At 46.6% G+C, this 122,745-nt stretch overlaps 1 protein-coding gene across 4 annotated transcripts; it reads right to left on the bottom strand.

The window, feature by feature from the left end:
- Nucleotides 1–29,758: 29,758 nt before the first annotated feature.
- TNC (tenascin C) lies at nucleotides 29,759–101,853 on the bottom strand. Of its 4 annotated transcripts, XM_032130602.1 has the most exons (27): nucleotides 101,602–101,853; nucleotides 76,915–77,507; nucleotides 74,739–75,959; nucleotides 73,206–73,469; nucleotides 72,115–72,230; nucleotides 71,878–72,034; nucleotides 71,019–71,288; nucleotides 69,811–69,996; nucleotides 69,008–69,097; nucleotides 68,108–68,371; nucleotides 58,251–58,523; nucleotides 56,015–56,287; nucleotides 54,685–54,957; nucleotides 52,122–52,397; nucleotides 50,241–50,513; nucleotides 48,596–48,868; nucleotides 44,235–44,357; nucleotides 42,895–43,038; nucleotides 41,590–41,709; nucleotides 40,908–41,051; nucleotides 39,985–40,115; nucleotides 38,924–39,056; nucleotides 36,814–36,965; nucleotides 35,887–35,983; nucleotides 33,705–33,866; nucleotides 32,306–32,469; nucleotides 29,759–31,085 (listed from the first exon to the last, which is right to left on the bottom strand). In XM_032130602.1, the coding sequence occupies exons 2-27, from the start codon at nucleotides 77,375–77,377 to the stop codon at nucleotides 30,975–30,977; spliced, it is 6,153 nt and encodes a 2,050-aa protein (XP_031986493.1). In that variant the 5' UTR covers nucleotides 77,378–77,507; nucleotides 101,602–101,853; the 3' UTR covers nucleotides 29,759–30,974. The 4 variants fall into 4 exon arrangements, with proteins under 4 accessions (XP_031986493.1, XP_031986495.1, XP_031986496.1 ...); XM_032130604.1 differs by lacking the exons at nucleotides 50,241–50,513; nucleotides 52,122–52,397; nucleotides 54,685–54,957 and having other exon boundaries at nucleotides 101,602–101,838; XM_032130605.1 differs by lacking the exons at nucleotides 50,241–50,513; nucleotides 52,122–52,397; nucleotides 54,685–54,957; nucleotides 56,015–56,287; nucleotides 58,251–58,523 and having other exon boundaries at nucleotides 101,602–101,832.
- Between the last annotated feature and the right edge of the window lie 20,892 nt (nucleotides 101,854–122,745).

The following is a 122,745-nucleotide window of genomic DNA, read 5'->3' as shown; positions in this document are numbered from 1 at the left end:
GTTTTGGGCACCTCAGCAGGAGAAGGACATCAGACTCTGAGGGTGCGTCCAGGGGAGGTGAAAAAGGCACCAAGGCAGGACTTGTGAGGAGCACCTGAGGTCACTTGGTTTGTTCAGGCTGGAGAAGAGAAGGTTGAGGAGGGGACCTCATGGCCATCCACACCTTCCTCACTACAGGCAGCAGGGCAGGAGCTGCTGATCCCCTCTCTGGTGACCAGGACAGGAGGAAAGGGAATGGAGCTGCACCAGCGGAAGTTCAGACTGGACATTAGGGAAAGGCTTCCCTGAGAGGGTGGTTGACCACTGGAATAGGCTCCCCACAGCACTAACCCTCTCCAAGGGTCAAGGAGCATCTGGAGGATCCTCGTGGTTGTATGTTTTCACGCTGGGCACTCCTGGGAGGAGCAGGGAGTTGAACTCGATCCTTATGGATCCCTTCCAACTCCAGACAGTCTATGATTACTCTTCTCTGGGGAGTTCTGGAGATATTTGGGTGAGATTTTCATTGAAGAATTTCATAGAAATGTGTCAGAAATACATTTCCGATGCAGGGTGCAAAGTTCCAGGCACAAAGAAAGCGGTGACACTGAAGTAGCTGAAAGCAGAGGTTGGGATGTGCCCACAGAAGGTGTCTGTAATCCCAGGTTTATCTGCAGTCAGGGAATTCCTGCTCACTTCGATCCTGGCCTGGCCTGGGACTGTCACCCTGGCTTTGCACAGAGCTCAGGTGAGATTTGTTTATCTGGAAACATTCCTACTCTATTCCAGTGTTAAAGGACCACTCATTCCTAACCCTGCATATTTTCTGTGGGATGACTCCTAGCTTTCTGGCCAGTCCAAGTCAAAAGACACCTCAGTGTCTCTGAAAATGTTCCCAGCTGGATGTGTGTCCCCTTTTGAATCACATCCAGGCAAGGCAGTTAATTTATTTACCAGGAACAAGCTCCTGGGTTATTTGTGTCAGTTATTCCCAGTCTGATAAGATAAGGAGGACATCAGGGAGGGCAAAGGGGATCCTACCAATGATCCAGTCAGCTCAGCACCTTGCCTTCAGTAGAGTGCAGCAAGAAATTCCTTGGGAAGAACATCAGAACAGAAAAACCAGGCACTTATTGAGTGCAATTCTCCAGTTCCCTCTGGTTTGGGCTCGTGGCCTCCCCGTTAAAAAGTGGAACTTTTCAATTTTAGTCCAATTGTTCTTTACACCCCTGACATTGCAGAGCTGTGGCATTTTCCTATCATTACCACTATCTTTAATAAAATCACTGGAGCACAGCACTACAAAGGCTTCTAGAGATTTGCAAAGCAGTGTTTTTCAGAGCATCCCTTATCACCATGGGAACAGGCACAACCTGTTTGAACCAGAGACAAAGGGATGAGAAAATGCTCTCCCTTGGTTAGGCCTGGCAGGTTGGATGAGGTGGATCCTCACCTGCTGGGTCCTTCTTGGTGGATGCAGAGCTTCTGGACAGCCACGAGCAGCAGAGGTTCTCATTCTGCAAATTAATCTTGATTATAAAGGACAGATTTACAAAGTCTTGCCTGTGAAAGGCCATTTGTCCCCTTAAGGCAGCAAGTTCAGAGCAGCAAATCCACCCTTTGGGAAGCAGCACATGGAGATCCCCTACCAAAGTAATTTCTCCCCAGCCCTCCTCAGCAATGTGACATCTCTGAAATGCAGGAAAATCCAAATTCCCAAGGTCTTGCAGTGACTCTAGAACAGGCAGTTCAGCAGCTCCTGCTCATGACTGAGCAGGTACGTCCCTCACTGGGGTGGAGGTTATTCCAGAGAGTGATGGTGGTGTAGTTTGTAGGATGTCACCTGCTGTGGTGTCATGAGGAGGGCCCAGCTCTCAGCGAGCTCTCAGGCTTTGGCACTCACACCTGGCGTGCAGGTCAGCTCTTCAAACAGAAAAACACCTGTGCTAAACTTACCAAGAACAACCAGGTGGTGCTGATGGCTGCAAAAGGAAAAGAGATCACTGAATGTCAGTGAGGAAAAATGGGAGAAATGTGTGCAAAGAAGGGCAATCCGGATCAGCCCACACACTGCAAACCCACAGGGTGAGCTGGAAATGCTGGAATCTGCTGGGAAGGTCCCATAATCACAGAATCCCAGAATGGTTTGTGTTGGAAGGGTCCTTAAAGATCATCCCATCCCACCCCCTGCCATGGGCAGGGACACCTCCCACTATCTCAGGGTGCTCCAAGCCTGGCCTTGGACATTCCAGGGATGGGGCACCCCCCATGAAATAGGTGTTTTGGGGTGCTCTGGCTGTATATTCTGGCTTGGTGCTGCTGATGTGCTTTCAAAACATAACTTTAGTGCAATGCTCTGTTACTAATCCCTGAAAACACCACCCTGCAAACCCTCTCACACTCTCACCTGCCTGATGGAGCTGATTCCCAGAGCACAGTTCACTGTTTCATGTCTTCTGCCAAAGGTTGCATCAATGCTCCCCAGCTCTGGTTCAAGAGGTTAAATAGGTGCTTGCCCCAAATTTGCATCAGCGCGAGCTGTGTCCTCTGCAGCAAGGAGCTTTGCATAAAAGGGCAGGGAGGCAGAAAACAAGTGAACCACAAAACCAGCAGCTCTAATTATTTCTTGGTAGATATTGCAAGCGGCTGCCTTTGTCAGAAAAAAATACAAAATATCCCAGCCCATTGTTAGTACTTACTCTTCTACTCCTGGGCCGAGAGGAAATGAACTCATGAGAGATGAGCATCATCCATGTGCTCGCTGGAAATTCACTCTTGGCCGAAGCTGTCATAACTGAAACCTTTACCAAAGACATTAATGCCCAGTTTTTGAGAGATGTGTAGGAACCCAGCTGCCACTGAAATCCAGGGGGGTGAAGGGTGTAGGTGCCTTTAGAAGTTTCTGGGTTTATATGAACTGTGCCCGTTTCTTGTCAAAGCCATCACTCGTGTTTATGTCCATGTGGTTCACTCCCAGAACCTCATCCAAGATCTATGAGAGAAAATGAACCATAATGTCTGTTTCATGGCCCTGGGCTGCCTGGTCCTGGCAGCTGTCGTCTGGATGGGGAGAGAAAGCACAAGGCGTGGCACAGAGAAGGAAAAGGAAATAAACAATTGGGAGCTCACGAGGTCATTTTGGCCCCTACACAGCTCTAAACACCACGGGGTGAGCAACATCATCCCAGCTGTGGCTGCCACCTCCCTGATGGCTGGCAGAGCTGGAAAACACCATGGAGCTTCTCCATAAATATCACTGTCAACCTGGGCAAAGGCATGAGCAGGTTGATCTGTTCCTTCACATCTGGCCTGGCTTGGGGAGTCTCATTTGGTCCCAGCCCTGAAGCTCAATCAAATGATTCCTGCCATCATCCTGAGGGCCATTGATAGCAAGGATGCTTTTGGGCTTCTTGTGGAATCGGGGAATCACAGAGGGGTTTGGGGTGGAAGGGACCTTAGAGATCATCCCACCCCATGGGCAGGGACACCTTCCACCATCCCAGGTTGCTCCGAGCTCCACCCAGCCTGGAATGAGATGATTTCCAAGATCCTTTATCTTCAGTGAGAGACCCCAGTGGATGCAGGGTTCTCCAGCCTGCTGTGAGCTGCAGCTGACTGCACACACATGAACATGGGAGCACATGTGGAGATCATTTGATATGGAAATGCAAAATCAGTAAACTGAGGTTGCTGCAAAACACCCTGAGCGCCCAGAGGATGAATCACCTCATCGTCGGAGGCTCTGCGTTTCCTCCCATGAATCACTCCCGCGCCGCACTGCGGGGTTGTGCTCACATCCACACCTCAGCCCTTGCCGAGGCTGAAAAAGTTGTTTGGGTCTAGTTTTTAACTTCTTTGATTAGAATCTCTGCCCGTTCACGTGGTCCTGAGCAAAGCTGATCACTGATTGAAGGAAATGACACTCCGATATCTCATTCCCAGCCGTGCTGCAAGGACACCTTTGGCGGCCACCACAAAACACTCTTTGCAGGGACATGCTGCCTATCTCCCATCTCTCATCCCAGCCTCTTGGAGGATTCCCAAGAATAGCAATGTTCTTTCCTCATTTTGTTTCTCAAATAAGATCACTGGATAAAAATAGACATCAGACAGGAGGAAAATGAGGGGGGAAAAGGAAAGGTTAAAGCTGCCACTGTGCAGTATCATCTCCTTGGGAAGCTGCAGAGGGTTTATTCGTGCTGTGCTGCTGCCTCCCTTGCTCAAAAGAATTACATCACTCGGTCTTGTGAGAAGATGGAAAATCAGGTGTATTAAATTAGCTGAAAATTGGGTATGGGGGAAAAAACCACCTCTTGACACTGTAGTGGATGTGCATCATCCATCTCCTTTGGAGTGCAGGTAGAAAGCAGAGGCGTTAGGAGAGATAATAAAATGCAACAATAAAACAATACAATGGAACAGTTATAAAAGTGCAATAACTTCCACAAATTTGTCAGAGACAGCATTTACTCAGTGGAATTATTGTCAGCCCAAACACACCCAGAGTTGTTCCCATGTGACATTCCTCAAACTGGGGAGCTAGAAAACCTGTGGTGCCTTTCAGCAGCATTTGGGAGAGTCAATCCAAGTGGAAAATCCATTTCTGGGTATTAAACCCCTCTGTGTTCTGGTTAATGACCAGAAGAAAATAATGCATGAATTGCAAAGCTGGAAGAAATGGAAAAATTAATATTGTTTAAATTAAAAATATATATATGTACTCAGAGTTATTCAGAATGAGATTTTCAGGCACCCCTAGAGATTTCAAATCATTGAAACTCCAGTTATTCTGTTATGGAACACCAGAAAGACATTCATTTCCCACAAGGATCTCATAATTTCTTGAAAAGCAGGCTATTTCTGTGTGATTCCAGCAGCATAATAAAAAATTGAGCCACTCCGAAATATATTCTCATGCATACTGTGGGATCTAATTAATAATAAAAAAAAAAAAAGAAGAAGAAGAAGATTGTGTCAATTTCAAGTTCATTAAGAGAGAAAAAAAGAACATTTACACTTGCTGGTGTGAGTGTGGCTCCTAAAATCTCTGGATACACCTGAAAATGTTGGCCTGAGAAAAACCATGAGGTGGATTTGGGTCAGAAGGAGGAATGGATGGATTCCTAATATAATAATAATAATAATAATAATAATAATAATAATAATATAATCCTAAAATAACCCTAATGTATGGATTTGGGTAGCAGGAAGAAATAACCACTCAAACCCACGGAAATGAAGAGAAAGGCTCCATTTCATCGTGCAGGACATTGGGTGAGGTTGGCAGAGACCACGCCAGGACCTTGTGGTGTGAGGGGCACTGACACTGGCACAGTGTCACACACACCAGGGCTGGCACAGAGAGGCAGCAGCACCACAACAGCATCACAGAAAAGGATCTTCCCCTCAACATCTGCAGGAAAATAACAGAATTTAACTCAGAAAGGGCCCTATAGGTCAGATAGTTTGATGTTCTGTTTGGGAAAGGGCACAGAGCTTTATCCCAAACCCCTGGAAAATGAGAATGCTGCTGGGATGGGAAAAAAGCATCAGGTGGGGGCTGAGCTGTGGGGCAGGATTGGACTGGAGCAGCATCTGGCCCTGTCACCCCCCTAAGTGTGAGGCTTGTGGGCACCCAGGGGTGGGGATGAGCAGTGGTTTCGGAAATGATGACACTGGGAAGGGCAGCTTGGGTGTCTTTGAGACACAGATCTGAGGGTCTGGGCTGGGACAGGCATGGCTCTGGAATGGCTCAGCTGTAATAATCAGGATTTTCCCCTGTGTGAGTGTGAAATGTCAATAATGGCCATGGAAAGAAGTGGAATTGTGAACCAAAGATTGGTCAGTCTGATTTAGGGGAGAAGCTGTTATTTGTGCTCCCTGTGCGTAAGTGTTGACAGCTTTTGATAAAAGAGAGATGAGAGATCTGAGGTCAGATTGAAAATAACCAAACCTTCCTCGGGACATCACCTCTGGTTAGACTTCACTGAGAGAGCAGTTACAACTGAATTCACCGGGCACCATAAGGTACCTAGATTAGAAATGAAAACCCCACAAAAGTTGGCATTCAGCACTTGACAGCTCCTAAATCTCCCTGTGGCTCATAAACAGGCTCTGCTCAGCGTGGCATCCATGCACTGAACCCTACTGGGCAATCATACGAGAACCACTGAAAAATCAAAGTTTCACTAGCTTGAGATGCAGTCTGTACATCCAGGGAAGTGCAGGAATGTGGGGTGAAAGTCTATTTATAATTCTGGCAGCTCGAAAGGCTTTGTTAGTTCACCTTTCTCAAAATAAGAAAGCTCCATCACTCTTCTTCTCAGGCAAGAAACTGTGAAGTCGTTTATTTTTTCCATCCCTATAGGGCAAATAAGGAAAGATCTTGCAAAATTCCCAGTGTAGAGTGCCTTAGGGGCCAGGGCTACCTTCTGTCACTCAGTCTGGGATGGATTTATCCTCACAGCAGCTGCTGAGGCGGGTCAATGTTGGTGTTCTTCTTCTACCTCCCTGTTAATGAAAGAAACGAGGCATCAGAAGGTGAAAGTGCCTCTGTTTAACCTCAGGGGTTAAACAGAGTTGTGCCCTCCAGCCTGGGGACCCTCTTTAGGTTTGTTCCCCTAAAGACTCCCTGAAGCAGTCCCCAGGACTCTGCAAAGTTGATGCAAATGACTCAGGAGCATGAGCACACACAGAAAAGCTGCAGCAAAGGACAGAGCGCTGTCAAAATCCCCCCCAAAAATCAGTGTTCAAAGAAGGCAATATAACCTGTCTCCTCAGGGTGACAGGAGCTTTCTCTCCAGGTGTGAAACTGGTAAAAGCCTTAAGAATGATGTTCCAAAATGCCTTAAAGCATGGAAGTCAGCTGGAGCTTTTTATTCACGGTGACTGGAACAAGTTCAGCTTGAAGCTGCTGGGGGCTTTTGGTTACGAGCTGAGGCCTGGGACACCTCCAAGCTGTAGCTGCTTTCTTGCTCTCCTGTCCCCACAGTTAACGACAAAAATCTCCAGAAAAAAACCAAAAGAAAAGCTGGAAGTTCCCTCCTGGGAGTAGTGCAGCACTTGGCTGACCAACATCTCCAAAGAGAGCTGTGGAGATCCCAGCCCTCCCCAGCTGATGATCCTGCTAATTGGGGTGTGCCAATGCACAGCTCTGCGTGAGCATTTGTGTGCAGTGCTTTTTTGCACTTGCTGGGCTTCTCCCAGGCTCTGCTCATTGACAAGGGGCAAGATTCTCACAAATATGTAGGATTAAGTAATTCTGGGCTCCCCAGGCCAATTCTGAAGGTGGCTCTGAGGTGCTTTCTCGGTAAGTGGTTCATCCTGGTGTATCTGAGGGATCAGTCTGGGAATGTTTGTGTCCTCAGCCCATACCAGGGCTGATTATAGAAACAGCCCAGACAAGTTTCTTGTCCAGGTAGCTGTGAGATAGCTACAGGCAGGGAAAATGATTGAGGGCGTTTGGGAGCAGGAGCTCATTTGAGAGCAGGAGCCTCATTAGTAGGTGGAGGGTGGGAGGTTAATTATTATGGTTCTTGTGAAAAATCACCCCCAGATTTTGACATCGCCCTTCTGAGGGTGGCAGTCATCAAATAAGCATAATGGACCCTGCCTGGGAGTGAAATTATGGAAGGCCATCATGGAACAGGGATGATCCAGGGATTGGGAGCCATCACTGTCAGGTACAGCCAGGGAGGAGCAGTGACAGTGGGATAAGGGAATCGAGGCATCCCTGTGTCACACAGCAGCCAGGGCATCACCACTGCCTGTTTATTTCTGTAAGCCACAAAATGTATAAATTACAGGAGAATGGGAAAGGAAAATCAAAATATTCAGCCTTGAGTGACAGTCTTTCTTTGTTCCTACAGAGATAATTGCCAGGTAAAATCCTGCATCTGCCAGCATTGTCTCTGGAACAGTTACTCTGAAATTATCCAAAGCCTTTTCAGAGCTGCATTTCTTACCCACAAGAAGGACACCTCCACTCTGGATCCTGGGTGGTTTGCCCTCCGTGGAATTAAGTTTGGCATTTCTTTCTTTGATTCCAATCAGGGCGCACAAAAGCTCTGTGCATTCCCATTGATATTCATGTCATTCCTACTCCAGCTTCTCTTGAATTAATGCAACCCCAGAATCTTTGCAATGTCACTCTCAATTCATGCAGGATTAAAAATTTAATCTTGCCCATTCTTGAGTTCTGCTCCTCTCTTATTCCTTGCTTTGATGCCTTTGTGCAAATGTCTCGGGGCTTTTTGGGCACACCACACACAGCAGGTTTTGCTGGTGGAAAAGTAGGATTTTCCCCTGTGCAGAAGAGTTGGGCACTGAGATGCCCGAAGGACACTCAAGAGAACCCATCAACACGAGCCACTGTAACAAACAGCAAGTGTTTCTCTGGCAATTCTACTTTTCCAAACTTTTTCCCTAGATTTTCCGGAGGCCTGCCAGCCTACATAGATCACAGAATGGTTTGGGTTGGAAGGGATCTTAAAGATCACCCAGTCCCATGGGCATGGCCCTGCCATGGGCAGGGACACCTCCCACTGTCCCAGGTGGCTCCAAGCCCCATCCAGCCTGGCCTTGGACACTTCCAGGGGTCCAGGGGCAGCCACAGCTTTTCTGGGTTCCCCACCCTCCCAGGGAAGGATTTATTCCTAATGTCCCATCTACCCCTGCCCTCCTTTAGCTTAAGGCCATTCCCTCTTGTCTCATCACGACCTATCCTCATGAAAGTCCTGCTCCCATGTTCTCATGAGTGTCCTCAGGCACTGGAAGGTGCTCTAAGATCTCCCCAGAGCCTTCTCTTCTCCCAGAGGAAGGAATGCTGCAGGGGGAAACTCAGCCACGCCTTCAGAGGTGCCACCCTGAGATCAGCAGCACTTGGGGACCTGTGTGTTCCCAGAGCTGGCTGACAATTCCTGAGGAGCTCAAGCCCTGTGGGGTCCAGGAGCTGTGGTTTGGTGAATCAGCAACAAACACCTCCCAGAGCAACTCAAGGTGATGCTGAACTCAGTGAACAAACCTGACCTGCGGTTTCATGCAAACCCTTTTTCCTTCTTTTAGTCTGCGTGGGTTCATGCCCCCTAAATTTCGCTCTCAGTTTCAGCTGTGAATGAATTCAATCTCTTTAGGTCATATTCAGCGAAGAGAAACTCCCCAGTTTGGACTAGATGCAGTACAATCCTAAGCAAAACCACAGAATTGCTCATGGTTTCCAGACCAAACCATGCACTTCACCTTGTTTTTTGGGGTTTCATTACGAAAATTTCATGGAGTCCGAAAAAGAAGAGGCACAAAGCTTTGAATTGTGACTTGTCCACTCCTGCCTACTGGGAATATAATGGTTGGTGATGGAAATCTTTGCTGCAGAGAGACATTTCTGTGCTGCCCAGTTGGTTTTAAGTGAAAATTGATTGATTTATGTGCCCTCCTCTGCTCCTGAGATTTGGGCTTGGTTTTGACCCTTGCTTTGGTCTTCTCAGAGTGGTTTCAGTCCATGTCTGGAAGACAAAAAAATCATGGATTCTTTGTCATGGTGGGAAATCAGTGCAGGCATGGCACAGCCAAGCCTACATCTTGTATGTTTCAGGGTTTAAAGAGATTTAGGAAACGCTGAGACTCTGGTGTTGTTCTCTCCTATCAATTAACAGCGGCTTCTTCCAGGAGAGATTAAAACTTGGATTATTTCTAGGTCAGGGAAATCATCAAGTAACGCTGTCCCTGGCTCGTTTCCATGAGCTCTGAAATGTCCTCAGTCAGAAGAAAATGAAGCATTACTTATGTGATGTCTTTCTGGACCGGCTTTGGCAGCAGAAAGGCGCTGGCTGGGCACGCGTGCTGGATCCTTCACAGAGGAAGCACCTCAGGGCTGATGGTCTGGGCTCGCATTAATCTGGAGGCAAAGGAAAAGAGAGGGGCCTCTGCTCTGGCTTCCAACAGGTTTATTGTCAGAAGTTCAGCAACCAGAACATGGCACTGATCTTAATCTCGGATCCTGCCAAGAGGCTTTTCCCTCAGTTTTATGGGGTTTGAAAACCGTGGGGAAAGGGGAAAACAACCAATGAGTTACAAGCCAGGGGAGGATACAATTCAACAAGAACCAATGGGGGAAACGAGAGGCGGGAGATACAACAAAGAACCAGTGAACAACCGAGGAACAGAGAATGTTCCCGACCAGGGGGAGGTGGTTTGAACCCGGATACTGCCCAGGGGGACATGGCTTAGGCTTCTGTGCCGCCCATCGACCCACCCTCATTGTCACTGTCCTGGGTGGGGAATTCCACCCAAGGGAGAGCCCTGATTGATTGGCATTCAACTGCCCCAGTGGGCTGGGTCACAGGAACAATCAAGCACTTGGTAACTCAGGGTATCACACTCATGTGAGTGTGGTGCACGTGAAATACAACTTCAGCGTTGAATTTGTGACAATCTAATCGTAGAAAAATTAAAACATGAATGAGAAGAAGGGTGGGAAGTACTAGAGAAAATCTGTAGAAAATTTGTCTTGAAGTAGAACTCATCTTTAGTGATAGACAAGCACATGTGGGTATTTTTCCTGGATACGCTTCCAAAGGCTGTGTCTCATCTGCTGAGCCAATTCTGTCATCCAGGATACATCAGCACTAATCCATTACACTGAATTCCTCAGAAATTGCCTTATTGAGCACAACTGACCCAGGAAACTCAACTAGACTGGAAGATTTCATTTTAGAAGCCAGCCAGCTTTCAGCTCGAAGACTTCCAGTCAGAATGGACCTGCCATTTCTTCCAAGGAGTCACGACAACGTTTAACTAATTCCAGTCTCATGGATGTGCTTCTCTTTTCTGTTGGATTGACAGAGCCAGAGAGAAAATAGGAAAATCTTGTGGATTCTTTTCCCTCAGCTGTCATTAACTCTCGTTTTCACTGGTCAAAACTTTCTTTGTCTTAATCTAAATTCACATGGACCCAGTTTTAGATTTCCTTCTTTCCCCAGCTGGAATAAATAAACAATTAAACCAAATTGCTCAAATTTCTCTGAGTAAAGATATTTTCTAGACCCCAAATCACTTGTTCACTCCTGCTCCTGTTGAGCAGGGAAAATCTCTACCTAATTTCCCCTGCTCAACTTCTCAAAACACGCAGGATGGGAAAACGCAGCTTCAAAGAGTGTTTTGAATGAATGAAATAAAAACACAGCAAATAATTGAAAGTTTGAGGCACCCACTCAAATGCAAAAAATATCCCCTTTCTCCGTGGCCACTGCTAAATGTAACGAGGCGGTTTCAGAATGTGTCTTGATACGGCTGCTTTTGGTTGGTTTGGTTGGGTTTTAGCTGTTTGCTAGAGGAGGTTGGCCTGTGGGTAAAAGCCAGACTGGAAGGAAGTCTGGTTTCACATCTGGTCTCTGCCCAGGGCTGTGTCACCACCATGTCCCGCCCCGGTGGCTCTGGGAGAAAGGGCCATGGCATGACCCCCAGGCAGGGCGTCAGCATCCCTTGGAAGTGGAGCATTATTTTAGAGGAGATGTTCAGGACTTTGCCTCAAGTTTCTTAGGCCAGAAGCCCGAGGGAAAAGAGTGGCAGGGACCAAGGAAAGCCACCAAGATGTGCTCTGCACTTCTGAGCTGCTCCGTGAACACCTTGGGCAGGGTTTAACCCAGCTCTGAGCAGAAGCACCTGCTAATGATAAAATCTCTGGGCCTAAGTCCAGGTGTTTTCACCCCACAGCTCAAATCCTGTTGGAAGAAAAAAATCTTCTTCTTAATTTTTACTATTTTACAGACAGAAAATCTCAGGCAGGGGGGTGGAGAAGTGACTGATGGAGCAGAGACTCCCCAAAAGCTTTGCCAGATGAGTTGGGCAAATGAGATCCATGGAGCTGCAGTGGGATTCTTCCCTGAATTCCAACAGGATCACTGGCCAGAGAAAAGCTCCACGAGCACCTGTGACAGGGGGTTGTCCCTGTTGTCCCAGCTGAGCCTGAGCTGGGCAAGGCAAGGAATGAGGGAGGGATGTGGTGAAGATCATGAGGAGGTGGTGGTGTAGGTTGTGAGAGAACACAACACAGCTTCAACTCGAGCAGAGGAAACTTCACATTTGGAATTTCAAAAAGTCGACTCGACATTTCTGCCATAGCAGATAAACATCTCAGTCTCTTTTACGGCTGGGAATCATCTTTTTCTGTTTATAAATAGAAAAAACACAACAACTTACCTCATGTTCTTTCCTCCGGGGCTTTTTGGGGGTGGATATCTGTGGGTGGTAACCCACGGAGAAGTTGTTGTTATTATTAATCGATATGAAGCAGGGGAGGGCAGGGGCTGAGGCTGAGAAGAACCAAGTTTGGGCTCATCAAAACCCAAATATAGGTGAGGGAGAGACAGCACAGCCACTCTGCTGCTCTGGGGCTGTGATTATTGCTGCTTTGTGATATTGTTTATATCCCTACCAGCATTTTTTTTTTGCCAAAAGACAACTTAGGCAGACACACAAAGACCTGAAAGCCTAAAAACTAGAAGTGAGACATAAAGGCATTGACAAGCAGCTGGACAGGGTGAGCAGAGCACTTGAGGAAGTGTTTTAGCCTTGGCAAAGCCTTGCTGGTGTCGTGGTGACACCAGCAATGGAAACCTGTGGTCTGAGGTGCTGCACAAACACATTCCGAGGCAGCCTGGTGAGAGCAGCCTGATCAGGTGCTGCAGAGGCTGATGAGGAGCAAAAGCACAGCACATTGATCTGGGGTTTGAGGCTCTGTCTCCCAGGCTGGGGACAGGGACTGCCCTTGTTCTCCTGGAGCATCCCTAGGAGTGGGCAGCAAAGCCTTCAGTGCTGGTCCTGCAGGGGATGGATCTGGCTTTGGGGAGAGAAAAGGGAAAGGCATTTCTGCATGCCCAGGTGGGCTGTGGCCATGGGGTCAGACCCAGTAAGTTCCAGCTGGTAAATCCATGCCAGCTGGATCAGCAAACCCAAGATAACCTAAACCCTGTGGGTGCCATGCCATATTTGGGGTGTACTGGGGATATACCTGGCTTAGAGTGGCCCTCAGGGCAACCTCAACCATCAGGCCTGAAACCAGCTGGAGCTTCTCAGACTGCCCCGAGAAGCTGTGGCTGCCCCTGGATCCCTGGAAGTGTCCAAGGCCAGGTTGGACAGGGCTTGGAGCAGCCTGGGACAGTGGAAGGTGCCCCTGCCCATGGCAGGGGTGGGATGGGATGGGCTCTGAGGTCCTTCCAACCCAAACCCTCCTGGGATTCTATGAAATGCTGCAGTGGATTCCCCTCCTCTCAGAAATGCCGTTTCACTAAAAGCAAAACCGGATTTTGGAAAGATGATCATTCTGATAAAGCTTTTCAGAAATTAAAAAAACCCCTTATATTTTAATAAGCTCGAAAGACACAAGTTCAGCATTTGGGGAATAGAATGATTTCTTTTTTCTATAAAAATGATGTTTTGTTTTGGAACTCTCCACTGGTTATTATTTTATTTATTCAATGTATTTATTCAGCTTGAAACTGTGGGAAAAAATTAAGCCTTTTGATCTCTGTTTGCTATATTTTAGTGGTGGAGAAAGGGACTTTTTCTTTGTGATAAATTTCTGAGATGTTTTTTTCTAAATAGAATTTATTCTTGAGCTGCCTCATAACAAACCAAACACAACAGCTATTTAATTCCTCATGAAATATTTGCATCACTGGTGGTTTTCCAGTGATAGCAAACTCTGTCAGCACTTCTATTCAGCAATTCAGGAAGCCTTCCCTGACTGCCAATCTAATGGATTTCATAACACTTTGGAAAAGGATCAGTTTTGTTTTGTTTCCTGAAGAAACAAAGAATTCCTCAGTGCAGCAAGGACTGGATGATGATGCACAAGAGGGGGCAGGGACTGTCAGGCAAGAAAAATAGGTGATTACAGGAAGAGGAGGAGAAGGAAGGAGCTGTAGGGATAGATGAGGGATTAGGTGGCTGAAAGGTTAGATTTGTAGGGATAGATGAGGGATTAGGTGGCTGAAAGGTTAGATTTGTAGGGATAGATGAGGGATTAGGTGGCTGAAAGGTTAGATTTGTGGGTCCAAGGGAATGGGAAGGATGTTGTCATGAAGGTTTCATGGGATCTGGGCACGAGAAGAGGTGCCCATCCTTGCAGGGCACTGTCACGGGATGGAGCCAGGCAGAGGTCAGGCAGCTCCAGCAAACTAACACTGGTGACTGCACTGGATTTCTTCAGGAAATTATCTTGGGCACCATTTTTCTGATTAAAGCCAGCAGCTGGATCAGGCCTGGATTCTCCACAGAAAGAGGAATTTTCTATAGGCAGCCTTTGAGACTTTTATGTCTCTGTTCTTATAATCTAAATCTAAATATTTAAATCAAAATCTAAATATTTAGTCTGGCCTCCAGCTGAGGGTGCAGCACAAAGGAAAGGAAAGCAGCAAGGTGGAAACCAGAATGACAGAGCACATTAGGGACCTGCAAGTCAGGGCAAATCCCAGTCAGAAGCAGTCTGGTAACCTCAACCCCAGCGAGCAGTTCACTGGGTGCAGCCACTGAATGGCAATTAATCTATTGGATTAATTGAGAGATAGAGGAGGAGGTGTCCTGAGAGCTCAGGGTAGCACAGGATACAGTCCTAGACAGCTGCACAGCCCACAGCCCGAGCTTTCAACACTCCTACGGTGGAATGGGTTGTGATAGCCATCTCTGTGAGCACAGAACTGCCTGCCATGAGATGCTGGGGCTCCAAAACTGGGAGAAAATGGTTCAGTGACTCATCATTCATTGGAAAAAGCACTTTCAGGTTGACCAAGCCTGTTCATGAATTTGAGTTGGGTTTTGCTGAATGGGTGAGGTGAAACCACAAGTTTTGGAAGTGCTGAGGCACCAGAATTAGATAAGATAAAGCAGTGGTTTAGATCCAAGATTACTTGCTTGGTTTGGTTCTTGCCGAAACCTGAGACAGATGATGGAGGTATTTTTCCTCATCCTTTACCAGGCTGATTAATTTACCAGTGGATGCCATAATAACAGATGTAATCTCCCTCTCTGAGTAATTCAGAGCACTGATTTGAGCAATCTTCCCCCATCTTCAAGAAATCGTGACTGAGTCAGCATGCACAAATTAGAATACCATAAACTGAATGAAAGCACAGGAAAATACCTGATAATAATTCCATGAAAACTGCAGGCTAAAATTCCCTCCCTGAATGAGTACCTGTTAGAGGAGTCTGTGAATTCAGCCACTGGACTCTACAGGAGATCAACAACCCTTCCAATATTAGCTGAGTAAAGCTGAAACTGTCTCGGCTTAAAGTTCTATCTTTATTTTTATGCCAGGAGCAGCAATAGGCACAGAAAGGTGTGTTCCACACACACAGTAAAACCATTCTTGAGCCCAGCAGGGGCAGATTGTCCAGAGCCCCTTAATCACTGGAATCATGGAATGGTTTGGAAGGGACCTTAAAGATCAAATGATTCCACCTCCTGCCATGGGCAGGGACACCTTCCACTAGAGCAGGGTTCTCAGAGCTCCATCCAGCCTGGCCTTGGACACTTCCAGGGTCACCAGCCACTGTCTTTAATCCCTGCAATGAGCCAGAGCACTGTGCTGGGCCAGCCCAAATGCCCGCCCAGCCCAGTGTACCACCAGCAATAATTAAGTGCAAGATGCTCTGGGAGAGAGGCAAAGCAACAGCTAAAATACAGCAGCCATTCACTGGAGTGAACTCCTGTTTGACTAGAGTTACACCCTGGGACAGTGACACCCATGATTTAATTGTGCAATGTGGAAAACAAAGATTCTTTTAATTTATTTTAAATGCTGAAGGGTTTGTTTTCCCGGCGTACTCCTTAGGTTTGTTGCATTAGAGCCTGGATTCATTTCTGGCTTGCTGTCTCCACTCAGTCAAAATTTAATAGGGATCTTTCATACCTCTTTATTTTGAAATCAAGAGAGAGGAATAGAACTTTTCCAAAGGGGATTGTCCAGTTTATTTTATGCATCTGGTTCAGGAGGGCACTGCTCATGTCCTGTCCCTCTCCAGAGACTCTGCTGCCATCGGCTTTAGCTGAGAGAGCTCCATCCTGGGACACTTCAGTGCCTGGGCAAACACAGCCTGGCTGCACAGGGCAGCACTGCCTGAAGTCTCAGACAATGGGAAAGAAGAAGGAAAATCAGAAGCGAGGTGTGCTCTGCATGCAAACCCTGCAGGGCAGCCAGACCTGGCGGGCTGTGACCCCTTGTGGGACAAGGAGAGGAAGGGATCAAAGAGAAAACCTGAGTTTTATCTTGGAGCAAAAGCCACTAAAAGTGAGCATGGTGAAAGGTGCAGATGTCTCTGCTGGTTTCTAGGATGAAGCAGCACAGGCAGGTGCAGGACCCTGTCCCATGGGAGATCAGAGCTGCACCCATCCCCTGCATGAAGAGCCAGCAGGGATGCAGCCCTTCCCGAGGCCAGCCCGGCAGGGAGGCACTGAGCAGCTCTGCTTGGCCTTGAAAGGTTTATTGAGAGCAGAAAACTCCAAAATCATGAAGAAAAACTGAAATGAAACACTATTTGTTCGTTAAAAGAGCTGAGGCAGCTTTTTAGGTTTGTTTTCATTTCAGCGGATGCCAGGTCATTTTTAATTTTGATACATGTTAGTTCTCCCATCCCTACAGATGCAGGCACAGTGAGAACACACCTCAGGCTGCCTGACAGAGTTCTGGTGTGGTTTTGTAAGGTTTCCTGAGAATCAGGGGACATTTCTTGTTTTGCAGCTTTACAAAAAGCCACAAGTGCCTGAGTGCTTTGGTGCTCTAACAAACAGGTCAGTGCGGGGAGAGGTTACCTGGGGGCACAAATCGTGGCTCTGCCCTGGTCAGCTCATCTGCTCACCCCTGGCACAAACCCACGCCAAGGTCCCTGGTGGCCCCTGAGGACCTGTCCCTGGTGGCCCCTGAGGGCCTGGGATGTGCCAATGAGGTTCTGGAGCTGCAAGGACAATGTGGTTCATCTTTACCAGCACCTGTGGCAAATTCATCTCAGAGCCTCCCACAGGGCACCCTGTGTGCACACAGCGATGCAGAAAGAACAGGAGGAGGGAGCTGGTTGTGTCAGATGTTCCCCTGGGGCTGGCGAGTTTAGTTTTGAAAGAAAGAAAAAAAAAAAGCTTTAAGGTACTTTCTGTTGTTTTTTGATTTTTTTTGTTTTCTTTCACAGAGGACATTGGGTGGAAATTATTACAGCAGGAGCCAGGCAGGCTCTGCCTGTGAGCTGAGCTCTCCCCAGCCCTGTGCCTCGAGGAGTGAGGGTGCGAAGGAAAGGGGATGGCAGTGCAGGGAGGAAGGGGATGATGTTTTGGGTTCTGGCAGTGATTTTCTCTGTGCATTGAACTGGCTGGTTTGTGTCTCTGTGCTCAGGTTTTGACACATGTAAAACAGAAATCCCAGGATTTGGTGAGTTTGAGGGGATCCAACAGGAAGTGCTATTGAGCCGATCTCTCTGTGAGAAGAAAAAATTAATGGAAGAAGAGGAAAGATTAGGAACATTCATTTTGCCTGGCTCCCCATGCCCACATGGACACCTGCATCTGTGCTGTTTTGAAGTCAAACAAGCAAGGATTTAAGGAAAGACTTTTTCCATAAGGAAAACACTCTTCCCTGTGTGGAGGAGGGCAAGAAGAAAGCCAAATGCCAGAAAGGTGTTGAGCCAACAACACTGGGTGATTAATGAACCAACCCATCTGTCTGGCCCCAACCACAGCACCACACAATGGGCTTTCACTTTCCCCCAGGGGCCTCCCAAACATCCTGAGGGCCAGGATGCTTCGAGCTGATGTTTCTGTGCTCAGAAGGGGACTGTGCTCTCATCAGGGAAGGCACTTCTGGAAAATTTCCAGTATTTTTATTTCCTGAATGACGGCAAGGAGCTTTGAAACACTGTGACGTCCTACACCAGAACATACGAAACAGCTCTTGGAAGGATGAAGAGGTGAAAATAATCTTGTGGCTCTTACAAGGACTAAGGGTGTAGCCTTCAACTTATCAAAATATAAACAACCCCAGTGCCATTTATTGCTGTCCCCTCACTAGAAGCAGCATGAGCAGTGAAATGAGAGCTGCCAGGTGTGAAATGTGCCAGATGTCTGATTTTGACAACAGCTCTACATATCCTGCTGGTTGAAGTCCAATAAACCTCATATCAATGTGCTGAGTACCTTCAGCCCCACTGGAAGTCAAAGGGGAGGTCCTGTCGTTAAGACTGAAGAAAGAACCCTTGAAACATCTCACCTTGGCCAAGTGGAAATGAAAGCTCCCAAAATGCCAGGATGGTCACAAGGGCTGAGTGAGAGCCCTTTGTGCCCAGCGTGGGCCTCCCCCACAGGTCTGTAGGCTTAAAGGTGTTTACAGTTTGAAATCATAAAAAAAGGAAAGAAAGAAAAAAATCACAGCCTGGTTTGGGCTGCAAGGGACTTTAAAGCTCATCTAATCTTGAGGCGGCTGGCGTGGGGTCAGTAGGTCAGACCCAGGAAGCTGTGACCGGTCCGGAGAGATGGTCCTGTGAGGAACCGTCTTCCCAGGGCCCGGTGTCTTCCCTCAGCCGTCCTGGAGGGCCCGTGCAGAGGCTGTCAGCTCTTTAGTGATTGTCAGCTCGTGATTTCACCTCTTGCTCTGCAGGGCAATCTCCAGGCCAGACCAGGAGGAGACGAACAGACCCGTGTAGCAGTTCCGTACGGGGCAGCTTTATTAGTCCGCACCCCGCAAAGGGGAGGCCAGGGACGAGCTCTCTCCGCTCTCACAGGGGCAGAGGGCTAGATCTTATAGGGATACAGGGGGTGGGTGTCAGAGGGTAGAGGCCAATGGGCTACAAAGGATCTGCATAGGGTCTCCTAGAGGATTCTGGGTTTGTCTTCTTCTCACGGTAACTGAAAAGTGGCTGCCTTTCCAGGGGAGTTCTGCTGGGAGATTAAGCACTCTCCTTATCTCAGCAGGCTTTCCCTCCAGGGCAGAGGCTGGGCATACCCCACATATTCTCATCTCATTCCACCCCTGCCATGGGCAGGGACACCTCCCACTGTCCCAGGCTGCTCCAAGCCCCATCCAGCCTGGCCTTGGGCACTGCCAGGGATCCAGGGGAAGCCACAGCTGCTCTGGGCACCCTGTGCCAGGGCCTGCCCACCCTCCCAGGGAACAATTCCTTCCCAATATCCAACCTAAGTTTCCCCTCTTTCAGTTTGAACCCATCCTCCCTTGTCCCATCACTGATGAAGGGTCTCTCTCTGTCCCCGGTGCTGTGAGGTGTCCACACAACCTTCTCCTCTCCAGGATGAACACTCCCAGCTCTCTCACCCTGTCTCCATAAGGGTGGTGCTCCAGTCCCCTCACCAGCTCCATGCCCTCCTCTGGACCTGCTCCAAGTCCATGAGACAACTTGAGTTCGGTGCCAAGACTGCATTGTGGCTGCCTGTGGCTCAACGGATGTTTGCAACAACTCCAGTAAAATAAGCCGTGGCAATTTGAGGGCAGGAATTTTTCTTTCTGGTGAGGGCCCATTGGGCAGCTCACCCACAAACACATTTTGGGGCCATGGTGCCAACTCCCAGCCCTGCTGAGGTACAAAGCTTTCGTTAGAAATAGACCTGCGGGTGGATTTTTTTTTTTTTTTTTTTTAATTTGAAGAGTGTTTGTTTTCTCTGCTTTAATTTTTTCCAGGAAGAGATAACTGAATCTCAGAACTGATGCGCTCCCAACTCTTAAATGCTGGCACTGCTTATTAGTTGCTTGCTCAGTGGAGAGTATTCTTCCTTATATAGGCCTTTCAGAAAGTAGGTCAGGGGATTAACATGAGTACCGGGTGCTAAAAATCCTCTTTGACAGCCTGCCTTCCTTTATTATTTTCTCACTTTGCCCACTGCAGATGCCAACACCTGCCAGCTCCTCTGCTGTTTTCTCCTGGGGTCAGCAAGGATGACCACAAAAGGTTTCTCCACTCAGATCCCACAAACACTCTTGGCCCGTTGGTTTTTCAGGAGTGTTTGACTCCTGACATCACTGGACTTTCAAGAAGGAGGGGTTGTTTTTCAAAGAAACATGGCTGTGAGGTGTCCACACAACCTTCTCTTCTCCACGCTGAACATTCCCAGCTCGTGGCACATGCCAGCCCAGGCACTGGGGTGATCTGTCAGTGGAAAAACACCTGGGCAGAGATGGCCTGGACAGAGCACTCGGGATGCTCAGCGTTCCTTCTCCAGAGGTGCTGTTCTGAGAAAAGGGCAGCTGGGCCCAGTGCCAGGCAGGGTGTGAGGAGCTCCCACAGCAGCCCTGCTGAACAGCTTCATCTTCTCCATGGCAAGGGCTTCTAGGAAGTTCTGCAGGGCAAATAATAACAATCATCACCAAAGCCTTCTGTGAAATGTTTGCTCTGCACACTTTGTCCTTGCTCAGCGGCTGCTGTTGGTGCTGCTCATGGTTGTGCTGATGGGGCATTTCTTGGGCTATTTACAGGAGAGACAGAACAGCCCTCTGTGACATGCTCAGAGTCACATGGTGGTCTGGGTGAGCAAGGACATTAAAGCCCATCCAGTGCCACCTCCTGCCAATGGGCAGGGACACCTCCCACTATCCCAGGTTGCTCCAAGCCCCGTCCAGCCTGGCCTTGGACACTGCCAGGGATCCAGGGGCAGCCACAGCTGCTCTGGGCACCCTGTGCCAGGGCCTGCCCACCCTCACAGGGAAGGATTTTTTCCTAATATCCAACCTAAATTTCCCCTCTGCCAACTTAAAGCCATTCCCCTTTGTCCTGTCTCAACACACTCTTGAAAATAATCTCTCTCCTATACATATATATATATAAATATATATAGCCACACATACCCACATAGTCAGGTCACCAATAAAAGATTTAAACCCCACTTTTAGAAACCAATTTGTTTGAAATTGAAATGATTTATGAGAAGAAACAACACATTATTATCATAGAAATAAATCATAGAAAGTGGATACTTTCTCTACACTCTCCATGTGATTCCGCGTCTGTGTGCACATCCACACCTATCTCAGGAGGTGTCTGAGGGGTCCTCAGCCCTGGGTGTCCCTGGCTGCAGGGAGGGGACAGAGCGTGTATCAGGCTCTGCTCCGGGGCCCGGCAGTGGCACCAGAGCCACGGGCAGGGACTGATCCCAGCAATTCCCCTGCACAGGAGGCAGAACTGCTGCCCTGGGCAGTGCCCAGCCCTGAACAGAGCCCAGAGAGGGGTGGAGTCTCCACCCTGGGGATATTCCAGAACCATCTGAACACAATGCTGTGCCCTGTGCTCTGGGATGGCCCTGCTGGAGCAGGGAGGAGGGAGGAGGAGCCCCTGTGGTCCCTTCCAGCCTGACCCATCTGGTGACTGTGGTTCTGTGAACTAACACAAAGCAAGATTCTCAGTGAGGGTTTGCAGATCTCCACATGGCCCCTTGACAGGGTGATCTTTGCTGCAGAAATGCTGAGTGCAGAACAGTGCCCAGAAACCTGCTATACCTGCAGTACCTGGACAGTCTGACCACCTGGGAGGGAGCAAAGCCCTGGCAAAGGTCCTGGCTTTGCAGCTGGTCCTGCAGCCTGGAAATGAAAAACAAAGCTGAAGTTTGTTTGGCCAGCGACAAATGCAAAACTCAGAGCTTTTTTGGCTGCAGAAACATTGAATTCTCCCCATGTACTGTCACCTTGCAGTTGGAATGAAAGTCCCTTGCCAGCCACTGCGTCCTTGCTGCTATTTCTTCTCCAGATCCATGGTCTAGCAAGGTGAACACACAGCTACTCCCTCTCATCTGAACCCTTGCTGCTCAGACAGCTGAGTGTGCCCACGATTTGATTTCCTGCTCTGTTCCAACTCCAGACAGCCCAGCCCTGGCAGCTGCTTCTGCTTTTGTTGCCTTTGGGATGGAGCTAAGGGAAAATCCTCATTTTTATTGCAGATGAAAAGTTGCTCTCCTGTTCCAGAGGTGCTGTGTGTCCCCAGTTTTGCTGCACTGCAGCATTCCCTGGGTGCCCACAGAGGTACCTGATCAGATGGTGTTTGTTCAGCATTCAGTTCAGAGGAAGAAAACAGATTTTTCCAGCAGCCTGGGTGTCACAAAGCCTCCCAAATCAACGCTCTGCTGAGGTGGTGTACTAGTTTGAAAACAAACTAGTGGGAGACACCAAGTCAGAATAACAATTTAATAGGGAAATAAAAGGAGGGGGGAAGAAAAAATAAAGGCAGATAACACTGGGTTAAACTGACAGAGTTAGGATACAATGTGGCACCCTGTTAGTCAGGGTGGTGGTAGCAGTCCGATAAAAGGGTGGCTGCAGTTCTCTGAAGCAGTGATCCTGTAGAAAAAAAGGGTCTGCTTTTCCTCAGAAGGTCCAGTGGTGGCTGTGTAGCTCCTGTCCTCTGGAGATCCAGTGGAAAGGGTTGTCTCTGGTGTTCAGAGTCTCAGATTATATACACGATGGGATTCTTGGTCCCTCCCTCTGGGTGGAGCATCTCACAATGGGGTAATGAGTCATGAGGCCAAGTGTTGATTAGGCTCATTAACAGAAGATAGTCTGGAGGGAGTTATCTCTGAGTCAGGCGGCAGGACAATGATGGGCCATGAACAGCAAGATAGTCTGGGGGGAGGAGGCAAGGAAACACTGCCCCACCTGATTTCAACAGCTCATGAGGATGGTAATAGAATACACTGCAACCCAGGACAGGTGGGAAATTTGTTGAGAAGTGCCAAACTGTAGCAAGGAAGGAAGCTCTGAGGGCACAGATTGTTGAAAATTTTCTGTAGGAGATGCACAACTTTTCTAGGAGCACTAAAGCTGGGAGCACACAATTATTGTTCCTTTATTTTAATTTTATTCACCACCTGCTTGGGCCTGAGGCACACAACACAAGCTCTGATCTGGGCTGAATCCCTCCCAGGACACAGACACTCTCTGGTTCTCCCTGTCTTTTCCTCTCATGTCCTTTGAAGCACAGACATCAGTGACTCCTCAGGAATCAGAGAATTCCTACTCATAATCACACCTGAACAAGACAGGCCATCGTGCTTTTATCACACACTAAAATAGAGTGGAAGGGGGGGATCCACCACAATATTTGAGAGTGCTGGTGATCCCTGTTTGCCTCGGTGTGGGGCTGAGGGCCAGAGCAGCCCCAGGCAGCGCTGTCAGCTCTGAGATCAGCACCTGCTGCCACCTGAAAGCTCCGTGGTTTCCTCTCGCTTTCTAAGCTGCAGGAAACACTGGCATTTCTGCTGAGCTGGCAGCGCCGTTGGGCCTGAGTATGAGCCTGGAAATGATTATAGTTTTATCATTCTTGTATATATTCACATTTATTTTTATATTTGTATTTATATGTGGCTGTTTGTGGGCAAACACAGAGATGGATCGTTTTTGCATGTACATGCACGCTTCTGCATCCATATAGCTGTATATCCATACAACCATATATCCATGAATCCATATATCCATACATCCATATATCCATACATCAATATATCCATGTATCCATACATCCATATATCCATGTATTCATGTATTCATGTATCCATACATCCATACATCAATATATCCATACATCCATATATCCATGTATCCATACATCCATATATCCATGTATTCATGTATCCATACATCAATATATCCATGTATCCATACATCCATATATCCATGTATCCATACATCCATATATCCATGTGTTCATGTATCCATACATCCATACATCCATACATCCATACATCCATATATCCATGTATTCATGTATCCGTACATCCATACATCCATACATCCATACATCCATACATCCATATATCCATGTGTTCATGTATCCGTACATCCATACATCCATACATCCATACATCCATACATCCATATATCCATGTGTTCATGTATCCATACATCCATACATCCATACATCCATACATCCATATATCCATGTATTCATGTATCCATACATCCATACATCCATGTATTCATGTATCCATACATCCATACATCCATACATCAATACATCCATACATCCATATATCCATGTATCCATACATCCATATATGCATGTGTTCATGTATCCATACATCCATACATCCATACATCCATGTATCCATACATCCATATATCCATATATCCATGTATTCATGTATCCATATATCCATACATCCATATATCCATACATCCATACATCCATATATCCATGTATTCATGTATTCATACATCCATATATCCATACATCCATACATCCATATATCCATACATCCATACATCCATATATCCATATATCCATACATATATCCATCCATCCATCCATCCATTCACACATCTCCCTGGGGAAGCCCAGCTGCCCCACTGGAGGCTGTCCCCATCTGGCAGCTCACAGCAGTGCCTCCCCTGCTCTTGGGGCATCATTTAAATCCCAGGAGGCAAAGGCTGGCACAGGGCAGGTGTGACCCAGCGCCAGGAGATGCCTTTGCCCTGGCACAGCCTCAGCCCCAAGGCCTCTCCCAACCCACAGCAGCTCTTCTGAGGCAAGCAGGAAGAAAACAACCCAAAGGGAATGTTCTGCAGCACGGGATGGTGCAGGAGTGACCGGGGCTGTGTCACCTGAGGTGACTTCTTACATCCTCCAGCACATGGGGTTTCACCAGGGCAGTTTCCTGTCCGAGTCCTGCCCCCGGTCTGGTGGCAGGAGGGCAGAGCTGAGGGGCCCTGGCACACACAGACTCCCTCGTGGCAGCTCTGCTGCGGGGGTGATGTACTCACAGCAATCCTGTTCCCTGAAAACAACAGGAACAGGACCTCCCTGCTCAGCATCACAACCCAGAGCTGCTTTTCCCTGCAAGGCCAAGTGAGATGAGAAGGGTTTGGCATGGGGGAGATGGTTTGGGCTTAGAATTGCTCAGGGACACTGAAATTTTGGTGGCTGAGAGGCTTTTCCCCATTTCAGTGAGAAGATTTGAAGTAGTGGCTGGAGCTGTGAGTGCTTGAAAAGCCCTGTGGAAAGCCAAGAGCAGAATCCATGAATCCAGGTATAGCCAAGGCTGGGATATATTCAGGCGAAGGGCTTCAGAGGAGACTCCTCAGGGCTGATGTGAGACTGCCAAAACACAGAGCTGCCACCTGAAGGTAATTTTTATCACGAAAAAATTGCAATTAATTTGACTGTATGCCAGTGCTGCGGTGGGGGTGTAATTTCCAGGTAGTCTGGTTACTATAAAGCACATAAATTACACTGAAAGCAAATAAAAATTATCATGTCAGGGCTCCAACCTAATTTTTACTATTTATTTTCTGGGGAGAAGTCAAATGATTCAGGATATAAGGCAACTCAGAATACAATTTTTTTTATTTTTGTTTCAATTTCTCTCAGCCATTTACACTTCTTTGGTTGGTCATAATGGAGTTGAAACATTCAAAATTGTCCTTTAAAACCTTTTTCTAGGGAAGACCTGGTGGTTTATTTTGCTGAGTGCCTTCTTTGCAAGCAGCATCCTATTTGCATGAAAGCCTAGAATATCTTGTTAATAAAAAAGTCCCAGCTCTTCCTAAAGCTGTGACTTTCGCAATTGGTGTGATGACAAAGTGGAAATTATCTCTCAGACTGAATCTGAATGCTTGTGCTCTCTAGTGACACAGCCAGGCATTTTTTCTTTCACTTGGACAAAACCCAGCCTTTTTCACATTATTTCTCCTCTCACTTTCACAGAATCACAGAGGCAGAAGGACAAGGCACAAAGTAAAGTAAAAGTAAAGAGGCAGAGGAAGGGTGGGGAGGAAATGAGCACTTTGAGTCCTGAAAGTAGTTTCAGTTTAAGCAGGGGACCAATTTGCAGGTTAGATGTTGTTTTTAAGCCTCTCTATGACTCTAAAACAGGGGGATGCCTCTGGCAGAGGGAGCCACAAAAGTGGGAGTGAAAGGGATTATCAGCACTGAAACCACCCTGTGTTGGTTTCCTCCCCCCAGTCTCTCTATCTGTGTTGGTCTCTTTCTCTTTTTCCTCTTTGCAGCACAGAATTTACAGTAAAAACACAGGAAGCTGAATGATTTCCTCTGAGGAAAGTACATGACGAAGAGGTGAAGGAGCAGAATCATCAGGCCCTTTGAGCCCATCCCTGCCCATGCACTGATGGTTTCAGGCAGGTGCTGCCTTGGAAGAGATGCCTTTGAAGTGGTTCTTTTGCCACATCAGGCAGGCTGGTACAGGGGGATTGGATTTTTCCCTGTAGGAAAAGGGAGTCCTGTGAGTAACTTTGTGTAACTAATTTGTGAGTAACAGCAGCTGTTAGTGACTTGTGAATTACAGCAGATATTTATCAGTGATGCTGCACCTCGTACACCAAAAACCTCTTAACCACAGTCACTCTGCCCACAGTGGCTGTGGAGGCCCCTCTGTGCATCCAGGGAATGTGAGGCTGCCAGGATGGCCCTGGGGAGGGACAAAGAGGGTACTTAAGGAGGGACAGGCACATTTTAGCTGCCACTCCAAACCTGTCCCTTCCCCACAGGCTGCCAAGAAGCCAAGCTGGGAAAGCCAAACAGCAGCACTCAGGAGTGAGACCTGGGCCCCCACCATTGCAAGACCCCTTGGAAAAGCTCAGGCCAGACTTTTGCAATTTCAGAGGTCTTGAAAGGGGACTTTTGCCCTAAAAAACCCCAAACCCTTACCCTCAATGTCAGCTGAAAGGGCACAAGTGAGTAACCCTGCAGATACCATCTCGGAGAGACCATGAGCTCCCCACACTGCACGAGTGACTAAAGCTGAAGTGGATTGTTCAGCTGAGTGGGCCTAAATGTAGGAGTGGAAGGGACACAGAGATGGCACAGCTGGGTACAGCACCAGCCTCTTTATTTTGCAATAACTTCCCCTGTCCAGTAACTCCTACCCCTTCCAGGAAACCTTCCTTGAAATGCCTGTGTGTGGTTACATTTCCCTGCTCCGGCCTCCACTTGGGATCTCAGTTCCACTGCAAAATGTAACAGGCCTGATTCATTTTGCAGCAGGAGCGTGCTTGATGCAAGCCTGGATGGAGACTCATTCTCAGCCCTGTGGAAATTCCTGGCCAAGGCTGCAAGTCAAGTGAAAACCTCACTGTACAATCATCAGGTTGTGTTTCTACTCCTAAACCTTTTGGGATGGAGCCAGGAACCAGCTTGTGAGCAGGCGAGGGTGACCCAGAAAGCCAGAGCGGTTCTTACATCATCTTTTATTCTGGTTTTGGCTTTTGTTTTTTGCTTTTTTTTTTGCTGAGAGTTGTCTTTCTCTCTCACCTACACCAACTCCTTCACCTTTAGATTGTAGGCCTGATTAAGATGTGTGTTTTTACAGGGCCCTCCAAGAATAAAGATCATCGGTGCAGCTCTGGCTGAGCTTTGCTCGCAGTCTCCTGCTGACAAACCACACCTTGTTTATCAGCACCAACATATGTTGTACACACACAGAGCTGCTGGAGCTCTGCGGGCTGAGATTTCTGTACCTGCCGGGGAAATCACCGAGGAAAAGGCAGAGGAACAAAGGCTGGAGCAGAGGTTTTTCAAAGAAAATGCTAAGGCAGTGCTGAACAGAGGCTCCAAAGCTGCTGGGAGGTTAATGTCTTCTTTATTTTCATTTTACATTATTTTTTCCCACTTGCCACTAAATAAATTTTATCATGTTGTCAATCCCCTGTATTTGTAACACTCTGTGGAGAATTCCACTCTGCCTTGAGGTTCTGATGGGGTGCAGAGAACCAGCAGCAACCAGCTAAGCACCATCTCAGCAATCCCAGCTGTATTTTTTTCCAGTGCCCTGGGTCATCTTGTCCTCATCCCTGGAAGGCAGAAATAAGAAGTGCCAAGGTATCTGTGGGGCTGATGCCACTGCCTCACCATTTTCTGGGATCAAGCTGCTGCTTATTGATGACACCTAAACATTTCTATCCTGCTTTCCTTTCTAATCAAGGTCTGGTAGAGAATGTTCAGTGGGTTAAGCACAAAGAGGGTTGAGGAGAAGAAGAAGGAAAAAAAGAAAAGAACAAAGAAATAAAGTCCTGCTCCTTCAGAGTTTAACACCCCCCAGGATTAACATGGCAGCTGCAAGAAGGTTTTTCAAGGCTGCAGTTTTGGGTTTAGGCAGTGAAGACTGAAACCAAATGAGCAGCAGGGGCAGCCACTGGATCACTGTGTGCTCAATTTCTTGTTTTTGCGCTCTCTAACCCTCAGTTATGCTCAGCTGCTCTTAAAGCAAACCGAGCCAAACTTGTAATTTTGAATGACAGGACATCCTTGTGCAGGAAAGATGGGAAATTTGTGCTTTCTGTCACAAGTCACTGGGCTACTTCTTCACTACTGCAGGCTCAGGTAGGATTCCCTGGCTTTGTGGTGGCATTTAGCCCAGCAATGGGTGACATCAGTTCCCTTGGCTGGAATTGCATCAGGAGAGGAGGTGAGGGAGCTGCACCCAGAGGTGATGCAGCAGATGTGGGTGCTCCAGCTGAGCTGACACCAAGGTGTTACTCTGTCGGAGGAATTTAAGGTATCTGTCATCTCCCACATCACTCTGGAGTGCTCTAATCACTCGCTCAGGGTGGCTGCACACTCATGCCTGGAGTCAGAGAAAACCACATCACTCAGGAGTCCAAGTCTCACAGAAAGCCAGGGGATGTAATAACTTAAAAGCTGCCATCAGCTCCATCCTCACTCCCCCAAATTATCCATCCAGCTGACTTTTGCCCACCTGGCTTGGAGCTTTCACCTCACTCAAACCTAACTAAGAAATCCAAGCCTGAGGTCTTGCTCAGACTTTAGTTAAGGTTGGGACAGTGACACTAGAAAAGGAGTTTTCCATCCACTTTTCTCAAAAATACCTTATGGATACAGCCCTAACCCCACAAACCCCTCTCATGCGCCCAGATATCCCCTTCAGTGCCTTTAGGACCTTAAACCCGGCGGAGGAAATATTTTTTGAAGCCCTTCCTCTCCTGCCCCCTTGAGGCTCCCAAACTGCTTCATCACGTTCAGATGAACACCAGTGCTGAGGTTTGGCAGGTTCATGGACAGATTTCAAATCTGAGCATGTTTTTAAACTCTTCTCACAAGTCACAGACAGGAAAGGGGGAAAAGCCAGTAACTTTCCCTTCAGCCCGTGGTGGAGCTGCTGGTACCAAATCAAGCTTGTGTCAGCTCTGACGGGTGTTTTGGCAGGTCTGACTCCAAGGATTTGCCAGCTTCCCTCTCACAGGGGCAATCATGGAGAATACCAAGCAGGGCATCTGTCAGTGAGTAATTACAGGAAATATCATCTTCCTTTTATGCAGGGTGTTTGAGTCGTGTCTGGGGCGAGGCACAAACCTGAGCCTGTCTCCAGTAGCTCTTCGGAGCTGCCAAGGTAAATGACACCAGAGCCAGAGCCAGGCAGCTCTGGGATGTTGCTAGAAATGAGGAAATCATTCCATAAATGTCACTTCTTCCCCTGAATGTCTGCAAACAGACTGCAAGAGCTTTCCAGCGCCCAGAAACACAGAGCCAGTGCCATTTCCTAATAGCTTGGAAAGCATCTGGAGAGCAGAGCGTGTTCCTGCATTACTGGGTTTGTCCTCTTTTACACTGCCTATCATTTACTGTGATAAACACCAAGGAAGGGCAATTAATTACAGAGAATTAATTTAATATAGTGCTGCCAGTGCTCTGGAGGGTCAGAGGAGATTCGTGTTCCCCGTGCAACACAAACGATGTTCAGGAGTGTAACTTCAGCCGGGAGGGAGGTGAGAAACATTAGCAAAACGTTTGCAAAATGTTTGCAAAATGCAACCTTGAAGCAGGGCAGAGAGACGGGATTAAAACGAGATCTTTTATTGTCTTGAACTGCAGAGTGTGATACAGAGGAACTACACGGATTTTCATTCATATAAAAAAAAAAAAGAGAGAGCCCTTTATTTACACAAGTGTTCAAAGCTGCCCACGGTACCTAGCAACAACTCTGGGTCCTCTTTGTTTTGCTTTGTTAGTTATTCCCACCTAGATGGAGCAAGCATTGAGTCAGTAACACCTAGAAAAACATGGGAGAAGCTTTTGGGCAGGAAAAAAAAAATAAAGAGAATTATGTTCTAAAAGAATCCAAATCTTCACGGGCATTTCACTGTAACAAACCCACCAGAATAATTACAAGCAGTCACTGACAAAAGGAACAGTTTTCAGTAGGGGCTCAACAGCCTAATTATTCTCAGCCTGTCTTTATTTCCCCACCTAAGTAAATATATCCTGGACATGCACGAACTCCACATGGATAAAAAAAAAAAAGGTAGAAATTTATTTAAAAGTAATTGTGCTTTTATTTATATTAAAAAAAAAAAATTTACAATCAGACACTGTCCTGCTGTGTTTCCAAAAGCATGGTTCTCTTAAAAATGACAAAATGTAGCTTATTATTATCATCATCATTATTATTATTATTACTTTGTCTTTATATTAATAATATTAATCTTATGGTTAAGTTTTAAAACATACTGCTTTCCCTTCCCATTCCCTCCTTCTCTGTGGTACTTGATATATATATAAAAAAAAGGCATTCAAACCACCAATTATTTCCACTTATAACTAATAATAATAATAATGATAATTCATCTTACACCATTTCTGTGTGTATGGCTGGTTCTAAAACAAACTACCAATGTACAAAGCTGTTCTCCCTCCCCTCCCCTGGGCCACCCAAGAGATCGTCAGACGTCGGAAGAACTTTATCTCAGACGCTTTCTGGCAAAAACAATAAAAAAAAAAAAAATTGATAAAACAACACAGAACCCTTGAGATCGTTGTCTTTGGTGTGGAGGAGGACGTTCCTGGTGGGCAGCTGGAGCTGCTCTGCTGGAAACTCTGGGATGCTTTAAGGCTTTTTGTTGTTTGGAATGCTGCAAAGCCTCTGTCGGGCCACGGGTCACCGATGCTTTGGTCCCAGTCACAGCTCCTCACACCCCCAGGCCAGCGATGCCAGAGGGTCTCCCCACACCCCGCTCTCCATCCCCCCAATCCCCTGCCCGCAGCCCCCCCGGGGCTCTACGCTCGCTTCCGGCGCCCTTCCAGGTTCCGGAAGCTGGAGGGTCTCAGCTTCATCTCTGCAAACTGGATGGAATACTCGTGGCCCTTCCAGTGGAACCAGTTGACGCCCTGTGAAGGCAAAGGCGAGGGGTGGGAGGTCACACTTGCATTTGCTGCCCCTGGTTCAGACCAGGGATGTTTCTGATTTGGGCACAGAGGCACTGCAAAGGGGAGGGGCTTTGGGAAGCACAGGGGGTGTGGAATGTCCAACCTGTACAAACCCACCCACGTGAGGTCACAGAATCATGGAATCACACAATGGATGGGGTTGGAAGGGACTTTAAAGATTGTCTAGTTTCCCCCCTGCCATAGGCAGGGACACTTTCCACTAGCCCAGGTGGCTCCAAGCCCCGTCCAGCCTGGCCTTGGGGATCCAGGGGCAGCCACAGCTGCTCTGGGCACCCTGTGCCAGGGCTTCACCAGTCTCACAGCCAAGAATTCCTTCCCAATATCCCATCTAAACCTATTCTCTGTCAGTAGAAAGCCATTCCCCCTTGTCCTGTCACTCCAAACCCTTGGACAGAGTCTCTCTCCATCTTTCCTGTCAGCTCCCTTCAGGCCCTGCAAGGGCACAGTGAGGTCACCCCAAAGCTTCTCCTCTCCAGGCTGAACAATCCCAGCTCTCCCAGCCTTTCCTCCCAGCAGAGCTGCTCCATCCCTCTGATCCCCCTGGAGCCTCCTCTGGCCTCTCTCCAGCAGCTCCAGGTCCTTCCTGTGCTGGGCCCCGGGGCTGGGGCAGCTCTGCAGGTGGGGTCTCACCTGATGGAGCACAGGGGCACAGGGGCACAATCCCCCTCCCCTGCTGCCCACACTGGGGCTCAGCCCAGGGCAGGGGGTTCTGGGCCGGGGCAGGTCCAGCTCTCCCCCACAGCACCCCCAGGTCCTTCTCCCAGGGTTGCTCCAGCTGCTCATCCCAGCCTGGATTGATCCCAGGGGTTGCCCCGACCCAGGAGCAGCACCTTGAGCTTGGCCTTGTTAAACCTCTTTCCCCCAGAGCTGTCTGTCCCTCCTTGCCTGGCTTTCATGGCAGGAAGAACATTTTTATTTCACATGTTGAAAACTACAATTATTCCCTGCACACTTGGGATATTCCTTTGGAAAATCAGACAAAGCCAACAAGATTTCACCAGCTGCTGTTAAATTCTTGTTTTGTGAGCAGCTGCTTATGATCCTGGAGAGTGGGAGGAGTGGGTGCTGTGATTTTTGGCTGGCTGAACCATCAGACAGATCCATAATTGCAATGCCCCTTCCTCTCATGCATTACAGAAGCCTTCAGACCCCAAACTCACCTGACTGTGGCTGTTGTCACCATATCTGCCCATGAGGTTGACTCGGTGACAGTTCTTGTACCAGAAAGCTCCTTTGTACGACAGAGCACAGTTGGTGATGGCAGAGTCATGGTCCTTGTCGAAGGTGGAGAAGGACCTTCCATTGTGGTAGGTCATGGAGTCACCTGGAATGGAGGGACAAAACAAAGAGCAAGCTCAGTGTTTGCCTGGTTTAGATTTCATGGCAGTGCCCATTCTGTAGAAAATATTGGGACTGTGCCATGCCCTGTCTGCATCTAAATTTTTAAAAACTGACTTGCTTTAATACAGCAAATACACAACTTTTTTGTTGCTGCAGGCAGGTCAAAATATTTTTCCAGGTGATCTCTAATCCCCAATGAATATGAAGTGGTTTTCTTTCATGCAGCTCAATTTCTGCACTTCTTGCTGAAAGCTGAATTTTACAGTGTGGACAAGCCAAGACCAAAGAGGAGTTCACAAAGAAGGAATCAAGACCAAAGGAGTCTCCACACTGATTGAATCCTACTCGTGGTAGCAGCTACAACTACTCTGCACCAGAATATTTCCCTTAATTCACAGAATCATGGAATGGTTGGGGCTGGAAGGGAACTTAAACCTCATCCCATTCCACCTCCTGCCATGGGCAAGGTAGCCCAGGTGGCTCCAAGCCCATCCAGCCTGGCCTTGGACACTGCCAGGGATCCAGGGGCAGCCACAGCTGCTCTGGGCACCCTGTGCCAGGGCCTGCCCACCCTCCCAGGGAACAATTTCTTCCCAATATCCCATCTAAATTAAATAGACATTAATTCTGCTGCTGCATTTCCTTTGTATCTCTGTAATCTGGGTAAAAGCTCTTGTGCTGGTCACAGGGCAGAGCCCACACCCACATCTCTGCTCTGGTTTATGCACCCAGCACTGTGAAATTATCTCCTTTTAAGACATGTTGTTAAACTGGATTTATCTCTTAATCCTTTGAAGCCCTGAAGAGGACTCAACAAGGGCTGCAGGGTTCACCCCACTATGATTACTAAAGGCAGATGATTTGTTCAGCAAAATTATAAATCACATTACAGCAGGGCTTTGCTGCAAATTCTCCTGACAAGAAAAGAGGCTGTGCCAGGCTATTATTGGCTGTATAAATGACAGCCAAGATTGGCCAAATGGGATATACTGTGGTTTAATATGCTTGTTTCAATCCTGCCATAAGCAGGCCATAAAATACAGCACCAAAGTGCCTGGAGGATTTAAAACGGACTCATAAAATATATCGATACCTTTGATTTTCCAGCACCTCACACAGGAGAGGCACCTGCTGCTCTGCAACATTCACATGGTTACCTTGAGTCAGCGGGGAGGAAACTGGTCATGAGCAGGAGAAGAAGTCAAGTTTTGCTCTCACCTGCTGTGCCGCTGTAGCCATCCACCCGCAGCCGGTACCGGCTCTTGGCGTCTCCGACGCTGAAGCGGTCGTACACGGCGTAGGCCGCGTCCCCCTTGTCCCTCAGATCCACCCGCAGCTCGTACTGGCCCTGAGAAGTGATTTTGTGCAGGTTCTCCAGACCTGTGGGCAGGAAGGAATGTTTGTCTTGATGCCGGATGATTTTATTGCCTTTTTTCTTTTATATATCCTCTGTATTCTTCACACATACATTTGGAGCTCTGTAGCCTGGTGTATCCATGGCTAGTTCTCCCGGTGCTTTTCCCTACTTTTTCCCTAAGCAGAAAGACAAAACACCTTCCAAAGCCCCTATCCCATCTCGGCTCTCCTCGGGAACCAAGGCCAAAACCAGCTCTTCCAGACACATTTTCATCAACAAAGTTCAGTCCCATCTGAGGGGGGAGGATTTAGAAGGGGCTTTGAACTGGGGGGGAATTGCATCACCTCTTGTGCTACTAATTGGGTGTGGCATTTAAGTAAAACCTTATAAAATGAAGGCCTTGTTGCCTGTGTAAAATTATGGCTCAGGCCTGTTACTTCGGCTAGAGAAGGACTGTGAGAAAAGTCCATGAGAAGAAAAACAATTCGTTTTTATGCAGAGAATGTAGTATCAGCAGAAGCAAGAAAGTTAAACAGTTGAAGGAGAAAAACAGCAACATATTCGCACCTGTTATTTTTCTGAATGCTTGAACGCTTATGCCATAGGTAGCCAATGGCAGAATGCTGTAGTTAGCAATAGCTGTGGTGGCCTATTTACCCCCTGACCCTGTATGTTCCTCCTGTTCCCTCCCTGGCCTTGGCCGCTCCCTCGGTTTCTCCTCATTTGCTTCTCTACCCCAACCCTGCCCAGGGACCGCCCCTGGGCCCCTGACAAAACCAGCCCACACTCAGAGCACGCTGTCTCTCCACCTCTGAACATCGTGGGGACGAGGTGTGATTAAAGCCATCTCAAACCCTCGTGAGAGCCCCTTCTGTGCCTTCTTTACCACCACTGTGCTGTAACGCTGCTGTGTGCCGGAGCCAGACCGTGGGGCTGTCCGAAATGGGCTCTGGGATGTGATTAATGGCATGGCCCCAGGAAACCCTCGCTGAGCTTCCAGGGAGCTGCAGCCTGCTAGCCAGAGTCCAATGGTTACAACAAATAGCCAATGAGTCTACTGTAGTAGTTCAGCAGCCAGTGAATATGTAACACGAATGATAACATACAAAGAGTGTATAAAAGAAGCTGCTTTGTTTAATAAATGGCTTTTTGCCTGGAACTGGTGTGGGGTCTGTACGTGTCGTGTCCGTCTCAACAGCGACAATTGGGAATTTTTGTCAATTATGCTAATTTGCTAAACTTATAAACCTCTATTCACCCTGTGGGCATTTTGTGGGCATTTTCCATGTCTGTCCCTAGAGGCCTCCAATAAAGACCAACCTTTACATTACCTCCTACACTGATACTATCTCAAAAATGTGTAGTTTTATTTCCAGGTTCCTTAAGACATCAGTCTCTCCATGTCTTTTTCTCTACCATCCCATTATTCCATAAACAGGGCCATACTGAACTGTACAAATAGAGCAGGGCACTGAGCTACATCAGCTGTCAGCACAAAAGCAAGTAAATAATTCCACGCTGACTGGGAGAGCTCTTCCCTTCAAATCATAGGAACTGGTTGGGCAAAACAACCAAACTTGTGCTGTGTCATCATCATCATCTTTCATTTACAACCAGAAAAACACAGCACAACCTTTGAAAATGTGGAGGTTTTACTTCTATTTTACCAAAATGTGGGTTTATTGTCCTGTTTTTCCTCTCTGGATCATCAGCCTTTGCTGCTGGGGGTGTCCCAGGAGGACAGGAAGAACAACCTGCTCCCCAGGTTACCTCCCACTTCTCCCAGAGCCCCACTGAGCACGGGGTGGGTACAGCTGGTGACCCCAGCATGACATCCTTTGACTGCAGCTGGAGGGACTGGCTGGGCCTGGCCCTTTCAGTCTCCCTCCCAGAGGGTGTCCCTGGCTCCTTTTCTCCTGTTCCCCTTTACAAATTCTCCTGCCAGCTAAATGGAGGCCTCTAAGTGGCTCCTGGACTTTCAGGCTGTATTTCTGTTTTGTGATTTTTTTTTTTTTTCCAAAAAGACAAATTCTTTGCACTTACCTATCCAGAATTCATCCTTAGGATCTCCAAACCCTGCCACGTAAGTATTCCAGTTCTTGTAGAAATCTTGCTTTCCATTCTGACGCCTCAGGAACACCTAAAAGCAAGAAATGTCATGGACAGACTGCCCTGGCCAGAGGAAATGAGCTTTTACAAACACAGAACTCAGTGTTGCTCCTGCCCTGCCTTTAGCCCTCCCAGCAGAGTGTCACTGCAATGACTGAGTTGAACCCAGGCTGTTGGATGCTCCATGTATTTTTTAAGTCTCCAATTTCTCTTTTGGGTTCCCAGTCTCTTCTGCACGATGGGGCCTTTCAGTTCCTCCTCTCTCCCTTTTAAAACCCATCCTGCAGTTCTGGATTTCCCAGGATTTCCATCCCCTACTCTCCTAGCCAAGCATTCCTCCAGCTCCTTCTGCTTTTCTGTGCCCTGGGTCCCTCTGGCATGTTCAAATTTGGGGATGTCACTTTGGAGAGGTGGCATTTTATTGCCATTCCTTTGTTGCCTGGGTGGGATGTGGCCCTTGCACAGTGGCTTTGGAAGCTACTGCACCCCGTGGCTGCTGAACAAATGCTTCCCCTGGGCTGGGTTTTAATCTCTCTCACTCCCTCTCTCATTCAGAGTCAGTTCACCCTCCCCTTTCCTTGGTGATTATTTAGAAAATGTGTTATCTGAGATGGTCATTTCAGCATTTCACCAGTGGAGAGGGATCAGGGCTGAAACCACTGGTGTGCCCCATCCTTCAGAGACTCCTCTCTCTCCTCCAACTGCAGAAAGAGCTGCTCCCTCTTCTAGGCACTGGAGTGTCCTACCCAGGACAAAACTCCCTGCATTTGTAGACAAGACAGCCCTACTGTGATAACAACACCCTGAGGGGTGCCTGGGCTGAGCAGGGATGGGATGTGCTGCCCCTGTCCCCATACTCACGATCCATCCTCCCCCGTCCTCGCCCATGTCACAGAACACTTGCAGAGGCTGAGCCTTGTCCCCGTTCAGGTAAATTGTGTAGAGCCCAGAGGTGGCTTCTCCATTCAGGAGGGCCTGGGAGCAGTCCTTGGGGTAGGGATAGAGGAGCCCAGCTGCACACACAAGGAAGAGAAAGCATTCCTTAGGAAATCAGCAGTTACAAGGAATGTGTTCAATGCAGATGACTGAGGAAATGCCCTCGTGGGTCAGGTACAGATCCCAGAACAGGTCTGTACTTACACCCAGCACACAGAACATTCACAGCATACAGCTGATGAGGTGAATTCTTCTTTTCAATGCATTTTGTCACATCTGTCTACACTTCTGGAAGTGCTGGGAATTCCAGATAACCCTGCTAGGATGGGAGTGCATCCTCCAGCTAAAGACTGAAATTCGTGAGCTGTGTGACAGCAGCTTTTGGGGAAAACCAAATCTACCAATCTCTGATCATGTGGCAGAAAAAGGAGGGGGAATACAAAGACAGGACTTCAATCAAAAATAAATTAACTGGGAGTGTTTTGCTAGCAAGGAGAATATTAAATGTGTTATAAAGCTACACTTTAAAAAAACAAAGCAACAGCAGCAGCTGAAACTGCAGGAAAATATTGTTAATCTTTTCTTTCTGACGACAAGCCAATAAAATCATTGCAGTCAGAACAATTCCTAACCCCCCAAAAAAGATTTCCTTTTTTTCTTCTCATTCACTCAGGCCATTAACTTTTTCAGCCAATTAAGTGTGGTTGCAGGTGTGTCCATAGCAGAGTTTTCAACTGTGACTTCTCACAGGGTGGCTGCCGGTCCCTGCCAGTGTTACACACCCCTGCCTGTGCTTCAGCTCCAGAGAATTCCACAGAATCATGGGGTTGTTAAGGTTGGAGAAGAATTTTAAGATCATCAAGTCCAACCATTAACACAGTCCCACTGCCGTGCTCACCACTAAGCCAGGTCCCCAGGTGCCACCTCCACAGGTTTTTTTGAGTACTGCCAGGGATGGTGACTCCAACACTGCCTATTCCAATTCTTTACAACTCTTTCCATGAAGAGATTTTTCCTGGTATCTAATTTGAACCTCCTCTGGTGTAACTTAAGGCCATGCAAGTTTCCATCAGCTTTGGGATTTGGAAAAAAGTGATTCTCTGCAGGGAGTTCCTTCAGTGTTTCCCTGTCACTAAATAGACACAAATGTATTTTTAGAGTTAAGGCCAGGCTTAACCCTCTGCCTGAGTCTGACACTGTTCACATGGCTGAAGGCACCTGGTCTGTCCCTGCTCCTGGTCAATTTGCCAAAAATCACCTAAATAGACCCAGCTTTAATTCCTCTCCTATTTCTGGATGTGTTGGTGGAGTTCATCCTGCTCTACACAAGCAGTGACAGGGCAAACTCGGGGCTGGGTGACTTCTGGCAGTCCTTGGGCTGGAGTTGGTACCAGCAGCAGGAGGAGGAATGGGAATGACTGAAGATCCTGCTGGGCCTGAAAGGCTGGAAACTGGGACAAGTGAGACAAATGAAGGCAAAGTGTCACAGCTAATACTGAACAACTTCTTTTTTAATGTCAGCTGTGAAGTGACCGTCAGAAAAGCCAATTTATCCTTGCAGAGCTGTCCTGTTAGGGCTGGAGCTGATGTGCAGAGGGGCTTTGAGACAGCCCATCTCAGAGAGAGGAGAAAAACCCACCCAGAAATTCATGTCCTCAGCCCCCTGCACCGATCTCTGTGTGTGTACTTTGCTTCATTCCAGCTCCAAACTCTGATTTGTTTTCCCAGCTCGCTGGGATCGATACAGGGGGAAATCGAGGTGTCAGCCGAAATTGAAAGAATTCCTGCTGATATTTCACAGGGGAAAGGCAGGATGTTTCATCAGAGAAAGGACTGTGAGGGTGATGTGGATGGATACTGGAATTCCATCCTGCCAGGGGAGAACAGATGACAGCTCTGGGGGAATAGGGACTTCTCACCGGCACTACAAAAGGATTAAAATCTTGTGAGGGGTCTGTGTGTCCTCCTTGCAGAGCTCAGCTCTGTCCTGAGACCAGTGATTTAGATTATTTTAGCTGTGCTCTGATGTCCTTACTTGTGGTGAAAATGGTCTGGATGGTTTTGCTCCTCAGGGCTCCACTCAGGGCATGCAGTTTCACTGTGTACTGGGTGGAGGGGCTCAGCTCTGTCAGGCTGTAGGATGTTGTCTCGGGGTTTAGGATGAGTTCCTATGGGGAGAAGAAATAATACAGGGAAATCTCAGAGAAATAAATCATAATGGGTGCATATTTTAGTCTGTCACATTATTTTTTGTCATAATTATTGAAGGTATTTTTAGCCATCTAGATTAAGGAATATAAAGATATTCCTCTAAGACTTTTACCAAGCTAATCTTAAAAAGTTCAATAAAGCCTGCCTGGAAATGAGTGTTTACCATCATAATGTCCAAACTGGGGGTTTAAAAGCAAGGCAGCATAAATGTTTACATGCCCTGAATGTACAGATTGTGAAATTCATAAAAAACGGGGAAGACTCATCCTTTAGGACAAGGAAGTGTTGCACTCCAGGTTTCAAAAGGCTGTTTTGCTGTGACATTAAAACACTGATTTTCAGTGTGCTTGGGGAATTTGCCTTCCTGAAAATCAGAATCGTCTCCAATGTGCCAGGCTGGGCATCCAAAATTTTCTTTTTGCTGGGATTCACCTGATTCATATTTAAGCATTTAGTGGGATCTGATTATGTAGGAACAGAATAAAACTATAGGAAAATAAGAGGCACTTCCAGAAGCAGCTCCCTCTGCCTCAGACACCCCACTGCACAGGGATTCTCCTGAGTTCAGAGAAGGGAATCACATCCATTGGGGGGTGTGAGTTTAATCCATGGTACAGGTTTGGAATGAAGGAAAATGTTTGTGCTTTTTCCTGTGTTGTAGAGGGATGAAAGGCAAAATTCAGCCTGGAACAGAGCTTCTGTTTCAGGGTGTAATGTAGGTAAGGCCTTTTAAATGCATCTGTGTTCAGTCTAGCACTGAAAGAGGCAATTAGTATTTTAAAATAAAGTATTCAAATTAAGGAACATTAATTATGTTGCACTGCTGGACACTTCAGAGCATCTCCACTGCCCAGATTGGAGGCACAGCCCCTCTGGTTTATTTACCTTTACTCTGCCATCAATGGATTCATAGATCAGAAGATATCCAGTGACTGGAGCACGGGGAGGCCTCCAGCTTATCCCAGCTGCTTCTGACTGCACCTCAGTGGCACTCAAATCTCTTGGAGCATCCAGCCCTGCAGAAGAAACCAGAGCAATTACAATCACATCCATACAAAGTTAATTACACAGGTTATCTTGTGGGCCATACATCAAAAGAAGCCGGGAAAACAAACCTTTTCTACAGAGAAATTTGAAATGAAAAAACCACTTCAACCTATATTTTGTGGTTAAGGATTAATTTTCCCATTGGTAGTTTAAAATAAAGGTGTTAACTTTATCTAAGTTAAAATATTGGCTTGTTCCAGGCACTTTATTTTATGAGCAGTTCCACTGAAATGTTGAGACAAAATTGTGCATTTTATTATTTCTCACAAGGTGATTTGTATTTACATATTCCCAGGAAATAAAACTTTGGTTCCGATGATGTTTTTTTAGAATAGGAAAACTTTTCCTACTTGGTCTGGCTCCAAGCTCCAGCTGCCCTTGCCCTCTGTGATTATGGCACGGGATTGGTGTGGCTCAGCTCCTGGCTCCCTAATTAACACCCTGGGACAAGCCAAGCCAGGAAAATGAGAAACAGCCGTGATTTCATTGATTCTCATGGAAAACCATGAGCGTGAAACCAGCTGGGCACCTTCAGCAGCCAACACCAGCTCTCGGAGAAGAGCTCCTGCTCCAGCTCTGTGTGAGAATCTGCAGAGCTGGTGATGGAAAACCACCTCTGCTCAGCCACGCCGGGCTCCCAGCGGAGAAAGGTTGATGCAAACACTAACAAACTTCAGGTTTCCAGGAAAAAAAGCATCAGAGGAACACAGAGCAGGTGGGACTAGAAGGGATGGCAGCTCTGGGGAGGTGGGGAGTGGCACCTGTGGTGAAGTGGGTGGAGAGGGTCTCGCTCCTCTGCGTGTCCTTCAGCGCGTGGACGCTCAGCGTGTACTCGGTGGCAGGCTGGAGCCCCTTCAGGTCATACTCCACGGTGTTCCCTGAGACCATCTGAGTCACCTCTGGCTCTGAGAGGAAAACACAGAAGAAAGGACGTGTCGGCATCATGATGTGCTCAACTCCATGCTCCACTCACTGATTCGTTTTATTCCTGGTTGGTGCAAGTGCAGAATAATAAAAGCCCGGAGCCCGTGCCCGTGCTGACACCTCTGCTGGCTCGGAGTCACACCAGAGCCTTTTATCTAAAAGTGTGAGCTCTCTCTAGTGTTCACGGGAATTACAGCACCGCCTCTGCTTCCCGGGAATCTCCCTTCTCTCTCTTCATGGCCAAACTGAGAGTGCTGAATAAAAAAGGATCATTTTTTAAATGCTTCCAGCAATGCTCCTCCTCCAAATAACAGCCCCGAGGCTGCCAGAGCTCCAGGAGCGTTTGGACAACGCTCTCAGGGATGGGATTGTTGGGGTGTCTGGGACAGGAGCTGGACTTGATGGGTCCAGTTGGGTCCCTCCAACTTGGGATCTTCTGTGATTTTCCTGGAGTTACAATGAGCACCTCTTGAGAGCTTTAACCCTTCAGCTCCCTGACCCATCCCTCACTGCTCTCACCTTCCTCAGAAGAGTAGGACACCACATAGTTATCCACAGCTGCAATTGCTGGCTGCCAGGTTGCCAGAGCCTCTGAGTCTGTGATGTTCACCACTACCAGGCCTGACGGGCTGTCCAAAGCTGGAAGAAAAACAGGTTGAAGGAATTTGACAAACACTCTCAGCTCTGTGCAGTGCTCTGCTGTAAATACAGAAAATGCCCAAAGCTCAGTGCAGCTTTTATGAGTCCCTTTGGAATAGTGGAGTTTATCAGGAAAGACGTCAGTGCCTATGAAGAGACACCAAAAGCCTCCACTGGAAAGGGAGGTCAGTGCTGGAAGAGATGAAAGTCTGGGAGCAAACAGAACTAGCCACGTTCTCAGATCACTCTTGATACATCAATCTCAACAGCTCTGTCAGAGCTGACGTATTTCTCTCCACACCCTCAAATCTGGGTTGTTTTTTAGAGCAAACTCAGGAGACAGAGCTGGGAAAAATAACCAAAGTGACAGCAGCTGATGGCCACTGTGACCTTCCAGCAGCTTGTTTGGAACAAACCAATCCCACAGCCAGCCAGGCATCCAAAATCCCCACACGTCCTGCATTGCCTCCTCAAAGGATTCTACTTTTCACAGGGGTTTATGCTCTCCCTGAATTGATGGATATCTGCCTCCAGAACAGCTGGAATGGGCTATAAATCCCCTGTCATCCAATACTCATCATCTTGTTCCTTGTCTCAGCTCTCTGGATGCTTGTTAGCCCCCAAAAAGAATGAATGGAGGATGCAGCGAGGGGTCAGCAGGAGCAAAGTGGACCCTCATTTCCTGCAGGGATATTTAAAGAAAAAATCAGGAGACAGAATATTGAAAAAAATATTGAGAGAATATTGAAGAAAAAATCAGGAGAATGTTTTTGTGCTTAGAAAAGCTTCCCAGTCTGGAACATGGGAGATGTGGAGTTCACAGCAGAAACTGGTCTGAAGTGCTCAGCTGAGCTGGCCATTTGCTCCCTCAACTCAAAAATGGAATTAATTAAAAAACCAACCAAATAAACTTCTGGGTTTTTTTCTCTGATGAATTAGAACTGTAAATAAACGAATTGTCTGTGTCTCATAAGTTTGTTTAGCATTTAGCAAATGGGAGCCTGACCAAACTCAAAAGTTCTATCCTCATCCAAAATACAAACATATAAAGGAGTGGGAAAAAGAGTTTCCTACAGTTTGTGTGGACAGCAAAAATGGGATCTTGGCAGCTCCAGTCCCTGAGTCTCTCCTGTGGCCCAGATGATCCATTTGGAAAGCTGCTGTTTCCTGGTTTTATATTATTACCTGTTTTCAGGGTGCCAGAGACGGGCTCACTTTCCTCAAAGCCTTTCACAGAGATGATGCTGACATTGTAGTCCACACCTGGGACCAGCTTCACCAGCTTGGTCCTTGTCTTGCTCCCGTCGACTGTGACAACATTTGGAGTACCTAGGATGAGGCCAAATGCCACGGGATGAGTGACACAATACTCCAGGAAATGCTTGAAGGGTGTTTTTCAAGTTAAAGATGTGCTTCTACAGCAGGAGATGAATTTTCCTCAGTTAGTTACAGCCACTGGTGTTAAATATTGCCGCTGTGACACCTAAATCTGAATCACTGGTTTGTATTCATAAGAAAAGTTAACATTTTTAGTGGAAGGTGTCCCTGTGACACGGGGTTGGAATGAGAGCAGCTTTAAGGTCCCTTCCTACCCAAACTGTTCTGTGACTCTGTGATTTCTGTTCAGAAAAATATAATTTCATAAACAAGATGTAAGCAGAAACCACAGCAGTCTCTCCATGGGAGTTCAAACACCTTGAGGACAGGACTTGCAGTTCAGATCTGCCTTGTTTGTGGTGAGGGCTGGAAGATTCTCCTCCACCCACCTCATTTAGAATTAAGATACAGTAAATGCTATTTTAAAAGGTGCTCTGTGTGTGGCTGAGGACTTAGCACCCATATTCACTCTGAATCCTAGGTTTATTCCAGGAAAGCACTTAGACAAGTGCCTAACTTTATGACTAGATTCCTTTTCTTCTCTGGGACCGCTGTATATTTACAGCTGCACATGTTCTTCCAGGCTATGTTGTCTAAAAGCCTAAATCTTTCCTTGTCTCAGTCAACAGCAGGACTTTTTTTCATGCTGAGGTCTTTAGTATTTTTTCTTTAGCTGTTTCCCTTCAGAGAGGTCCCTAAATTAGGTTAAAAATCTGTTGAAGTAGAGGAAGTTTTTGAAGATGAACGCTAAACCAGAATGAGACAACATTGGGGAGCACTGAGTAAACCACTGCCTTCAAAAATTCTTATAACCATGGATAATGATTATTATTTCCAAGGGCTGTCTTTTCCTGTGTGCTCAGCTCATGAAATGTCTACAAAATAATGACAGTTTGGAAACTAATCCTTGATGAAAAGGCTCAGAGAGAGACTTAGGAATACAACCACTCGAGCCTCCACCTCTGAGCTCCCTTACAAGCCCTGCCCGTGGGATGTGGACACTGTGTCCAAAGGTTGGCTACACACCCTCATTCCTGAAGGAAAAAAGAGATGATCTGTGCAAGATCACCTGGGAGACGCACTGAAAGGAGGGATGGCAGCCCAGCAAACCCATCCTGCTCTCCCTGCCCGCCCCTGTCCCTCCTCACCTCCCGTGACAGGGACGTAGGAGATCCGGAAGTTTTCCACACGGGAGCGAGGGGGGGTCCAGCTGACTGTGGCGGCGTTTTCCGTGATGTCAGAGAAAGAAATTCCCTTGGGAGAGCCAACAACTGCCAGGGGAGAACAGAGGACACACCACACAGGAAGAAAAGGTAAATCATTTGTTTATCAGTCCTTAGCACTGGAAAACTGATTTGTTTTATCACCCTAAACCAAGAGCTGGTGCTGTCAATGTTCTGCTCTGAGCAACACTAATGCAGGGGGTACAAAAAACTGAAGGCTTTTATTACAGCAACAGCCTGGTTGGTCCAAATTTTCCTTTTTTCAGGAGCAGTCCAGTAGTGCAAAGGTTAAAAATACCCAACATGTATGTACACATAGAAATAACAGAGATTTCAGTGCTGTAGAACAGCAGGGAGGAGCATGGACAGAAATGACATTCTGCTACGCAAGAGATGCTGCATTTGGAATTTTTTTTCTACCCTCGTTTCACTTGGAGGATTTTTAGACTGAGTCCCACACGGCAATGACAGCCATGGACAGATCTCCCTTCCTGAGCATAAAGTTCCTAATGCAGGATGCTCCAAGGAGACCTGGACTCAGGTGTGGGAGTCCATCAAGCACTGACTCCTGGAACTTCTGTTGGTGTCAAACCAGAAGCAACAAGATTTTCCTGCTGGAATCTCTCTCTGAGCCCATGGTTTTTCTTTCAAGCACATCCATCCAGAGAATATCCAAGTACAACCACCATGAGGAAGGCACCCATGGCTCCACTGCAGCTCGTTGCCATAAAACTCAGCCTTTCCCTGTCCAGACCTGAGCACTGCATTTGCCCACATAAATTAAATGAGTCAGCTGGGCAAACAAAGCCCAGATTTTACCAAAATGACCCAAACTTAAACCCAACACATATCTGAAACATTCCACTTGGAGGCTTAATTAAGATCCTGCAAAACAGGCATGGAAAGGGCTTTGGAAGGACGTGGTAAAGAGAGCTTCCACTTCCAGGTTTACATTGAGCATCCCACTTCCAATCTTTCCAGCTTTTTTGGCTGTAACCAAAACAACCCTGAGGTATTAAAAAACAAACAGCACACACAGAGCAGGCCATTAGCACGAAGAGGAGAGATCCCAAACATCCACATGAAGAGGAGTGGAGACAGGCTGAGAGCAGGGGAAGGGGGGCAAGAGGAGGCAAAAAAAATAGGGACTGGGCTTGAAATAGCTTGGAAAGAACGTGCCTGCGGGAAAGGAGTCAGAGGCTGTTTGTTCCATGTGTCCCCAAAGCAGCAGGGCACTAAATCAACTGAAAGGCAAGGAAAGAAAAACAACCGAGCTCTCAAGAGAAATGTAAAATATATCTCGGAGCTCACTAGAAGTGTTGTGTTTGTGGGGTTTGCTCATGTGGAAAAGCCAAGGGAAGAAAAGAATTACAGATGACAAAGGAAGCAAGGTGGGGTTGGAAAAGCTACGTGGCACAAAAAGGTGCTGCTGACTTGGGTACAGGCTGAAGGAAACTGGAGAAAACAAAGAAAATCTGGGAAAGAGAGAAAAATGAAAATCACATTGGTTTTGCTTCACATTATAGGTGCCCTGAGTGGCTGAAGAACAGGGCCAGTGGTGATTTTGGAGACCAAACAGATGGCCCAGCACTTGGTTTTCATACACATGGAGAATTTCAGCCTTTTCCAGAAAATAAAATACCCAATCCATCCCCCTTGGACTCTGCTGTGCAACCACTTCCATGGGCCCCAGGTGTGTTTTCTGCACCAGGTGAGCTGCGTGACAAGGAGCAGTAAGGAGAGCTTTGATGTGAGTTTTCCGCATCCCCAAGTCCCCCAACTGCAGCTTTCCTGGGAGAGAACCTGGCAAGAAATATAATGGACCATCAGAGAATCTGTCCTGGAATGAATCCCAGAGATGGGAAAGATTTGCACCTTTGAGCACAGGGAAATGAAAAAGAAGCGAATGAAATAATCTTCTTGGGCTACCTGAAAGCCAGAATTGAGCAGGCAGGGAAAGCAGCCGGGGTGCTCCTGACCTGGCACTCAGAGAGAATCTCAGGTCATCTCTTGGGCAGGCACAGGTAAATTGTCTTTACCCTCCAGCATCATCCCCAGAGCTGTATGAGAGACAAGGAACTCTCCTGAGAGGCTGCTAAAGCACCCTTGGTACCTTAGAGCTGCTGGTTTTTTAGCGATGTTTTCTTCCTAATTGTTCTCTCATTCCTAACAGACTAGAGGAGGATGTTCCCTGGTTCCCTGGCTTTCTTCTCCTAATCTGCAGGAAGCAGCAGGTTGCATTTATCACATATCAAGAGCATGTGAAGTGTTTTGTGATCCTCTCAGGAAAAAACCACGCTGTCACAGTGTGGCAAAACAGCACTGGAAGAAAAGGAAAGGAGCAGCATGAGCCCCACACTTCCCACAAGGATATTAATTGGCCCATAGATGTGTCGTGGTCTCCCAGTGGGGGTTAAATTGCACCTTAACTGAGATTTTACAGATAAATTTCTAGAAGACACCAACTCTGAGAGCAGCAGTGGATAAATTCCCTCTTTGGGGATAGAAATATTTCCTTGCAACCACACTGGAAATGCTATAAATATCCATATGTTTGTGCAATAATCCACTCCTAAAAAAGAAATTAGCTGGATGCCTTGGCAGCCACCCACCCAGCGTGGTGTAACCTGCCCCCCAAATTATTTAGCTGGACTCTTGTGGCTCTATTGTCCATTATTCATGGGATATTTACAGCTGACAAACATCTCTTGGGCTACTGGCTCCGGGAGGTGACATGTGCTAAATCTCCGTGCGAGGGCTGCACAGGGACGTAGTCATGAGGAAAATGACAACTCTCAGTGGCTTCCCACAAATATCCTGGGAGTCAGTGAGAGTGGGGACATGCTGCTAACAAGTGCAGTGGACTTTAAACATCCCTCTCCATTAGAAGCCAACGTGCAGGAGCCTGGGCAAGAGGGGCTGCTGGTGGATGCAGTTCTGCTTCATGGAAGTGTCTGGGGCAGTGTGAAGGTGGCCTGGCTGGTTATTCCAGGGATGTGATGGCAGGAGTGGAGCTGGGGCCTTTCTGTGCTTGCAGCTGACCCCACAGACAGCAGGGTGGAGGGTGAGGGCTGGGAGGCTCTTCCAAGAGAAGCTGTTCAATGCTGAGTTATTGCTGCCCTGTTCCTGGGTGCTGCCTGGAGTACAGCCAGGGAAATGCCTCCTTTAGGAATTTCTGCTGGTTTGCTCACTCCTGGGACTTAGAATCATATCCTGAGCTGGAAGGGACCCACCAGGATCATCAATCTGGCCCTGCACAGACCCCCCAACAGCCCCACCCTGGGCATCCCTGGCAGCGCTGTCCAAACGCTCCTGGAGCTCTGGCAGCCTCGGGGCCGTGCCCATTCCCTGGGGAGCCTGGGCAGTGCCCAGCACCCTCTGGGGGAAGAGCCTTTCCCTGCTCTCAGCCTGAGCCTGCCCTGGCCCAGCTCCAGCCGCTCCCTGGGTGCTGTCCCTGGCCCAGGAGCAGAGATCGGAGCTGCCCCTCGGGAGGAGCTGCAGCCCCCGCTGAGATCTCCCCTCACTTTCCTGTCCCCTTCCTTTTCCTTTCCTCCCATAATTAATTTGACTTCAAATTACCACGTTTTTACATCAGCAAGCTCAGCATTTTTTAAAGGCCAAATTTGGCTCACAGGACGTTGCATCATCATATGCTTCAGGTTTAAATTTGTTTCCGAAAGAAACCACTATTTTAGTGTGGAAAAAAAGATTGAAACACTTCATTCAAAAGTGCTGAAATGAAACTCTTCCATTATGAACTTCAGTCAAAGCTTTGGTTTTGCAAAGAAACTCAAGTCAGTTTGAATTACTGAGCACATGTTGCTCCTGGTAAGATCAGCCCAAGCTAATGGTGCTCAGGCCTTTGCTGGTCAAGCCATAAATAAACTTCTCAATGGCTCTGGTAAATTCGTTTTGTCATAACTCTTTCCCAGGGAGGTAAATTGTTGTGCAGAGCTGAGATGTAATTAGTCACAGAAAATCACTGAAAAAGGCTGGTGCACAGACAATATTTCTTGGCCCTCAAAAACAGAGCTTTAATTGCCACACTCCGCTGCCTAATTCCTGATCATACAAGTAATTCAATTAAACCATATTAAACAGACAGTGACGAAACTTGGGAAGCTGAGACTGATTACAAAGAACCACACCACGCTGAACCAGTGACTTGGACAAGGGACATGCAGGAGACAGTCCAGGACACCTCAGGGACAGCACGAGCTGGCTGTGAAAAGGAGATGCTGAAAGGAACAGGGAATGCCACACTTTTGCCACTGCAAAGACAATACCTGTGGATGCTACTGCATTTACGGGCTGGGAACGTTGTCCACTGCTAATTCCATAGAGCTCAATCTCATATTCAGTGCCCTCTTTCAGCCCTGTTATGTCCTGGGTGCGCTCATGGCCTGGCACTATCAGCTCCAGTGGGTCAGATTTCCTTTTGGTGTCCCTGATTTTTAGAACAAAGCTGTTGAAAACCCCGTCATCTGCAGTCCAGGAGAGACGGAATCCGTCTGGAGTGGCGTCTGAAACCAGAAGGTTGTCGACCTCGGGTTCTGCTTCTAAAAAAGGAGAAGATAGCAGTGGGGAAAAGAAATGATTTTTTAATCAGTTGATCAGAGACCTGCCCGAGGTCTGGCTACAGCACACTGCAAGAATCCGACCACAGTTCAAAGCAAGGGAGCAATCTGCCAGCTATTAAAAAAAAATAATAAATATTAGTGTTACACAGAACAGGGTAAATGTGAGTGTGTGCAGGCCCATTCCAGCTTTCACTCTGAAACAGCAAATCCACTGCATGGACACACAGGTTTGTCTCCCACATGCAGAGTTACACATGCTAAAGGTGAGTTTCCTGGGCATTTCTCCTTCCCTACTTGTGTGACACCTTTATGGCCAATAAAAACAAGCTCTGGTTACAGAACTGCATGCCTGGAACACTGTCAGGCCTCCCTCTGTTCTTTTTCTCCATGCAAACCCCTTCTTTCATGCACTTCTGGCATCTGTGATGCTTCTGATCAGATGAATCCTTTACTGTGCTCTTAAACAGCAAAAGGGAATCATGAAAATTCCTCTCTTCAACAGCACCCTTCAGTCTAAATGCAAGACCTGCTGCCTTCGGTTAATGAACCCATTCCAAAGGATCCCAAGAGCTGTAAGTTATTAATTACCTGCAAAACACCTCTAACTCAGTATGGCCAGGCACCTTTACCTAGAGAAATGCTGCTGGAGTGGTTGTGTCCTGCAGCACTTCCAATGCAATCCTTCCTTCCACACACACACATTCCTATTTATTTCCTCTCAAACCTCCCACCAGTTCCCCCCAGCTTCACTGCTGCCCAGACAGGATGAGAACTGATGGTTTTGGGGCTGGAGAATCAGCCTGCAATGATTTCCCAAGAAAGTTCAAGTGCTGCTGAAACAGCAGCTCTGATGTGGTTGGAAACATGAGCTGGCTTGAGGAGAGAGGTGCCAACTTTAGGGGTGGCAATGGTCCCACTGTGGGTGGAACCCACAAGGAGAGGGAAAGAAAGGAGGCCATGGGAAGAAGCCCATGGCTCTTCCTGAAGATCCTGATGGCCGGAAAGTTGGAGAATGATGCTGTTGGAGAATGCTGATGTGCCCAGCTGTTAACAGGACGAGCTCTGCATGCAGCCATTCTTCTTTAAAGACTTTGTTAGAGGTACCTGCAAGACCATAAGGAACTTTCACCCCTCAGGCCCCCACATGCTCCTCCACAGGACCCCTCACAGGGAAAGATCAAGTTAAAGGGGACAGAATTCCACTGGTGAACCCATCAGTTACGAGGAGTTACGTGGAGCCACGATGCAGAGAAGGATGCAAAAGCCAAGGTTTGCATGAAACATCTTCCATGTGAGAAGGAAAGCAAGAGACAAAAGGGTGGAAGGGAACAATTTGCTCACATTGAAATACCTGTAACAGCCACAGCGCTCAGGGGCTTTGTTTGGTGCCCCTTGGCAAACCCATAAAGCAAAACCTCATAGCCAATGCCAGTAATTAGGCCTTTAAGCTTCAGTTCTCTCTGGGCTCCCGAAAGGAGGAACTCCTGTGGGTCCAGCAGCTTGCCAGAATCCACCACGACTACTAGAAAGTTGTCAAAGGCATTCTCCGATGCCATCCAGGACACTGTGAACCCATAGGGGTTCATATCAGACACTGTTAGGTTTTCCAGTGGGGGCATGGTCTCTAAAAGAAGGGAAGGTGCAAAAACACACGCACACACACACAAAGAAGCGAAAAACATTGCAAATTAGAAAGTGTCACAGATTCCACCAAACAAAAATCACATTTTCCCCCCTAGCGTGGATTTAATAGAAGGACACAGCCAGGACCACATGAGGATTTTCAGTGGAGCTCAATATTGAATTTTCCTCAAGGATGTCTCAGCACCTCCTCTCACAAACTCCATCGAAACTCCTCCCAGGCTCACTGTGTGAGCACATTTCTCCTGCTACCCATGCACTCTAAGAAAGTTATAACCAAAACTGCTTTAGACACACAGAAAGCTTTCACTTCTTTTTACTTCTCTCCACCATCAGTGCTTTAAGGCCAAGCCTCAATTTGGGCATTCACAACTCCTGTATTTTGCTTTTTTACCTATTTCGCATGAATATCTCCAGCTTTAATTTTCAGAGCTGGTGGGGTCAGAGGTGCCAGGACAGGAACATTAATCACTCAGGGTCACAGCCAGTGCAAATCAGCTGCTGCTGTGCTCTGTTGACAACTTAAAGAAATTCCACTGAGGGGTCCTTGTTTCACATCAGTGTGACATTTGTCAAAGTGAAAAGATGTGGAAAACTCTTCAAAATTTACCCACCAAGTCTCAGGAGGAAAAAAAAAAAAAAGGCCAAAGTTTCACAAGATTCTCAGTGTATTTTGCTCACTAAAAATCTGCTAAGTGAAATAGGAAGATCAGGTGGCTCTGCTAAGCCCTGGCCTTGATCCTGGATCCCAGGATTGGGATTCGTATTTCTCCACATTATTTGTTCAGCCTTGCTCTGTTGACTCAGGAGCTGATTCATCCAATCTTCCAACCACTCAAATTCCACTCACTTCAGAAAACACCAGTTTGTTAAAGGCAGAACCTTCTCCTGAAAAGGGTTTTGGGTTTGCTTTTGACACTTCACAAAGGCTGAAATGGATTTTGTTAGAACTTGGCATAAAAATTCCCTCCTGAGGCGTTTGGAAGTCCTTATGTATTAATATTTATACATTTGAGTGCCAGAGATTCAGCTCAAATGTACTCATTTTAGAGATACTTTTGCATCTTGTTTACTTCTGATCAAGCAATCCCCAAGACTCACATTTTGGGTTGGTCTCTGGAAGGGAACATCACGGGACAGGAGGTGTTCCACATGCCAGTCCTGTCTGATGCAACTGCTGAGCAGCAGGCAAATTTCTCCCTCAAACTTCAGCAGTTAAAAAAGATTATCAGACATGGGAGAAAAGTTCCAGAGGGGTCTTAATTAGAGAATCATGGAATCATAGAATCATGGAATCACAGAATAATCTGGGTTGGAAGGGACCTTAAAGCTCATCCAGTTCCAACCCTGCCATGGGCAGGGACACCTTCCACTATCCCAGCTTGCTCAGAGCCCCATCCAGCCTGGCCTTTTAGCTCCCTTTAAACTAATCCTGCTCCTAGGAGTTTTTTTAAGGTCAACATTCCTGTTCTGACCCCTCCTTGCACCAGGTTTCCAAACAAACCCATTGCTGCTGGCAAGAGACTCTGTGCTTTTTGGGATGCACGTTTCCCTGAGCCAAGAAAGGGACTCCAAAGCTTCAAGCAGGTACCTGTGGTGACAAAAGCAGTGAGGGGCTCTGTGTGGACACCTGTCCTGGTGGTCCCCTGAATGTGAATGTCATAGGCAGTGTGATCTGTGAGGCCTGAGATGTGGGCGCTGCGGGTGCCCCCCGGCACCGTGAGCTCCTGGGCTTCCTGTGCCGCCAGGGAATCTCGGATTTTGATAACAAACGTGGCAAAGGGCCCATCTCGGGTGGTCCAGGACAGGTTGAAGCTGTCGGGGGTAACGTTTGTGAGGGTGAGCGTGCCCAGCTGTGGCTCAGCCTCTGAGGGAGAAAGGAACACAGGTGAACAGGCAGCTTTACTCCAGGGAGGTGGGGGAATCAGCAGAGGGACGTTGTAGGTGCTCAAAAATAATGTTTTAACTTTGTTTTGCTGTGGTTGAATTAAAAAAAAAATGAAATAAAATAATTTTTAAAAAGCAGCATTTCAAGAGCTATTTTCTCAGGTTTTGGAAAGAAGCCACTGAAATTAGTGCTGATGTTTAATTTTTATTTCGTCATTAAATTTTCTTAAATAAACTCAATTTGCCTAACGAAATGTGGGCCTGGTTTACAGAAGCACCAACAGCATACACATACAAATTGCAGGAATTCCACACTGGGAGTTTGATGGGAATACAGGCCCACAGCAATTCCAAAATAGAGAAAGTAGGATTCAGGCAGGAGTCCTTGAAATCACAGTTCAGGTTCTGTTTGGTGTTTCTGCTGCCTGGAGTTGGAGATACTTCTATTTTTGGACCTTGAGGTTTATGAGGGATTTCAAGCCTAACAGTGATTATCTCAGCACTAATCTCAGGCCAAAACCTCCCTGGACTCCACAGAGAAGGTGTTCCTCATCCTCTGGTCAGGCACAATCAGAGAATGTCTAATAAACAATAAACCCCACAACGCTGCTCTTGCTCTCCTGCCTGACTGTTCAGTGGTCAGGGCACCTCCTTAAGAAGCAAAGACTTTTCTTTTCTGCTGGAGGAAATTCAAATTCATATCTCTGCCCTGCCAGGAGAGAAGACTGTCCTTCAGGAGAGGGAGAGGTCCTTACCCATTCTCTTTTAAACCTCCTCCACTTAGCACAAAAATCATTAAAGTTTCATTAAAGCCCAGAGAGAGAACAAACACGACCCAACAGTCAGAGGGGCAGAGAATCCTGTGTTCGCTCTCTGGGCTGATTTTCTATTTTTTATGTTGCCAGTTGAGTAGGAACCAAGAGCACCTTGGGAAATGCAGCCAGTGAGAGACAGAAAAATAACAATGGAAAAGTGATCCATGCTGGGAGAAAAGCCAGAGAGAGGCATCCCACCGGCAGAGAGAGCAGTGAAAGAGAGAAATCTTGTCCTTTGCTAAAACAAGAACTGCTGCAAGATGGTCCAACTTTTACTCCCGTCCCTCATTCCAAGACTTTTAAATAGTAATCCACCTCCTTCTCTGGATCTGTCTGGGAAGAGGTGAATGGAAGTGGCCCCGATTAAGGACACAGAGGTCACAGATGTCATGCTATCAACCAGTGACCATGGATGCCTTCATGGCCAGCAGGGAAGGTGCCACCATAGTGCTCCTGAAGACAGGCAAGGAGATGAGAAAAAATCCACAAAGCAAACAGGTTTGGGTGGAAAACCCAGCAAAATGGAGCCCTCAGCCCCATATGCAGCTCAGAGAGGGCAAACGGAGCCTTTCCAACCTCATCCTGGCATGGCCACATTCCTTCTCATGACACCTGCATCCCGTCAGGCACATTCCCATCATGACAGCCTGACTGCCAGGAATGCTGCATGCAAAATGAGCTGGAATCATATCCTCAGGCAAGTCTTAGTGATCTCCTGCCATCCTGGAATCACCACCAGCACGGGAAAAGCTCTGACACCCAGGGAAACAAGACAGGTCATGGAGACTCAAAGGGAGCAATGCAAGGGACAGAGTGGTGGGCTGACCACCAAGAAAGGGGGAATTTGCTTTTTGAGCCCTGCTCTGTGCTGAGAACATAAAAATCCTGGGCAGAGAAAATATCAGAACCAGCAGGTGGTGGCCAGACCACTCCATGCAGTTCGGGTTGGTCATTTCACATGCTGCACCAAACTCCCACCAGAGATGCAAATGCCTTGGGAGACATTTGGGTTTAAGGAGGACAAAACTGACATGCAGGTGCCTCTCCAAGCTGAGAACCACATGAAGGCCTCCCACCCCCAGCAAAGCAAGTGAGGGCAGGATGAACAACTTCGTTCAAGACCAAGTGCAAAGATGCTGAGTGAAACACATCAACCATCGGGAGCAAGGCAATTATATATACACTGAATTGCAGGCAGGTGTGTATATATAAGGAAACCAATCATGGTTTACTACTGGCTCTCTTAATGCTGGGGGCACTTTTTCAGCCTTTTCCATTGCCTCAGATCTTTTTCCAAGCCCTCTCAGTGCATTCCAGCCTCCCCTCACAGTGATCCCCCTATAATTCCCCGAAGGAACGACGATGAATTGGAGCCATGTTTTAGAGCAGTTGGGTGGACAGCAAGAGAAAGGAGAATAAAAAGCAAACCTGGAAGGTGAAATGCTGAAATACCTGTGGTTGCCATGGCTGTCAAGGTCTGCCCACCTTGCCCATCAATTACCCCATGGAGCTGGACTGTGTAATTAGTGGCAGCTTTGAGGTTGGTCACTACAGAGTGCCGGGAGTCCCCCGGCACTGTGAGCACCAGGGAGTCCAAGGGGAAGTCAGAGTTCCTGACTTCCAGAATAAAATGGTCAAAGGCCTTGTCCTGTGCCTCCCAGGTGAGCGACAGGCTGGCTGAGGTAGCGTTTGATACACTGAGTTTGCTAAGGAGAGGTTCCTCTACTACGGGAAGAAAAACAAATGGAAATGTATCACATTATTAAAAGCCAAAGCAGTAAAATAAATTAATAGAGAAGTTCGAGTTCACATGACCACAGGTCCCACAGGTCACCCAGCCTTGTGTTTCCCTGTGTTTCCCATACCCCTGCAGTCACCCTGATCCTGCCACCCCTCATGAAATGAGGATATTCACAGTCTGCTGCTGCTGGAAACTGAAATTATATTATCTGATAGCTCAGATTTGTTATTTTGCTTTCACTGACCACGTAACTCCATTTCTCTGACAAATCACTATGGCAACTTTTCCTAGAGGGGCAAAATTTGGGGGAGGTGTTAAATGATCGCAACATGAGCCATTATCTGCCTACAACAACAATGCTCTCTTTCTGTAGTCCAGTCCTCACTTTCCACTCTCATCCTGAACATTTGGCTTCCCTGTCTTTTCTGGGAAAACTGTCAGCTGTAAAACCTTGAGATGTGCAATGTGCCAATGCCTGCCTGTTCCATTCTCTGACATCAACTCAAATGGACTTTTTCAGTCTCTCACCCAACAGAACCTGAACACTGAAGCTGAATTTAAGCAGTGAACGTGCCCTGCAAGATTGTGCTGGCACAGACTGAAACGTGCCTGACATCTTTTGGGAGAATCAGGGTGAATCTGTGTCTAAAAATCAGCTTATCTGAGAGGAACTGTCTGCTCTGTGCTGTGTGACAGATGCAAACACAGGTTGGAAGGTGAACATCAGGAATCACCTCCCACTTGGTTCTTAGGAAATTTGCTTTGCTTTTCATCTGCCTCAGAGGCTGCCCCAACCTTAATGTTTGAACTCATTGTGTGAATGAAATCACAGCATGATGGGAGTGCCTGACTTTGCTGGATGGGATGGTGGCTCAACATTCACAGCTCACAATGTCCCCGGCTGCTCTTCCTTGGAAGGCATAGAGGGAGAGGATTAGGAAATGGGTGGGCTGGTGGGGTAGCTGAGGGCAGGGAAAGGGGCTCAACCTGTAAGGAAGAGTTTAAAAAAGCAGAGTTAGCACTGAGGTAGGTTTTGTGTACCTGTGGTAGCTGCAGCACTGATTGCCTGTGTGCGGAACCCGCGAGAGATCCCGGAGAGGTAGACAATGAAATCAGTGCTGGGAGAAAGCCCTGAGATATGAGCAGTCCTTGAGTTCCCTGAGACATTGAACTCCATGGGCTCCAGCAACCTGTTAGAATCAATAATTTCAATGGTAAAGATGTCAAAGTCCCCGTTGGAGGCTGTCCAGGAGAGGTTGAAGCTTTCGGGAGTAATGTTGGAAACCATTAGCTCAGCGACGCCGGGCTGCTCTCCTGGGGAGGGAAACAACACCGGTCAGAAGAGCCCTCCTGCACCTCCTCCTGCTCTCAAAGGCTCCTCTCTGCCATGCTGGCAGCACTCCGAGCTGGGCAAGAGGGTGTGAGTGAAAGCTTGCTACAAGCAGACAGGTACTAAGGGGAGGAAATCAAATGAAAGCGTCGCAAAATGTTAAATAAGAAAAAAAAATTAAAATACGCTTTAAAACTATGGCTATTTCCCTTTCTCTGCAGGAGCAGCCATGTCTTTGAGCTCTGAGCATGAAAGCAGATGCAAAAGGACTTTCTTGAATGCCCCTGGGGCATTTGGAAAAGAGAGCTCCCAGTTTTAGGAGAGGCTAAAACCAAAGCTGTTACTTTATCCAAAGCAAAATCTGGTGTTTTGTTTACTCTTCCACTTTCCCTTTCAGCTTAAGCCTATGAAAGCTGGCTTGTAATTTTGAAGCTGGGGCCAAAATGCAAAACAGGGAGAGATGCCTTGGGGTTTCTTCCTCTCTTCAGACACCCCCGTAGCGTTAACAGGAAGGTTCAGATATTTTTAACAATTGGGAGTCCCCAGAAGGGAAGATTTTGAAAAGCCGGCTGCTGAGCCTAACCCAGAAAGGGAAGGGAAAACCTCAGCAGGGCATTTTCTGCTGTTTTCATGAGGGTGAGAGGAAGGCAGCACATTGTATATTAGGCAGGACACCCGTGATGTGTTTCCTGCTTTGTCTCCTTTGTCCAGCACATTGCTCTGTTTTCTGTGGGCATCTGCTCCCAGCTCCCAGTGAGGACTCTCAAAGCTCAGCACTTTTACTGGGACACAGCACAGACACATTCCTGCCCGAGTCAGGCTGCTTGAAGCACTACAGAAACAAGCAAGCTCTGCTGCACTTCATGGTTTAATTCTGATTAGTTCTTCCAGGTGCTTTCATCCCCTTCTGTACTGGGTAATATTTGCTTGGGGGAATCTGGGCAGAGCCAGCTCTGGCTATCTCACAGTGGCAGGAGGTTGCAAAGGGCTGCAGGGAAGCCCAGAGGTAGCAGAAATTGTAGACAAGAAATTATCTGAAGGAAAGGTCTTTAGTGCCAATTAATTCACTCTCTGTTCATTACCAGTGATCACAACACCTGGGAGGACCAGAGAGCCACACAGCAGAGATGTAAATATACATTTATCTCTCGTGGTCAAAGCGTATGATAAGCTCTGATTTAAAATTATTGCCTTTCACATGATCAGCCAGAAAATTATTTTCAGGGCTCTTGATGAATTTCATGCAAGCTCCTGATAATGCAGGGCTCACCTTCCTCCTTTCAGGCCAGTTTTATGCCAGGGCAGTTCTGCTGAATTTGATCTTTTGCATTATCATTTTCAGGCCAATCAGACTGTTTAATGATCTTAGATGGTTTAATGCATTTTATTAGTCTTATTAGGAATTAATTTGTGTCCTTTCCTATATGAGAACACGTAGAAGGTGTTTGTCCTTGCCCTGAGTCAGATACGCACAGCTTTTACACACGCTGACTCTGAATTCACACAGAAGCTACTGCAGAATTTCAGGGGCAGCTTCTGGAGGGTAAGAACTGAACACACTCTCAGGCGTTGAATATCTGGGCTAACAGAGAAAAGTTTTTTATTGTTTTACCAGGCAAACTGGCCTTTCCCAAGCAGGTACAACAGCCAGCTGGGTTTGCTGTTAGTGTCAGCCAGGTGAGTGAGGAAAGGGAACAAAAAAAAAGCTGTTCTGATGTGAGAGGGAAAAGCATTCCTAAAAGAGGGAAGGGCTGCGCCAGGACACTGAGGCTCTGGCTGGAAAGCCTGACCAGGAGGGAATCCCACGCCAGAGATGTCCAGCCAAGCTTTAATGAGCTCAGGGCACCCCACGCAAAGCTGACCCAGAGAGCAGGATTTGCCCAGCACTAGGAAGAGCTCTGGCTCACATCCCTGTGAGGAAAGAATGTGGGGCTGGAGGAAAGATACCTGTGGTGGTCTCAAGAGAAAGGGGCTTGGTCCAGTAGCCCCGAGTGACCCCCTGAAGGGTGATGTTATAAGGAGTGTTGGCCTTGAGGCCGGTGACATTCACAGAGCTCAGTGCCCCCGGGACTGTGACATTTCGGGTTTCTTCGGGGTTGCCAGACTCCTGCACCTGAATGATAAAGTTCTCATAGGCCCCGTCGGCTGCTGTCCAGGTGAGCTGGAAACCATCCCAGCCAGTCTTTGATACTGATAATCCTCCCAGCTCAGGTTCCTCCTCTGGATAAGGACAGAGAGTCAATCCATTACTCGGGTTACAGAGCGGTGCTGAGGTCAGATTATTTAATGAGGTTCTGTGTTAATGAATTTCACATATAATCAGGGCCACAGAGATGCCCCCCTCCCCCCCATTTATATCCTCAGCTGCCCCAGATAACTACAACAAAGTCTCTTTGGAGACATGGCAAAACAGACCAGTGAGAAAAGGACTGTAATAATTAATAAATATTTAGAGACTGCTCACAGAAGGCAGCTCATAGAGAACCTTACAGCTGTGAGTGCTTTGCCAACATTAATTACAACTCCCTATGAGATGAGTAGGTATTACTATAACAACTTTACTCAGTGTTTGCCATTCTGAAGTAACTGTGTGTTGTATGGGTAGGAAGGACACAATTTAGATTAGTTGGGATTCAGATATTTATGCTTTTAACTGCATCCACTGCTCATACTTCCAAACTATTTCTAATACAAAACAATAAAGAAGAGGAAAACGCCTCCAGGTCTGCATGTCTTTAATGGATTTGTCTTCCTTTAGCCCATTATTCTGCCCACAAAACCTTCCTGTGGGTGGAGATAGGACTTCCAGAGTTACTGATATTCATCTAAAATCAAAATGTTCATTCACAGAAATGAACACTCTCACAAACGCCCCACAGGGGTGGCCGAGGACGCTGGGAGCCATCAGAGGTAGCTCTGATGCTGTTAAATCTGAAAGTTGAGGTCATTTGCTCAGCAAGAATGGAACGTTCCTTGTTACAAAAGCGATACAACTGATTTCTCATTAACACTCATATGGGAAAATGAGAGAGCACTGCCTGATTTTTCTACCTGGAAACTCCTGTGCTCTGTCACTGACCTGCGGCCTCTGATGAGCTTCTAGCACCCTTCTGATTTATTTGAATTGCTGACACACAAGTGTTACAGTAAGAACAGAGTGCCTCTGAATAATCCCATTCTGCATGACTGAGAATTCATAAGAGATGCTGCGTGAAGGGAAAGGGATCTGATTTGTCAACTTATGCATATTTGAATACAGAAGTTAAGGGGGCCCTGGAATAAATGAAATTTGGGCTCAGCAGCATCCCTCATATAAACTTTCTCTGTGTAAAACCAGAGTGATTATTGCATGACTGCTCAAAGCCTTGACAGGCAGCTGGGGCTGGATTTTCAGAGGTTGAGCACTCATAGATCATAATGATCTTTGGTAAAATTCATTAACAAATCAGTAAATTGCTACTGTTCAGGAACATGAGTTTTGTTGAGCTTTTCCCATCCTGTTAGAAGGAAAGAGATTGGTTATGACATAACGCTGATGTTCAACAACAATAAAAGAAATTCAGTAATTCAGAGCTGTCTTCCCTTATCAGGAACAGAAAGGAGATTCATTGAGGTAAAATATTAATTCTGTCAGAAGAGGACTGTTATCTGGGAAAGAGAAACAGAAAGGGAACTGGTTGTATCAGAAATAATGATCTGTTGATGGCAACAGAAACAAATAAAACAACCACATTTCCTTAAAATGAAAGTGAAACTAAAGCTACAGTAAGGTTAAATCTTTTAAATATAAGCTTGGTTACAATAAGCAGTGCAGGAACCATCTCAAAAGCAATTCAGAGTTCTCTGAAAATGCTCAGTTTCATTCTCCTCCAAGATGCAGAGCTCCTTTTCTTGCTGTTTGTTTCTCATGCATGTCTGAGACAGAAACGCAAACAACCCCCTCGTGCTCTCCAGGGATCAAGGGATTCTCCTGTGGAATCATGCACCAAACAGCACTGTCAGGGACCTCCAAAAACCTCAGCCACCCAGCATCCAACACAGATGGCAAAGCAATCAGTGTCATGGTAAACATCAAGGGATGATGGTTCTTATTTAGAAAAATAAAAAAAGAGACCAAACCATTGAGAGGTGAGACCATTCTGGCTCTTTGTGTCTCTACGTAAATATTTTACCTTGTGTTGGGCATTTGGTTTTGAGGGATGGACAGGCACAGCCCTCAGTCTCCAGAGCTGAACTCACACCCTGGTACTTTGGTCAGTATTGAGCTCAGCCCTGTTACCTCACAAAATTCATGGAAGAGGGGTAAGAGGTGGGAGTTTTTGGAAAGGTAAACTCCCAGTGTGCCACAATCTTTCTTTTTTTCCTCTGACATCACCACTTCCATGCCAATGTTGCAAACTCCTCCTGTGTTTGACCACAATCCAGACAAGCATCTGCAGTATCTCGCTGTTCCCACATTCCTCACCAACACCTGGCACATCAACGTCTCTCTCTGCATGTGATTTGAAAAGAGAGATTTGATGCTGCATCACCTTCCACGGGCATTGTCCATGCTGCACAGCCCAAGCCTCTCATTCCAGAAGTGTTTCATCCCATGCAAAAGAAAGAGTGAACCAACCAAGAGGAAAAGCATCACTCACAAAGCCTGAAATCCGTACCAAAGCCGTATGGAAATGAAGTTCTGGATTTCGAAGCAGAAAAGGAACACGTGGCTATGAATCCATGGAAAATACCTGCAGTAGCTAGAGCTTCCAGGGACCAAGAGAGCTGGCCTTGAGTGCTTCCACGGAGGTTAATCTGGAATTGTGTGCCAGCTGGGAGATTGGGAATTTCTGTTTCTTGAAGATTTCCCAGCAAAAACATTTCCTGCATTCTGTTTAAACTGGACAGGTCTTTCAGAGTGGTAAGGAACCGATCAAATACCTCATCCTGTGCTGCCCAGGACAGGGCGAAACTGCTGGAAGTCCTGTGGGTTATGCTGAGGTCATGAAGAGCCCCAGTGGCCTCTGAACTGGGCAGGTGAGGGGGCACTGAAAGCAGATCAGGAGCCCCAGGGCTGGGGGATGTTAAATAACTGAGCTGGGGAGGTGCAGGGCTGGGAGGATCAAATGGTGTTTGATGGATTGATTCCCCAGGTGTGGTGATGGGAAGTGCTAAACAGAGGTAAAACTGCGAGTTAACATTTCCTGATAATAACCCCCCAAACAACAGCTAACACCTGCTCCAGCACTCTCTGTGTGCACTGAGGAGCTCTGAAAACAAAGAAAACAGACGAGTTCTGCTGGTTTTGGAGACTGAATACAGGCCTGGAGCAAAGGGAGCATCAGCAAGCACACCCTGGTTCTCACAGAGCCACCCTGAGCTGCACATCCGGAGCAAAAACCAGCAAACACAGAGATGAACTGGAATCACAGAATCACACAATGAACTGGGTTGGAAAAGACCTCTGAGATCCTCAAGTCCAGTGCTTCCAGCGGGGAACTGGCACATCCTCAGCTGATGGAAATCAGTTCTCTTTGGTTACTTCCAAAGAACTTTGCTCATTTACATTGCATTGGAACCCTAAGTACCCAACACGCCCTTTCTCTTTCCTACACCCACCAGTGAGTGCTCCTGATACAAACCACGAGCGGAATTCATGCCAAATATCACCAACACATCCAAACCCAGGCTGTGAAATCACAGCAGAAACGTGCTAAGGCTCCTCATATCCAACCAAAACCAGGCTTGGACGAGTCATCCATTGTGATACATGCAAAAAAAAGTGGAAGAGGGCACCCATCCTTACCTAAACTCTAGGGCAGAAAGAACTTAAAAAATATTTCTTATGAGAGATCCCAAGGAATGGACAGGGGAAAGCCCTGGCTTTCCACAGGCTGAATGATCTGTGGATATATCCTGTAGAACAGCCAGATTCTGGAAATCTGAGCCATGGAGATCACAGGGAATCTGTGATCCCAGCCCCAAGGCACCAGGCAGGGGATTTCTCTGACATGCAGAATTATGTCCTCATTAGTGGGAACGCACATCATTTCACATGGTGGCTTCCTTGCTTTCATGCTCCACTTGCATTCAATTAAGAGAGAGCAAGTCATGGAGCACCATCCATCAGCTCAGCACAAATATGTACTCAGGATTCATTACATGTCTCCAAATTCACACATACATCCAGCACAAAGAAATACATTTTTCAGAGGAGCAAAATCAATTAGAAATGTTTTCAAAGAGATGCAGGAATGTTATTTTGTAAATACACTCTCAGGTCAACTACAGGTGTGAAAATTTTTGCTGCTCACCTCTGGGAAGGAGAGAAGCCTGTAATATAATTTTATATTATTTATATAAAATACAAATTATATTATATATATAATATAAATTATATATTATATAGAAAATATAAATTATATTTTATATATTATATTTATAATTTCTAGTACATATTATATTATATTATATTATATTATAATTATGTTATATTTATATACAATATAAATATTTGTATTTACACATGTCATTGATATTCTTGATTTAGGTAATAACTATCCTTAAATCACCCCAGACATGACCTGAACAGGCCCTACCTGCTGCAGCCTGGAGACAACCATGTTTCCATCACACCAGCACATCTGCAATGCTCACCTCTGTCATCACTCCCTCTGTCCCAGCAAACCACTGCCAGAACTGTTATCTGACTGCTCCAGGGCTGCTGAGCTCGTGGAACAAAGTCAGAAGGCTTGGAACCATTCTGCAACTCCCAGCTGCTTGTGCAGGTGCCAAGCACATCTTTCCTGTTCTGGGATCTGGCAAAAAATTATGGCATCAAGAGCACTGGCACTCATTTAGTCCTGAAGTTGTCCATGGAACAGGCACAGAGGTAGCTGGGCTTTACTGGGAGGGGTTCTGCTGAAGACAAGAGTGGGCAGCCCAGTGGGGAGGAGATGGCAACAGTGGATTCCACAGGGACAGCTCTGTGCATGGATGGTCTCCTGGGAAACTGAACCCTGAACGGGGAAACTGAGGACAAAACCCTGCCTTGAACCCTGAACTGGAAGATAAAAACATTCAAAAATACAGGAGGGCAAAAAATATAGGGTGGCAATACACTCCTGATGTACTGAGGGTGTGTGAGAGAACCCTGTGCAAGATCAGTCAAAACTGGCTTCTCCTTTTCCCTCATTTTACCCCACATTCCTCCCAGCTCCCTGCCTGTTCTAGCACAGCCACACAAGGATTTGGTTACTCCAGCCTGGATGGAGAATGCAGCAGCAGCTCAGCTGTGTCATAAAAAACCTGTGGGACCAACCACCATGTGGGATTTGAATCCAGAACTTTGCTGGATTCACAAGTGGATTTATTTTATCGTGCCAGCTTTGGCAGCTACATGGGAGGTTGCCATGAACCGGTTGTACCATGGAATATGGAGAACATAATCCTGAATATTACCTTGGTCTTAATGACTCCACAAATGAATTTGTGGGTGAGAAAGAGTGGCTTCCCTCTACCACAGATGTTAACACACATATATCCCACATTAAATTCATGTGTATCAGGGGAATGTGTGGCTTTGTGTACAAACAAACAAGAAAAAGCAAAATGAAAATGATATGAATACATGGAAAATACTCTGATACCACAGACAGGATCAGTGTTCCTTGTTTAGCAGGCAGAATGCTGTAACAGATAATGGAAAATTTGGAAAATGATCAAACTGTAGAATAACAAGAGCAGTGGAGCTCCAACACTTGATTTAACAATGAGGGGAATAGATGGACAGGAAAAAAAAAGAGCTCTGGGAGCTTTAGGTGGGTGGGTGACAGCCAGAGAGTGATTCAGTGGTGAGATGAATGAACCAAGCTGAAAGCTGTGTAAAAGGGAAACTGGATGGATAACAAGCAAACACTCCTTCCCAGGCTGGAATACTTCTTACTGTCAGCTTAGGAAACAGCTCAATATCTCTTGGTAAAATCTCCAGGCTGAGCCTGGCCTGAATATGTCTGTGGTGTGGTGTTGGCCTTTTGAGGAATTCCACTGGAATGTTTCACTGGTGATTCTACTAAAAAAGGATGCTCGTGTGCTGCCAGGACATTTCTCCAGCTTCCTGGGATAGAGCAAGCAGTATTCTGTATCACTTCTTGCTCCTGACTCTGGGATTTTATATTATTCCCCAAGCGGGGCTCTCAGCCACGTTCCCAATCTTGTGTGAGACATGATGACCCAGCAAGGTTTCCTTTTTAGTCCCCTTTGCCTAAACCACTCTCCCCTCTCTTAATCAGCTGATTCAACTGGGCTTACAGCACCTGTGCACCTCTGAATTTCATGAAGAAACCACTGCAGCACATCACAAGCCAGCAATACTGGAGTAGCTACCACTAAAATCCCTCATCCTGAACTCAGGCTCCAGGTGCTCTGAGAAGAGGACTCAGCTGAACAAATGGACAATATTCCCTGGCAAGTTTAGTTTCCCAGTGGTCAGTACTGCGCTTTCGCATGGAACTGGCTCACCTAATCATTCTTGCTGATGTTTCTTTGAGTTTGTATAAAAAAGGGTGGTGCAGTCTGAGCCTTGGAGAAGCCAGGAGAAGAAGAGGGGCTGACGCACAACACGGACAAGGGCCTTTGATAAACAGCATAAATCTTCTGAGAAACATTCAGCAGAATGGAAAAGTTACTTCTCCAAGCCATGCTCTGCTGTACAAACTCACTTCCAGAGGCAAGACAGTATCACATCCACGATTCATCAACAGTTGCTGCACAATCTGGGTCCTTCAGCAGAGGAATTTGAGCTTGGCTCTTGGTTTCTCTAATGCTCACTCATTTATCTCCCCAGCCCCTCAGCCCTGATGTACTGCCATCCATCCTGCTCCAGGCCCCACATTGTGCTCTGCAGGCAGGGTTCCAGAAGCAGAGCTGGAGAGAACAAAGCTGCAGTCTGAGTGCTGAGCTGCTCAGAGCTGGGTTACGTGCTCGCCCTATAGATGAGCTGCTGCTCTGCTGGGACGTTCTCAAGCCAAGGTCCCTCCAAGGACTAAAATGCGTCATTTTCTTTAATTTCTGAGTCAAACTTCAGTGCAATGCCGGGTGGGACCCTTGTGATACCTTCACTAATATCAGAAAGGAGTTTCCTGTTGCAGCCACAGCTTCCAGAGGAGCAGAGTGCTGCTCTCAGCCAACCCACACACCTTGACTTTATAGGCAGTGTTGGTTTGGAGGCTGTCAATCCCAGCACCCAGGGGGTGTCTGGGCAGGAAGGGCTCAGCTGTGACACTTCCATGTACTCCAGCACAAAACTGCTGCAGGCTCCTCTATTCACACACCATGAGACACTAAAGGGACCACAAGGTCCCTCAGGGATTTCCCCTGCATCCCTGAAGCCTCTGGAGTAAGAAAACTCCCAGAGCCAGGGAGCTCCTCTGGGTCAGGACTCAGTGCCTGCACTAGGGTTACACTGTAGAGCTGCAAAGACAAACAAGCAAATGGAAATGTGAAATATTCAGTCTTTCCTTTTCAGCAAAACTTAGTAAACTTCACTCTGTAATCTTTGCCATCTCTTGAGTGCAGGATCAGGGATATCAGTTCAAAAAGACTTTGTCACTTGAGCTGCACTTCATTCCTATGAAGAGACAGCAGCCATGGTGGCTGCTGTCCTACACTATGGAAGATTTTGTGATGTGTCCTTTGCTAGAGGTTCAGGAGATCTGAATGTTTCAGCTGCCTGTGTAGGGAGACTTGATAGACATAACAGAGAGTAGGAAGAGTGTGGGAGAGGAGAAAAGGCTCCAACAGGAGATTCCCAGCTCTGGAGCTGAAGGGAAGTTTTACCCTCAAGTGCTGTAAAATCCACTATGCAAGCAAATAAAAATGATGTGTGGGAAAGTCCTGAACACCTTCTGGCCTGACTGAACCACCAAGAGCATGGGAAGAGCGTGACATGAAAAAATGGCAATGTTCAGGAGCAAAGGAAGCTGCAAAGAAAAGCTCTCAGCCCTTCTGCAGTCTCTGGCTGAACAGCAGGGGTGGCACAGACCCTCTGAGCAGCAGCACTGTCTCCTCCTCCCACCACAAAGAGCCAGCCCAGTCCTGCCTGTGCTGCTGGCAGTTCCCCCTTCTCTCTCTCCCTGCCTGCTCCAAGGACTCTCCCCAGCGGTGCAATGGACCCAAGGTCCCTCAGAGCTCTGCGAGAGAGGGCAAAACAAGATTGTTTGGCTTAGCCTGAGGGCTTGGGACCTCCCAAGTGCTGGAACATGGATAAAGAGGAGTGTCTTGAGGGTAAATGGAAAAGCAAACTGAAGAGACCACTTGTCTTGTACTGCCCAGGCTTCCAGAGAATTTCTGCTCCCTGTGCTCTGTGTTTGGATTTGTCCATTCCTACGCAGGAGAAAGGTCACAGAGCCAGGTTATGTCAACTGCTGCTCCCAGGAGCCCACTGCAGAGCCCTCTTTGTTTACCAGTGCTCTGAGTAAAGACAGAAAGCAAATACAGGGGCCAGATGAAGGTATTTCTAAAGAAAAGAAAAAAGAAAAAGGCAAACCAGGAAAAAGAAGCCACCTTGTGAAGCTCTGGAAGCTGGTGCTGGCTGTGAGATTCCACAGCACATTGTTTCTGCCTGTTCACCAGCACTGCAGACTTCTTTGAAACCTCTCAGCCTTCCAGCAGAGAAAGTTGGGAAAACTGCAGCCTGCTTACTCCTGCCACATAAACCTTCAGCTTCCTTTCTTCTGTAAGTGCCTCAAGGCTTCCTAATTTTTCCCCACACTGGACACAGGCCTGACTTAGGCATCAAACAATTCATTCAGGACTGATGGTTTCCGGACCATGGAGCTCTCTGATGGATTGCTGTCTCCATAAAGCATTCAGAGGCTGTGCTGGCATGAATACTGCCAGGGGATATGAACCCAGCTTTGATCATTTAAGCTGTGTAGTTATTAATTTGTAAAATCCACAATGTCTGGCAGATGGTCTTTGGGGAGAAAAGGATAAACACCTTGATATCCTATCTAAGGCAAATAATTGTAGTCCAGCTAATCCTGATTTCACTGTCTCTGCTCACTTAGAGCAGTTAAAACTTTGCCTCACAGGATTTAGGCTGAGAAACCTAAAGGTTCAGGACTTGTGTTCTACACTGAGATATAATTCTGTGTGCAACAAACTTTGGGTCAAAGTGTTTCAAAGATTGAACTTATTGAACAAGATTTTACAAAGGATAAAATCTTGTTCAGTAAGTCCTCTGGTACTGGTCAGTGGGAGTGGTTTGCACAAATGGAGATGGCAGAAACAGACAAATGTAAGTCACAGTAGCCAGTGCAAATGGTGGCTGGAACCAGACTGGGGCAGGAGCCTTTCCCACTTTTGGATGAGAACACTGAAACACAGCAACAGCAGAGCCCCAGTGGCCCTGCTGAGCGATGATGGCCTCCTGTGAAGAGAATCAATTAGGCAGGAACAAACAATGTTAAACACATTCTGGTTGCTCTTCCTCTCAGTTTTTTGGCTGTAGAAAGCAAAACACGTTAGAAGACACGATGCACAAAAATACCCAGCCTTGTCTAAAACAAAGGATGAGTTCCACATCCATGCAGAACCAGTGGCTGAGTTCTTTGTGAGGCCTCTCAAAGGATGAGCAAGAAATCGTTGGGAACATGGAGGTGAACACAGCAGGGATGGAGATACAGAGCTACCCTTCAGTCTCTCATGCTGGCAGAGCTGTGTCTGCTCTGCAGAAGGTTCCCCAGGTATGGACTAGAAAATCAGGTGAAGTTATCCCTGGGCTAGTCCTTGCCCAGTGACTACCAAAAGCTGTTACTCACCCGTGGAACCCTTGACAGTGGTGGGTTTGCTCTTGTGCCTGCCCTTCTCTGCCTGCAGGCTGATGGTGTACTCCGTGCCTGCATCCAGCCCCCGCAGCAGGAAGGAGGTGCTGTCCACAGGGACCTCCACCTCGCTCTTCTTCCCGGAGGGACCGGTGTAAACGAGGCGGTACCGGTCAAACTTGGCCACTGGCCTTCTCCAGCGAAGGGACAAGGTGGTTTCGGTGGGGTCGCTGACTTCCAAGTCCTTGGGGTTATCGAGATCTACAGGGTGAAAAAAGGCAAAGTTGAGGTGTCTCTGAACTGTTCTGGGACAGTTTTTCAGGCATCTGCAGAGTAACATCTCCACAGGGTGTCTGGCAGCAGCTCAAGGTCTGCCCACCTTCGGGACCTTTTGAAATGGGTAAAGGATGAGGATGTTCTCCTTTACAGACAAAACCAGAACAAATCTGTCCCACTTACACTTGAGAAGCAGAAGCAAAGCCTTCAGATAATCTGCCTGGAAAAAGGGGGATACTGTGAGAAAAATTCTGGATTGGAAGGTCAGTCAGGAGTACTGCAACTACTCTTTGTCACATCAACATTTTGGCCACCACCACCATTCCTGCCAGAAACCCTCATGGGTAGAGGATGGGCACAGTAATCAGTGTAAGCGTAATTATCATTAAGGAGCTCACCTGGAGATGAAACTCCCAAAACATTAAGAGGAACAGGAAAAACAAGTCAAAGTCAGAGGTCAGGACCTTTGGGGAATTTTTTTTCTTTTCCTTGAGGGAAAATGTAGCAAAATGAAATCAAGAACTTCCTAAAATATCTCTTCCAGCATCTCTTAGAAAGGAAAGAGTGGTTCCACCTGAGTTGCTGCCACCTCCAGAGCACAGAGGGGATCAGGACACTCACCAGTGCCAGCATTGATGGTAGCAGGAGCACTTTCCCTGTCATTCCTCACTGCTGTCACTCCAATGCCATATTCAGTTCCAGGCCTCAAACCTATGAGATGAGGAGAATATGAGTTCCTGTCCATGGAATATGCCTGCAGGCATTTGTTGGAGTAAGGAAGGCTGAATGGATACAAGGTAAGAGATCTGCTTTCCTCTATGCAGAGAATTGAGGTTTCTGTTGACCCTCCAGCTGACAAGTTGCAGACTGGCACCAGTCAATCCCACTCCTAGCACATGAAAATACCTTTTGAGCTCAGGATGTGAAGCTGCTTCCACAAAGCTGCTTAGAATTAAGGGAACAGACTCATTGGATTCAGGGATGCACATGGAAGTGAAACGGTTCCATACCTTCTGCTGGCTGGTTATCCATCTGCAGGTGTGTAAATCCATTTCACACGGATTTTAATTCAATTTGGTCTACTCAAAATCATAGAATCATGGAATAGTTTGCATTGGAAGGGACATTAAAGACCCTGTTCCACCCCTTGCCATGGGCAGGGACACCTCCCACTGTCCCAGGCTGCTCCAAGCCCCAATGTCCAGCCTGGCCTTGGGCACTGCCAGGGATCCAGGGGCAGCCCCAGCTTCTCTGGGCACCCTGTGCCAGGGCCTGCCCACCCTCCCAGGGAACAATTCCTTCCTAACATCGAATTTAACACTTGGAACCTCTGTTTGTACCTCCAATATGTAGTGACCACAAGCCCATTTGCTCTCCGTGTCCTGTGCAATGTGACATCGGTGACAATCTCTCCATTCCCCTACCTGTGAGTATAGCTCTGGTTGTGGCCTGGCTGCCCTTGGGCACCGTGATCTCCACGTGGTCCCCACCAGAGATGGGGGCAAACTTAATTCGGTAATTATCGACATTGGCGTGGCTGTTCTTCCACTCCAAGGTGATGCTGCTGTCGGTCTGGGACACCCGCTTCAGGTTCCTTGGAGCATCCAGGTCTGGAATCAACCAAGCAATAAAGAAATAATTAGGAATATTTCTCTTTGACCGCAGTCTCTTGTGACAGTGCTTTTCAGGAGGTGAAATGACCCATAAAGTTTCCTCTCACATGATTCCTGTTATGTCTTAAATACAACAGCCAGAGTTCCTTTAGCATGAAAAGCAGAGTTCACCAGCTTCAGTGCAAGAAATTTATCTCCTGAGACAAAAATAACATTTTCACTTGTAATAATTAGTTTTTATTACAGAACAGGCTTGTGGAAAAATATATTTGGATGAAAATACTGTTTTTCTTTATAAATACCTCAGCTTTCAAAAGGAAAAAAGAAAAAAGAACTGGTCATCTCTAGAATTTCTGTTCAGTAACATCTTGCATTCGTGGCTGGAAGGAACTCTAAGTCTCCAAAAAAAAGGTGAATATTATAGAGAAATTCAATGAGCTTTCATTTTTCACACCTACTGTAGCCTCAAATCCTGCTCCAAAATAACAACTGTATTTTATGATGAAAAGGGATGCAATTCTCAGCTCCCTTAATGCATCAAGCCTTGATAACCTGCTAAAGGACCCACACTTTCCAAAAACATTCCCAGGATTGCTGAGGAGCACAGTAAATTTATAAAAGCATGACAGGAAATATTTACAGAACTGAAGAAGAAAAAAACCAGTTCTCTGCTTCTAAACTAATTAAGCAAAGAGAAATAAGGTGGAATAAGAACTATTGAAGACATTTAGCTCTTCAGACAAATGATCCCAAGGAATTTGCTTTTTGAAGTAGGGATTTAGGGTAGAAGAGACAATAATCTAATTCCTGTTTTTAAAATACGTTTAGCTTCTTGTGGGGGGGTCTAAACATTTTGGTGAGCCAACAAGGCATAAAAGGCACAGGAAATCATTCTCTACTTTCATGTACCTCTAAAACTGGGCTGATTTTGTGTGCATCAGTAACTGCCAACTCCAGCAACAAGACACAAACAGCACAGGAGGATGGGTGGTGCCTGTGTCACCTTCCCAGCCCCTTACCTGTGACAAAGACTTCCTTCACAGGGTCACTTTCCATGTCCCCTCGACGAGAGACGAGCGTCACCTCATACTCTGTGTGCGGCCTCAGGTTCCCAATGGAATATTGGTTCTCGTCTTCAGAGAGGTCGATGGTTGTCCTGTCCCCTGGAATGTCCTTGGGGCCATAGGTGAGCTCTATGCCCTCAACTTCAGCCAAGGGTTTGGACCACGTGATGAGAGCGGTGGTGTCGGTGACGTCTTTGGCCTCCACCTGGCTGGGGGCATCAAGCTCTGTTACCAAGCAAAAGAGAGGAAAAAAAAAGGGTTTTTTTAAAGAAATCTTGCCATGAAAGCACACACACATTCTTCTGCCTTTAATTGCTGATTCAGAGCAAAATTAAAGTTAGTATCCTCATTTACTCTCTTCCTTTTCTTCCTATAGTTTTAGGTTCCAAATGGAGTCAATCCATCAGAAGCAAATCCATCAAAACTCCTTCACACCAGAAGCTGCCAAAGGAAAGATGAGCAGGAGCTCTAAGAGCTTCTCCACCTTCGTACACTCTTCATGCAAATATCACCAGGATGAAAGGAATTCTAGTAAGAATTCAGTTCCTGCTGATGTACATCTTGAAAAAGGAATAAAGTGCCTACTGCCTGCTACCTTCTAGCTGGACATAAATTTCCTTTCTTCTTTAAACAGGTAATGTGGAGAGGAATTGTTTTTTCCTCATGTATTCTTCATTAGCAGCTCCACTACTTCCCTCCCCCCCCCCATTAATTTACAGTGTAGAACTTGACTTTCTCTTGTTTAAAAACCCCCAAACTGCAGATGTTTTGTTGGTGGCCAACTAAAACCAGACCAAATACGATCTGTGCTTACTTGTGGTGATGACTTTGGACAGTCCTGGTCCTCTGGTGTTGTTCTTCACTATATGGATGGACACATTGTACTGCTGCCCAGGTGCCAAACCTGGCTGCATGTAGGATGTCTCTGGCCTTTTCAAGCTGCTGGTTATGTCACCGTTATCATCCTTTTTCTGGAACACATGGGACAATCAGTGAGTACAAACATAAAAATCCAGGATTTCTCACTCTGGATGTGAAAGTGCTTCCTCACCATATTATGGAAGACCAGCTCCCAGCCATCAAAAGAAAAGTTCAGAGGGTCCCACTCCACCTGGACGGATGTTTCCCGAACAGATTTGAATTTCAGACCTTCTGGAGCAGGCAGATCTGTGGCAGAAAAAAGGGATATCCTCACATGAACAGCAAATTCCCATAAATAGGGCACTGGGGTGGGACATATTTCCACCACTAGAAATATCTGCCAGGTAGGATCTGCAGCTGAGGTGGTTAAACTGTCCTCAGATCCAGTTACTGTGGCTTTGGAGAGACCTTCCTGAGCTGGTTTACATGTCATCTTAGAATAGAATTTTACCCTTGAAATCTCTTTTTTGTGTCCTCTTGAAAGAAGGCTGGTGTGGACTTTGGCAGTCAGGAGAGCTGAATCCTGCCCCAGCTCTCTAGAAATGAGCTCAGTGACAGAAGGCGAGCATCTTTTGATATTGGGATGTTTAGATATGACAGGGATGTGCACAAAACAAAAGGGAAGATGAACAACAGAAGGACAGACAGGCAGATAAAAGGTAAGGTGCAGTAAAACAGTGAAGATGCAAAACAAATATAACCTCCATTTTAGCCAAAATAGTTTGAATTCAAGTGATTTCATACTGCTCATTTACATGCTGCTACGTTTTTACCTTTTTCTCAGGAAGACTTACCAGAATTTTAAAATGCACATTATAATAAAGAAATGTGCATTATAATAAAGAAGCTAAGGTCCTTAATTCACAAAGACCCCATATTGAGAGACAGTGAGAGCAGAAGAGCTTGTGAACTGTGCTTCTAACGCAGTCCCTGGCATTGGAAAAAAGTAGAAAATGAAAGTGCAGAAGGCTGTTTTTTCCAGGCCAACATTTGAATTGAAAGTAGAAAAAACCAAAAGAATTAATGTGCCGAAAAAGGGATGTAAATCAATACTGATCAAGTCTGAACTGAAAATAGAAAATGCAAAATAAATACAGCCAAAAAAGGGATGCAAGTCAACATACAGGAACCGAAAATAGAAAATACAAAATAAGCAACATCCCAAAATAGGGATGCAAAGGAAATAGACAAAAGGATGAATACAGGAAATATTAAACTCACATGTGGCTACCCTGGCGCTGACTGGAATGCTCTTCTTGTTTTTAAGGATTGCAAAGACACGGATGAAGTACTCCACCCCCGGCTCCAGCTCATGGATGGTGGCGGCTGTGTGGTTTCCTGGCACGGTGAACTGCATGTCCAAGCCCCCACTGCTGGTGGGGACGTAGGTGACGAGGTACTCATTGACGAGGTTCTCATGCTTCCACTCCAGATTGACAGTTTTATCCGTCACGTTGGTCACAGTCAGTTCAGTTGGAGGAGACACTGGGAATGGGAGAGGGAAAAAGAAGCCAAAGTGAAGTTATAAGAAGTTCTCAAGGCTCAGGAAATAATGACTTGCCCAGTTTCACATTTTCCCAGCAGCGGTTCCTAAGGCTCATCTCGCACACAGGGAATGGGGAAGGCATGTCCCACAAATTAGCTGCTGAGGAAAGGAATGCTCAGCTGATGGAGACTACAGACATTTCCAGAACCCACGGGCCAATTTCTGCTCTCACACTTGCACACAACCTCTGGCTGACTGTGTTCCAGCTGCTCCTCTCATGGCTGCAGCACAAGACTGCTGTAGCTGGGTCCCGAGGGATTCAGATGTTTAATTCAACTGCCAGCAGCACGTGAATGTAGAGCTACAAGTCCTGGGATTTGCACAGATTTTCCAAAGTAAAATAAAATATTTTTATTTGAGTAAATACTTACAATAGATTTGCCTGTGTAAGATCACAAAGTGGGGCTTAGGCATCTTTCAGAAGGAGGAGATGAAAGATGGGAATTTCTTTTAAAGGCTTTTCATTGTCTTTTATAGTGTTCCCAACTCCAAAGTACTCTTTGATTACTCTACCAAAATTTAGTTTCCCAATTTCTCCCCGGGGATCTACTAAAGAAAACGACCTCATTTATGGTGTATTGCCTGTCACTATCAGGCTGCCAGAATTTCCTATCAATTTCCATAGAGTCAGTGGTCCTGGGAAACCAAGCATGTGACTTTATACCTAAGTTTCCACTCCAGCTGATCTCATGATTTTCCTCTAAGCTTCTGTCAGATCTAATATACACAGCTCCATATATACATATATATATAAACACACACACACACACACACACATGTGGAGTAAGAAGACTCTGGAACATGTCCCTTTTCCCCTTAGCTAGAACAACTTCTTTCAGCTTTTTTTTCTGGCATCAAGAGGTGCTATGAGAAACTGAAGGGTCATGGTAACAAATCCCAGCCAGTGTTGGCTACAGCATCAGTGACATTGTGGTGGGAACAGAAATAGAGAGAACAAAGGGACTGCAACACCATCATCGGCCTGTTGTCGTGGCAACGACCAAAAGTCACCAGAAACTGCTACACTGCTTCGTCCTGACAATTCAGGGATGCCAAAATCTGCTGGTGTTGCTGCATCTCTGATCCTGCTGTTTGGACTATGTTGGAAAAGCAGCAAGAGGGCCCAGCTCTAATGGAAAAGCTTCAGAGAGCCTCCAAGGCTGCTGGATGGCCCAGGGGGAAGCAGTTCAGCGGGACATCGCACCTACCATCAGAGCAGTCATCCCCGATGTACCCATCCTCGCAGACACAGCGCCCGTCCACGCAGCGCCCCGCGTTGTGGCAGTCGCTGGGGCAGGAGCGCTCCCGGCAGTCCTCGCCCACGAAGCCCTCGTGGCACACGCAGCGCCCGTCAACGCAGCGCCCACGCCCGTGGCAGTCGCTGGGGCAGGCCAGCTCTCCGCAGTCCTCTCCTGTGAAGCCATTGTCACACTTGCACTGTCCCTCCACGCAGCGCCCACGGTTGTGGCAGTCGTGGGGGCAGCGCAGCTCCGCACAGTCCTCGCCCGTGTACCCCTCATCGCACACGCACTGCCCGTTGACGCACAGCCCGCGGCTGTGGCAGTCGCTGGGGCACCGCAGCTGGCCGCAGTCGTCCCCGGTGAAGCCCTCGTGGCACACGCACTGCCCGTTCTCGCAGCGCCCGCGGCTGTGGCAGTCGTTGGGGCAGCGCAGCTCCCCGCAGTCCTCTCCGATGAAGCCCTCGTGGCACACGCACTGCCCGTTCTCGCAGCGCCCGCGGTTGTGGCAATCGTTGGGGCACCGCAGCTCCGCACAGTCCTCGCCCAGGTACCCCTCGTGGCACACGCAGCGCCCGCCCACGCAGCGCCCGCGGTTGTGGCAATCGTTGGGACACCGCAGCTGGCCGCAGTCGTCGCCCACAAACCCCTCGTAGCACACGCACAGCCCGTTCTCGCAGCGCCCGTTGCCGTGGCAGTTGTTGGGGCAGGTGAGCTCCCCGCAGTCCTCGCCGGTGAACCCCTCCTCGCAGAAGCAGGTGCCGTTCACGCAGCGCCCGCGGTCGTAGCAGTCGTTGGGGCAGATGAGCTCGCTGCAGTCCTCGCCGGTGTAGCCCTCGTCGCACACGCACTCGCTGTCCACGCAGCGCCCGCGGCCGTGGCAGTTGTGGGGGCACAGGGGCACGCTGCAGTCCTCACCCACAAAGCCCTCGTGGCACAGGCAGCGCCCGCCCACGCAGCGCCCGTGGGTACCGCAGCCCTGGGCGCAGAGCTCCTGGCTGCAGTCCGGGCCCGTGTAGCCCTCGAAGCACACGCACAGCCCGTCCACGCACTTGCCCTGGTCGTTGCAGTCGGAGGGACACGAGGCCTGGCTGCAGTTGGGGCCCTTCCAGCCCGGCTCGCAGACGCAGCCGCAGATCTCGATGCTGTAGTTGCCGTGCCCGCTGCAATAGGGTGTGGTGTCCAGGCGACCTGTACCAATGATCCCAAAAACTCATTACTCCCTTGGCATGAAGATGCCTTAGGCCAGCGCGGCACATATGACCTAAAAGGACTCTGAGTTTGCTAGTTCCCTACAGGACATCAGTTTTTTAAGTTTTTAAATGAGAATATCTCTTGCTTCCTCCAGCTAGATTTACTTTACCAGGAAAGCTTTAATTTGCTCTAATGCCAGGGAAGAGCCCCTGCCAATGACTTGGCAATTGAGCATGCTGGATTCCTCATCCCTTCTCAAAATCCTCTTCCATTGACTGAGCAGCTTTCCTGACTGCTTCATTAGGGCATGCACCATGAAACATCATTCCTCCATTCACCCCAGAACACAAAAAAGCCAGGCAGCACTTTGTGTCATCGCTGTATCAGCAACTGGGAGGCCACTCTGAGCTCAGAGGGACACATCACTCTGAAGAAGACTTGTGTTTCTTCTCTTGCATGACCAACCCCTTCCCTCAATTTAAAAATCAACCAGACAGACACATTTTTCCCTCTTCTATAACTATTTGTGCTTGTCTATTGCCTTATGTCCTGCCGTATTTTTATTGGTCTCTACTAAAGAAAACTTGGAAGCAAAAATGGTTACATTGGCAGCTTCCTCAAGGGGACAAAAAGTGGAGCCAAGAGCTTGGACTGTGTGAGTTTTAATCTTAACTCTGACACAGGTTGTCACCATGCCCAAGTGCCATCCATGCTCAATGCCACAGCTACAAAGGGTCCCAGGCCAACTCCTGACCCACAGGTCTGTAAAGCGGTGGAACTGTGAATGGATGTACCTTGCACGCTGGCCAAACACATTCCCAGTTTTGATTACGTTTCAAATTTAACTGGTTGACTTGTGCTCATTCTTGAAACAGATTGGAGTATCACTCTAAACAACATCTACAGCCAGCACAAGAATTTCCCCCAAGAGCAGCTCCCCAGCCTGCCTTACCTTCTACTGCCTGGGAATTAGGACAGCATCCAGCCCCGCTGGCACACTGCTCCCTCAGGGAGGAGACCAGCCCCTCCAGCTCCTCTAGTCTGCTCAGCAGATCCTTAATGTCTGGGGCAGCTGCACAGCCACAAGCCCGGCGGGGAATGTTAATCCTGTGAGTGAAGACAATCTGGTTCCCCTCATTCACCGTGTGCTCCTCGTAGTTCTTGATGGGCTCAATTTCCGCCTTCAGGTCAGCGTCGCCGCTCGCCGTGTCCAGGTCCACAGAGCAGAGGGAGCCAACGGGCAGCTTAATGTTGTAGACGTGGTTAAAAACCACAGGCTGGTTGTCCTCTGGCAAGGTCACGTTCAGCCCAGTCTCCCTCTTCTGCCTGATAATTCTCTTGATGAGTCCCCCAGTGACGTGCTGGGACAGCAAAGCGAGGATGGCGCAGGCCAAGACCCAGCTGGGGAGTCCCATTGTGGTGCCCGGTTCCCTTTCGAGGCTGAGAGAGTCTTAGGTCTGCTTGGCCTTGGTAATCTGGAGCAGAAATTGAAGAGCCAGGTCAAACCACGCTGGATATCCTTTTCTTTCCCGGTGTGTTTGTTTCCTAAAAGAAGAAGGAACAGTGTAAGGGATGAACTGCAGCTGCACCACCTATTGGAGGTGTGACACTGCTCGTGTGCTGCATCCTCAGAGAACAGGACCATCACTTCACCCAAGCTGCTGAGCTTGCTCTGATATATAACAACAGTGGTTTTCCAGGATCTCTGTGATTCTGAAGCAAATGCCAGCAGACATGAAGAAAGCTGCTGTTATTTCCAGGTTAGAGCTAATACAGGGTGTTGTAGAAAGTTCAACTGCCTCAAGCAGAAGACTGGGGCAAAGACACCTGCTGAGTCTCAGCTCAGCTGAAAACAGAGGTAAATAAAATAAATACATGTTCTGTTGTGGTTTAACCAATGTTAAATTCTGTATTTCCTTCACCCCTCCACTGCTTGAAGCTTGCTGAAGGTTGGACCGTTTAAGAAGCTTGACACATTGTCAAAAGGTGCATCAACACCACCAGCTCATTCCATCCCTTTTCTATATGTTTTAAATTACTCCAGTTGCTGCGGAATCTGAACTCCAGGGCTTGTAGCTCCATAGTAAGTTCCACTATGTGATGATTTATCTTGAGCATGAAGATAAATGGAGCTCTCTGCAGGTGAAAGGTTCTGGTGTCAGTGCTTGTATCACAGGGATATTTCAGTATAAAAGCAGTGAGACACAAGAGAAGCTGAGACTCCAACGACAGAGACAGCAATAAAACTACATGTGTAAAAATGCCTTTTTAGCGGCCAATCTCCCTTTCCACCAGGCAGCATTTCCCACTGTCTGATCTTTCCTCAGCCTTAACACAATAACTCGTGTATGGTTACAAGCACCTGGCTGGGCTCTACAGCTTTTCCTGAACCTCATTCTTTTCAATTAGCTCCGATATTTCCTCTTCCTCCTCAGTCTGTGCTTGTTCCTTTTCAGTGGAGTGAGCCAGGGGAGCGGAAAGACATCCATTGACTTCTGTGCAGGATAACCCCTCAGCATGTAGAGAGAGGAGCCAAAGCAGTAATGGACTGTCTGAACAAGCACACTTAATAAATGTCATCTCAACGTTTGTTTTCCTTCCCTCTCCCAGAACGGCTGGGTTTAATGGTGAGATCGGTGACTGTGCTTTCAGTGGTTGTGAGCTATGAAATGCCAGTAATGGAGGAAACACCAATTTATTCTCTAAACATCATAGTTTTGATGCTAATTTATCTGTCAGATGAGAGAGCAGCCTCTTCCACCCTTCTGCTTGCCCCAAAATGGAGGGATTGTTCTTCCCGTGCTATCCCAGCTGCTTTTGTGAGGGAATGACAATCATACATCAGACACTTCACTGAAGTTTAGTGGGTTTTGTAGGCAACGTTGAGCTCACAAAGGGCAAACTTCGCCCCTTTTAACTGGAGAATAAATCAGAACTAAACGAGCAGAAGGGAAGGCTTTTTCCCTGTCACGGAAAACCATTCAGCTTTAAGGCATTTCTAACACTTACCCCGTTTGCTCAAATATTTCTGCAAGCCCTGCCTGCACCAGAAGAGATCACAAGGTTGTTAATAAAGAATAACAGAGACAGACATGGTCCAGGTCTCATTTCTGACTCAATCTCTAAACTGGGTTGCCAGTTCATGAAACATGTTCAGGACTGTATTTGAAGTGGGATTTTGGTCTCGAGCACTCCCACCTGGGTTTTGCAAACTGCTTCCCATGCAATTCCATGTGCTGCTATGCACTTTTTGCCCCAGGACAAGGTCATTACAGCCAAAATTGGTGCCTAACCCTCAAGTAGTCATTAAAGGCAAAAGCAGCTTGACAGATGGATCACCAATGGAAAATGGAACAAACTGGAGGCAGCTCTGCATCTAATTCTCACTGAATTTTAGTGAAAGTTGAGCATCCATTTCCTTATGGCTTTTGTAAATCCCAGCCTACAGGAATATGGGCCATTCCCAAACCAAGGAAATTGCACTTTTTTCTGCTGCTGACCGGTGCGAGCTGACAAATCACTTAATGATGGTACAAACTGATTTCTTTAATATGCCTGGAAAATGAAAAACCTGCTCTGGAAAGAGCCACTGTCATTGTCACCTTCACTACTGATGAAATCCACGTGAACACCAGAACTTTGAGTGGCGCTGCATTAGAGGCAGCCAAACCTCTCAGCCCATAGATGATACTGGAAGAATGAATGTGTCTTGGCTGATGTCCTTTTGAAGTTTCTGGAGAAACGTTGTGGTGGTCTAGGAGCAGCATTCCGTGCCTGCTCTGTGACCCCAATGCTTTGACACCTGGTGTGATGCCTGAGCAATTTAATTCATCCCCATCAGGTGTTTCCCATCCCATCTGCCAAGGGCCCAGCAGCATTAGCTGAGCTCTGCTCCTGGGTCTGACATCTACAAAACCAGACACCTTCCTCCAATTATTTATACATGTCCATGGTCTTGGCAGGGAGAACAAAGAGGACACCCTTCTCTCCAACCCCAATTCCTCAAACAACAGCTCCCACCACAATGGACCACCCGGAAGCAGCAGAGAAATGAAGCCACAGTGACTGCCAGGCTCTGTTGTCCCTTCATTTTTCCTCATCTTCCCTTCCAAACAGCTCGTGTAGATTGTATTTTAAAGCTGCCTCTTGGAGAAATCCTCTCAATATTTTCTTTGCAGACATCAACTGCTGGATTATTTAGGGGCACATAAAAGTCTTGCAGTAAGGGTTGGCAAAAGATGACCCTTCCCAGCATGAGTTTGGCTTTGTGGTCTCTCAGAGGAGCTGGCTGATGTCTGATACCTCTCAGGTAGGTTTGTATGACCCAGAGTATTTCTATTTTTACAAATATTTTGTCTAATAGAGAACACCACTCATCCTAATGAGCTGTGCCCTCAGGTCTTCCTGCTACCCTGAGTACAAAAATCCTGGCAACGATGATGTGGATGGTCTGCAAAATGTTCTGCTTGTCATGCAGGACAATAAATCTGGAGCTCATGTCCTCCCCATCTGATCATTGGCACCTTTCCACCCTCCTTGGGCAGAGTTATCTCCTGCTCTCCTGCTCCCCAAGTACAACCTCAATATAAATAAGAAGAAAAGGTGTTGTGGCCTCTCACACATCTTAAATATCTGATTAAAAAATAGAGATTATGAATTGAGAAGCAAATCATAGCATCTCTGCAGTACCAGCTGGGGCAAAAGGAGATTCAGGTTAAAAAAAAAAAAATTGTCATATAAACAGTAACTTTAAAAGTCAGATTTTAACCAAAGAGCAGAAAAAGGCTATTTCTAGAAAGCACTCCTTAAAAACCTGATCACTGCCTGGTGATACACGTAATAATATGTGGTGGAAGTAAGATGGACTGTCAGTTGCACAAAGGGAAGGAATAATTTTCATTTCCACTGCAGCCCTTTCATCTGAAGATCTGAAAGCACATCACAATCTGGCTGTCAAAAGCTGAAAAAATGTTATTAAAATGGGTTATTTCTTTGTTTAGACATTCCCCCCTTCCCCTCGCCCCCCTCCTGGCATCAGAACTTTTTCAGGACCTTTCCATTTAATTAGAAATTTGTTTCTTAATAGGAAATTTTCAATCAATCTTGAAAAAAGCCCCAGGAATCCCGACTCCTGGGGAATACTAAGCAAAGGTAATGTATGAATATTTCCCTTTCCCAAAGCCATATTTGCTGGAAAGCAGCAGGTGTGAGAAACTAAATTAATGTCTGCATACTTTAAAGTCCTGGTGTAGCAATCCAGTCTCTCCTGAACGTTCAGGGGTGGCAGAGTTGTGAGATGATTTGTGGGTATGTGGGATGATAAATATGCAGATGAGAGCCCTGTGCAATTTTAATCAAAACAGATTGCAGCGAGGAAGGAGTGGAGGTGTTAGAAACGATCTCAGCTGTCCTTCCTAACGAAGGCAGAAGGCTGATTAGATTTTCTCAGACACTCTCTACATGTCATGACTTGGAAATTAGACATGAAAATGGCAGGGAAAAAAGAGAGGAAAAGAAGGAAGCAATTCCTGTCTAAGCAGATACTTCCAACATTACAGCAGGAGGGGATCAAATATTGTCAGCACATACTGGATTTGAGCACATCTTGTTAAAATCTGGGCAAAACAGCAGCGGGCTGGGTTCTGACAGGGAGGAAGACTCCACTGGAGAAGAGCCAAAGCCCTCTCCAGGGAACACAACAAGGAGCATTTTGAGGTTTGTCGATTGCTAACCCCAGAATAGTTTTCTGTGATCTGTTAACTGCAGGAACTTCACATTTCCAGAGTTTCCACCAAGGCGTGCTCCATGTGTCCCCTCCAGCCTGGGGTGCCCAGCAGAGCACACGTGGAGGCACTGGCACCATGTTATCACTGTGCCCCTCTCCTTATCCACTGCCACAAAGACCAAAGAGCCACAGCAGGATTGGCTCTGACCCAGATCTTTCCCTCTCTGCACACCTGGGGGATTGGTGCATTTTCTGCAAGGAATACAAGCAGTGCTGTTACACAGGACTCCTAAACTGAGACCATCTGCCAGAGGGCATTTCCACAAGGCAAGGCCTCAGAAGATGCAACCTTTCAAAGCCAAAGTGCTGCTGTGGTTTTGCCAAGAGCTTGTGACTCCCGAGGCTCCAGGAATCTTCTCCAGCAGAAGTGGATTAAGGCTGAAGTCAATTGAAATGTTCTCAAAGCAAGGGACTGGGGGGGCCCTGGAAGTTTTCACATGAGAGGCCAAAACATGAACAGCTCTGACTTCATCATCTTCCACTGCTGTTTCCACACATTCATAACTGCAGAAAATCATTTTCTTTCCATTCCCAATTCCAACAGGGCAAAGGAATCAGCAGGGATACTCAGTGTAGGTCAAACTACATTAAATCACAGTGGAGAGCAGAAATTCATAACAGTCCTAAGCCATCAGTCCTGAACCTTTTCAGCAGAAATGATCAAAGCCAAATTGTCACCTTTTTTCCCCCCCCTCTTTATTTACACTGTATCCGTTCTAAGGAGAGGAATTTCAGGGCAGCTGCATTCAGAGTAATTCAGAAAATCTGCTGTGTTCCCCAAGGCTCCCGGAGATTGTGGGTGCAAAGAAGTGTGGCAATTGTTTCAACCCCAATCAGACCCTGCAGATATGAATAGACCCTGAGGGTGTGAAACTCCAAAGGGAAATTTTCATAATTCAGCAATTTTCTTCAAAGTCTTAAATCAACTGCATGAAGAGGTGAAAAGAGGGTCATAACTTTCAAAGGGGACAGAAAGAAGCTGATTGCCTTTTTCTCAATGGTTCTAACAGATAAAATGCACAGTGATAAGCAGGAATCCATCCAGGTTCCAGGTTGAGGATTTACCTTTAATTTACAGTCAAACAGCTTTACTTCTACCTCCATGGCCAGGTCATAAAGAATAAACATCCTGCAAATGCTCTGCTGTTTTCTAGATAAGAAATCCCACATCTGGAAAGCCCACACAAAACTGTGGATCCAGGCTCAGTGACCTCCCTTTAATAAATAGCAACATGTGAATAGAAAACCTTTGCCACCCCACCTACGCCAGATTTTCAGACTACAGCTCTTCCTGGAAATTACAAAGGGAGATAAGCATTAACCAAACTGATCTGGCTGTCTGTGGGAGTGCAATGGGAGTGAAAAAGAGGGAAAAAGCAAGAAAGCATCCTCTGGAAAAGCTCCATGGAGAAAGAGGCAGAGAGGAAACAGCTGGGAAGGAAGGTTGAAAACTCATTTCAGTAGAAGAGTTGGAGTCTAGAGATACAAGTGACACAAATCCACATTTTCTGTCACAGAAGGGACTCAGTGATGTCCACGGCCCCACAGCAGGAGCCTCACGGCATCCACGTGTGCTGGAGAAAGGCAAAGAGCCTCTTCTCTGAAAGCTTCTGTAATTGTGATGGATAAACAAAGCACAATCCTCCACTTTGAATATGGAAAACTGGGACATGGAGAGGCTGACACTGAGACTCCCAAGCTCCCCAGGAGCCTCTGCCTTTTTGCTGAGGTGTTTTACCCACTGCAAGACAGAGGAAGCTGATCCAGCTTTGCTGAGTCCCACCACAGTGGTTCAAACGCCAGCAGCTCCCAGAAGGCATTTATAGCACTTAAAGCACATAAAAGCACATTTTTCTCTGCCTTTGTGACTTAAATTCTTTTCATTTCAGGGCCAACCAGCATTTTGTGTTTGATGTGGATGAGCAGCCACAGCTCAGGGCTCTGGATGCCCCCTGAAGCCACCTGTGTCCCATCTGGTGCTGGCACTGCACATTTCAGAGCAGCGAAACTTCGTGGGACTGAGGACAATTACAACCAAGAACACTCTGAGTGCAGAGGTGGGAACTGCTCTGCACAGTTAATTCAGGATTGATTTCTGAGCTGTCACAGATTAGAGTTTTCAAGCCCAGAATGCATCCATCATCCATTCCAAAGGCCTTGCCCATGCCACTGGAATTAGTCGTAAAAACAGAAGGAATTCTAGATTATCTTAAATCCTACAAGAGTCTCTGGTGATCACTGGAATTGTGATCACATTTATACCTCAGACTCTTTCAAAGAACAGCAATTAAAACAATTCATGGATGCTTTTTGCCCCGTGCGGCCCCTGAGGTCCTGCATTAAATATCACCCAGCTAAGCCCAAACTCTTCACTCCAGTTCACTTTTCACCTTTGGCCACAGCTCTTAGACGATGTTCCTGCTTTGGGGAAGCTGCAGGGTTTCTGGTTCACAGATCCTACTGTACATCATCTTGAACTAAAACCACTTGGATGCATTTTAGCCTCCACCCATCCTACCTTGGCTGGAAAGCAGCACTGACAGGGCTTTGCCAGGGCTGTTTTGGAAGGAATTTTAATTAATTGCTTTGTGTACAATTTAGAATTTAGCAAAGGCTCATATTTCAAAGCCATCAGCATGACAGTGCCACAAAAGGCAAGGAGAAATAACCCAGTGAAGCCAACATCCATAAAAATGTGAAAGAGCTCTGGTAAATTCCGAATGATAAGCATAAAAGGAGACCCATGAGAGGCTAAACCTTCTGTTGTGCAGTGACTGTTTGGAGGCAAATTAGCGTGATTATTCCATTATAAACCACTTTTGTTTCAGAAGTTTTGTCCTCTTAGCCATGGAAAATCTCTCCAGGTCTATCCTTGTTCAGGATCTCAGAGAGAGAACAGAACTTTCCAAACAAAACAATGAGTTTGGCTGATTTTCAAAGCAGATTGAAAGTTCAGGGATCAGAGGTGGGCTTCTTCCAGTATCAGTGACACCTTTGGTCAATGAAATATTAAATATGTTGAGCAAATCTCATGAATTAAATGAAAAATTAAATCAGCTGGCAGAGGTACAGCGGGGAGAAAATGACTGCTGAAAACATGCAATAATTACACAGAAGTGAAAAACAGATTATGTGACGAGGTGCCTGCCATAACAGGGTATGGAACTCAGCAACCAAGAGGTGCCTTCCAGATTCTGGGTCCTACGGACTCTTCTGATTTATGTTTCTTAGGAATTACCTGGCTGATGATGAGAAAAGCAAAGAAATCCTGCCTGAACATCCCACTGCTATTGCTACTCCATTGGGAGCAAAGGAGCAGGAGCTCAGGGGAGAGCCAGGAATGTGCGAATGGCACCGAGCTGGGACTTCGGAAAGCTGAGATCACCCCTCAGCTCTGACATTTCAGACCAGTCAGTTCTCACCTTGATTTCTAATAAGTCTAACCAAAGTACAAATAACTAAACTCCCTAATTCTATGTTTCCAATTGCTCCTCTGGAAAGATTCTTCAGTTTACCCCTGTGAAAAGGCTTCCTCTGCTCTCAGTTTTTCTGCCTGAATTCTATACTCTTCATGCTAGAATCTCTTAATTCTTTTAATATATCACCTGGATTAGAGGAAGCCCCAAGCGTGTTAAATTAGAGGAGCCAAGTGGCTGCAGCTCTTAATGAGGTTTAATCACATTCACCTTCTGAATGGGTCACAGGTGGGGACAAGATTGGTGGGGAAAAGGGCAAAGGAGATGCCTTTGGAAATGGTACAACCTGGCTGGAGCAGAGCTGCTCTGACACCACCACTGTGGTGTTTAGGGCAGAATTTACTCTTCAGGCCGATTTTTTTGTAGAATAAACTCAAATCTTGAGGCTTTGCAACGTCTGTCACCAACAGGTATCCCAGGCACAATGAAGAATTCACATTTACAAGATCAGAGGCCAAGGAAGAGGCATCTGCTGAACCCTGTCAGAGCCTTGCAGCTATTTAAGCAGTTGTTTAAATGAGAAGCATCCAACGTGGCATTATGCAATAATTATATATAGCCAGCCAGCCTCGGAAAGAGAGCGCATGAAAAACAGGCATCCACAGCTCTTAACTCATTTTTGCTATCACCACATTTAATAAAATTATCCACATTAAAAAGGAGTGAAGGTAATTGCTGAGTGACTTAGATGCGTGGTGCAGAATTAATGAGACCACACTCGTAACGTGGTGTTTAATCTTTCATGTAACTTGCTGCTAAATGTGCATAATTGGAAATAAATAAATGATACATCTCAGCGTGAGCCGCAGATGTGTTTCCTTCCAGCATGGTTATGAGCTCCTGACTAGGGGCAACGGGACTTAAACCAGCTTGGGACCCGACCGGATATTGCCTTTCAGTTCATTTTGCTTCAAGGACTGCAGGAGTCCTTTTTGCCTTTCCTTGGAGACCTTGTCCAGCAAAAGCGTGCCAGGGTGGGGAGCTGCTCACCACGTCCTCTTCCTCATCGTGGGGGCAACAGGAGCTAAGTCTTGACACCCAGACTGAGATCCCAAAGCAGCTGGCTGGAAACCCACCAGCTTCCCAAGCAGGGATGATATCCTCAGGACATTGGTGCTGTCCAGTGTTAGGGGCTAAAGGCACCGAGACAACACACTGGTGTCACTTCTCATCCATCAGGGAGGGATTTATGCCACCTTTTGGCAGAGGGGGAGTTTTGGGAGCGCTGTGTGTGACCCCACAGGCGTTCCCAGAGCCGTTCCCGGCTGCCAAGGCTCCGAGCATCCAACAAAACCCGGGCACACAATGGGAGCTGGGAGTGAAAACCAGCCCCGCTCCATGACTGCATCCCTGTGCCAGGGCTGGCTGCTGCAGCAGGGCAGCGGCCCAAAGGCAGCTCCAGCCAGCGGGGCAGGCTGCTTGGGAGCAGGAAAATCGGAATTTCCATACGTCTTTCGTCCCAACCACTGAGGAGGACATTGGCAAAGCAGATGCCGGGCCAAGGGGAGGTGGCTAAAGCACCTCCCTGCAAAGGTTTATTTTGGGTGTGCGCTGGAGGCTGAATTCCTGTGCTGGAGTAATCCTGGGGATGAGGTCATGTGTTCCCTGAAGGGGCTGCTTTGTAGCCCTGTTAGTTAGCAACGCTTGTTCTCTTATCAAGCATCTGATTGAACTCACAAAAGAAGGGTCTTTAAACAACAGGCTCAGGCAGAATTGAGAAGTGAATAAATAAGTTGAATTTGGTTGGGCTTTTTTTGGTTTTTTCATTTTGGCCAACAGGAAAATGAGAGAGGAATAAGATGGGAAAGGGGCACAAGAAACGGATTCATTGTTCTGAGATGGCAGAACAAAAGTCTTCACCTATTTTCAAGATTTCTACAGAGCCCAGCAGTGGCACAAAGCCCAGCCCTGTGGCAGACACCAGTTACACCCATCCATGTGGCAAATACCACCTGGGAGGGTCACAATGCACCATCCAAACAGCACAAACCATCCCACGCCTCTCCCTGCTGGAGTGACCCAGCACCCACCTTCTGCAGTAGTGAAATCCTTCACCAAAACTGGGACTTTGTTCCATTATGGAACAAATTGCACTCCATTTTTTTATTTGACTTGAGGAAAGACTTGGCTGGTTTGCACTGATTTCTCTGTAAGCACTCAAGGATGTTTATAAATGATGAAATATCTGCTGTACTTACTGGAATTACAGTATTTCAGATGAGCTATTTGGTGGCACTAGTGGTCCCCTATATTAGAGGAAAAAAATTTCCTTTGTTCCTCTCATTCTGTACAATTTCATTCAGCATTTCCCTGTCCTCTCCATAGGATGTCCAAATAAAAACGTATAAAAGTTGTTTTTACAAAAGAACTGGAGCCAAGTGATGATAAAATAACAGGTACAAGTGAAATTTTTTCTCAACACATGTTTGGTCACTGAAAGATGCCATTTTTCACTTGATTCTGAGGACTCAGCAAGAAGGACACCAAGAGAGAGTCAGCAGCATTTCAGGGGCTCCTATTCTTGGGAAAAAATTCCCTGACAAATCTTTCTTTTAAATCTTTGAACCCAGTAATGGCTTGCTTTGAACCAAGTGGGCTGTTTCCAAGGATAACCACCTCAATCATTTCTTCAAAGGATTCCTGCTCCTTTTTCTAATAAAAGTCAGAGCAGCCTGGCCTTCAATTACTAAGTGAAAATTTATGAAAGTGAACCCACAGTGCTTGTGCTCTCCTGCACCCCAGGACAGAAGAAAGAGAATTAATCTCATGTTCGCTCCCACCTCTAAAAGCTCAGAGTTGTGCCCACCGGGGAGTAAAACACATCCATGCATTTTCAAACACCAAACTGAATTTTCAGGCAGCAAGATACTTCAAAAATGCTGGTCCAGGAGCCAGAGGGCTCCTTATTGCTGGCTGCTCTGCCCAATTACCTTCAGCTTGTTACCATCTTCAAGGACAGGGATTTTCCTGTTCCCAAGGCGGATTCTGCTTGTTATCCACCAAAGAATTGTAACTATGGATAAATAACACTCCCCTGCCCCCCCAGGATGTTTGGCAGGGAGTCAGCTTGGCTCGAGATGTAAAACAAACAGCCTGGAAGAGCGGGGAAAGGGAAGAGAGCAGAGCTGGGGAGGGGCAGCAGAGGAGACAGACACGGAGATTTCTCAGGTTTGGGATTTGATGGTGCTGCTCTGGTGTCTTAGACAACTCCACTTCCCCTTTGCCTCCCAAACATGTTAGACCAGCTGGTGGATTTGACCTGTGGCACTGCAGGGATTCACAGCAGCTAAAAATATGCCTGTGTAGTATGATTTTAAAAATACTGTTTTTGTTGGAGGCAGAAAAAGGATAAGGCCATGCAAAAAGGATGCTGCTGAATGAGTTCAAGGGAATGATGCAGCCTGGAGTGGGTTGCCTGAAGTAATGTCTCACTCATGGTTTGTGTTGCTCTCTCTTAGAGGTGCAAAGCCCAGGAAATGAAAAAGCTGCAGCCATGAAATGCAAAGGGTTTTTCTTACAAATTAGGTTTATTCCCTTTAGGATGCGAGGAGGTGAAACTCTGAGTGCTGAGCTGGAAAAGCCAAACAAATTCTCATTTGGAGTAATCTTATTTTTTAGAATGTATTTCAGCTAACATTTCCAACAGTGGCACACGTGTGGGTGTGATTTCGATCCTGGTTCTCAGGCAGCATAAGGAAAGAAGCAAATTCCTTCTGGATTTGTTCTGCAGGGACATGTGGAAGGTGATGGAAAGACAAGGGAGCACAGAGCTCACCTCTGCTTTACCACAGAGCCTGGGTTTGTGGTGCTGTGAGGATGGACCTTTGTGAAACCTGGGAATACTGATGCCTTAGGTTTTAACTTTTATATTTTTCAAATCCTGCACTGCCTGGTGTGTCACTCTGAAGTTTCTTGGAGCCTGTTCACTTCTGCTCTCTCGTGCTGGGCAGACATAACAAAGCTTCTCTGGCCCTGCTCTCCAAGGACACCCAGACCGTCCTAGGCCCAAAAACTATAAACCAAAAGTCTTTGAGAGGAGGGCAAGCTGAGGGGAATTATATAATTAACTGAAGCTTTAATTGGAGAATGAACCCTGCTATGCCAATGAACCGAACCTATAAAAGTGTGAAGAACTCATGACCTGGGGTCCATCTTGGGCTCCATCTTGGCAGTGGCCTCTGGCTCCCCAGGGGTACCTTTGAAGGCCTTTCAGATAAATACCTGCCTTTATTCCCTTACTCCTGTCTAGTCTCTGTTTCTAGGAGGCCTCTCAAGGCATCAATACAAATCTAAATGGAAGTAAAGTTTGAGGTGAACCAATAGGGCAGCCAAGGAATATGTTCACCTTGGAGTTATAACTCAAAGGAATGCTGAGTACAGAGTTAAGGTGTCATTGCAAAGTGGGAACGAACAGGTCTCCCATGAATGGATTCCCCAGGCTTGGCAAAACTACATCTCAGCAATTCAGGTTGAGATAAAACCTTCCTGACCAAGGGTCGGCCATCCCCTTTGCCGTCTTCTTTTCCATAACAAGAAAATGGAGCTAAATAGAGCTGGACCCATGGAATTCCCACAAAACCTTGTGCTCTTGGCAGAGATTCCAGAAAATGCCCAAAACCTTGGGGTTGGTGGTGTGGTTTTGATGCCTTAAGAGGCCTCCCAAAAACAGAGACTGGACAGGAGTAAAAGAATAAAATAGGTATTTATCTGAAAGGCCTTCAAAGGTACCCCTGGGGAGCCAGAGGCCACTGCCAGGATGGACCCCAAGGTGGACCCCAGGTCACGAGTTCTTCACTCTTTTATAGGTTTGGTTCATTGGCATAGCAGGGTTAATTCTCCAATTAAATCTTCCGTTTAATGACGTAATTTCCCCTCCCCTTGCCCCCCTTAGAAACTCTTTGGTTTATACTTTTGGGCCTGGGATGGTCTGGGTGTCCTTGGAGAGCAGGCCTGGAGAGGCTTTGTTATGTCTGCCCAGCACGAGAGAGCAGAAGTGAACAGGCTCCAAGAAACTCCAGAGTGACACACCAGGCAGTGCAGGATTTGAAAAACACAAAGGTCAAGATCTAAGGCATCAGTATCACAGTTAGGAGTGAGGACTGAAACTCAGGCATCCTGTTCTGAAATTATTTCATAAATCATCTGCTGTGCCTCTGTTTTGCCGCTAGTAAAACCTCCAGGGACCGTGTGTGTCCCTGTGAATTAAGCATTCCAAGGACCTCACAGGAAAGGTGCTGTCAAATCCTCATTTCCATAATTAAACATCTTCCCAGGGAGTGCTGTAATATTGTCAGAAAATAAATACCCAATTAAAAAGAAAAAAGCTGGAATGTTGGGCCTGAAATGTAGGAGAGAAAGGGAAATCTGCAGAGCTGCCCCAGCCCCGGGGCCCAGCACAGGAAGGACCTGGAGCTGCTGGAGAGAGGCCAGAGGAGGCTCCAGGGGGATCAGAGGGATGGAGCAGCTCTGCTGGGAGGAAAGGCTGGGAGAGCTGGGATTGTTCAGCCTGAAGAGGAGAAGGTTTTGGGTAATTGCAGCTTTCCAAGACTTGAAGGAGCCAACAGGAACCATGGAGAGAGACTGTTGAGCAGGGTCTGGAGTGCCAGGACAAGGGGGAATGGCTTCAATCAGGCAGAGAATAGGGTTAGATGGGATATTGGGAAGAAATTCTTGGCTGTGAGGGTGGGCAGGCCCTGGCACAGGGTGCCCAGAGCAGCTGTGGCTGCCCCTGGATCCCTGGCAGTGTCCAAGGCCAGGCTGGATGGGCTTGGAGCAACCTGGGATAGTGGGAGGTGTCCCTGCCCATGTAGAGGTGGTAGAACGGGATGAGTTTTAAGGTCCCTTTCAAACCAAGCCATTCTGTGATTCCATGATTCTCTGGGATGTCTTTTGCTCTGAAGAAGGAGGTCTGACCAGACGTGCAGCACAAATGCACAGAGCTACAGGACTGCCTGGAATTCTGGGGTAACGATAGAAAGCTGCAGCCTTACTCTGAAGCCAAGAGGATGTGCCAGGCCAATCATCAGAATGAGAAGATGAATCCACGGAAATAAATTACAAGGTAACCAAAACCCACAGAGAAAGACACCAGAGAATTCGAGAAAAAAACTGCAGCTAACCCAAAATTCACGGATCCAGCTCATTCTCTTGTGTCTGTTGAAGGCCTTTTCATCTCTAGACATTTTATGTGATCAGAGGGATGATTCCCACACCCATGTGCACAATCCTCCTGCACCTTGGTGTGCCAAGGTTTGCTGCTGTTACATAACCCAAGTGATTCACCCCTGCAGACGGGAAGGGCAGGAGAATCCTTCATCCAGCTCTGGCCACAGAAGGAATTTTACAGCAGCCACAAGAAACAGCCTGGTTATTTTATAGAGCAGATCATTCAAATTTGTCGCATATAAACTGAAAGAAAAGAGAAACAGCATTACAAGAGGTTACCATGGGAGAACTCACACCAAACCCAGCTGGTCTCTCTCACAGGGACTGGGATGAGGCACAAGTTAACAGGGAATTCAGTCTGCCCTTGGAGCTTGTTTTTTTGTTAAGGGCTCGGACACTTGAGCATCAGTTTCTGGAAATGGGAGCTCAGAAAAGAGAAACAAAACAAGCAGGTCAGTGGGGTGCTCTGGAGCTGCATTCAGGCTCCTGGCAGGGGGCACAGCAATCAGCCAAGTGGAGCAATTTGCTACAAGCTCAGGAGGGGGAAAAAAAGCCATCTGCTAAATACTTTTTTCTCACATCTGCAAAGCAACCTCTGTTCTTGCTGTAGCTGTCAGAGGGGGAAGAAAAAGCCCATGGCAGATACAGCCTAGACAAAAACTGTGGATTAGAAACAGCAGGACACACCAGAGATGGGAAGGGCAAAGACAACAATGGGTTCAGCAAAACTGGCGCCGTTCTAAAAACAGAAGCAGAGCTGTAGAAATGGGTCAGATCCGAGGGACTCCATGGAAAGCAGAATGGATGGGTCACACCTTCCTTTTGCCTGGCTTCTGCCTGAACCCCCTGTCTGCATTTCCAGCACAGGAGTGACTTTTTCCCATCCCTCTCTGAAGACACGAGCAGAACTCTGGGCTGCTGAACAGGGAATTGAATGCGGGCCATGGCAGAGTTGCCACAGACACAGAAGCCTCAATTAGTGCCTTTTCCAATATAAAAAAACCCCTTTTCACAGCAAAAGCAACTTCTGTGCACAGTCTCCCAGCAGAAACCCCTCCTGCCTCTTAAGTACGTCCTGTACCTTTTAATAAAGCCTTTGCTAATAGCAAAAGCATTCGCTTGGGCTCTTGGCTTTTCCCTGCTCGCAGCAAAGACGCAGAGCTGGAAAAGATCTACGGTTTTCTAAACTTGTCTTTGGAAAGTTTCTCTGCCAAGTTACACTTTGTCAGGAGCTCATTATTTTCTGGGTAGACGCTGGAGACTTTGCTTTGAAATATTTTGAGGGCTTTGCTGCTGCAGTTTCAGACCACGGGGTTCGTGTGCTCTCTCGCATGAATCACAGCGACTCGTGTTCCTTCCACACACAAAGCTCTGCTTCGTTTCCGGGCCCTTCTCCATGCTGTTGCTTCCAAAACCACCTATATGTTTTCCAGAGCCCATTTCTCAAAGTTTTAGGTGGTTTTGGGATGAGATGGGAAGAGCAGAAATGCAAGACTTCTGAATTTTCTTCCCACTCCTTTCACGCCAAGCAGGAGCTGCTGAGAAAAAAGCAGCAGCCAGTCCTGGGGATGGGAACTTGGCCAGTGTCATTTGTCTCAGAAATTCATGATTTAGGTATCAAACACCATCTTTGTTACTGATAATGAGACATAGGAAATAAGCCATCAATACTCTTGATAAATATAATAACAATAGGTGAATGAATAGCTGATCTGCTATAAAAAACCAGATGCCAAATTAATGCATTTACCAAAACTATTGGTGGGGTCTGTGCAGTAGAAATAAGGATCTTTTATAAGAACCATAAACTACTGACATATTAAACAAATACACAGTGAACAGGCACTGACACAGCACTGCTTTGTACAGCACCTCTGAGGAAGCTGTTTTTCAAATTTCTCCTGGAGGTCAGGAGCAAGAGATTAGCCAAAATTCTGCTCCACACACCCAGCCTCACACTTTTCCATATTTAAAATCATTTTAGCTGAAGGAATGTCACGTCCAGAGGCAAGAGAGGTGGAATTCTTCTCTTTCAATGGCTTTGCTGTCATTGAGAGCACGGACAATTTACATTTATATTGGTCTGGAGTAACAGAAAGTATTTAATTGTATGGATTGCTGCAGATGATATTGGTCAGCAGGCAGCAGGATACTTTCAGAATCCATTATGAATATTTGCATGTGGTTTCTAATTTTACTTTGATTTAACCATATACTTATTCAAGCACTAAAAATGACTTTTATGCAGGCCATAAAAGCCTGCACTATTCCTGGGGACCAGAATTATCATTCCTTGCCTCCTGTCATTAGCAGACTTCGGGTATGGTTTGAAAAGAAGCTGAGGAAGCTGATGGGTAACCCCTCACCAGGCAGTTTGTTGCTTTTAAACCAATCCTTAGTTTCCCTGGGCAGCTTTTCCTCCCTGCTGGAGCTCCTCTGTCCTTGGTACTAGCACCTCAAACACACAGGAATGTGCACATTTTTCTAACTCACAAGACCACAGAAGGAGTTCCTTGAAATCTGACTTCCAGTAATCGCCCCCAGGCTGCAGATCTGCCTGGCCTAGTTCTGTCACATGTGGTAGCATCAAGAATTTGCATCTTTGGCAACCCAGGGAAGGGTAGCAAACTCATACTAGAGCAAAATACATCGTGAAGAGAAGATGGAATGAAATCAGCCATGGCTTGGCAAGGCAAAATGAAATATAAATGAGATGCACAAGATCTGAAACAAATTGAGTGCAAGGAGTTTGGAAAAAGAGAGGAGGCTGCTTCTGAAAAGTCCGGTCTGGGGATGTTTTGCAGTGCTCTGATGCAAAGCAGAGGCACTTATGTAATGTAATGGAAATTGCAGCCATAAACACAGCCCTGAGCAGGGATTAGTGACTGAACTCAGACAAAAATCTGCGCTGCTGCTTCAAATGTCAGCAAATTGGGCACTGCCACATTAATGGGAGGCTTGAGAGCCCTCCACCAGCACCCCTCTGACCTCGTTCTCTTAACCCACAGTGACTTGAGCCCTGTCTGTGACTGTGCTGAAGCCTTGGCTGGCAGCAATTTGAGCCATGGGATGATGAAAGGAGGGACGTGGAGCTCAATTATCCAGCACCAGATCCCCAGTGAAATCAATGCCATTGTGTCACATGAGAATTTGGCTGGCGGCCCCTGAAGTCTGCCCAGGAGAAACCCATCCCCTCAGCAGGGCAGGCTGGAGGGGACAGGGGACAGGGCAGACAATGCAGGGCCACTCTGGGCATGGAAAACACTCTGTGGGTTCTGATTCCCTCTCTGTCAGCCTGGGTTTGTCCCCTGACCTGTATGAGCACAGACCAAACTGGAGCAGCCCAAGGCATCCTCTGCAAAAAGATCTCATTAAGGCAATGCCAAGCAGGAGTGTTACAGGGACATCCCTGTATCAAAGGGAATTAAATATTGCTCCTGTCAGCAGGAAGAGCTCTGCCCCAGGTGGAGTTGGACACCACAGACTCAAAATTAATTAATTTAATTTTTAGTTAAATTATTAATTTAATTTTTAGTTAAATTAAGCCCTCCCACCCCTTATTTTTCAGTTTATTACTAGGATGTTAGGATACAGGATATATAGGACATACATAACCCAGAGAAGCTGTGGATTCCCCATCTCTGGAATTGTTCAAGGTCAGGGATCAGAACAACCAAAAAGGTGTCCCTGCCACACGGCTGGTGGTAATAAACTGAATTTCCTTCCTACTGCCAGCAACCCTGTCAAATCCCAATGTGCTTTTCTAAGACAAATAAACACTATATGAAATAAGAGCCAAATAAAGCAACAAATAACGCTGATGTGTTTGAGAATGGCACTCTCTGGGTGCTGCAGGCTTCCCATCAAGCCTGGAGCTGCAGCACTTGGAGTGCTGGCTCCCTGTGATTGACTTGCTAACCTGTAAAGTGGCTGAGTCGACATCATAATTAACACTTGGCAGTGGAAATATAAATTCCCTGGCTTGTAGGTGGTATATCCTCCTCTAAACACTCCACTTGGCCACCAAACTGGAAAAATAGATAGGACATTCATAAGGAGCGCTCACCATGGGAAATGCCAGCGTTTTTGTTTTTTTTTTTCCTGGAAACTGTTTACATGGCCAAAATCCTTCAATAAGAAAAATGATCTGAGAACTTTCCCTTCATGTGTATCCTGTTCTCCCGTGCCTTGTGGCCCACAGTGTGCAGCATTCATCGGGAGTCAGCCCTGAATTAGTGTGGTACAAGCGATGCAGGAGGGAAGTACAAGCCACAAGTAAAGGGAAAATATGCATTACACTGGCTCTGGCCAAGAGGAATGGGCTGCCTGCAGATCACAAGCTACCTTTATATCTTTCTTGGCATAGACCTTTGTCCCACAGCACAGAGAAGCTATTTAGGAGGATTCAGCATACCCAAAAGAGGCTGGCTTTCCAAAGGAACCAGGAGAAACAAAGAGCCAGTGCAAAGTGGCCACTGAGCTCCTTTTGATGGGCCAACAAACAGCTCCTGACAAGGCGAAATCCTGAGGAGGGAGATAACCACCAAGGGCTTGTGCTGAAGTGCTCAGCACACACTGAGAGTGACCCTTTCCTGTCCAAGTAAAGGCTTTTCATCACAGCAAAGAGGCACAAAACCACAGTCCCCAGAGTGCTCAGCCCACAGCCTCTCTCACCTGCTGGCCCTGCCTCCTGTGTTTGAGATAAAGCCCAAACTGACCGACAAAATCTGCCTGTTTCCAGGTCTTTTAATTTCTTGGCAATGGAAAGTGAATTTATTTCTTGGAAATAAAGCTTTTTTTAGCCCTCTCACAGCCTTTCCTTAATGGTGGAAATAACTCTTTAGCCAGTTCTGCTGGGCACAGAGGGAAAGGATCTCAGGGTTTAATTTTCATATATACACAGAAAAAGAAATTTACGTTCCCTTTTAGCCTTGTGCTGCCAGAACGGTGGAAAAGAAAGTAAATTTAGAGAAGAATCAAGACTCTTTAGATTAATACTCTGGTAAACATCCTAATTCCATAACAAAATTAGCATTTGCAATTTCAGGCTTATGAGCTTATCAAGTTCTGGTGCATGTTGGGCAGAGTTAAAGCCAAAATCATTACAATGGGATTTCCCCAGGCTCTAAGTTTCAGACTCCTGGGAGGCTCCTGGCCCATATCTATCCACACATAGTCCATGCTCCAGCCTGCCCTGGGAAGAGGCAGCCACTACAATAGACCTTTGTTGAGCCCAGGATTGAAGCAAGCACTTTTGGAAAAATCTGTATTTAAGATTTCTGTCCTACCACCCTGCACTTTCTCCTCAGCTGCTGAAGAGAATATGTTTTCTGAGCATGAAACAATATCATTTTTGTGGGGACTTTGGAAAGCGAGCGCTTGTATGAGTCGAAGAAAGCTTCCTTTCTCTTGCCTGGTTTTGGGGAAAGGGCTTTCTGTGTGAGTAATCTTTCAAAGTAGGAAGCAGAGCTCCCCCATTGCTCGGGAAGAATGGACCTCCAGTGGGCTAATATGTGATGGATGACTGAATGCAAACTTGGCAACGTTGCCCTCCGCTCCCCAAAGAATACAAAATGCCACTGCCTATTCGGGCACCGGGACTCTCCCGTTGGAAGTGCTGAAAACTTGGCACCATCCCACCTTAGTTTAATTGAAACTGCAGACAGTTAAGGATGGGAGCTTGGAGAAATTTCTTGCAACCAGATCAGCTCAGGATGAATTTGTCTTGGGTGATTGGCTCATGCATAAGGCGAACAAGAACATAAACGGGGAGTTATTTCTCGTTGACTCCATAGCCTGAGCAGCAAAATCTCACATTGGTTTGGGAGGGGTGTGTTGTGAGGAATATTTTATATTAGTAACTATTATTCAAATTCTGCATCTGGATATACTCTCTGAAGCTATAGGTAGAGGTTTTTTGATGTTTTTTTTTTGCCAGCAACAGGACAGGCAGCATATAGGAGAGCGAGAAGGGATGCACACAGAAATCCAGGAAAATCTTACATTAAGGACAATTCTAGTTATAAGGGCACGTCTATCATTCATTCAATGCTAAAAAGTGACACTAAGTTATTCAAACTTTGCCCTTTTAGCAGAAGGATCCCCATCTATTCCTTCTTTCAATGCCCAGACACTTCCTGCAGGCTCCAGAGCCACCTCTTTTCAGGCAGGATCCCACTGACTCCTCCTCCCAGTCTGCCCATTCCACACCATGGGGTTACATCATGCATTGAGGGATTTCAGGAGCTGGAAGAATGCCCAGTCTCTAACTTTTCCCACATGTGGAAGGCTTTTAACTCCAGCTCCGACTGGCCAGAGGGTCAGACACACGAGTGGACAGCGAGCACCGAGGGAGGGGCGGTTTCACACTTGTAGAAGCCCTGAGCTTGGTGGAAACTGCGACGGCTCAAGATTGTCCCTCGGGGTTGCTCATTTCTCTGCTTTCCAGCACTCCCTTTCCTCAAAGAACTGCCTTCTTATTCCCTGCTTCTCTTCACTATACAAAGAATTGTTTGGGAATAGCTAATAATAGGAATTGCAGGTTCTTTGTGGCAGAGAGCATCATTTATTAAACCTCTTCACTCCTAATACAGCGAGGCCCTAAAATGCAGGAGCAGGAATTACAACATCAACCAACCAAAGCCACGGACAACAAGTCCTCTTCAATATCAAGCAGTTTAAGGAACTAAATTGCATCTTAAAAACTCATAAGCAATCTGTACACGTCCCTTATTTTTCAGCCCTTGACCTCAGGATATGGTGCTTCCTGTCGAGAACTCATTAGTTACTAATCCTATAATTGCTTGCAGTTTTGAAGATTTCTGAGCCTGGTAGATGATAAAATACTAACTTACTTCACTTTGATTGCTGTTTTCCTTAGTTTCCCACTTCAGCAACAATGATTTTTTCTGCAATATGACATCAGCAGCTTCCTTAAAACCACTAAGGGCAGCTATTACATTTTACAGTAGTTTCAGACTTCTGCCATTTATAACCACAGGGTTAGATCAGAGATCAGTCTTCGAGCAGGGTGTGTGAAACTCACACCAGAAGTTAAGGCTAAGAAAGCACACATTGGTAAATCAGAGCCCAGTTTTAAAGCCCTATATCTCAAACTGCTGCAGTTCAAAACTAATTCCTTTTATTACTGGAAAGCTGAGATTTTGAACTTTCCAGGGATGTAAATCATCCACTCCTAAGCCTGGGGTTTTATGAGCCACTGGACCTTAAAACTGTCAGTGGCCCTTCAGCTTAGCAGACTGTGATGGCACGAGGCCAAGGAGGAATTTATCAAGTCACAGGCTTCAAATGAGAGTAATTATTTGACCACTCTGGATTTCTCGTGGCACAGAGGTAGGACAGGTAAATGTGTAGCTGATAATGTAGCAGACACCACCCTCTGCATTAACCTTACTTCCAAATGTAATATTCCACCTGGGATAGCAGGGCTCTCTAAGGAATCCAGCACTGGATGGACACTGTTTCTCCCTTACGTCCATTTACACCACACACCCATTGTCCAGCCCAGGAGAATTAAATGCCCTCAGCACCACTCAAACCTCTGGCCAGAGCCTGCAGAGCTGGGTGGGGAGAGGCACAGTGGTGTTGTGCCAGGAAAATGGCACAGAACTGCCCGAGCTGGTTTTCCAAACAGTTTTGCCAGGAGGGATGAAAGGGTTAAAGCTTTGGTTCCAAAGCAGCATCGCTGTTTCACATGAACATTTGCTTCTTAGTTCTGCCTGACTCTTGAAAAGGATGAGAAAGTCCCAAAAAGCACCGACCCTGCCATTTAACATCATTTTCTTATCAAAAAGTGAGACAATACTCAAGAACAAACTTTGACAGTCTCTTTAGAGCAAGTCAGAACATCTTCACCCATGAATAATCTTTGGTTTTTTGTAGATATTTTATAAAAAGCGCTGATATGGAAAATAAGCTGAATGTCAAACACTTTTAGAAATGATGTTATAGCAACATGATAGTTAAGTTTGAGTGAATTCTCAGGAGAAATGATCCTGTTTTAAAGAGCTGGGATAATAAAAGGGGATGGATTTCAAAAAGTCTCCAGCTAACAGTTACTCAGAATTTGTGGAGCACATTTTAGGCTGTGGTGAGGGATGTTCCCAGTAAGTTCTAACATCACTAAGCATCACTATTTCAGCAGGAGATTTGGGTCTGGTTGGTGTTCTTTTCCAGGACCATCATGTATCTGGAAGGGATTTCTTTAGGAGAATTCTGCTTTCTCTCCAGGTGAGACCTGACATTCTCATCTGCAGGCTGGGGGCTTTGCAGCAGATCCTTTGGCTCTTCCACAGCTCTGGAAACACTGATAAAGTAACTGTAGTGAGAGGATTAAGGGCTGGAACGTGCAAAGAAATTTCTCTGGGCTGGAAGGAGCCAGAGGATGAAATTAATGAGCAAAAACTATGGGAAGTGAATGCCAATTTGGTATTTGGGAGAGTGACCATGACGGGTCAGTGACAGGGGGGCACAGCCCTCGTCACTTCTGTCCCACCACTCTGCTCAGTTCAGGTGCTCGTCCTTCCCTGAGCACCGGGCAGCACCTGCACCAGGAACACCCTGACAGCTCTTCCAGCTGCTTCCCAAATTCCCTGCCAGGGAAGCTGAGCTGCAGACAGATGAGCTATCTCCTCTTGGCTAAACACTTCCATTTGGTCAAACTTCTTCAGATTCGATTTGCCCCTGCCTTCCCTATAACAGTAAGAAACAACCCAAAAGACATCACATTTCTGCACGTTTTCCTAGGGTTCAAAGGACAGTCCCCAGTCCCCATTGTCCACCTCATTTTTGGACTACGGCACCCTTGAACTGTGCAGCCTGGTCTAGTGGAAGGTGTCCCTGCCCATGGTTGGAGCTGGATGATCTCTGAGGTCCCATCCAACCCAAACCATTCCACGATTTCACAGCTTTAAAAGGCAACTGCACAAACCCAGCACAATAAAACAACCCCCACGTGTAACATTAATTAGGAAGTGTGTAAAATGAATTCCCAATATTTAATATGATCTTAAAAAATTAAACCAGGAGAGAAAACCAAGCCCAACAGCTGGACAGCAAGGCTTTTACCCAGGCCATAGAATCACATCCATCTCATTGTTCTCTATTTTTTCCATGAAGAAAAACTTTATACATATTTTTATTGTGCTTTTAAATTTTATGTCTCCAGTGTGCAACACAACACATCACCATCATTTCAACCTGAGCATGTCATTCCTTTCCACAGTATGAGACAGACTTTTCAGAAGTTTAAATGCACTGCCAAAAACTCTCTGTCCTGGTAGCCAGACAGAAAATCAGGCAGGGAAAACTCTGCAAAGGTGATGTAACACAAAGTCTTGAGTGAGCGGGTTCAACTCCTAAATGAATCTAAGTGTGTTCACCTTCTCCCAGCCAGCTGCTCTGTTTTCAGCCAATTTGAGCCTCGCTGGTAAGTGCAGACACAGTCATGCAGAAAATCTCAGTGCACCAGGGAGCAAGGAGCTGAGACACAGAGCAAGTGCCTCTGTTTTTCCATGAGGATGGAGAATTTCACCCTCCCGCTCCCAGAACCCACCCAGTACAGCACTGGTAATAAAATACCCAGTTGAATCTTCCTTTGTGCTTTGGTCCCCGCTGCAGACTAATGTTACCGGACTTGTAAAAGAAACCGGAGCCCAGTGGGGGCTGGGAGGGAGGTGACAAAGGCTGCGGTGCAAAAGAAGTGTGGGGACAGCAAATTAGCAGCGGGGAGGGCCCGGCTCTCATCAGGTCACAGGCAGGAGCACAGAAAGAGTTGCCTGGGAGGGTTAAAACCTGCGAGTGGATTTAGTCTGGGTCGCGAGGTGAGGATGGGGGAAACAGTTACAGCACTCCAGGAGCCAAGAGGAAATCCCAAATCTGCTTTCCTACCCTTCCTGTCAATTCGGTCCTCTGTCTGTGCTTGTGTGGATGTCCAGCATCCCACCAGCTCCTGCTCCATTCATTCCTTGGGTCAGATGGGTGCCACCGAGACATTTCTAACATTATTCCACCTGACAATGCAGACAGACTTCGGGGCAGGCATGCCCCAATCCAAAACCATTCCCTGACAGGATCCCTGCCCATTCACCTGATAGTCACAACCACGAGGGTGATGCCAGAGCACGGGGTCACTGCAAACTTGTGTGCGAGAGGAGCTCCTGACTCTTTAATTCAGGGGAGGAAGCAGACTTACCTTAGAGACCCTGACCGAGCTTAGATCCCGCTGTGAGCAGTCTCCATGAAGTAAATACGCTGTTCAAAGCCAGCTCGGGGCTCCTGACTTTGTTGCCGTCCTGTCAAAACTCGGCGGAGTTGCGTTGTCTGGTGCCGTGTGTGCGCGTAAGGCAGCGAGCTTTGACAGCAAGGCAAACTGGTCAGATCAGCCAGATTCTGCTGGGTTTATATAGCTGAGCTGCAAATCCTGATCCTTGGCTCGTTCCACTGTAATAGGACGCCTGAAGGCATTTTTTTTTCAGTTTTGCTTTAAAGGAACAGCCTCTCTCTCTCTCTGGCGTGGCTTCTGAAAGGCACACACACACTCACACACTCGCACACGCTGTCATCCACAGGCACACACGCACACAAAAAGAATTTGCATGCGATTTATGGCTAAAGAAGGAAACCCCCTGAACCATTCAAAAAGAAAGTCAGCTCAGGGCAAATGACTCAGAAAGCAGAATATTTTCCCTACAGCATCAGCAGAGTGCATTATCAGGAGTTTTAATCCCCTCACCCCCACTATTTTAACGTTGTGAAATAGTAGCAAGGTGACATGAAATCAGGGGAATCACAAGCAGGGTTTAAATTCGAGGGACTCCTACAGAAATTAATGGGTTTAATCTCGGTGTAAATAGACCCCACTGCACTGGAATCAACTGCAAAATTCAGATTTGCACAGAGGATCTGGCATATTCCCATCTTTTCAAGCCTGTGATCCCTTTTGCATCCTTTTGCGCTTCTGCTCTGAAGAGCCGCAGGCAGAAGAGTGGGAGATTCAAGAGAAAAGTGAGCAGAGTCGTAGCCTGAGTCTTTGTAAAAAAACCCCCTGAAATAGGAGAGATAAAAGCCCGAAGAGGACAACACAGGAGGGATTCCCTTTCTTCTCAGATCAGATAAAAAGTGATTACATGGCTGTCTGTGTGTAAAGATAACCCAAGCACTTCTGTGAGGCTCAGGGCTTCTCTGCTTCCAGTCCCGGAGCTATCAGTGACACACAGAGCGCTCAGCTGGGACATTTCCAGGGCTCTTTGTTGTCTCTGAGTACCCTTGAACCTGAGGCTTGTGGCAAAAAAAGAGAAGATCACAGTTAAAGGATTCTCATTAGCACCGATTTCCATCCTACCTGACACTAAAACCCCGGCTCTCCCCTGCCTGTACCCCAGCCCTCTGCGCTCTGGGTTTCTGCTTCCTTTTGGTTCTGTCGTTGGGGGGGTGATGGCAGAGGAGGAAAGAGGAAGATTAATCTTGAACTTTCAGGTCTGTCTTCCAGGATAAAAGATGAGATCACTCTTCTGTTGGATGGTTTAGAAAGCAACACTGACCCAAACATCTCTGAGGGCCAGGAGAACACAAACCTCTGCTCCTGGCATCCTGCTCAGGAGCCAAGATGCTCACGAGAGTAAAACTGATAGCCTGGGAATTTCGGATCATATTCCTCTCTGAACACATCTCCTCCCAGCTGGCTTTTCCCTGGCTCCACGGGCACATCACTTTATGAGGGAACGGCTGGAGCTGGGCCAGGGAGGGTCAGGCTGGAGATGAGGGAAAGGTTCTTCCCCCAGAGGGTGCTGGGCACTGCCCAGGCTCCCCAGGGAATGGGCACGGCCCCGAGGCTGCCAGAGCTCCAGGAGCGTTTGGACAGCGCTGCCAGGGATGCCCAGGGTGGGGCTGTTGGGGGGTCTGTGCAGGGCCAGGGGCTGGATTCAATCATCCTGTGGGTCCCTCCAGCTCAGGATATCCATGGTTCTGTGGTTTAGGAATTTTTCCTTTTTGCTTCTTCAAAGCACTACCAGGACAACTCAACCAATCCCACACATTTAGAAAAGGATGGGGGTATCCCCAACCCTGAAATTCTGACTGTTTTAGAAGACCATAAAATACAGAGCTCTTTTGCTCACTGAGCTACCTAAGATTTCCTAGCAGTGGCTTCCATGTATAACACTGACCCCCTGTGTGCCTTCTCTTATGTCTGATTGTACCACTGAGCTCACCCCAAGCTCCCTTCCTGTTGTAAAGTATTTGAACCTTGATAGTGTGCCCCAGCCAAACCATCTTTAGTTATTTTTACCAGAGCCCTCAGAGTGGCACCAGGCTGGAATTACCCTCACTGGCTTCACCTGGCCTTTCCACCTTCAGCTGCAGCACATCAGCCCCAAGAGGGCTTTTAAGCTCCAGTCTGAAAGCTGGAGGAGAGAAGTGAGAGGTGAGACAGGCTTATATCTGCTTCCCTGGCCTTTGCTGTCTTGTTGTTTGGATTTCCTAGACTAACTTGGCTGCTGATCACTGGATGGGTTTTGTTGCTGTCATCATTTTGACTCTGCTTGCCTGGATTGGGAGCCCCACCTGTTAGAGCCCTCAGGAATACATCAAGGACTGAAAGGTAAACTGTGCTAAACTGGGAAAGAAGAAGCTGAAAAACTAAATACCAAGACAGCAAGGAATAGATAAAAAGGACTGTGCTGCACTGGATTAAAACCAATCATGTTATCAGAAAAGTGTGTGTGGAGCTCATGGACAAAATAGAGAAACCAATCAAGCAATGTGAGATCTCATACACAGCAGCTGCAAAATGTATATGGACTGTCTTATGGATATGTTGTAAAATGTATAAGTAGAGTAGCCTGTAAAAGTAGGTAAAATGGGTAAGTAAAGTGCATAAGTACTGGGCTACGCAGAAGCTGTAAAAAGTATGAGTAAGAAGATGTGTAAGTAGAGTGATGTGTATATGTATAAGTAGTAAAAGGTAAGTAGGTAGAATGTATAAGTAAGGTATGATGTCAAAGTTGTGAGCTGTGTGAACACTGGGGTATTTTAAACAATAAGAAGCTTCTGTGAAATCATATTGAGTTGTTGATCAGAAGGCACAAGTTCCCACACCTCTCCCAGCATACGGCACAAATTTTAGTCTTTTCCCAATGTGACCTCCCATTTCCAACTTCTGTGTTAATTTTGTGACATGCTGCGTTTCATAACAGTCATGCCCTCAGAGAAGAAATGAGCCTGTGTTGGAAAGAGGGTCAGAAATGCCACTTAATTCCTGCTAAAAGCATTGGACCCTCCTTGAGTGCTGATTTCTTAAAAGTTGATCTTGTTCTGGACATCTCCACCAATCTCAAAGGCAATGGGCTTGTTGAATAGTTGTGAGGACGCCCCCAATTTTTGTGTGCAATTCCCAGAATCTTCTCTAGCTGCTCCTGCGTCAGCCCTGCCCCAATTCAGGGTGTGAAATAACGCTGGGACTGTTTGACCCCCACATGGGCCCTTCACTTAAGAGCTGGCCTCGATCCTTGCCCGTCCTCTCCAGCTCAGAATATTCCATGATTTACGGGTGATTTTTAATTCAATGAAGAGTCTGCTCAGGACCAAAACCTGCATGGGAGATGTAGCACAATTTTTCCAATAAAATCAGAACCCAGGAAAAGACAGTTCCTCATACAATGAACCTCTTATTTCAGTTGTTCTTTCACAAACATTTTAAAAACACTTTATTTCCCTGTCCATACACATGAGTCTGCACAAGAGAAAGTTGAACTGTGAGAGGCAACTTGTGGGATTTATTTTGGGAGCATTTGCTAATGCCAGTTTTTCCACCAACAGCTGCTGAATCAAAAGTTAAACTAATTTTTTCCCCAATAATTCACCACCCACTTACCTGACTTTAAAAAAAAAAAAAAAAAGTGCCACGGGAGATAAGTTTCAGGTAAGAGTTGAGGCTTGTTCTTGTTTTATCTTTTTGGGCTCACCCATCCTTAATCACAGTCTGTGGCAAACATTGAACCATTAACTGAGTCAGCAACAAATGATAACATGAAAGAACAGGGGAAATGCATTTTAATCAGAAATTTGGCTCCAGGTTCTGATCTCTTAACGAGCAGGACCAGTGCTGGATTCTGTGCCCTGCGGAGCCCTCTTTCATTAAATAAATGTGGATCAAAATTGATTTTTTTTTTAAGTGAAAGGAACAGGGAGAAATTAAAAGAATACTGAGCTGAATATGCTGGAGTTTGTTGCTGTGGTTTTATGTGCTTGCAAGTCAGTGTTAGGGATGAAATTTAAAGATCTATGGAAAGGCATAAATGATAAATCCAGGAATATACTGATATTTATAAAAGCCCAAAAGAGACCAGTTAATTGTTTGGGGAAATATTAATGAAATGCAAAAAAAAAAAAATCCTCATTATTACCTTGGGACAAAAATTGTTACACCGCAGGTAATTAGATTTAGTTCCAATTTAATACCTGTGCTGGTTCACCCAGCCCTAGGAATAATCTGCTTTGTAGCAGCACATTTGAGAGTGAAAGCTGCCCTGAATGTGAATTAACACCACCCTTGGTGGAGCCTGAGAATCTTTTGCACAGAGTGCAGCCAGTTTCAGGGACATGCAGATGGGAATGCAGTGAGCCACTGGGATACAACACCTGAAACATGAACAACAAGGCTCGAACGGTTTTAGGAGCATTCAGTGCTTGTGGCTGGAAGGAAGTGTATTTATTCATGGTTTTATTTATATATATATACACATTTATATATTTATTTATATATATTTATTTATTCATGTATTTATTCATTTAAATTCATGTTAGCATGGAATCATACAGTCACAGAATATCCTGAGTGGGAAGGGACCCACGAAGATTATCCAAATCCCACTCCTGGCCCTGCACAGACACCCCAACAATCCTACCGTGGGCATCCCTGGGAGTGGTGCCCAAATGCTCCTGGAGCTCTAGCAGCCTCGGGGATGTGAGCACAGAGGGGACAGCCAGGCCAGGAGCCTGAAAACAGCCCCAGCTGAGTCCCAAGGAAATCATCCTGCTCAAAAGAACTCATTTAATGGCAAATGGAAGACAAAAATTCAAGATTTAAAGAGAGACTCTGGTACCACAGGGCTGATCCTTAAGGAAATTTAAAGATCCTTTCCATGCTCCCTTAAGACTGATGATTTTAGGTCAATTTCTGGAGACATTTTGATCCTTTCTCACTGAGTATCTTTTCCCTACATTTTCTGTCTTTCCAGACCATCTTCACAAGATTTCACTGGCAGAGAATCAAGATCAAAATGCTTTTGTCTTTCCACCTGCATTGCCTTCATTCCTTTACAGCTGTAGCCAAATACAGCTCAGTTAATTGTGGTTCATATTGAGCAATATTCCAGCAATCCTGCTCAAACTCTGGCTCTTGGATTACCACCTTATCTGCTACTTGTCTGTTGATTTCCCAGGAATTTGCAGAAAACCATTTGCTGCTTTTTATTTGACAATTATTTGCAAACAAACTGATTTTTATGAGAGCATTTCCTTACGACCCCTTAAGGCCACTAAAGAAGGCACTTCAGGTTACTTCCCTACAAACCATCTCAATTGTTGCCTTAAATACCTATTTACAATAATTCACGTTATTTCTACACTAATATTCCCCCTTCCCTGATGTGATGACTCAAACAGAATGAGGACTTCCAAGCACTGCAGACTTTTGGCCACTTTTCCAGTGCAAACACTCATTTATATAATTATATAATTGATATAATTATAATTTCTTATTATGTATTGATAATCCTTTCCGAAATATTATCAGCACTGGTCAGACCATATTCAGCCATGCTGAAGCCAACGTTAATTTGGGGATGGATTGATCCTGACAATTGCAATGCACGTTAAAAGGTGGCCACTGGTTTGGGATTAGAGAATGCAGAAGCTCATTCCCAGCCTTGGGGAAGTCTGACCTAAAGAAAATGCAGAGACTGAAGGTGCAAGTTTACAGCTGCTGCAGAAGTAAAAACTGCAAAGTCAAAGCCCCATAATGTTCACTGATATATTAAATAGCACACCAAACACTATATTCCAAAGAAAAAATACTCAACAATTTTGGAATTTTTTTAGAGATGATCTCCAAAAAGGTAAAGGAAATTTCCTCTAGTATTTGTATTTATTATTTGTACCAGGGCATTTCCCAAGGGCTGCATTCATTCCCTAAATGAAGAAATAGAAAGCAGCTGTTGGGGACCAGATCCACAGGGGCTGTGCAGTCCCTTCAGCCTCTCCAAAGAGCTGAGAATGTCCTGGCTGTGCTGCCTGAAGTGACCACCTAAAAACAGAGACTAGACAAGAATAAGGGAACAAAGGCAGGTATTTATTTGAAAGGCCTTCAAAGGTACCCCTGGGGAGCCAGAGGCCACTGCGAGGATGGACCCCGAGTCACCAGTTCTTCACGCTTTTATAAGTTTGGTTCATTTACATAGCAGGGTTAATTGTCCAATTATAACCTCAGTTCATGGTGTAATTACCCCAAGTTTGCCCCTCCCTTCAGAGGCTTACACATTTTACACATTTTGGGCCTGGGGTCCTTGAGGTGGAAACCTGGAGGGGTTTGTTATGTCTGACCAGTGTGAGAGAAGAGCAGCTAACGGGCCACATGAAACTTTGGAGTTACACACCAGGCAGTGCAGGATTTGAAAAATAAAAAAGTGAAAACTGAAGGCATCAGCTGTGTTTGCCAGCCTGGGAAGGCCATGAACTTAATGACAAACAAGTGGTAACTGAGCAAATATTGGTGTTTAATAAAGGTATTTTCAGCTCTCTGATCACACCAGTGGGAAGGAGCTGTGGGACACCTGAGAACGGGGCCAGGGCACCCGAGTGCCATCTGAACTGGTGACCTTGAGCCTCTCTTTTCCTGATCCATAAAATAAAAGTCCTTTTATTTTATCAGTGTGCATCAGCACACTGATAATCACCAGGCAAAAAATGTGTTGCTAGTGATATCACAAACATTTACAAAGATAATCTCTGGGCAAAACTCCCTCGAGAAAAATCAAAAGAATAAATAGACAATGACGACTGTGCCAGTACAGAAATATTTTCCATGCGAACTGCTGGTGTCAGACTTGGTGGCACAGAGGGACTTCTTTGCCTTTGATCATATTTGCAGTAGGTTTATTAGCAGTTTATGAGACAAAATATGGCTTTAGATATGCACCAAGTATGAGAAATGACAAGGAAGAGAACATCAAACTGCTGAGGACAGAGGGAGAAAATGAAACTCACTCTGTGGGGTGGTGTAAAGATTTATCAGCCCATTAGCATCACTCCTGAGTGGTTAATCCATAGATGGCACAGGCAAAACAACTCAGCTGCTGTAAAGGTTTTCTCCTGTGCCACACCAATTTGTACCCTCTAACTGCCTGAGTTCATAAAAATGCTCAAGTGCTCCTATCCATCCCAAAATACTTACATGCACTTGACTGCAATCATGTTTTAAAGATTGTTGGTGTCAAAATTGCAGCTAATCATGTTAAATATATCCTTAAATGTCTTGCAGGCACAGTTTCCCTACTGAAGCTTAAGTACAGAAAACAGCAAGGCAAAAATCCGTAGTTCTTATCCATTCCAGAAGAAACAAGTTCCATATGATGAAAATCAGCATAGGCCCCAGAGGGAAGAGGATTCCTGCTGCTAATGAAGGCCAAAGGGTGGATAATTATACAGCACAGACAGATGTGAGCACACCTGAGCATCCACCTGATAGAAAATGTGACGCAAATCCACAGAATCCCTGAGTGGTTTGGGTTGGAAGGGACCTTAAAACTCATTTCACTCTGGCTCCCTGCCTTCTACCAGACCAGGTTGCTCAGAGCTCCATCCAGCCTGGTCCCTTCCAACCCAGACCAATCTGGGATTCTGTGGTTTTTATTCCATTCAATAAGAGCAGAAGGGACTTGTCTGTCTGTCTGTCTGTCCTTTGAATAAAAAGAGAAATCTCCCCCAGAAGGAGGCTGTCAATGCAAGTCCTGAGAATCTCAAGGTGTGGTTGAGAAGAATCCCAAAATAACTCAAAACCTGTTTGTGTTGGCCTTAGACACTGAAGTCTCTGGTCTTCAAAGTGTATCCTGAAACTGTTTTAAAGTGTTAAATCATGGTCATAGATTAGAAAAATAAAAGGGATATTTAACTCCCCTATCCAGCAGATAAAGTCATCAGGGTGATGCCTTAGGTTTTAACCCTTATATTTTTCAAATCCTGCACTGCCTGGTGTGTCACTCTGGAGTTTCTTGGAGCCTGTTCACTTCTGCTCTCTCGTGCTGGGCAGACATAACAAAGCCTCTCCAGGCCTGCTCTCCAAGGACACCCAGACCGTCCTAGGCCCAAAAACTGTAAACCAAAAGCTTCTGAAAGGGGGGCAAGCTGAGGGGAATTACATCATTAACTGAAGCTTTAATTGGAGAATTAACCCTGCTATGCCAATGAACCAAACCTATAAAAGTGTGAAGAACTCGTGACCTGGGGTCCATCTTGGCAGTGGCCTCTGGCTCCCCAGGGGTACCTTTGAAGGCCTTTCAAATAAATACCTGCCTTTATTCCTTACTCCTGTCTAGTCTCTGTTTCTAGGAGGCCTCTCAAGGCATCAAGGGAAAGTCAGGAATGTGGCTGATGGAGAACTGAGCTTTGCTCTGCGTTTCTCAGCCTCTGCAGGCAGCAGAAGGTGAAGGGGGCCCAGAAAGAGCAGAGGAGGAGCCAGCAGAGCTGTGTGAGCACAGCACAGGTACAAGAGTTTTGTGTGAGACCTAGAACTGAGGTGCTCATTTCCAAGGAAGAACTAAAGTCTGGATGCAGAACCTCAGGTCTGTGAGCAGGGGGAGGGGGGCTGGGTGGAACAAAAGATGCATATTATTAAAATATAATTTTGGCTTCCTCAATTACTAACAAGGAGGTTTTTACAGCTACGTTTCCCTGATTATTTCCTCATTGCTTGATAATATGGCAAAAAACATGGTCAAGGAAAAGCAGACTTGTGGGAATTTCCACTGGATTTCCCAGCTTAATCTTGATTTTGAGTGGAAGGTTCTAAGCAGTTTCTCTCCTCTGTTTTTTATCCAAATTTTCCCCTGCCCATCTGGGATATCGCATCCAAGTTGTTAAATATTGGCAAGACCCAGCTCATGATCATCCCCCCTCACTCACAGGAGCCCTCAGAAATGTGGGGACTGAGGTAGCTGCTCCTCTCCAGGTGTGAAGAGAGGGGAGCACAGTCCTTCCAGCCCAGATCCTGGTGCTGCCCAGTTTATCTGGGATTTCTATGGGATCAGCAAAGGCAGAGGAGCTGCTGTCTCTTCCCAGAGCTCTGACCCCATTTCCCTGGCGCTGAGGGGGACTCGAGCTCGCTCTCCCCTCACCGCTCACTGCTGAGGTCATGTCACCAAACCAGACCAAAGGAGCAGAGGGAGCCCTTTTTTCCTTGCCTTTTTCCCCAGCATTTCCGGAAGGAGCCCGGACACCTCTGCTCATATCCTGCATTTGGCTTCTTCTGGGACCAAAGGGAAACCTCAAAGCAGATGGGATTTAACTTATTTACATTCTCTGTAGCTAACTCAGATTTTATTAAACACAGCTGTAACCCCAGACTTCTTCAGATGTGTGAGCTCACTGCTGACGTCGCTCCTGGGCCTTTGGAAATCCAGGCTTAGCAAGAATTTTGAGGGGGAAAAAAAAAAAAGAATAATGAGACAGAGAATTTGTCATGAATTTGTCATGAATTGAGCAAAAAAATGTGAGTTTGTAACTGAGCCCAGACCAATCCTTTTGTTCTTCACATCCAGCTTCGACTGAGAGCAGAGTCCCTCAAATAGCACAGAAAAAGAAAAATATACACCAGGCTAAACCAGGATAAGGCTCGACTGACTTCTCCTTCTATCAGCTGCCTTCTCTGCGTTCTCCAAACTCCAGCATCACCCTATGACCTCCTCACAAGTTTGGGGTTCTCTCAACATCAACAGCACGAGCAAATTTAGTTTGAACATTCTGTCTTGCTCATCACCACCTTTCTTAGCCCAGATTTAAGTTTATCTTTGTTTCAGAGCCAGCAAATAAAGCAAACCTCCATGGGAGAATAATCCAAATCATTGCACATTTAAACAAGGTTGGTTTTATGACAGTGCAACAATAGACATCGTGTAAGCTGCTTTTATTCTGAATACAGTCCTTTTATCCCCATATTTTTGGAGTGCCAGTGGTATGATAGCACTGTACAAACACTCCTCCTAAACTTCATTTACAGCATTGAAGTTGACTGAATGCACAAGTTCTGTCACAAAAGAACAGACTTTCATTTCCCTGCTGATATTGCAGATCAGTATCAATAATTTAATTACATCTTTTTCCAAAATGACCAAGACAGAGCAGAAAAATCTTGTTGTTGTAAAGGGGTGAAATAAACTTTTTTATTGTCCTAAGCAAATGGTAACCTCTGTCTATTATAAAGAAGCACACAACTAAAATGTGGGTCGAACAAAAAAAATGTTCCTGCTGCTGTAAATAAGATCTCTAATTTAATTTTTCCTCTCCAGAATGGCCCTGATTTGTTAGAGTGCAGTTAAGTTTTTTCATCTAAAATATTTTTTAGGACAAACATCTGCCTACGAGGGGTTTTAGTACTGTTGTTGTTTTAAACTGCATTTATTCTGGCAAAGGCAGTGCCTCCCACAAGGCTAAAACTGATGTCTGGAGATCAGAGAGAAGTCAGAACCTCCACAGGTATCAAATTCCAAATATTTCATTTCTCCCCTAAAAGCTTTTTACAGAGCCCATTGTGCAAGGAGCTTTGGAAGCTCTCGTGTCACAGCCAGGGCTTTACTATCCCAAAATGATCGTGTCCAAGATAGCTCATTACAGCCAGGAAGTGATTCCATTCTCTAAAGCCAACAAAAGATACTCCCATGTCATGAATTCCAGTCAATTATAGCCAAATTCAGCCCATGGCCTCCTACTGTAGTTTTCCACAACCTCAACATGGTAACAGCAAAGTTTGTATCTCACTACGTGTTGCTAAATAAAAATAAGCTACAAAAAAAAGGAGTAGTGGGGTGGGAAACTCGGAATTCTACACATCAGGAGTCTGGGATTTCAAACTGGCTTTTGGCCAAGCTTCAGGAGCACTTGGGGACTTCACACATATTTCTCTGATAGTATTATGACTTCTGTTTTTCTTTTCTTTTCTTCTTTTTTTTTCCTTCTGTCTACATGAGCAGCGTCTGTTCCCAATTTGCTGTGTAATGCACTGACCCAGGGTTTTGAAACATCCCCTGGAACAGAGTCCCCACTCCCACTGCTGCTGGGGACACTGGTGGCTCTGACTTCAGGGACCAACCATCCCCGAGCCCCCAGGGCAGCCCTGGCAGGGAGAAAACCCAAGCAGACTCTCTATAGGTCCGCCCAGGGCCGAGGGGGAAGCGAGTGAGGACACATTTTCCACACTATAGCCAGAGGCCCATCTTACGGGAAACTTCAGTCAGTAAAAGCAAAATGTTACTGGAATGTTGCCTTCTTTGAGCTCGCATGGAATTTTTTATGATGATTGAATTCGGAGAAACAGGTGTGAAAAATTCATCCCGATCCCAACCGGGCTGGCTCGGATGTTGGAGATTGTGTGGACCCTGCAGAAGGGCTCCTGCCTGGCCCAGCTACCTGCAGACAAATCCCTGGTCCCAGTTATCCCCAGGTGTTCCCCTGCCTGCCCATCCCAAGGCAAGCCAGGAGGAAAACATATCTGGCAACGATTTTGTGTGTTCAAAGAACTGCCAAATGGGGCTGGGGGCTTCCCTTCCCGAGGAAAGGCACTGTCCTCCTCTCTAGGAGCCCACCTCCGAAATTTGGACATTCTGAGGAAGTGAGCTGGAGCATCTCAGATCCTTGGGAGCAGCCACAATGGAAGAAATTGTCCTCCAAAGCAGAGGATGCCCAGCCCCAGCGAGTGACCACAGGAGCTGTTCAATCCCTGCTCTTCCCTCAGGTGAGGCAGCACAGAAAGGATCCCGGGAGCCAGAAGGGATCTTCCCTGCCTGTGCCCCCTCCCATCCCTGCTCCCCCACCTCAGGCACTCCGGGAAGGGCTGCCAGGGCAGATTAACCCTTGCTGCACCCCCTCTGCCTCCAGCACAGAGGCAGCAGTGTGAGGGCAACATTACTCACTTCAACACTCACATTTAGGAGGATGAATAAAGGTTTTGAATGAGTCAAGAGTGGGAGCAGGTATAAGCAAGCCGATGTCCGGTTTACTGGAGGTGTCACAGTCCTACAACACTGGAAAACATCAAGGTAAGAAACTCCTCAGGAGGCAGCCAGACAAGGAATTGGGAAAAATAGAAAATATTCTCTTTTTATTCCCTAGGGCTCTCAGCTGTGAGCTGGGTATGTTTAAAGACATTACAGTTTGGGAAGGACAGCATAATAGAATTTACTCCTTTCAGCAGCTGGCTCAGACAGCAGAGACTTGGATTCAGGGGGTTTCAGATCCAGAAATGAGATTTAATAAGTACAGAGAGAGTAACAAGCAGTGCCTCAGTGAAGCAATTTGCATCTCCAGGCTAACAGACACTTGAGGAAGTTGTTAAAATATAATCTTGGAAGTGACTCTTGGCACCTGTGCCTGTTCCAGAGCTGTGGTACAGATGAATAAAATAACCTGCAGGCAAAGGGGAAAAAATTATTTTACATTCTTTACATCGGCTGACAGACAAAAGCAAACAGCCCAGTAGTGAGAGCAGGGAACATACAGAACGTTCTGGGTTTTCCAGCTTAACTCATGTCCTGTCCAGAAGCTGGCTGCAAAGGATGCAATTGGTGTAAGAGCAATATTGAGAGGAACAACAGAGTCTTTTAGGATTTCTCTTCTGAAAGCAATCCAGGGAATTAATACTTTCTGTACAATGTATAAAAAAAATAAAAGAAAACACAAATGAAAAAAACCAACCCAGAAAAAAACCAACAAAACTTTCCCTTTATGCTTCCAGTCCTTTTCACCTTGGTTTTGTTTAAGTGCACTTTGCCAAGGTGAGAATGAACGGGATGCAGTTACTACAAAGGGAATTTTCTCTCCAGACTCTGGACTGAGGGAGTTCTCTCAAGGCAGCACTCAAAGTGAGCTATTTGTTCCATAATTAACCATTTCAGAGATGCTGCCTGGGCTGCTGTCTAGACCTGGTCTGGCAATTCCCATTTCCTTGCGGAGTCTAATGGAGTTGCTCATGTATCACGTCTTTTATTTCATTTTATTTTTTTAACCATGAAATTAAACCTCTTACCTCATTAAAGAAGAATCTGATGAAAGGCAGATCTATTTCAGGGTGAGTTGATATATTTACCACAATGGTCTAGGACTGCCTGACCTCCAGGTTGCTGGGATTTAATGTGGGAGCTACAATAACTCCAATGTTTTAACTGGGCAGGAAGAGGCTGAGAGGAAGGAGAGCACTCAGGAGCAAATTCTGCTCTTAAGGGGGTGTAAATCAAAAACAGCCTGGCTGAAAAAACAGGTCGTTACTCAGGTTTTGATTGGTGTAAATGAGTTTTGCCCCTGAATGACAGGTCAAGAGTTTGGGAGGAGGAGAGGAAGTGGTTAATGTTTCACCGCGCTGTAAAAAGCCAACTGTGTCAATAGACTGAACTCCACCTGGAGACAGAAACTTTCTGAGTGTGGTCAAATTTGCCATCAGAAATGCAGAGGTGCAGCCTCCTGTACAGAAGGAGGAAACACAAGGCCGGACATAATTCGTTGCTGGGGTTTTTTTTTTACCTTGGAAATATGAATAATGCGATCACTGAAAATGTGGCTTGGGACCCTCAGGACTCGGAGTGTGCGATTCTCAAATTCCTCCCCAGGTTAATGGGTCTGTTTGGAGAAATGTCAACAGTCTGGGCTGTTCTACAAAGCTTTCTCCAAATGCCCTCTGTCAGCTTGGCTTGGAAAGCAGGCTGGGCACAGCAGGACACCCAGCTTTCCTCAGAGACTGAGAGTAATTTGAACGGTTTCTTGTCCTTGCTAAATGCAAACTGCACCAGAGGTTTTGAGGATTGCATAAACACGACGGTGACTTATATTCCAGGGATGAAAGTTCCTGATCACAGACCCATCCTGAAGTCAGCTCCTGTTGGGAGGAACCAATGATTTCCACTCTGCAGACAGGGTGGGCAAAGGATATGAGGTGACACCCCCAAGGTCACGTGAGTCTGAGACCGCGCACGCCAACACATTAGAAACCACTGGGATCTTGCTGTGACTTCCCAACGCTGGATAATCATGGAATATCATATCGTGTGACCTAACTGTCCCTCTCACCAGATGCTGGCATCATTATCCACAGAAACAATGTTTTCCAGGAGCAAAGGCCTACATTCAAACCGGCAGGGTTAAGGAGGGGAGGAGGCCAACATCTCTGTCATCCTGAGGACCAACAGCTCTCCCAGCAATCTCTGGACCCTCATGCCCTGGAAAAGCCTGTCCAGGATGTGCAGCTGTCACCAGACTGCTGCCAAAATCTGGTTGGAGAAATATCCTTCCTCGTTCATTTTACACTCTTTGTGCAGTTCAACCCCTCTGATTCCTCCTGCCTGCAGTGGAGATGAGAGGTAGAGGAGCAGGTCCTTGGTACCTTCTGTCCCCCCAGCCATTTGTCTCCTCATTCAGCCTGAATTTGGGATCCAGGGGAAAGGTCACAAACAGCTTGTGAAGGTGTTCATAAACTGCCACAATCACACAGAGCTCTTGCAAACAACTGCAGCCTCTTGATCTCCTTTAACAGACAGGTAACGTGGTTTGATGTTCAGACAAAATGCAATTTTAAAATGGTGAGAGCAGCTGATGCCAACTGGTTTTAGACTGAATGTGAATGGGTGTGAAGGCACAGAAAACCAAGTTTCCATACAGACTCTTTACTAACATTTGCCTCCCATCCCAGGTGACACTGAAGGTGTGTTTTGGAATCCCAGGAGAGTTGGAAGCCCTTACTGAGCTCCACAGGACTGAGGAGATCTTGAGCCAAGGTTAAACTGCTCTCCCAGCACTGAGCTGCAGTACAGACATCCCCAAAGGCTCCATAGAAGTGTCTGGCTCTTTCAAATAAAAAGAGAAAATAAAAGCTAAAGGTACTTGCCAAATACCAGAGACTCCTAACAAGTGAAATATTTTTGGGAGTGACTTTTGGGCTGTGCTTTCCCCTTTTGCCAGGGGCTCAGGCTGCACCTTCAGCTCTGTGTGGGTCCCTGCCAGAGCAGGCAGGACAGCTCTGCACTGGGCACAGTCCTGTCTGACTTCCAGGGATTTTCCACTTCCCATGAGTGTTCCTGCCTGGCTAGGGTGACTTCCCTCAACTTACTGAGCACTTCCAAACACACTTTAAGCACAAAAGGAACGTGACAGCTGAATTGGCGACTGCTAATAAATATGGATACTTTATAAAGCTCTGAACAGATTGTAAAACTCATCCCTTTTTATCAGCTAAGAGAAGAATATAAATAACAGAGTAGCAGAAATTTTCTAAGAATCTTTGCTGTGGAAAAATTTCCAGAGCCATGGAAATTCTTTGTATTGACAGTTAGTGAGTTCTTTTGAGATCTGGAACATCAACTCCTTCACAGAGGTGAGCCCTGCCCTAGAATAACAGGGATCTTTGGCCTTGCAGCTGTGTGATCTCTGCTGGAAAGGGTCCTGTTCACACACCCCAACATATTTTTGGGATGCAGTTGCACAGCAAAACGTAGCTAAAACCTCTTATGCTGCTGTCCCAGCAGTGGCACAGATAAAGGCTGTGATAAGGAGGTGGTGGGCAGGATTTGGCTACAGCTGATGATGTCTTTGAGGGTCTGCTGGAGACTGTGACTGTCCAGTGCTAAAATCTGACCTTATTTCAATATCATTTATTATTCATGCCACCTGTTTTGAAGCTTACTTGGAAATTCTGCCCTTTGATGGTTTTTGCTTCTCAGCTCTTTGTTTTCCTGGCCAGTGTGAGGATAGAGAGGACAGGTGGGCTCTGAACGAGTTCAGTGCAGGCTCCTTTCAAAGCAGTTGAAGATCCCCAAAGTGAGGGCACAAATGACATCCACAGGCACTCTGCCTATGGAGAATTTGTGAATTTGTGACAAAAATCATTCCACTGTTTAAGTGGGTAATGAATCACAAAATAACAGAATGGCTCGGGTTGGAAGGGACCTTTCAGATCATCCACTGCCACCCCCTCCCATGGGCAGGGACACCTTCCACTAGCCCAGGTCCTGTCCAGCCTGGCCTTGGACACTTCCAGGGATCCAGGGGCAGCCACAGCTTCTCTGGGCACCCTGTGCCAGGGCCTGCCCACCCTCCCTTTCCATATATTTAGTCCAAACTTATTCTCTGTCAGTTTGAAGCCATTCCTGCTTGTCCTGGCACTCCAGGCTTTTGTAAATCTTCTCTCTCCATGTTTCTTGTTGGCCCCTTCAGGCCCTGCAAGGCCACAGTGAGGTCACCCCAAAGCTTCTCCTCTCCAGGCTGAACAATCCCAGCTCTCCCAGCCCTTCCTCCCAGCAGAGCTGCTCCATCCCTCTGATCCCCCTGGAGCCTCCTCTGGCCTCTCTCCAGCAGCTCCAGGTCCTTCCTGTGCTGGGCCCCGGGGCTGGGGCAGCTCTGCAGGTGGGGTCTCACCTGAGCACAGGGGCACAGGGGCACAATCCCCCTCCCCTGCTGCCCACACTGGGAGCTCAGCCCAGGGCAGGGGGTTCTGGGCCGGGGCAGGTCCAGCTCTCCCCCACAGCACCCCCAGGTCCTTCTGCCAGGGCTGCTCTCAATCCCTTCCTGTCCCAATGATCCCCCTTCCATAACTCTCTAACTCACTCAAATTTCAAATGTATTGATAAATACGGCTTTGCTCCCCTTACACTGCCTGGCCAACATTTACTACAAACAGTGTCTGGCAGACAATCTTGTGCCACCTTCAGTTCAGGGTTCTCTTGCAATAAGGAAAGAGGATGTAGGATTTTATTGTTCTTACACCTTGTGAGCTCCAAAGTAGGATAAATCCTGGCAGGATATTGCTCAATGTCATGGGGTCAAGCAGCAGCAGGCACAGTGATCTCATCAAAGGCATCAAGTCTAGCTCTTGGAGACATTTGGATGCAGAGGCTGATTGGGGGACTGATTTCATTTTGCAGGAATCCCAGCTATAAACAGATTAGCAAATTATTGTGACAGACAGTGAGCCCTCCGTGAGAATGTTTACCACCCACTTCCACAGGCCAGGCTCTGGCCAAGCCCTTCATCCAATCCATCCAGACTTCCAGGAATCAGCTGCTGCTCAGGAAGGTGCTGCAGGACAGGCTGGGAGCTGAAGGATGGCTGTGGAAAAGGTGGCAGGGGTGGAGGGGGGTGACATTCTTTCTGGGCTCTCATTGCAAGAATCAATTCTGGAAACCAGGGGACACCACAGCAAGGAGCTGAACACATCTGGAACTGCAGGGGTGACAGCCAGGAGAGCCTGACAAATGGCTCTGTGCCCACAAACCAGGCCCCAAAGGTGCCAGGCTGGAGCTGTGTGAGGGAAGATGTTTGGTTTGGGCTTTATCTGCTTCAGGGTATTGTGGCAGCTTTTTCCTGCAGAAAGATATCAAAGTGTTGGAGTTGTGCAGCAAAGGATGGAAATATTTGTAGAGGTAGTTTCATAAAGGAGAAAGAGTAAGTATTCTGTGATATAAACCTTGTTCTTCCTGGTGTAGCAAACAGCATAAAATCCTTCCTGCAATAGGTCAGGGCTAAGTTTGAAAGACTTTTGTACCTGAAAAACACTGAATTGTGCATTAGTGCTGTTCCATGCCTTTCCAAAATCCTCTGCCTGATGCCCACACTGTGACATAAAAAAGGGTGTCCGTGACAGAGCCAGGAGCAGCCAGACCTCCCTGCACCCAGGAGCATCCTCAGCCAAACCAAATCCTTCATCCCTTCCCAAGGCTGCACTGGAATGTGGCTTCTGGGCAAGGCAGAACTAGAAAGAAAACTTTCTTTGGAATGGACATATCTGGGAAAAAAACCATTTCAGCTTTTCAAAAAGGAAAAAACTAACCCAACAATCCTCTCCCAACTTTTACGTTAGAAGTTACTTTTTCCTAATGACTCATGGTATCTGTCAGAGCCTGAGTTTGCAGACTCACAGTCAGCTACAACCACATCACGAAATCCACTGCACTGGTGGCACGCTGGCTCACTGGGGCCACAAGCACCAGACCGAAGGAAGCTTATGGATTCTTAGAGCCAGCAGGGAACAAACACATCACTGACATCAAACTTCTGCCCTCGACAAACCCAAACTCTTCCTCTATTTCTTCAGTAAACTCCTATCAACACAGGAATAATCCTCAGCCTGAAATGAGCATCTACATCACTGCAAAGCTGCTTACCTGTCTAGAGCTTCAGAAAGGTATCAAAAATCTGGGGAAGGATTTAAATTTCACTGGCCCCAGATGTGCCTCACGAGCCTCAGCCATGTTTGCCCTTTCCAGGACTATTAATGCCAAGTAACAGCGCATTCCCAACCAATGATGGCTGTGTTCATAAATATTTACAACTGGCTGAATGAAATCATACTTTGTTCCATCCACCCATCTACACTTAAGTGTGTCAGAGAGCCTAAACTATTGCCCTGCCAGACGCAGAGAACTCCACGAAATATAAAGCAACGCTCTTCCACTGTGCTCAAAGAGAGTTCAGCCAATTTCCCCCAGCTGCAGATCTGGCTTTGTGTATGTTTTACATTTGGGACCTCACCATATCACTTGTTTCCTTGGTGTCCTGTGAGAGCTCCAGAACCTGCTGTGTCTGGTCCAGTTGCTGAGGTTTTCTCCTGGTTTAGTTAAAAAGCCCCTCCTGAATTCAGGATGTTCACACCCAGCCTGTCTCCCCTTCTGAGTGTCACACCTGGAGCTTTCCCCACAGGCACAGCTCAAACACATCCCTGGATTAACCTTTAGGCCCAGGGCTTTAGGGCTTTTCCCCACAGATTATTTACAAATGGAAGGGAACTTTGGGATGGGAAGAGGAAGGCTCTGAATCCGCTACCATTTCATCTCCCTCACAGAAAATTAAACAGACCTTAGGTCTCATCGCTGATTCTACTGCAGGAGCAGCAGCCAGGTTTTTTTCTTACAATATCTATTTAGAGACAACGAGGTTCTACCCTTCTCAGTTTTGTCTTGTATTTCTAATAACTTGTAAGACCGGATTTTTTTTTTTTAATACAGCTATTAAATATAAATAGAGTCATGTAATTTCAGCAGCTCCTCCAGTTGCTGCTTCTTTGTGTTTCTGCCCACTGGACACTGAAATTGCCATTTAATGAAGGTTTTGGCTTGCTGCACTTACTCTCATTGATCCTGAATGTAAATAAAGTTTCAGCTTGTTGGATTCCAGTTGAAAGTGTGACACAATGTTCTGTTTCACAACATTCAGAGAGGGGAAAAAGAAGAGAGAAATCAAGAAGAGGGAGTTCTCAAAAAGACCAAGAGAAGAGTAGTGCTGGAATTCCCTGAACCAAATCTGCTGCTTTTCCAAGAAAAAAGCTTTGCCCTAAAAGTGGCCACTCATTTTCATGTGTATCTATCCCATGCCTTGCATTGACTTTCAGATGAAGTATTTCTCTGTTGCTCCCTGCAGTGGTAACCCAGCTTCCCAGGATTTAGATGAAAGTTCCTTCAGAGGATGGCATGCTACGCCTTCAGTGTACAGATTTTACCCATTTCAGGTTTACTTGTGCTTTTTTTGTTGCTTTTCCTTGTTAAATCAAAAGGCAAAACAGATCAATAAAGCAGAATATATTTAATATGATCAAAGTTCAGAGGGATGCAGAAAGGCAGTCTTGTAATAAATGCCCTGATAACCTCCAACACACAGAAAAATAATTTTGTATTCTTTGTGCCTGAGTTTCCTCATCCACTGATAACTCTCCTTTATTTCTTCCAACTCTTCAGATCCTCTGCCCATAACACAACAGATTAAATCAGGGCCTATAGTAAGACAAGTGACAAGTAAAACCAGTGGAATTGAGGACAAAATTTGACCAAGATTGTTCAGTAAATTCGCTCCATCCCAGTTCTTATATACAAGGGATCAAATCAGAATTAAGTTCAGTGTCAAAAAGAAAGAACCAACTCCATAAACCCCCATTTTCCACAAACCTGGGATTTAGTGACACATTCACACGTGGTAGTAAAGGCAGGACACTGCTGACTGCACACACAAATCCAGCATGTCCCTGCCATGGGTGTGTTGGAATAACTCCTCAATGTCCAGCTCCTGTGAGGAGCATTCCCGAGGCATTCTGAGGCGGTGAGGAGGAGGAGAAGGAGGAGGAGGAGGAGAAGGAGGAGGAGGAGGCAGCTCCCTGGCTGGCCTACCACAGCCTTTCCATCACTTTCCTCTCCCTGTTTGGAGGGAATGGGAGCTTCCTAAACATGCAGGAGAGGCCATAGGTCCCAAATCTCAGTGATTCCTGCTACCTCCCCACAGCCCCCTGCCCCGTGGGACCTCGGTTGCTGCAGGACCTGCAGGGTTTCTTCTTTGCCCTGTGGTGTTTGAGGCTGCTGCGAGGAAGCCCAGGGGATACTGAGCAGAGCTGTTCCTTTCCTGTCAAAATATGTAAACATGGACAAATATGGGGCCTGTCTGGAGAACATCAAAGTCAAGTCACACTTAGCCCGGCGCAACACCCCAGAGCTGGGGGGACTGAAGTGTGAAAGAGTTCTTGTTTTACATTGCTGCTGGGAAACGTCACCAGCCCAGGCTTGAAGCATGTCCTGGCTGGGATTCCACAGCCTCAGCCTCAGTCCTTCTTCTTCGAGCTGCCTGGAGCCTGATTGTTTCAACCTTGTGTTTGCTTTAAAGTGTCCTGTGCTGCTCTTCTCAAAACATCCCACGCCCTGCATGCCAGATGCTGCTCGTCCTGCTCTGCTGGCTGCAGGCACATCCTGGCCTCGTGGAGACGGGAGGAATCACTGCTTTAATGTCACACAGGACAGAGACAGATGAAGTGGCCACACGATGCTCCCAAACTGTGTGGGGATCCACACAGAAACATCTGCTGCTGTCTCAGCCGTAGTCACTCCAACCTCCAAACACAGCAGGGCAGGACTGCCCTTCCCATGTCTCAGAGCCCTGCTGTGAATTGCTCAGACGTGGAATTATGGGGCAAATATTAACCTGGACTTATGTGAATAATCAAATTGATAAGTCCAGCTGATGCCTTGAGAGGCCTCCTAGAAACAGAGACTACACAGGAGTAAGGGAATAAAGGGAGGTATTTATTTGAAAGGCCTTCAAAGGTACCCCTGGG

The sequence above is a fragment of the Corvus moneduloides genome, chromosome 21 (genome assembly GCF_009650955.1).
Source record: "Corvus moneduloides isolate bCorMon1 chromosome 21, bCorMon1.pri, whole genome shotgun sequence".
Lineage (NCBI taxonomy): Eukaryota > Metazoa > Chordata > Aves > Passeriformes > Corvidae > Corvus > Corvus moneduloides.
Note: the sequence above shows the minus strand (reverse complement) of the source record. Positions and strands in the feature narration are given on the sequence as shown.

Coding starts and splice junctions, on each gene's coding strand:
- TNC (XM_032130602.1), bottom strand. CDS start 77,377: ATGGGACTCCCCAGCTGGGTCTTGGCCTGCGCCATCCTCGCTTTGCTG. Junction 50,514..52,121: donor CACTGCTTTTGTCACCACAG/GTACCTGCTTGA, acceptor CCCTTCTTTTAG/AGACCATGCCCCCACTGGAA. Junction 40,116..40,907: donor CTCCACCCACTTCACCACAG/GTGCCACTCCCC, acceptor TTTCTTCTGCAG/GGCTGGATGCTCCAAGAGAT.